Raw genomic sequence first — 144179 nt, 5'->3', positions numbered from 1 at the left:
GGCACCCCTGTCGATGCACACACTCGTGGGCACCCTTGCCTCGCGCACACTCAGCCACACACACCTACACCCACACATATCAGCACCAACACACACACACACACACATGCATGTGCACTGCTCAGCATGTCGATACACACCATCAACAAGTGAGGAGTGCTACTGGGAGACTGTTCAGAGTGTGTGAGCCAGTTAACACAATCAACAACAGGGCAAATGACACGAACAACTGTGCTTTCAATAATGTATGTAAGGAACGCTGGGCCATCAAATGATCTCCTACTGTAGCTACACTTGGGACCACATTGCTGCAAATAAAATATGATTCTGATGGTCAACCTGTGGATTGTGTGTGTGTGTGTGTGTGTGTGTGTGTGTTTACTTCAATCTTCTTCCCAGGCAGCTGTTAACCATCCAGGTTTGAATGAGAAACAGGTGGTGGGGCCAAACGCAAGCTCTTGGCTCGGAGGAAACACCAAAACAGTGTAATAGCTGACATGTTGCTAATAATGCACTAAACATTGTTTGATACTGTGATTTAGTGTGTTGTGTATACTGTAAATTACATTTGCTGCCACGTTGCACACGGGTAGAACTCTTGCAGTCCTACTGTATGCAGCTGTTGCTTGCAAAAGTCTCTTTTTTTTCCTTTTCAGGTGCTGTCTTCTCTGCTCTACTTTACCCAGCAAGTATTTTAACACTTGTAACACTTATGTAAGTATAGCAACATAATTGCAGCAATATCTGCTGTCATACCTTCACATTTTATCATTGATATTTGTTCAAAATGGGTAGAGAATGTGCAATGTTGCATTGTGAAACGATAGCTCTTGAGCTGATTTCAAACTTTTACCTGCAAGTCACAATACACGGAAGGTTCCAGAGTGCAGTTTGCTTTTCCACATTTTTTTTTCTGCTTACATTTTTCTGCTTCTTTTATTTCCCTCTCTTCTTGTTGGCCTTTTCATCTTTGATTACTCTCCCTTTGTTCTTGCTCACTTCTCCATTTACTTTGTTCCATTCCTCCATCCCCCTCTCTTTCTGTCCATCTGTATATGTTGCTCTCTCTACGTTGGCACGTGCATTGCTGTTCCCCTGTTGGTTCGTGGCGAGCTCCCCCACTCTTCTGTTCTCGCTCTTGTTCACCCACCCCCACCTTCCTCCTCCTTCTTCCCATTTTGCATGTGTGCCAGGGTCCGGGGGGCTCGGCACAGTCTACAGCCCAGTGGCCTAAAAGTGAATACTTACGTAATTGCCAACTGTCTCCAATCATTAGGGGCAGCCCTTAAAAAAGACATGCTTCACCGACAGCTGCGTCCCCTCGCCTTTGCCAGCCTTTCAGATCGCATTTGCTTTAAAGGGCCGCATTATCTTTAAGTCTCGTGCACTGTGTGCACTGTGGAAGATGGGGTAAAGAGATAGAGAATACAATTGATGCAGTTCTACAACATTAAGCATGAAACAGTCTATAGATTCTATAGATTATGTCAGAAAGTGTGTGACTTGCACTTAGGTTGATTGTGTTTATGTCCAATATCAACACATTTTGCAACCTGACTTCATAAACACCGGGTCTGTCACTTTTGTCCCACAATAATGACAAAAGCACATGTAGCAAAAATATCTAGCAGTGAACACAGTACCACAACAACAAGTCACATTGCATCTTTCAACCTCTAATAATCACAATGACAGGTCTATTCTTTTCATAACAGGGAACAGCATCCTTATTGCCACCCATTTACATGTTACCGAGTTAGCTATGAGTGCTTTGACCTTTCACAACTATGCTTTTTCAACCAACAGGCCTCATTGCAGGGCATTTTGTATGTACGAAGAGGTATAAAGACAAGCTTTGTTGCTTCCCCCGGTGCCGCATGACTACTCAATTAAAGTCGCTGATATAATGTGAGAAATTAGGGTTGAGATGTGCTCAGAAGAGACTCATTTGTTAATATTAACTTCTGACAATTCCCTGCCAGTTCCTGCTGTGAGACGAACGTACATTTTATTTCCATGCTATCAGAGAGACCTCCCACGTATGGTTAGTGACAGCTGGGTCAGGGACACAGCTGCCCTACAGACATTTGCTTGCACTCTCTCACACACACACACACACACACACACACACACACAAACACACACACACACACACACACACACACACACACACACACACACTCCCATGCACCAGGCAAACAGGAAGAGGAGAGAAGAGCAACCTTGAAGCAGAAACATATGACTACATTTCTGTTGCAAAAACCCCTGTATCTGTAAAAATATATGTTTCAGCAAAGAACAAAAGAGTGTTTATGTTCCTATTGATCTCTGTGTGTTTTAGATACCTTTTTCCTGCACTCCAGGTTTCAAGGGAGAAGTTTCAAAGGACCATAAATGGCGATTAAAACTTTCAACTCAGGAGAGAAAATCGTCTTTGTCCCTCACTTTACCCACAATCATCAACAGTATTTTTGAATGTTAAATGTTAAATGCTAAACACATCAACATGATTCGAACTGAGTATTATAAGAAGAACTTTACTCAATCATCTTGTGTCAGTCACAACAAAACGGTAGGCCCCGAGACTAACTAACACAATACACTCCAATATGTTGCTATTGCAATTCTGACTGATGATGGACCAGGGCAGAGGTTCTGATGTCATAAGGTTGCTGGATTTTTTTAACCAATTGAACTTTGAGGCTTAATGTTGTACATATTTACATTGGGGCAATGTTCCTGAGTTCATTTGACGTAAGACCACGCTAACATTTGTACAATAATGGTCGATTAGGTGGCAAACCTTCCAATTTTCAGAGACACTAACGGTAACAAACAAGGGGAATAACCAAATGAAACAAAATGCAAAATAGGATTGTCCCTGCAGTCTACATCCACTGGGTCAGAGGCTGGTCAGAACTTGAAACGAGCAACAAGTACTCCAAGTACAATTTTAGGCAAGAGTAGCTCAGATAACTGGCTAAGCTCATATCAAAATAATTGTTGTTTAATCTTAGAAAAAATGAAAAGATATTCAAATGTCACAGTCCATACCTACTTAGCTTAGAATGTGGAAACAAATACCACGGTATAATGTGTCAGTGTTTAAAAGGGAAAGGAAAGATAAATCGTCAATAATCTGAGAACTGACGATAACCCAGAGGTGTCTTCTTCTGGAACAGATGCACTTTTGTTTCTTGCATCTCATCTTATTTTATTTTCCTTGTTTTCTTCCAAAAAGGAGTAAAATCAAACTGTTTTTAAAAGTACCTGCTGATGAAAAGCATCTTGCTTTGCTGAGAGTGAAGGCATTTGGTTTTATTAGAAGAGATAAAATAAGTGATACGCAAGTTAGTGTGTAAGGCTGTGGGCTTGTCTAAACGGTCCCCTAACAGAAGCTCAGAGGACCATGAATCAACCATGAAGGATAATCAAATCAAATGCAAACGTGGTTTGTGTCAATTTTTCAGTTACTTGATGCCCTGAGGGGCCCTGTCGGTTGTAAGAGGAGGGGCCGTACATAATGAGGGGTCACGCTTCAGGGGCCCTTTGTAAACAGGGTGAGTGGGAGCCCTTTTCTTTTGGACAAGATTGTGGAATTAGTCCAAGACAAAGGGAGTTGTGAGCAAGGAGCACCCTCATCCTCTTGCACACACACACACACACACACGCACACACAGACACAATGATCTACCAACCACCTCCTATCACCTTTGTCCTTCTCATTGTCCATCCTTGTGCCCCCCTTGTGAACCCCTTTCATTCTTGAGACAATGTGTATGTTTGTGTGCATGTGTGCATGTTAGAGATGCTTAGCACGGGGTCCATGGGAGGTGAGTGGATGCTCCCTGGCCTGAGAACTTCATTTTGAAATTGATATGATGCAGTTGAATTTTTTTTGTACCTTTTTTTTGAGAGCTCTCTTTTTCAAATATTTTATTTATCTTAATAAAGTTGGCTGATCATGTATAATGTGTTTTCGTCCTGTTTCACAATCATTCAAGAATTGAAAGATTTAAGGAATATTTAATGTCATTATGCAACACAGGTTTGCTCAATGAAATGCAGGCCTTAAGAAAAACATGACAAAATTAAACTAAAACAATAGTCCTTTCCTGTTTTTCGATTTGCATCAGGAGGACTGTACTTTGAATGTTCTTTGGTCAGATAATATGGCCGGCATTTTAACGTAAAAAATTTGACATCTGAAAAACATTGTCCATCAACTTTGAACATGTTTGAGCACCAACCATCATTGCTGTAAACAGAGTCCACCTCCTCTCATCCCACCAGAGTCCTGTGCTCTGTGCTGCGGTCCGCCCCTCAAGTGCAGATCGATTCGGGATGCCATGATGGAACCACGTCACCCACCTCCTGTTGCTGTGTTAGCCTGAGGTCTTATTTCATCCAGACATCAGACCGGTAGTGGAATAGCCTCAGGGCCTAGCTGGGTTAGCTTCCATGTCGGCTCTCTTCCCTCTTCTACTGGGACGGTTGGCTATGCTTTCGGCGGTCTGTAGATTATCCAATCCTCACGCTTCCTTCTCCAATGTTGATGAGTGTATCTCTGCCACATGCCATACGTACTCCAGTAAAAGTAAAAGACAACAAATTAAAACAAAAATATAGCGAAGTCCACTGGAGCTACCAGTTGCTGTATCTATACATACGCCGGCATTGCAAAGGTCGATGATAGTTATGATAATGATGGTTTCATATGAAGTCAACATCACAACTCTTTATTGTTAGTTCCTCAGTCCCAGTCCTTATCAACACGTGACAAATACAAGAGGTTTGGTCTCTGATATGATGCTGGCTTCTATTCATTAGGAATATTTTGTAAAATAATGTTTGTCCGATTTTTTCTTGTATTGGACAGAAAAATGTGAACAGCAGCACTTTCATAAGGAAAGAGTGTTTGTTTTGAAGAGAGGAATGTACTGTGAGTGACACATCCAAACTTCAAAGGAGATATTAGAGGTTATTGTTTAGCCGATTGTTCCATTTTTGGTGAAGCTTTTTTAGGCAGTGGGTAGGTCAGCACGACAATTCATTAGTCGTATTGTGCTTTAAGAATCAATGGGTTGATGAATCACATCGTTTTTACACAGACACACATGACTTGACACATACAGCAAATGGATAAAGGTTAGGAGGACAAATGTCTAAATTAACATGACAACAAAAAAACAGTCACATCTGAGGGTGCTTGTGGCATCTACAGTAGTTGTAGTTGGGTAGTGTGTCATATCCCCCAAATAGAGGAAACCAGACAATATGTGATAAATAGCACTGAGCCTCCCGCCTTGTCTCTTGAACAGTCGTGGCAGGATGGTAATTCAATTAGGCAGGTTGATTCAAGGTCAACAACAGGTTTCATAAAACAGCTGCAGCTAACTGAACACAGTTGGAAAAGTCGCCGGCATGTAAATTTGGCATCAGAACATGACCAACGCTGTGAATATATTGGAACTACAATGTAAATGGCATTATGATCTTTAACACGAATTGCATGTGCATTTGAAAGTATTATTTAGCTTGAAGAACATTAATATACATGTAATTTCTGCGAATGAAAATGTGTGTGTTTACAATACAGTGGCATTTAGACCATTTGCCAGTTACCTTCACTGACAATGAATCTTTTTGATAATTTGATTTGGTTTATTGTTTTGCCACAACACGCCAGGCAATTATGAACTGGAAATATATTCAATGCAGTAATCGAAATACTTGTCTTCGTTCCCAGTTGTATTTCAAAGAAAATAAAATCTTCCTGTGCTTCTAGCTCCTGTACAAAATATTGTAACTTGTAAATGTCACATGGGAGTAACTGAAAATCATAAATATGAACAAAAGATAATCAAAACCATAATTTGAAATGTCTCCGAGCTCTGCAGTCTTTTATTACATGCCTTTGAGTTGTAGAACACGGGCCTTTGTAAAGCTAAAAGCAACCAATTTATTTTGCATCCATTTCATATTTGGAGGTACCATTGCTCATTTTGTTCATATAAGCTGACTTTAACAACGTGGCTCGGGTGATTCACATGCAAAACAGAAGAGCTCTTTCAGAGCCAATATGGAAGACGGCTTATGCGTAATTACAGAAGTGGGGTCTCAATAGCATCGTAATTGGAGGCAACGCCCCGGCCCTGAAAGGGGCCATGGGGCTCTAAACATGTTGAGAGGTTTATTGCAATGAGGTCCGCAGTCTACTACTCTTTAAAATCCACATTGGAAGAGAGTGGGAAACAATGGTGGGTTAACATGATCGTGCTTGTGTGTTTGACTAGGCCTGGGAGCTCACTGTTGTCTTTTCTGCTGCTCTCCCGGTGAGGGGAAGTGAGGCGTACTGATGACAAAAAGCACCGGGTGCTTGGGAGCATAAAGGGCCTGGTTAATCACTGTCCTAAACTACAGGAAGTGTCTATTCAATGAAGCCTCAGGCAGCCAAGCAACGATGCACTGGGGTGGACTGGGGTTTAGCAGCGGGAAGGTGGCAGCAGAGGGGGAATTGAGTTATGACAGATTTATAGCACACACGGGTTGTTGTAGGGTACAGCTGAATTGCTTGACTTGCTACCATATTTGTTTAGGGCCACCTACACTGTAGACAGGAGCAAATGTAATGACCAAGTACAATATGACATGAAAATAACATAAAACGCAGAATACATATACAGTATTTTGCATTGAAAACAGTTTCCCTTTCTACATCTTTACACTACAAAGCCATGACCTTGAGCACAACAGAACAGAGATGCCTTTCTTTCTGACCTCACGCTCACCCTCGAAGGTTAAACGTAATACAGTTTCTGTTCTTTCCATCTTTAGCGTGCCACCACAGTAAAAAAAAGAAAACATGAACCCAGCAAAAGCCGTTTAAAGCAAATGTTTATTATCCAGTTTGGGTGTACAACCATCCTGCTTAACAGATTTTCTGAGCTGAAAGCATATTAAAATATCTTTCTGATTCCGCCGGCTTGCATCAGAATTTGTGCGACTGAAAATAATGAATTACTCATGCCTCATGTACACAAATGCATCTCTAATGAGTAGTGTCCTACTTCTTCAATTCATTACAGAGATTTTCCAACACTTTCATCTTGTGCACATGCCTCTGTGTTTGACTACAAACCTTGTGTGTCACATAAGTACATGCTTTTGGTTGTGTGCGTGTGTGCGAGTAGAGGAGGGGGGTTGGTAGTTTGTACACATCCGTATTATCTCTTGCTTTTCAAGCTGGCCTTAATTACAACTGTCTGCCTGAGTCACTAGCATGCTCCTCTACCCACACAAATGGACAGCAACAACAGGCAGCATCTCAAAGGAAAGGCAAGAGTGGTTTTGCCTCATAGCCGGAGGGCAACTTCTCCCTGCCAACAACATACAAAGGTACGGTGGGCACACATCCAAATAGATCCCCATACCGTTTCCTTTGAGCCTTGTTCACTTCCAATTGCTGTGCTGGGGCTCGAGTTTTGATGAGCTAAATCCATTGTTTATTTTGAAGGCTCGGTGAACTGGTTTTGTTCTACCATCTCTTTCAATCCTTTCAAAATAAGCGATATCAAATCAAAAGTTGAGCTTTGACATGGTGGCTGTGGGACTGGTTTGGAATTATAGGCTGTAGGTTTTCAGAGAATGTACCTCTATCTAATTCCGACAGTGATCATCCCGGAGGCATTGCGCTTATCTTGTCTGGCTGCTTTGATAGAGTCTTCATGTGTCGACAATTTCTTTTTCTTAACTCGCTCCCGCTGCCTGAAACTGTCGACTCAAATGAAAAAATATACGTGGGAACTGACGGGGCTTCAATTAAACATCTGGAAAGACCAGGCACAGCCCAGCTTGGGTGGAAAGCGGGTTGAGACTATAACTAAATTCCATACATTTTCTATGGCCGGAGCCTACCCCATGATGCAAAGAATTTCATTTGATGTTTCCAGCAAGTTAAAACAAGGCCAAAAATCATCTTTGTTTCTCAGTATTGACAATCTTCCTTGAGCACAATGTTGACTGAGTTCTGTTTAGACATGAAGTTTGTTTCCAATCTAAAAAATAATGCCTGAGGACTTTTGTCTAGAGAAATGGTTTATTATCAGGATTCTATTTCTACCCTTCAACATCCAGTTCCTTCATTCACAGGGTCACATTTAATTCAGATATTTGACCATACCAAAGTTGTGATGAAAATGATGAAAATAAACTACTACAAGAACCAAACAGAAAATAAAGTTGGGCTAAGTGGAGAAAAACACTCTTTTAGATACTGACACATTGGTAAAGTAATCTGAAGATGAATGGCCCCCTTTGTGCATTCATCTGCATCTGTCATGCATTGTGAACATATGTTTAGGGAGTGCAAAGAGTTAAACCAATCTAGTACATTTAAAAACAAACCTCTGACATATCTCAACTAGGTGGTCCTCAAACCATTCTTTAATAATGATGCTTAAATGAAAGCAAAGCACACACACACATTTCTGAACAGTTTCACCAGAGACTGAGCCAAAGCGCAGTAAAAGTTCAGCAGACGTGGAGTAAGAAAAAGTTCTTCACATTAGAAATGCAATTCTGAACACAAAATAGTATTCCCAATGGTACCGTTCTGCAAGCCCAGCACCAAGAGCCACTGATGCTGTGTTATTACTGGTCAGGATGGAGTTTGTTCAGTCAGTCACCCGGTGTGAGGCGACGGTTGCCTTCGCTCGCCCGGCCGCTCCTCTGCTCCTTTCTCACTGCATTAACAGCAAGGAGTCAATTCCCAAAGCCTGGAAAAAGACACACTCCATTAAGTCTCCTCCAGGACCCAGACACTGCTCAGATACATGTTGAGGAACAAGAACAAAATATTGAAGAGAAAACGCCCTGCTCAGAGGAACTGTCCTTTTGATTATTTTATTCATATAAACACAAAAGTCAACTGTCACCATAGATGACAATGCATGTTTGCATTCCTGTGTAGTTTCACGTGAATGCACATTCTGTCGTTGACTTCCAATGGAAAATTGTTTGCAAAAGATCAAGGTTTATTGAAGACATGTTACATTTGAATGTGCGTGTGTTAAGATTATAACAAACCCTTACAGGCAGATACAACAATATATGAAATAACTGCAGTATGAGGAAATCAGCACAGCAGAATTAGTTGCTGATTTGTGGCTTCTTAGAGTGAGGGGATGAGATTTATCCTCTAATTCTGACTGAAGGCTCTGCATCACACATCTCTGTAGCTAATTGCGTTATTGTGGTCTGTGCGGATTTGAGTGTTGGCTGTGCACTTTTTAAATGTTAAATAAAATAGATGTGATTTTGCTGTCACCAGACTTCTGTGATGTTGACAAAATAGGCGTTGTTGTTAATGGTCTCTAAAAATATTCATTTAATATGAAAATGTGTCTAATAGTATATCAATTCCACCGCCTCTTCCACTTCACACAAACCCAAGTCCTTGGTGGGTTTTGAATTGTATTGTCATGCAGAAGTATGCGCAGCATCTTCATAATGAGTTGTGTGGATATTGATTTGTGCTATTTTGCAGGAGGGACAGAGGCAGAATCAACTTCTTCCTTATCACATGCAACGCATCAAAATAATTGGCAGTACCCAATTATCCTGTGATCCGTGTACAGGAGATCTGAAGAGCTGCCCGAATACGAATCCGTAATCAGGAAGCCTCGGGTATGAATCACAGATGTGTTGCTGGCAGGTCAAACCGTTCGGATGAAGTAGGGCTGAATGGCAAAATAAAACAAAGATGGGCAATTGTTTCCATACTTTTCTGAAATGCCACATCAAAATTCAGCAAAGAATACGACATTGACAACAAGTGTTAGCTTGACTTAATCAACAGCAGTTATTTAACATTTACATTACATTACATTACAACTGTCACCATTCATGCTCAAGAATCTATAAAACCATGAAGCCATCTTTTACACAAGAGTCACTTCATTGTTAGAATAGTTGAGAATAAGCCATTCAGCACCAGCCTGTCTAAAATGACGCTCCCCATACAACTAATCTGCATTGTCAATTCTGTTTAGAGGGAAAAGTTTTTTCTCCCAGATTCTGCTGGTCGCAGTTTTAAACACGTTATTAACATTGTAAATTGAAACAAAACAGAATCACAACAAAACTATTTGGTTTTGTTTCGTTAAGTATGTTTGTTACTTTTTCTAGGATACGAACATCAACGTTGACTTTTTGGTTTAACACAGAACACTAACAGCAGTCTCCTGGGTGAAAGTTCTGTGTTCACCAATCCATCCAGCCTGACCTCCTCCATATGCAGCCTATGATTAGAAACATATTTGGATGCCTCAAAAACAAATGTAATCCAGTCGAGAATATGTTTCCCTCGAACCGTAATTGGCCATGTAGATTTGTTGTACGGGAACATCATTTTTAGGAGACCATGGCTGATTGAATATCAAGAAAACGTAGTGCCTTAAGAGGATGTTATACTGGAGTTAAGGACCAAATGAATTGAGTCGTTGAGGCTCTCTGACTGAGGTCGGGTTAAGTGTGACTTCTGGAGTCCCTCACCCTCGATCTTGTGCATGATAACGAAACGAAAATATAAGAAAAGTTGTGTTAGCCACGATTACTGACCTTATCTTCCCAGCAGAAATTGACATTCCATCCCCGACATCAGCGCTCGTCTGTAATGTGGATTAGTGCATTTATTCAACAGTGGAAGAGTCAGTAATGTGTGTGTCAAATTTGAATTAGTAAAGTGTTTATGTGTGTCACATTCCATGCTGGACAAATGTCAGAAATTCTCTGTGTCTGTGTGTGTGTGTGTGTGTGTGTGTGTGTGTGTGTGTGTGTGTGTGTGTGTGTGTGTGTGTGTGTGTATACTGTGGTGGTGACAAGTGAGAGTGATGGTTTTTAATGACCCCTTCTAGCATGTCAGGTCAGCATCATTTTAAAGTAAGCCAGTAAAAATGATTGAAGAATTTTGCTAAATGTTGGGGTGAGAGAGGGTGAGAGGGGAGTGGGAAAAAGATAGCAGAGCAGAACATATTTGTTCATTTAAAATTGCATGTACATATTTTATGAGGTGGTTAGAAAACTTAACTTTACACTCAGTTCAGCAAATTGGTTTATTGCTGTATAGTACAGTATTCGCCACATTTGTCAGTGCAAGTTCAAAGTGGAGAGGATCTTAACATTACACTCGGCTAATTTGATTACTGCTGTCGTGATATACTTTTATAATGACATGCATCCATTTCATGTACATTTCAAATGTGGAACCGGTTGTATATGGACCCAAATGCAACACACAAGATTCCAGGGAGCTTTGGCTTTGATTACAAACTTCCAGAAACAGCAGTCAGAGTTTAAACAGGGTCAGGATCAGAAGGCTGGTGGGTTTACCGGGAGTCAGGCAAGGCGGGTGAAACAGGGGCAGGCAGGGCCGGTAACAGGAGATCAGTCCATGAGAGCGTGCCGGAGAGTCTGGCATTGAAAACCGAAGAACAATGTGTGTCTGGGCAATGATCAGAGGCAGGTGAGTGGACAGGTGAAGGGAGTTTAGACTGATGAGGAGGGACTGACTGACTGAAGTCGAGTGAGGAGGGTGTGGAGCTGAACTGTGACAAAATGATTGGTTTTGTGTTCTTTAAACAGTTTATACGTGTAGATGTTATGGTAATTTATCACATTTCTTTAAGTTTGGGACACCAAATTTCTCTGTTGTCATGAGCTGATCAAATTTCGAACCGCCTGCAATAGAGGATTGCTGATTTACTATTTTGATAGAGACAAGTGGACCTTGTGTCCTCAAGTTCATCCCATAGCATCAGCATTAAATATATACAATTTCTATCTTAAAACAAGGAAGAGTAATGTCAATGCACATGTGTTGCCAGCAACACTAAATATAAAACAATTGATATGACTCTAGTAGTTTATTTGAACTCTGCTAGTTGTGTTTGCGAAAAGGGTAATAAAGTGCAGAATCTACTTTCAGCACGTATTATAAGTGAAGCTGAAAGAGGGTGTGTGCTTGCTACCCTGAAATACCATTTTTGAAAATGCATATTGGCCTATTGACTGAAAAAAGGGAGATATGTGGTTTGAGAATGTGAGCAGGTGAGGTCAACTGAAAATCAACTGACCTTATCACTTCGTGGTGCCAACTACCTTTGACCTAGCCGAGCCACAGTGTCTTTTCTGACCTATTCCAGTGATGGACAGATAAAAAAAATTGGCATAAAGACGGAATATCTAAATTCAAAGTCCACAGATGACATGAAACATCAAGAAAAATGTTCAAACACTTCATGGGGGAAGGACACGGTAATAGGTCAAGCTTGAGACAAAGCACTGAGAATGAATGCCTCCCAACCATAAAATGTCGCTGCTGTCAATCAGTGAGTGAATGAGTTCCAAACATGGCAACATGTCAAAAGGTGGCCTCTGTCTTTGTGGAGTTCTCATCATGCTGCTTCAAACAGGAACAGTTTGTGAACTGTGACAGACTATATGGTTCAATTAACAATTGCTCAAATTGTGTTGGTCTTTACATGACAAACTAAATATACAAGATGGTGTTGAGGGAATCATAGCAGTATGATATGTCTTTTTGCATGTAAAAACTTAACTTGATGTCATTCTCCAGATTGACTTTTCAGTGCTTGAGCAGCTGTGCGGTTCCGTCGCTGCAGCTGAGGATGGAAAATAAACATGTAACCGAGTGATTATAGAAAAGCTTCTATACCCATTAGGCTACACTGACATACTGGCACGCTTTCATCACACATTGGCCAATTAGTATCTTTAAATCATTCCTAGAGCATGTTATGACCTACTTTGGAGGAATGTATGGATGGAGATTTTGCATCAGGATAGTGTGAGGATTACCTGACGTTGTCAGCAGGATCAGAAATTGGGTACAGGATAAAAAAACGGCCTTGAAAGCTTAAAGAAATGGCAGTTTAAAAAAAGATGCAAAAACATCTTTTATGATTAGAGGTACTAACTATTTGGAGTTGTATTTACTAAGTTGCAATAAGAGGTGATTTTTAATTCTTGCTGCTAGTTTTTCCATCACTCTCAAAATAAGAATCATAAACAGTAGACTCAGTTCTTCAAGAAATAATTAATAATTGGTCCCTTAAGAGGTCCACCCCCCTCTCCCCCATATGTTCTCTCCTTACTTGATCCTGTGTTGAACTAAAACATGCACCTTGGTCTGTTATCTACCATGAACATTCTTAACACAGATATGTAATTAAATGTATTTTCCGGCTGCTGTAGCTTTGACACAGTCCTCTATAGGTTGTGTGTAGTGTTGTAGAGCTGGAAAAAAGCTCCTTCAAATGAAGCACTCATCCAACGTTGCTCTCGTTAAGAGCCTCGTCTGAAGGCGTTGAATCGAAACGCATAGCACAGTGGTTAACTCTAATACGTGTAATACATATCTGTTGAGATAGCCACTGTGTGACCCTCAGTCCGAAAACTTGAATTTTCTTCCAGCGCATTATAAAAATCCATCTGAGCTAAATGACAAACTCTTGAGTTGCAGCGCCAGGGAGGCAGAGGCTACATTGGTTTATGCTTGAGCGAGCATGTAGGCCATACGCCATGGATGCACCACACACCCTGAGGTGAGTGGAGCTTAGCGTTTTTTAAAATATATATATATATATACGTCACGCACGCTTCACTGCGTCCTTGTGACACAACCCATGCCTCAAAGAGGAGTCAGCACGGTGCTGAATAAAATAGGCCGGATATCAGCACGGAATATGATAAATTGTTAAAGATAAAGATGAACTATCTCGTCGTGGAGGTGTTTGTGCTCATATTCATTTATTCAAAACACATTGTCATTCATGTGCAATATGTTGGTAAATAGCCCTGAATTACATTGGGACACAATTATGCAAGTGGTCATTTGAAATTTTGAAATTATTTGAAATTGGTAATGAATAGATTTCGTTGTTTTCTGATACATATTTACTATATTGGCCCAGGACATCTTTACACTTCATTCGTGAATTGACTTACAACAAGGGTAAACATGGCATGAGGTTAAATAAAATGTGACCCAACATTTTGATTAAAGTCAAAGTTGAGTTATGCTGCGTTCACACCGGTCGCGTTGATTTTTTGACGCGCGTCGAGATTACATACAAAGTCTATGCACAGACGCGATGAGACTGGCGCGCCGCGATTTTGCGATGGCGCCGCGCGTTGGACGCGTTATTGCAGTGCGGTGGACGCGGTGGACGCGTTGGACGCCGCAAAATCGGCAACGCGTGAGTTGAAATTTTTCAACTTCTGCGACATAATCGCGTGACGCTGTGGCGCGATAGCCTATCAGCGTTGAGTTGCTCCCCCTGTCATCACTGACTTCCTGCCGTTGTTGAATCAGGAAATAAATCCTGTAGCCGTCTGTGTTCACCCAGAGCTCTACGATACCTCATATCAACAGAGACCGGACCAAACTATGTGTATACATGTGTGTGTGTAAACCATACGGTACAAACAATGAATAGACGCTGCCGTATTTACGTCTACGTGACGTTATTGAGTGCTGGTGGAGCTGCTACGATGTTAGCATAGCCTAGCACCGATCCATCAGAGCTCCATATGTATTTGTATTATGCATAACGAACACAGCACTGAGTGTACATGAGCTGCCAATGAATAAGCAGATGTTTTAAAACATTAACATGAACCAAAAGTAAAGAGTGTGAATATGAATAAGTGCAAACATTGACAAGCTAGGCTTATAGCTTTCACTTTCTAAGTGAAATTGGAAAAAATGTTTTTTCTTGTATTCTCTTTTGGAAGGAAATGGGAGAAAAAAAATGCACAATAGCTGCAGCTATTATTTATATGTGAAAGTGACAAGAACAAAAATTGAAGTCCAACTTTAGCCAAGAGTAACAACAAAAAGAGGGCAACTTGAAATAAAACATGATATGTCATGTAAAAATAATGCAGGCTATAAAGACTTAAAATTAAATAAAGCCTTTAAAAGACAGAATATTTGAACCAGTTTGTAGAACCAAGAGTGTACCAATGTGGAACCCACAGCACCAACAATCAAATTAAACGAGGTTTCCTCCGTTGCTAGGTGATTTAACCGATAACATCTTCTGATGGGAATGGGCAAGCCAATCCTGTTTCCTTGTTAGAACTCCGTGGTGAGATTAGATGTGAAATTTGAATATGAATAAGGATATCTGGGCTAATTATAACCCCTCATCTCGCTGCCTTGTCAGCAGTAAGCGACATTCAATGGAATCAAAAAACTCAGGGATGAGGGGAGGAGGAGGAGGAGTAGTGGAGGGAGGAAAAGGAGAGAGGAAGAAGGAGTGAGAAGGGAGGAGTCAAGAGATCAATCCCTCGTTTGGGATTACGTATGCTCAGATAACAAACTCCACCCCACCCACTGCTTTCTTTGTGAGTGTTTCAAGGCTGCACTGAGGGATTCACTAACCCATCTACACACACACGCACACACACACACACACACAAAAGCACCTTCCCTCACTCTGTTCCGCAGCCCCCCATCCGCACAATGCCGTTGGCCAAGTTTACACCTAGCTCTGCCGCCACGGTCCCCAAATGCGATTAACGCTTATCTGAAGGAAGACCAAACTACCTTCATCATCGGGTTCATCATCGTCACATCCATATTCATGCAGTTCAAATCCCCTCTGGAGTAAAACTAAAGGGATTGAAGCACCTGAGAACACGAAGCGCTTAGCGGAAGAGGAAGGATCGCAGATTTCTCTATTGAGGTCACAGCGCCGTATGAAAGAGGCATTTGAAGACTTGGGCTCCACAAAGAGATATCCACCATGTCAACAAACTGACAACTCTTCTCACTCATCAATTGGTTGCACGTAATGAGAACAAATTAGGGTATGTTTAAAATGACAGGAGGTGACGTAAGACCTCGCTTTGACAAAATAATCATCATTCCACAGACACTATTATCCATATTTGTTTTAATATTTAACAGACTTGAAGATGAATTACCGGTACTTTCTAATATAATCGGCCTTGTATGGATTTCAAATTCTCTGTCGCTGGTGAATTATTTTTCTGTGGAGCAGTGGAAACAGAGACGGTCTCTGATTCAGGTTGAAGGGTTCAGCAATGATGCCTCCTTCTGGAACCTGTTACATTTCTGCCTTTAATTACTTGAGTGAGGAATTTGTTTTAAGCGTTCACAAATAAAGTAGGTCTCCTGTATGTGTTTGGTCTGATGGATCCCAAATGGAGGAGGCATTTTTTTTTTCACTTACCATGTGGCAGTACTGCTGGTGGCCAGCATTAGAAAATAAGAACACCACAGAGGAACAGCGATGTAAATTCCCAAATGATGAATTTAAAAACGTACCTTAATTAGAGTCTATTCCCCTTGACGGCTTTGGCAACATATCACAGACATACATTCATGTCTGGTGTTTTTCGTGTGTTGGTGTTCAAGTCTGATCCTTTATTTTGTGTAATAATGCCACCGTGGTAGCTTAGTATGACCACAGTGACCTGCGTAACTTAATATATATATATATATATATATATATATATATATATATATATATATATATATATATATATATATATATATATAATGTCAAATTTTCAACTTCTGTTCCCACAGTGCCAAAGTTATCAAACATAGGTTCAAACTAACTTAAAATTGCAACTCTACTCATGGTATGTAACAAAAACCAGGAGAAAAAGAAATATTGCTGTCGATCTTAAAGCCACAAGTAAAACTGTGATCAAAATATAGCTTTCTCCTTCACCCTTTTACTCTTCTTCCTTTGACTTTCACTGCATATCCAGGGCCTTCTTGTTTCTCCACTCTGTCTTCCTGTGTCGTGGCTGCAGCTTCTCTACCCTACTGTAACGAATGTTTCCCATCACCAGCCACAGAGGCCTACATTCAAAACCACGGCTTCAACGGTTTCTTACCGCTTCCACCTCCTTGTTCGCTATGTCCGGGTGTGAGGGCTGTATTCAGCACACAGCTGCCAAAAAGGCAGTCGAAACCTTGATAGCATCATCACACAGGAAAGAAGCTGACGAGCTAGACACTGGCTGGCGCTGCTAAATGTGAAGGAAAGGAGAGAAGTGGGGTTAAGTGCTAATCTGTCTCTTTGTGGATAAAACAGATGTTCAGAAGGCATGGGAACTTTTCTAACTGCTTCACTGCGGCTTCTTTGTGGAGGTCAGGGTAGCAGCGGGTCCTTAGCCAAAGTTTGTTTCCACTACTAATTAGCTAAGATAGATGCACAGTATGTTTAGCCAAATTGTCACACATTATAGCAGATATATTTTTGTATTACTATAATTTTTTTATTTTACTTTTTCATCCTATCCTGCAGATAATTCAGTGTGATGGTCATGTCGAGATATATCCAGCGTAAGCAGGTTGTTTGATAGTAGTCATTTTTTTCAGCAGTGTTACTCATCAGCGGTATATGTCACAATTTGTGGTGTCAGTGAAATAGCAGGAAAAAAAAGGATTTTCTTTTCCGGGCCACCATGTTGCACCAGTCTGCAGCAGATACACACTCACAGTACTGCTGCATACTGAATGAGGGGTGTGCTCAAGATCAAGCTCCAGCGTTCACACACGTGTTGGCTAGCTTAGCGTCAGATGGAAGCTTGTTCTCTGGGGATATTTGGAAGTTATCCTGTAAATGTGCAAAATCAGTTGAAGTACTAGATGAATCAGATTTACAAAACATACACAAAGAGTACTCAAGAGCATTGAACATTAAAATATGATGCACAGCACAACACTGCAATGTAAAAATACTGCAGTAAAAGTTTCATCATCCATTGAAATAGTATAACTCTATTGTAATAATACAGGTCTAAATAGAAACAGCAGTTGTCAGGTAAATGTAATCAACAACAAACACCTACAATATTGTCCTCTGCAATGTAGTATTGCTAATGCTCTCAAAATAGAAATAGTTAAAGTACCAAACCATAAAAATGTGCCTCTGAAGAAGTACAATGCTGTCCACCTCTTGTGAGCATTTAAAGTGTAAACCTTAGTGAGGCCTGAAGGTCAGACACATACACTGTACCGAGTTGTTACATGACTAGTTTGTTTCACATTATTTACATTATCAGATGTATGCTAATTTTGATATACTATATCCATTTTTTGAGCTGCTTCTGTACTTCATATTGAAAAAAATGAACGAAACTGATCCTGACTTCTATCAAGTTTAATATTTTTTCCCAGGGCAATAGATGCATATCTGTCCACAATCTAGTTTATCAATCAGCTTATCTAATATGCTGCTGAACTCCCCACCACCATAGCCCCTCCTCCCCTTTTCCCTTGCTCCACTCCACATCCACGGGGGAGATGTAAAGCTTTTGGAGTAAATCAAGGCTTTCTCCTTCATAAACGCCTGTGAAATTAACTTTGCTCCTTCTCCCACTGATTTACGGTGGCCATGTTGGAGACTGGAGTCAGCCAGGCCCTGTGGGTTTCAAAAAAGAGGGCTAGTTGGCCAACTTCCCTCTCTCTCTCTCTCTCTCTCTCTCGCGCTCTCGCTCTCTCTCTCTCTCAAACACACACACACACATACACTTTCAACCACGAACACTGAATGCACACATGCAGACTCATTCACATCTGCTTCGCTGAAAAGAAAATGATGAGTGAATAGGAAGAAAAGAAAGAGCAGTGAGTGAAACGATGAGGCATAATGGCAGAATGATTGAAAGCAGCAGTGCAAATTCATCTGAGATCAGTCTTCTTACAAAGGTGTGTATTTAAAGTCAGAAAACACAAGTAGTACCGAGCCTCTGACGTAACAGCTATATATTGAAAACAAATTTGCTGTCAATGGTACATTAACCACACAGTAAAAATAAGTATACTCTGGATAGACATTATTAAAAGATGACTGTGATTTATCTTAAAGTAATCCAAAGACACATCTGTGATGTTTAGTCAAATCCTTTCAAACTACAAACTGTTCTGGCGACACTTTGCCATATGGGAGTGATGGTACACACAATTCTGAAAAAGAAATATGGTTGGTTTAAGTTGGAAAATCAGGGTTTATTGGTTGACCCAGAATATAATTTTCCCACACAGACAGTCCTGGCCCCTCCCTTTGAGGAAACAGCTGCCTGCCACGGTATTTGTGTGTCTTCATTCCTGTCAAATATCCCTCTGGTAATGAAAGTGAACATGGATGATGATAAAATGCAAGTTCAGTGAATGAGAAAAACATATCCATCCGTGACATAAACGTTGCACAGCTGTTGTATCGAGCACACCTGCAGTTTGGTGGTTTCATGAACTTTGAAGTTCTGCAGTACACTGAAACCCCATGAGCTCTGGAATATATAACTGCAAATATAGTGTTGTTGTGTTTGTTCTTTATTGTGAAAAATCCAAAATGCATCCCTTTATGCATGAATGCAGATGAGTGAAAGATGTAATGTAGAAATGACAGCAAGTTGAATTAAGGAATTAAGTGCTATTGGTTACTTAATGAACCAATAACAATACTAATCAGTGAACCAATACTTTAAATGTAGATATAACAGGGTAAAATTCGTATTTTGGCCTTTTGAGAGAAACTGCTGAATGTCCTACTGAAGTGTCCTTGAGCAAAATGCATTGACGTCCTACCTGCTCACTCGGTGTAAGCAGCTTCGGATAAGAGTTTCAGCTAAATGGATTAAAAGTTGGAAGAAACACTGACATAGTGGAGTCAGATTTAGTTTCATAATCTTAATCACGGTAAAATGTTGGAGTAGAAGTACAACTGTGACGGGTTAAGAGGCTCTAAAGTACCTTCAAAAATTAGAGCATGGGGGGGAGATTTTAAAGACATAGTTCACCAAAACTGAAGTTTCAGCATATATTCAGGTAAAGTTTGTAGGATTTCAGAGTGTATAGTCTGTATTAACAGGCAAACTCTTTTTTTACAGCCATCAAAGAAGAAAACAATTCTCCAAATAAGTATTGTCCAGATAGTGCTATAAACAACTTTGCAGTATGTGCCCAGAAATCCAATAATGATGCGTTTGCTTCATTTCCCCTAAGGCTGAGATAGACCTATGGGTGTTAACTTGCTGTTCTTTGCTGGTTATATGAAGTTCAGTGGAGTTTTAGCTGACAGAGAACGTGAGCAGACAATGACAGAATTTTCATTTTGCATTCAGTATTTCTTTAAAGCTAGTTTTGTGCTTGAATCCTTTCAGGGCTGCTTTTAGACAACCTGCTAAATTTAGCATGGAAACATCCATGATTTAAATCATTTATTCCCAGACTGGCCTGTAAGGATCAGCTCTCACATCCTTCAAGGGCTTTGTACTGTAGATGCGACCACAGATCTCCCAGTTTGCCATAATACAACTCCCAGAATATCTCAGATTCTATTTGTGACTTTGTCTGTTTACTTAAATGCATCTCAGACGTATAGGCAAGGGCCCCTCCCAAAACCAACCCACATTTCCTAGCCCTCTGCACCCCCAACACACACACACACACACACACAGTCTTTCTCTCTCTCTCTCTCTCTCTCTCTCTCTCTCTCTCTCTCTCTCTCTTTCTCTCACACACACACACACATGCCCCTGCAAAACCCCGGCCCTGCCCTTGTCTGCTGCTGCACACTGGCTCCATTCTTCCAGGCCACAGACTGAGAGGGGCTAGTGTGTCTGTGTGTGCATTTGTGTGTGTGTGTGTTTAAGAGTGTATTGGAGCATATAGTGTATATAGTGTGCTGGAAAGCCAGTGTGTATGTGTGCTCGTACCACATGTGTGTGTGTGTGTGTGTGTGTGTGTGTGTGTGTGTGTGTGTGTGTGTGTGTGTGTGTGTGTGTGTGTGTGTGTGTGTTTTATCTTTTTTAGAATGATTATGCTGCTGACGTCCGTGCAGAAGGCACAGACTGCAGATGGGTTTCATGCATGTGGGAGGGTAATATGTGCACGAGTGTTTGCATGTGACAGCAAGAGGGAGGGAGACAGACGGATACAGCATGTCAGGATGTGTGCAGGAGTAGTCAGGCAGATGACCCGCTACCCCCCCCCCCCAATCCAACCCGCCATCCCTCTGCTGTGTACCACCCCCGCAAACACAATTTTCCACCCGCCATGCTTAGGCCTGTACACAATGTTCTCACCAGGCCTGGCCTCTCACTTCCTGGCACAGGATTTCAGAATAGATGTAATTGGTCAGGTCCGTCTCAAGATATGTTTTCACCTATGGCTAAAGGTTGGGTCAAAGTAATATAACACAACTTTTATTCATCCCCCATGGGAGAAATTGATGGGACATTGAGAGTGGCAAAGCACACAAGACGTACATTAAATAACGGGATCCAGCAGCTCACAATGTACAGTGGAATCTGATGCTTGTCTTGACAATGGTATATGTTGTTTTGTCATTTTTGATCATAAATGCAACAGAAACTAAATGTAACTCTGGAGTTTGAGAGTTGAGCACAGATGTAAAGTTTTACATCTGTATAACATAAATTATGGGGAAGAATAAAGTGAGGAATCAAACTGTGGACAGAAAGTCATTGATCAGTGGATGACATAACCATGGATGTGGTTTATCAACAAAACTAAAACGCACAGCGTGATGCGGCGCACCATGGTGCTGAAACCCAGAACCTGAAAGCTACCTTTGCTTTCTACTTCTTGCACCACATGAGCACTAAATCACGGAGGCAGGAACATAACAGCAGCTTACCTTTGTGTCAGCCCAAGGCACCGAGCGCTTTCTCCCTCCCTACATCTTTGCTTTGTAGCCCATGCCAAACCCTGTCACCCCAAATCTCCTACTAACCTGCCTCCTTATGGCAGCAGTCATGGCAGTGCCACGCAGCACCATCTGCTCCAGCGGGGCATGTGGTGGAGGAGAGGGACGAGCTTCCTCCCCGCCTCACCCGCTCTATCCCCTCTACCTCCTTCATCCAAATCCTTCACCCCCCCCCCTCCCCCCAAAAAAAATCCTTCTGATCATTTTCAAGGAACGAGGAGTCCCTCTGCGTTGGGGTTTATGAACTCCTGCGGTAGCCAAGGTAACCATGGCCAACTTTGTATTTGAGGAAGGGGAATAAGGGGGCTGAGTGGGATGTTTTGGTGGGATGGGTGTTAGTAAGGTGTGTGTGTGTGTGTGTATCGGTGGGTCTTGCAGAGAAAGAAGAGGCATTGTTGTGTTGGTATTCAGGGTGTCAGCAAACCAGAGTAATTGCTGCGTCTTATAAAGGGGACGAGGTAAAAGCTAGTCTGGGGGTGCAACTCTCTAAATACTCCCAGCACACGGCTGGAGGGAATAAACACTCACTCCGTTTATATTGCCTGTTGACGGAAATGTCTTTTTATAATTTTTTTGCCACCTGCGGTGAAGGAAGGGTCCGTTCAATTTGTCTAGGAGCAAAATGAGACATGGCATAGCATCTTCTTATTTTGCTGAAATGAATCCTCACTAACACTTTTAGGTTTAAAGACATAAGTTAGCCAGCCTTTTACAAACACCCTCCGCTAACACCTCTGTATCATTTGCCAAATGTAAATCCTGTAAACATAATGGAAGTGATCTATTTACTGCCCCCCTGACTGTGTGTCTGCAGCTCTCTCCAAAATGTATATATCTGCTTTCAGCTTCTTATCCGGCGCTCACAGTGTTCCCCGTAAAGCACAGACTCAACCTATAGAGATGTATTCGCTGTGAAAAGACAGAGAGAGAGAGGAGGAGGAGGAGGAGGAGGAGGGGGGGGGGGGTAAGAAAAAACTCCTGACACCTCAGACTCCACTTCACAGCCAGTGAAGGAAGAAAGTGAGCGAGCCGCTAAGCCTTCCCTCCCTGTAGCCGCCTGCAAAGTGAAGATATTACCGTTCACATTTGGACAGATGCGCGGATCCCACTGTGGTGTGTGTGCGTGTGTTAGTGTGCGTTTGTTTGTGTGTGTATGCAATATAAAGGCCTACAGCTGTTGCTAAGGTTTCCTCATGTACTAAATATCCATTTATTTCTCTACTCATTTTAGCATTGATTTAAAGGAAATCTGAAAACATGTCCTTTCTCCTAAACTTTGGGAAGCATATCAATTTCTGTGTGGTTGTGGTTGAGGTGAATGCATCTACCTCCGGGAGAGTTGGACTCTTGCTGGGAACAATGGCCGGATGCTAGGTTTTATGTATTTAGTTAGGATTTTTTAGGATTTTTTTTTTTCCCAATCCCAATTGGTCAATTCAGACAGCCGGTAAACTGTTTCGTTATGGTCATATTTGTAAATGCGCAGCAAGGATTATTTCTGAGTGTGAGCTTTGAAAGGCTTTATGATTGAGCTGCAAGACACAGGGGCCCTATTGAATGCAATACTGTGTACTTAGAGACCATCGAGACAATAAAAGCATCATCAAACATGACATGATCTTATTGCCCTCCAAATTGTTAACTACTGATAGCAAACATTCAAGACCACTGACTCAGAGAGTAGCCATGCAAAGGAGGGAATAAAAACATGACAGTGTGCACAAGGCTGAAAGAGCGTGTTAAACTAATACTCAAAAACAAAAACAGCTGCAGTCAGCATATGAATCCGCACAAAGTGGATAGGGTTGAACTAGGAGGAAGTCTGAGTGACTTGTCCAAACCCTAGTCTCATGTTTTATGCACTTTCATGTTGCATTATATTTAATTATAGATCATACCGGGGCGGCCCTTAACAGGGCCTGCTTGCCTCACAGGTACAAACAGATAAATAATGCAGTAGCCGGCGTGTGGGATAGGATGTGGTGTGAGTGCAGCAGGAGAATAAACTTACTGTTATTCAACCCTCAGCCCCATCTTGCTGCGGGACAAAATGGAGATTCAGTGAGGTTAAATGGCAGATTTTCACAAATTTGTAAAAGGCATAAACCAGCCGGGACACCTTTTAGGTATCCAACAACAACAACAATGTCATAGTTACGAGAGAGCTGACTGCTGCTGTTTTCATTTTTAATGCTAGTATAACTCATTGGCAAGCCATTTATCCGAAAATCAATTGCAACACAGAACAAGCTATAGAGCATATAAACGATGGTCGCGCTTTTACACTGCACAGTTTATTGCAGGTTGGCAGTAGACTGCTGTAAGGGTCAACCAGACCCATTACTGTTATCATGTCTTTCATCATGTGTGCCAAATATCTTTTACATTATGAGAATGCAAAGAGAGGAGGGAGAGAGAACACACTTGTCTTTTTACATTTCAGTTTGCAGCAGGACTTCATGGACTCTGAAACGACTTGAATGGAATTGCAAATTGAGTGGCCCAACACAGAGATGTGATGAATCTCTGAATACTAATAAAATAAAATATTGCATGAGGAGGAAAGCGTGTAATTATGCACAAGAAACACTGTCCATTTCGGATGGATTGTAATTCTGTCACATTTCTACACGCTACGGGAGCGATTTTTAAGTGCCTTGCTCAAGGACACATCGACATGCAACTAGCAGAGGCGGAGTTGGGGATCGAACCGCCGATCCTCCTGATTGAAGGACGGCCCTGCTATCCGCTTAGCCACAGTCGCAGCCACTGTAATAAAAGTCCAATGGACAGGTTTGATGAACATGAGTTCCTCTTTTTAAATAAATGTATAAAAAATAATTGAGGCAAGATGTGTACTGGTATTATTGTACAGTGCCAAAGTTATTTGTCACTTTATTGGATTCATCAGGCTCCTCAGTGCTGATGACAGAGCTACTCTGTCTGTAAAATGTCGACTGTGGTTTTCATATTTTGATTGAAATCAAATTGTAATGCTGTAAACTGACAGCAAACATTTAGCACCGTGTCGCAGCTAAAGTTATCAAATAGGTTTTTTTCAGATTTTCTGACATTTGAAAGTTTATTGAGAGAAACTAGAAATGAGATATGACCTTTGACCCCGGTCTTGATTCCTTTGCACAGATTAGATACTTTGTCAATTGTGTGTTCAATACACAACTTGTACGTGGCTGGTGCAGACACATATTAATGCAAAACTGAGTTATGCACAGACATAATGATAAAGCAACAGAGAGCAACGACATGTATCCCTTTCAAAGAATGTTTTGCTTGCTGCTGCTCAGTACCTTGAGATCAAAACGGCTTGCATGTGACAGCTCTTCATGCTCAGGTGGAATCAGTGAACTGAATGTACTGTTTTAACTAATAAGTAGCATTTTTAGCTGTAATATATGCATGGGATAAAGTGCAATTTCTCTCCTGCGCAGCTGACACATCAAACAAAGTTAACACTGTAGCAATATAAAAGTGTTGATCATTTTAACAGTCCCGGCACCATTTGGAATAATAGGCTACAGACACAATATCGTAATAAAGAGGTTGCTTGTAGTAGCATTTTAATGTTTCCAGCTGCTGTCTCGGCTGCCTGTGTTGAAGGGAGCTCTTTTGATGCACAGCAGGAGTCCGGAGTGGTGGGAGTGTGTTGTGCACTCCCCAGTGGTTCCTGCTGAAACTTTCGAATGAAAAGGACAACTTTTAATCTCCGCGCAATCGTCTTTCCTGACAAAGTAAGCTGGCAGCCGGTGGCAGGAAAGAAGGGAGACTTTGTGATGGTGGATGAAACTCCGCTCTCTGTGTTTGAATCCAGGTCAAACATTGGCAGTAAGACTTATATAGGAATTTAATACCACATGTGATCACCGAAAATTGGATGTTGTTCTTTTTTCTGGTGTTTACACTCTTTAAATCACATGTTGGTCAAGCCACAAGAAAAACATCTGAATTAGATAAGTTCAGTGCGGTGAATGCAGTCACATTTTCTGAGCCTGATTTGAATTATTTGTTGAAGTTTGGACTTTAATTGGAACGTATTCGGGTTTGCTCAATTCCGGACCAAGGGGCATAATTTAGATATTACAACGTATAAAAAGTGAGGGAGGTTTCAGTGCGTGAGAAAATAGAGATGTTTTATTGGACAGATAATTAAGAGGAAGACATGTAGATGGGAGTTGTGGGGGTGGAGTGATAGAGAGAGACAGAGGGAGCGAGAGGAGTGGATGCAATGAACAGGAAGCATCCGGAATGAATTCCCAGAGATGGCCACGCATGGCTGGGCTGAACTGGCCTGGATCCGGGAGGTGGAGGTTCGGTGGGGGGTTGAGAGGCTCCTGCACGTCCAGCTGGACAGAAAGACGACATAGGGAAAAAGAGAGAGAGGCCCCCGGGTGCTGACAGGTGTAGCCCTCCACTCCAGCTGAGGCCTTACAGCTGACCTGGATCTCTGGATATTTCTCTCCATGTCTATGTCTCTCTCTCGCTCTTGCTCTCTCTCTCTCTGTGGAAACACATGCTTTTACTCTAAGTTACACACGCGACAAGCCACAGTATGTTCCGCCATGTTCACAATTCTTCATTTAATATGGCAAGTCTCCCAACCAGGCTGCAGCACAGCCACAATTCATCACACAATTGCCCAGAGTTAAAAACGATCACCCTTTGTCAAACACTATAAAAAGTCTCCCTTCATCCTCGTATTGAAGCAAATTAAACAACTTGACAGATGTATAAGCTTACAGGAGAGTGGAAAGCATGTTACCTTTCCACGAACAGAAAGTGAGTAAAACGTTGTTGTTTTCATCAAAGTAATTCCTCTAAGGATCAAACACGATGAAGCGGGAGTCATACACAGTAGTTAAAGTTCTACTGTGGTTAGATGTGTGTGTCATATGTCACATCTGTCTGAGCGAAACGGAGACACCCAGGACATTGTAATTAAACCAGTTGGACCTCCAGACTTGACAACAGAAAAGCCCTAAATGTAATCTGTGTTGGAATTGATGCAATTACTGCTGAGACGTAAACTTTAAAAAGAATAACACACTCGTGGTGCAAGGCTTAAATAGAAGGCCCCAAAACTGACTTAATATCTCCAGTTCTCACAACACCGGTATTGTTGATGGTGGTGTTTCTCAAAACTAAAACCACACCTCTCATAAACTCTGCTGCTTCCTACCACAATGAGAAAAGAGCTTCAAGAGTCAACGTTTGTCTCTTTGTCTTCACTGAGAGAAATAATGTGCTGCAAAGGCCTTTTTCACTTGCTCCAACACGCAAAGCCTCAGCTCTTTTTTGCAACGAAATAAAAGTGGCCTCTTCCTGTTTTGTGATGGAAAAGAATCCCGAACTTTCCCACTAAACCTGAGCAATGTTGGTGTGGCTGACCTCCCCAGGATTGTTTTATTAAATTGTTAACATTGAATTATTAGATCTACTGATGAATGATTCCATGCGGCTATAACACAAGGCATTTAAGAAATACTGCTCATTTGGTTCAAGAGACTGTAAAATATCATAATACCACCTCCTGGTCCTCATCAAGAGCAATATCATAATATTATTATATTTAAATATAAATCATCATCCCGTCTATCTCAAAAGCATCATTTTGCCAATTCGTGTTTCTATCATCAACCAGACCTTTTTTGTCATACAATGTTATTTGAAACATCCACACGATTAAAGTAGCCCAGAAAATTAATTTAATTTGCCTCACTGGATCGCTACGTGATCCGACTCCTAACATGGTGAGTAAATGAGTATTCCAAAATGACAAGTTAAAATGATAAGGTCAGTGCTGCTGAACAAAGAAGGACCATTTTCTGTCATTCTACAAAGGACTAGATTACACTCGTGTTAAATGAACAATGAATTAGAGCGAGTGAACAAGAACAGATTGAGTTGCTGTTAGCAGCACAGCAATTCATCTTACACCGCAAATGAGGGTTCAGAACAAAATACCGGTACAAAGAATGAAAAAATAGAATGAGCTCCATTGTGAAAGCAGCCTTGTTACATGTCATTGTCAAATGTAGTGAGTGTAATGCACTGCACTTATTACATTCTTGTCTTTCCCTGCCTAACAGGGCTTTTATACTTTGTTGTCTTCGAATTGTATTTCTTTAAAAGAAGTACGACAATCTGCAAATTGGATAATTTAATTTGCTTCCTGTGCAGGTTTTTGTGAGTATTGCAACCTTGCAATAAGGAAGATAAGTTCATTAGCATATTGTCACTCAATTTAAACTATGTTTTAAACAGAGTTACTTACCAGGGAAAATTATTTCAAGAAAAATCAAGATGTCAGAATTCAGTTCAAGATTCAATTAGTTCTGCACAAGGACATTTTTCTCAGAATTGCAATTTATTTGTGCATGTGTAACTTTTGTTCGCCGGCTTGTACCATTTGTGATTCTGAGAGCAAAGGCATTTTGCATGAGCAAACATATCTGTACACACTTCTGTGAACATTTGGCATCAAAAGTGCAAAACTTTAAATACTTCAGGGACGGACATTTTTGTCTTAGCTGTGATATTTGACAATCCGGGCAAACATGCAAGTGTGTGCATCCCTGCATGCTCCCATTCTACCCCCCCCCCCCCACACACACACACTCACATCCCCTAAACCAAGCCTCGTCCTCTCAACACACACACACACACCCATCCATCCAACCACACACACACACACACACACACACACACACACACACACACACACATACACGTTTTTGCTACATGGTGGGGACGCCTGTGTAGAGGTTACGCGTGGGGACCTCATTTTCTGAATGGAATAACGGCATACTTTTCATCACATAAATTTTGTTTTGGTCCTGGGAACCAAAATATCAACTCAAGTATCAAAACTTCTCAAATTTAACAAACTGAATTTTTGTCTGGTGTTTCTATCCCAGCGGGGACGCTCCTATCATGTCATAATACAAACCACCACCAGGGGACACTGTTAAAAATGTGTCTTTCAAGCCTATATACGGAATTCAAGCCTATATAAGGTATTCAAGCCTATATAAGGTATTCAAGCCTATATAAGGTATTCAATGGAGGGTAAGTTTATAGAAACTAGAGCTTTATTTTAAAAAAAGAGTTGTTTCTGTATTATATTTTGTTAATTCATTTAATATTGCATTTGTGGATTCACCATTAAATGTTGTAATTGTATAATGACTCATCTGTGTATATTGAACTCCACTCAATGTAAATGTCAGATCAGAATCAGAAATGTTCAAACTTCACAGCTTTATTTCAAAGTTCTGTGCATTTTTCAGATATAGTACACTGAATATTACAGTTGAAAGCATTACAGTTTTGATACTGTGATATTCAGTGCTTTGTATTTCAGTTGAAAAAAAAACCTACAAATGATGGAGCTGAATATCACAGTATCACAACTGCAATGCTCTCAGCATAATATTTCAAAGTAGTATTTCACTTGCAAAACAAATACTGAACTTGACTACTACAATACTTAAATTGTAATTCTGTAAACATTATTTCAACACTTACTGTTTCAAAACCTTTCAATGCCTCACAACTGTTGTGTACAACTTCTATTACAACTGCACTGCAATGTACACTTTTTAAGTGTAGTGAAATGGTTTTAAATAACAAAAAATACAACGAAAATATGTTTGTGTATCACAAAATAGATTCGTACAACTTTAATGCCGTAACGCAAATAGAAATATTCAAATATTTAACAAAGAAAACGAGGAATGTCAAAGAGAACAGGCACGATTATGAATTCTTAAAAAAAAACAAAAAACCTGTTAAACCTTCCATTTGACAATATTGAACAACGTCCAGTAACAGAAGTGCATAAATGTCCAGCAAAGATTGTACCTGTAGTCTTCCATCTGAACACAATAGTGCACAAATGTAAAAGCTTACCTTTCTTGCAAAGACTTTCGCTTTAGTGCATCAATTCGGTTTTTTGTGTAAAATTTCACTGCCTCCCACCTCCTTCCTTTGAGAGCTAGTGGTGACGTCTGAATGCATTCCAGGAACCTTCCAAGATCTGATGTGGTCCATGAGTGTTTTTTCCACAGCCTGGATTTCGTCGTTGGTCCACTTCTGTTTTTTTGTTTGTGATGACCCTGAATAAAATGAGACAGTAATTTAATGTTATTCAAAAACCAGCAAGTACTGAGGCTATAATGTTGTATCGATCTTGACTGTAGCAGTACACAAAATACGAGTAGAACAACCTGTAGTTGCAGTAACATAAGTATTTGGAGCAACAGTGTCTAATACAAAAATAGAACTCGCAGCAGAAATATAGACGGTAGTTGCAGAAGTATGAACAAAGACACGGTTTACTAACACTAGCTTCAGTAGTACATGACACAAGTGGAGTACTTCATTTAAAACAACTGGTCATTGTCCATTTAGTCCAGAGGACATTATGTGATTTAGGACTAGATGAGATCTACTGACCTGAACAAATGAGTCCTTTACATAGATGATTCTGAATTCAATATACTGGATGATGTGAAATTATATTTCCTTACGTAATGATGCCAGTTACTTTAATATGGTGTTTCATTAGCCTCAAAACCTGGGCACACAAAAACCAGGTGCGTGATAGAAACGCACAGAGTAATATTGAAAGTTAAAGTATACTCACTATGCAGAATGGACAAAATAATATATTTATAGTAGGCTGAAATCATTGGATAATAATTATCGATGCATTAATGAATGTATCACTTTAATGTTGCAGCTGGTAAAGGTGGAGCTCATTTGAACTACTTAATACACGTATTAACTAAGTTACATACTACATAACGATACATGATAGTTTATTAGTTTATTTCTATTTTGGATAGGGAATCTATAAAATGTATTCTCATGTCAGTGGACTCACTTAATAACTTGATCCTAGGTGAGAAACTGAACAACTTTGAAAAGATTACCTTTTTTTGTGTGTGATTGACCAGAGGCCTCTCCAACCAGCATCTTTTCATCCAAACTACCTATTAAAACACAAGCAAAACTGAGAATAACAGACTTTCAATTAATTTCATACATCCAATCAAATAGTGTCTACAATCTGTTGGTGCCCACAGAATAAACACTCATGTGGTATTTTAAGGAAACTGTATTAGGGAAAGTGATTGGAAATAAATCAATAAATAATACAGGCAAGGTAAAAGGCATGCAAATGATTAAGGCTAGCAATGTACCTGGACAGTGTGTGCTTTCTTTCCAAGAGAAATATTTTATCAGAAATTTTCACAATCCTCACATTTACTCGAAATATTACCTTTGGCTGGATGTGGATCATCCTCATCACTGTACTCAGAACTTGATAGAGGTTATCTTTTGTCTCTGAGCATTTGTCTGTTGAGCTTAAAAAAAGAAAGGATTAGACTTGGATATTCTTCATTGTAAAATCACAAGCATTTAACAATAATAAATGTCAAGACAAAACAATAGACTAAAACTAGGCAACATGTTTAGAAAAGAAATTGAGTGCTGGGCTCTTAGGTTTATTTTCCTGTGCCTTTATTTGAGATGCGAGACGTTAGCTCAAAAGACTTGTGCTTTGTCTCGTAGTGGCACTTCACATTACCGCTTTCAATAATCATCACAGCCTCTGAAAATATTACCCTGATTCCTGTAAACTGACAGATGTCATGGCCCTTTTCATGTTAGAATGTGAAGTTTTGCAAATAAACTTACAACTCCACTGTCGGTTCTCATGAGCTCTGGAACACTTGTGTCCTCATCGACATCAGCTGGAGTGGGGTCAAGAATATCGGTATTGTCACTGGACCGCTGGTGTTCTTCCTGAAAAACAAATAATTTTTTTGTAATGTTTAGACAGGCTCCCAACCTACCAGTCTGCCTACCTATCAGTCGACCTACCAGTCTACCTACCTACCTACCAATCGACACTGTTTTACATAAATAAAATAATACACAACCAAACAACAAATACTACAACTTATATTTCATCAGACATTATGAATAAGTGGCTGCAGTGCAAACTATTTAATTTCTCCTTGTGGGAAACACTGTCGTAATAATGGAAGTCTAATATGTGTGATTAACTAGCTGTAGTCTGTAAGAAATGAATTACTCTAGCATTGTTTTGATTTCTGTTCGACATTCACAGTCGAGCAGGTTAACTGTCAATTAAGAACCCAAAGAAGATGACATATCCTACCTCGTTGGTCTGTTCAGGGTTAAAGCCATCTGTCACATCAGCGCCTGCAAATATATTAGAGGATAGAAATGTTAATATGGTTTACGATGAACTAATAACTTCAACATCATCTTTGATGGGTCAAAATGTGTTTCATTTGCGTCTAGACTATTTTTAAATAGTTATATGATTTAAACCCTGAGAGTATGATCAGTTTGGGATTGAAACCAATAGACTCCCTGAAGTATTCAGTATAATATTCTCCACTATTACAAAAGACTTTCTCAGTATTTCAAGCTGCAGTGGTAGAATTTTGTGTAATTAAAATTGTTGCCTGAGCTGCTATTATTACATTTTGACTGAAATTAAAAGTAATTTGTTCTGGTCTTATAGGCTGCATTATAGTAAGGTGATCTACTTATTTCTGAAAGTATGAGGCTAAATATTCTACTTCAATACCCATGGTTATTTTAATTACAATATCTGCTTACATGTGAAGAAATACTTTTTTTTAAAGTTAACCTTGACTCAATATGTCAAATATGTCTCTTTGTTGAGCATAATATTCACGTTCTGTGGGAAAAGATAATGATGATAAAATATAAATTCTAAACAATATCTAAATATCATTTTGTGACTGTAAAAAAGCCCCACGATGTGTAAATTATCCATTTGTAGTTAACTGTAATTAGTTGTCCAGCCTTCCGTTAACGGTAGGCTGGTCTCAGATCGCATACCTGCAAACTCATGAGTGAAAAAGGTGACAAGCCCGAAACAGTGAACAGTGTGAGCCCTTGTTGCTGTAGTTCATCTCCTTGGAGCAGAGGCTACATTTAGCCTGAATATCAATGTGTTAAAACACTGTGACAGCAGGAAGCTGCACTCACGTCTGTTCAGACCTCCACCTTTATCCAGACCCACCTCCACCTTTATCCAGACCCAGCTCCACTCACAGCTCTGTTAGCTGCACATGCTAGCTGCACATGTTAGCTTAGTGTTAGCTAATATTAGCTGTCCATCTCGGTTAACTTCCAGCACATTGCAACAGCTCTTTTTATATGGCAGTACATGTACCAACATTAGGAGCAAGGATAATAATTAAAAACTTACCATTTCCATCCAGGTTCCACAGCTAGCCCGTCAAGTTACATGTGTGTGGAGCCGCTCGACAGTCTGAGGCAGTGAGTCACCTCTCCACGGGCGCATGCACTGATGGGGGAGGGGCCACGCCATGGTCCCCATGATGATGGTAAACGTCAGGTTTTGTGTAATGTCAGCAATGAAACTTAAGGTACTTTACACAGAACATGACATTGACTGTCCCCACCGTAACCTCACCCATCCCCCACTCCTTCGGTCACGATCAGCATGAGGGAGCTCTGAGGCTCGGCCTGGTCTGCAGCCGTTGTTAATAACTTAGACAGGTAATAGTAATTACTAAAACGGAAGGATTACATAAAATACCTGCTTAAGTTGAGACTTTATTGCTCAACTAGAATTTAGTATAAAGTATGTAAAAAAAAATTCAATTAAAAAAGGACATTGAAATGAAACAAGCATTTCTAATGAAGTTAAGTAATAGAAGCATTTTTGAACTGTTAAAAAATTATACAACCATTGATATTCATAAAATAGAAACTACAACTATTTACAAGCCATTGTATTCAACAGAAGTATTTATATGTGTATTTAACTAACATATTATGAAAAGACTGTTAATGATGTGTACATGTTGCTGTTTCTGTTGGGTGCAATAAAAACACTTGTAAATGGCTTTTTATGCTAAAGTTCACATATGATGGACACAAGAGGACCCTCTTCAAGGTACAATTAGATTCAAGTCATTAGCATGCTGCTAACAGGAGATAGCATTCCAGAGGGTCTGCAGATTTTTCCGCAATATTTTCCTATTCAAGTCATCAAGGGGAATGTTGCCAAGCAATTTCCCATCAAATTCAACCATGTTGTGAGAAGTTATGATTATTTGAAGGATGGGGCAGTTGGTCATCACTTTCCATTAATTTTATCCTGGCAAAATCCCCCATTCAAATGTAGGCCAATTCCCTCCTCCCGCGCAGGCATGCTAAGTGCTAGGGAGTACCATCCAACTTGAATGTGCCTCATTGGGGCCTGTCTACAACATATTAAAAAAACAGGGCTCTGACATCTTCCGAAGTAAAAGATGGTCTGATCTCATCAAGAGTACGACAGGGTGTACAGCTTAGGGACATGTACCCCATGCTGAAGTCTGAGTTTGATACAGGCAAAAATCAGTTCTGGATAATCTAGAGGGATTTTTTCCAGGTGGTCCTATTGTAGGCCTTGTCCACAATGTGTGTGCACAATCTGGGGGTTCTAGGACCCATATTTGAGAAATTATGGCCATTCTTGCATATGCCAAAATATAAGTGAATAAGGCCCCAATTGAGCCCAATTAAGCCCTTTGTGGCTGTTTTTGGGGACCTTAACTTGCAGCTATGAGGCCCAGATTATAGGTGTGTAATGGTGACGAGCCCCTCTTTGAGGCAGAAAGGGATTTAAAACCCTACCCCTTTTTAAAGTATAAAAAGTTTGAGAAAAGACTGGTAAAATCTGGATTGTGACCACTTTTTAATATTGATCAATTTTAAAACACTTGTCAATGGCCTTCTTTGATGAAATTCACATATGATGGACAAAACAGGACCCTCTTCAAGGTTCAATTGGATTCAAGTCGTTAGCATGCTGCTACCGGAAGTTAGCTTTCCCAAGGTTCTACAGATATCTCGCTTTAGATCCTGCATCACCTTATCACAGGCGACTGATTTATGCAAAAATCAGGCAGTTCCAACCTTTCACTACGATTTAATGGCCCGTTTCTCACTTGCCAAAACAGGCCGAAAGATGAGGTCATATGCCTCAATTTTGACTTTTGGGGCTGTTTTTGGGGACCTTAACTTGCAGCTACGAGGCCCAGATTATAGGTGTGTAATGGTGACGAGCCCCTCTTTGAAGGAGAAAATGAATCAAATCTCTACTTTAAATTAAAGTGGACATTTTGAGAGAAAAGACTGTTGAAGGCCATGTCGGAACATAAGTGTCATCTGGGTAGAGACATCCATAGTTCACTATGGGAAAAGTGTTTGGAATGTCCCATTGAGTTTTATACCATTTAACGATGGGGCAAAGATGGAATGACTGTGAAAATTTCACGGTCCTAGCCCATTGTTTTATGGGGTAATTAGGCCAAATAACTTTAAAATGAAGAAAAATGCCATATATTACTACGGGAAAAGTGTACAGAATTTCCTATTGATTTTCATACCACGTGGTTTGTGGCCAAGGGCCGACTGACTGTGAAAATTTCAGCGTGCTACCCCATTGCTTTCTAGGGGTATTAACTGAACGTCTATTTAAGCCAAATAAATGCTAAATGCCATGAATCACTATGGGAAAACTGTACAGAATTTCCCGTTGATATTCAGACCATTTCATCTTGGGGCAGAGGTTGACTTAATGTGAAAACTTCAGCCTCCTAGCCCATTGTTTTCTAGGTGTCTTTAGGCAGAATTGAGTCAAAAGGCCGTAATTTCTACGTGTACGGAGTTTACCATAGCAGAAAGTGTATCATCGCAGAAAGTGTATGGAATTTCCCCTTGATTTTCATACCACATGGTCTTTGGCCAAAGGTCGACTGACTGTTAAACTTTCAGGGTCCTAGCCCATTGCTTTCTATGGGAATTTGGGCCGAGTTCGGTGAGAAATCCATAATTCACTATGGGAAAAGTGTTTGGAATTTCCCCTTGATTTTCATACCACATGGTCATTGGCCAAAGGTCAACTGACCGTTCAATTTTCAGGGTCATAGCCCATTGCTTTCTATGGGAATTTGGGCCGAGTTCGGTGAGAAATCCATAATTCACTGTGGGAAAAGTGTTTGGAATTTCCCCTTGATTTTCATACCACATGGTCATTGGCCAAAGGTCGACTGACCGTTCAATTTTCAGGGTCCTAGCCCATTGCTTTCTATGGGAATTTGGGCCGAGTTCGGTGAGAAATCCATAATTCACTATGGGAAAAGTGTTTGGAATTTCCCCTTGATTTTCATACCACATGGTCATCGGCCAAAGGTCGACTGACCGTTCAATTTTCAGGGTCCTAGCCCATTGCTTTCTATGGGAATTTGGGCCGAGTTCGGTGACAAATCCATAGTTCACCCATCTCATCCAGTTCACCCAGTTCACCCATCTCACCCAGTTCACCCATCTCACCCAGTTTACCCAGTTCATAATATCCCATCAAATTCAACCATGTTGTGAGAAGTTATGACTAGTTGAAGGATGGGCCGTTTGGGTAATCACTTTCCATTCATTTTATCGTTCAAAATGCCCCATTCAAATGTAGGCCAACTGCCCCTCTTCCCACGCAGGCATGCTAAGTGCTAGGGAGTCCCATCCAACTTGAATGTGCCTCATTGGGGCTTGTCTACAACATATTAAAAAAGCAGGGCTCTGACATCTTCAGAAGTAAAAGTTGGTCTAATCTCACCAAGAGTGCGACAGGGTGTACAGTTTAGGGACGTCGGAGTTTGATACAGGCAAAAATCTTTTCTAGATAATCTAGAGGGATTTTATTCAGGTGATCCTATTGTAGGCCTAGTCCACAATGTGTGTCCACAATATGTGGGTTCTGGGATCCATATTTGAGAAGTTATGGCCATTCTTGCATATGTCAAAAAATCCACTAATATAAGGGATTAAGGCCCCAATTAAGCCCTTTGTGGCTGTTTTTGGGGACCTTAATTTGCAGTTACGACGTCCAGATTATAGGTATGTAATGGTGACGAGCCCCTCTTTGAAGGAGAAAAGGATTCAAAACTCTACCCCGTTTTAAAGTATAAAAAGTTAGAGAAAAGACTGGTGTAAACTGGCTTTCGGCCACTTGGGAAGATAAGTGTCATTTGGTTCGAATCCTTTCTGTTGGGTGAAATAAACACAGTCCATTTCCAATTGATATTCGCACTATTTAATCTGTGGGCAAAGGTCGACTGGCTGTGAAAATGTCAGGGTCCTAGCCCGTTGTTCTCTATGCGAATTTAGGCCAACTTAGGTCACAAATCCATAGTTCACTATGGAGAAAGTGTTTGGAATTTCCACTTGATTTTCATACCATTTAATGAATGGGCAAACCTTGAATTTCTGTGAAAATGTCAGCCTCCTAGCCCATTCTTTTCTGGGGAAATTAGGCCAAATAAAGTCAAGATAAAGTCAAAATGCCATAAATTACTACAGGAAAGGTGTACGGAATTTCCCATTGATTTTCATACCACTCAATCTATGTGGAAAGATTTAATTACTGTGAAATTGTCAGCATGCTAGCCCATTGCTTTCTAGGTATTAACTGAACGTCTATTTAAGCCAAATGAATGCAAAATGCCATAAATCACTACGGGAAACTGTACAGAACTTTGGAAAATCGTAACTCGGCAGTCCGGAAGGGCGGGACAAAAAGTCAGGGTTTTTATCCTTACCCCAATGCAATGTTGCTCCAAGTTCTTCCTATAGTATATATATAGTGTTGTGCGCAAGAGAGTTTTATCCTCAGATTCCATGCATTAGATCAGAAGGTCACCACGGGAATATTCAAAGTAAGAGTTAAAAAATGAGGCCTGTAGCCACCATATAGCTAGTTGTTACAAAACAACTTACAATAAGCTTTGCTAGCTACAAGGGGTGCCACCATAGAAATACATTTTACGGTTTTCCGTGGTCTATTGAAGAGTTAGTTGTTATAATGACAACGCACGTCTGTGTGGCTAAGTGTTGTTGCAGCTTGGAAGAGAGCAGACTTAGCTCCAGAGACAGATGGCTAGCTACTGAGCTAGGTAGCTTATCTTTCTCCTGAGCAGGCAGGGAGTTATTCCATTATTTACATGTATCACAGGCTTTGTCTGACCTTTTGTTTCTTCTGGAAATGTTTGCCCTGTAAAATCATACTAAGCATACTTAAGCACGGTGCAAAAACACTGGCACTGCACTGTTATGAATTGCCATCATGATTCAGCCAGAGAAACTGATATGAAGAGGTCAGAAAAGCATTATGAGCTCGCAGCTGCTTGTGAGAACTGCTGGTGCGAAAAATAAATCATGGTACACCAAAGAGTGAAATGTAGAAGGGCCCACTTTCAGCACCAGCCAGATGAGTAGCAACTTGGGTGGCTAATTTTCTGTAAATAGGGAAGCATTCAAGCATTGTTAAATTAGCAAGCTGGCTAGCAAACTAGACAACTGGCTAGTTAGCTAGCTTGCTAATTCCACTATGCTTAAATGCTTCACTAGTTACAGAAGATGGTCACAACAGCGGGCTGGTGGCCAGCAGCATCGCTGGGTCTAACAGTCCCTCGCCCTAACTCCCTATACAGAAAGTTTATTTTTTAGCTTTTGCAGCGTTATCTATGGTCGTAATAGTGGTCCAAAATGATGTCAAATTGCATACTTTAAGTAAAAAATATTCAAATATCCTTGGAGGACAACCAAACCCAAACTATCCTAGTATATTTTATTCAATGTAGAAATTCACGACTCTTTATCCTGCTGCGTAATATATCCTGTCTGATATGCTGCTCCTAAAACCTGAATAAATAGCTCACACCCTGTTGATTTCAGGCTGAAGGCATCGTACAGTAAAATATGTTTTAGAGTGATACTATAGGCTACAAATAACAGGAAAGCACTTTAAGTATTAACACTATGGGTAAATATATAAGCACACCACCGTAACCCTATACTGTTTCAGTTGGCGTATTATAGACCTACTATAGAAGATGCATAGCATTTGAATAGTATAATAATAGAACAATCAAATCAAAAACTGACACAGAATGCTATAACATGCTTAAAGATATAATAAATAAATAATTCAATTAATTTTGTAGAGTCCAAAATCATAAAACATAAATAAATAAGGAGCAAGACATTGCTGACACCAGCCCACACACACGCCAACAAGTGAATGAATAATGGGAGTAATGGGACTTATTTTTCTCCGACTTCAAGAACGGCATCTGGCTATATCAATGTGCTTTCCCACGCTGTACAAGAGTGTGTGGATGAAGCATTAAGTTGCGACTCTCTATGCTTTGTGATGTTACTACTCCCCTTGTCTTTTCAGTCATTACTGCAAAACCTCTCCTCAGTGAGTCCGCAACTTGTCATATGTAGTTTACACGGAGATTAGCCTAATATAACGATTGCAATAGTAAGTGTACACAAGAAAATAGCCGCCCCTCAAACCATCCTGCTGTATTGATTTAAAGGAAAATGTCTTTTCTACTCCTATTTTATGTTTATGGATACAACTCTAAACCTGCATTTGTCTGTTATCATCAATATCATTGTCATTGAACAGTGAGCACTGTTTAAAAGTTAGTTTTAAAAAAGCAGTGCAACAAAACAAGACCTTATTGATCTTACACCTCTGACATGGCAAAATAAATCAAATATAGACTATTATTATAATTGTTGTTGTTATTGTCAATAATATCAATGATGAGATAATGAATTGTGGTAAAATATCATTACAATTGTATGGAAGAAACTTAAAACAGGCATTTTACATGAGAAATATAGAGACAATATACATTATGGTTATCGTTGTTTTCATGCAAATTTTTAAAAAACTATAGCAATATAAATAATATCAATATTAATATTAAGTATTTGTGTATTTATTTATTTATACATATATTTATTTTTTATCAAATGTAGCATTTCATTCATGCTTATCTTTGGTCAAAAAGACACATTTAAAGTGTATTCCCAAACTGTAATACTACTTTTGACCAATAGGGGGCAATAGAGAGTGGACAAACAGCGATACACACTTCAAGAACAGCCTACCTCATGGGGACTGCAGTACTAGTGTGTATACACTAGGGGAGCATTCATACACACACACACACATTTTTTTCTTGAAAATGGTTTCCAGGGGACTTCTGAGAAAACTACATGGGGCATGTCTAGACACTGTTCTGAAGCTTGTAGGAGGGGTTTGCCGGTGGGGACCTCAGTTTTTGTCCCCACGGTGACACGAGTCCCCATGGGTCTGTGTGCAGTCAGGTCAAAGTCCCCACCGGGATACAAAGACAAACACACACACACACACACACACACACACACACACACACACACACACACACACGTACACTCATGTGGATATTATCAGCGGTGCTCAGCTGAGGCTCCAGGCCTGTCCGGTCCCCACGGCGTGGCGGTGACCAGGGGAGGAAGTGCTTATCTCGGTACCAGGCCCCTCCCTCGGCCCCATGCCTTGGCTCCAGGAGCTGGGAGGCAGATGCCGTGCAGGCCCCCAGTGCGGCATGTTACTGTGGCCAAAGTGTATCGCGTTTAAGGGACAAGCTTTTGAACCAGACAGTCCATCTTGCCTGTGTGTTTGTGTGTAAATGTGGGTGTTTGTGCAGGCCACACAGCAGATGGAGGTAAAGGCTTTCAGTATGACCATCTCCCTCTGGCATTTGGTACTCACATACACACACACACACGCGCATTGACACATGGACTTAAACCGGCTGCACTCCCGGGGTAATAATACATGGGTATGACCAGGTGTAGTGTTATTCCAGGAATATTTTCTTCCTTTAAATTCACATGATTAGTGAAATTTGGTGATAAATTGTGCGACACTGGAGATGAGTGTAATGGCGACAATGACAGCGATAAATTGGGTAATGCTGTATGATGCAGTGAGGGCTCTTTTTGAACCTAAATTCACAACATTTTTCGACCTGATTTCAGATAAAGCCAATTCTCTCGTGAGTAGCTGAGAGAATCAACCAACTAGCATCCACAGCATGCTCTGACAGTCACACTGCACCATCATTTCCATTCATAACAAACTATTTCCCCATTGAAATGGAGAGTATTTCACAGGTCTGCAAAGGCAAGAACATGTGTTTTTGGAATGCGCAGCTGAAAAACACCAAATGAATTTTGAAGAGATGAGGTTAACAGCTTCGAAAAGCTCCTTTCGGCTCAGCGAATTATGCTAAGTGCCCACAAAACATCGGTCTAAATATAGGCTGGAACGCGCCGCAGATTAGCTTGCACAGTGATGGGTCTATAAGACAGCGGCACAGAGCTGTCTTCCCTTTTTTGATTGGCACGGCTTTGAACCCCACTGCTCAAATTCACTCCTCAGTGGATAGATGCTAGTGTGTTTGTCTGTGTCTACCTATTAGCTTGTCTTATTCGTACATGAACCAAGGGTGAATGGATTCTCTGGGTTCGGAGTTTTGCTGAAATCACTGAAGTATGAGGCATACAGGGCACTGCAGTCGGAAAAATAAAAATGGCGCTACTGGAGTTGATTTTCGAGCGAGAGCATCATCCCCTTGGCTGTTAAAAGACATTAAAGAAAGACATTTCGGCTCTTGGGGCTAACTATTCATACAGGCTCGTCACCCTCGGAAACATAGAACGTTCGACTTGCTTGAGTCTTCTTTCAGCGACGACACCCATGCCCTAATATTGGAGTCTTGCCTTTGATGTTGAATCACATATGCGCATGTCTTCAACTCACACAGGCACAATGCATTTGCTGAGATAAAGTGACTGCAGTGTATGACCCATTTTGCAGAGGCAGGATTTTGCTTTCATAATGATGTGGTGTGAGTGAACGCGAATGCACAACCAGTATCTTACAGGATGATGCAGCACGACAGGCTTTTACGTCTTGAAAAGGAAGTGCTAGGCTGGTTTCTGGTAAAAATGCTACTGTCACACGTCCAGTCATAATGCCGTTAGCCTTAAACTCCCCGGGGGCGGCAGGCAATACTGAAAGTACTCACAAATGGCAAGAATAGGGGAAGCATAATCTTGACTTGAAAATTCAAAAATCTAGTTCAGGGGGTGTGTTGTGAAATATATTTCATGTTCCTTAAGTGTGGCGACAAGCTTCGAAAACCCCTGAACATGCTCCTCAAGCAGTTCATAATCATTGTTTCACGGTGTTGGAGGAGCAAGGCGGAGATAATGTTTTGTGTCGAGATAACGCGGTGCCTTATTCCTGCCGCCTCCCGTTAACGCATGAGACAAATGGAATGGGCGCATCGCCTTGGAGCCATCCAAATGAGGGTGTCTGCCGTGAAGTGAAGTGAAGTGGAGGAGGAGGAGGAGGAGAAAGAGGGAGGGGGGCAAGTGCCACAAAAATCAGGGAGCGGCTGCTCGACCCTCGCGGCGCATCACGGCAGCAGTCAAGTGAATGTATAAAACAAGAGAATGCTTTGTGGAATATTGATTTAATGCCGCAGCCCGACCAGGGGAAGATGCGCGCTCCAGATTACGTGCGCTCTATTTCCCACCCATACAGAACCTTGAGTTCCTCTGCCTCCACACTGAACCATGAGGTACAGAGAGAAGAAGGTCTTGTATGTGTTGTTGCCCTCTGTGAGGTCCAGTGTAGAAATTTTAAATGGAAATATAAATATGGATAGAACAGCATGAATATATAAAACATATCATGCTCCCTTTGTTTCAATTCATACAAATTGACCTCCCACCTCAATACGTATCGGTTGTATCCCTTCCCTTCATCCAGCTTCTATTCTATTCCATTCTTCCCATCCCCTACGCAATGAATTAGCTTTAAAGCGTGTCAACAATTGATTGAGAAGGTTGAGTTAGGTCTTAGTACCAATAAAACACCAGGACAACATGAAGTAACATCATTTCAGAAATAGAAGGTGAATGTGTTAGCGTCATTTCTGTGTCACGGATTTCCTTCTCTTTTTTTGTATTTCATCAGCTGGTGAAAATTACATTATTCCTTTCATTTGAGCCATGATGATTGCTTTAATAAGTGTCATTTTAATGTAGCCTAATTCCCGATCCCTGTATTGGGTCATTGCACAGCAAATTATCTCGGAGGACAATGCAACAAATCAAACTATATAACACAAAAATGACATGATGTAGCTCTATTCTTGTAATCATATATGCCATGGCAGTCTTATGTCTGTTACATCACATTCATATCAGATAAATATATGCATGTGCGTTGGGTAACAGAACAATATTCATAAAATACTGAACGTGTTATCAGCGCAATATCAAACCACTGAAAAAGTCTTAAATAGGAATTGCATTAGGGATGCTTCTTATCATCTGGTCAATGTTTCAAACTGCCACCTTAATGGATACAGATACTGTTCCTTTGCTGTCATTTCATATGTTTTCATTTTTGCTGTTGTCATTTTTGTACTCTTCATCATCATGCTGAGAGCGTAAAGATCAAATGATGCCTCTTTTAGAGTGCATCTCAAAAGTTGATAGACTCACCAGACATTTTCATGAATTCCTCTCCTTTAGAGAAGAGACAGAATGCTTGCTTTTCCCTATGCTGCCCTCTGTGTAACTCAGATGACAAAAAACAGATCTTTGGGACAATTTTTTACTGACTGCACCCCCCCCCCCCCCCCCCCCTCTGGCTGCAAAAAATGATGAACAGTGAGCCGCACTCACATTCTTGCGCACAGCCAATTTACGAGGCGCCTGCGCTCCCGTTGTAGGCCAATGGCGCACAGAGCAGCCTTATTATACGACTGGCCAATAGCGCACCTCTCCCTTGCTCACATGACGCCTTTCTGTGCGCTCCCCTCTCCTCTCAGATCTCAATCCCTGCGAGGGCAGGCATCACTGAAGACTTTGACACCGGCGGAATCGGACGTCCACTGTCCTCGGCAGAATTAGCCAGGTGTTCTCTCATGCAAACTGTATCGCCATCAGATGAAGCTGATCGTCCTCTCGATGGCAACGAGTCCGCTTCTCCGGAGGGACAGACTTTTTTCCGCGCCCAAACGACCGAAGAGGCGCAGATCCGAGACAATAACGCCCAGAAGTTATTGAAATGAATCGTAAGTAGCACGATGTTCTTTTTTTTGTTTTCCTCTTCTAATCGCGGACTTATTGCTGTCGTTCCATAAAGTAGTCGTTATATTTATCTATTCCTATTTATAGTTGACTTCAGTTTTAAATGTATGACTGTATGTGGCACTTTTGCACCGAAGTTCATTTTGTCAGCTCGACATTCCTCGTGCGTCTCAGTGAATTTTCTCATTGAGGACGTGCGTCTGTCTGCGCGCAGCGCCATAGCATGAAATATAGATAAAAAGCACACGGCAAAACCCGCCGACCCCAGCCAAGACAGGCTGTTCAACCGGTCCACACGGCTCAATGGGTACAATTAGGGGGGGGGGGAATGGAGTACTTGAAGCGCAAAACACGGCTGCACTTCAATTCAACCCGCCAGGCAGGATAAGGGTGGCTGTTCAACAGCATATTGTGACATTCCTAGCATATGACAAAAAATATGAATATATAATTCAGATGAAAAAAAAACGTTCACAAAGTTTACACTCATATCAGGCTCAGATAAAAAAACTGAAATGTTATTTTTGTTAGTCCCCCCCCCCCCCCCCCCCCCCAAGAAATGAGTTTATGTGAAATTACAGTGAATTTGACAGCCACTCACTGCGGTCATGTCTTTCACTGAACCCTTGTATTGATTGGAGATTAGGAGGTAGTGGGGTTAGCGGAGGAGGTAGGGGGGCTGTTGCCCAAATGTATGTACATTTTGGAGCCAAAGCAACCTGTGCCCTCTGATTTTCCGTGATTTCTGCACAATCAGAGGGAAAGAGCGCGGGACTGGGGCCATTTGATGTTTTTGAAAGGCTTCAGATGGCTTTAATTAGGACCTATAAAGTCTGTCTGCCCCATTCTCTGAGGCGGTGCTCTAGGGGAGCGAGAAGGGAGGGGAGCTGACCAAAAAAAAGAAAATGAAAAGAAAACGATACAGAAAGTCACTTCGGCAAAGGATCGTCTAATGAAATTTGTATAACCCTTTGTTTTTCTTCTCGTTGCTCCCTCTCTTGCCTCACACCCTCCTTTCCTTGATGCTGTTGGTATGTAGGCAGCCCTCTTATTACCTCTTTGTCTGGCTGTTGCGTTATCTACACTCACCCCCCCCCCCCCCCCCCCCCCAGCCGCTTAATCCTCCCACCACCCTCAACCTAACTACCACCTACAGTCGGCCGACCCCAGACACCTGAAGGCTAGACATAATGATCAAGAGAAGTTCCAGTCCGTCTGGAGCACAGCCAGTTGTTAGAGGTTTTCTTCCTCTGCTTCTTCTTCCTTTTTTTTTTTTTTTTTTTTTAAAGCATGCTGGCCTGACTGGCACTGCCCGTGCCTCTTCCTCCATCCACAATCAAGACACGCGATGTTATTTGTGAGTTTGTGAGCGTGTGAGTGTGTTTGTGTGGCACCGAGTTGCAGTTTCATTGCTACTGCTACTATTGCTACCACTGTGTAGCCTACATGGATCGTGGATGGAGTGTGAGTGACTCACACAGCTGCAACACACACACTCATAAGGAAACATCAAAGACTTCTTCTGTGTGTGTGTGTGTCTCAGTATGTGTGTGAGAGAGTGAGATTTCAGTTATGCTGTTCTGGCGAGCCTCTGCAAGAATATAGATATGGCCATTGCGCCTGTAGTTATTTCATGTTTTTCGATTTTGTTCATTTAGCTGGCGTTTATGTTCGATGCTACTTGGCTCTTTTTTAAAGCATTACATTAATTGTACAAAGCTTATATCGCTGTTTGGATTTTTTGTCCGTACTACATACAGGAGGCTCTGAAGCTTGATGTTTCCCCTGTTTTAAGTTTTTCCGGTGTGAGTCTCGTAATTAAAAATAATTATGCTCAATAAAATAAATACCCCATTATTAATGAACAGGAGTTGAATATCTTGAGCTTCAAATAAACATTAAATATAATTTCTGCTCAAAGATTCCATTTTCACTCTACTGGAGGTTTTGATGCTGTCTGCCGCACCTCGACTCTGACGGTGGGCGTCTCTGAGTTCAGGTTTAAGCCGATGCAGCTTCTGAAATCGAGCAAAAGGAAACACAAAACACGATTTAGAGGTGGGAGTTGGTGAAAATGCTTTGTGGAATTTTTTTTGACACACGCATTTGTCTTCAATACTCTGTTTTCTCAATGTGTGTTGGTTGGGGATTACATCATTTGGCTGCTGCTGGGTTAGCTAGATAAGAAGCTAGCTTGCTTCATGGAAAATGGCTGATTGGAGTAGAGTCTTTGTTTGACATCTTTGCTTGACAAGACAGTGAAAATCCGAACTAACAGAGTTGTAAATTATGTTTTTGTGTTTGAGTCGAAAGAGCTTAGCATTTCGGAGTTGTTTTCGTCAACGATGTCCATTTTTTATAAACTTGTTTGTTAGAAGATTATCCCCTAACAGCTGGGCTCTCTTTGTACCCTCAACCACGTAATCTCCTCAAATATGATATTTTGTAGAACAAGTGTTGGTAAAATATGCACAGAGCTCCAAACAAAATCCTGCCACTTGTTTGTGTGTGTTTTTTGTGTATCATGGCATCAAGGAGATTGTGGATTTCTCTTCCTCTGCTACCACACTTTGAAGGGGGAAGTAATAAAAAGCTCAATGGGTGCAACAAGCTGTTCTTCCCTCCTACACTTTGAGGCTTTCTACCTGGAGATGAATAGGAGGCCCCTCCATAACGAAGGGGGAGAAGACCACATTTTATTGAAGGCTGAGGATGTGGGGGGATGCACCATAGCTTATAGACACTTGGTGTGAAATAGTCCAGTTGTACCAGTTTGCAGGATGGCACTGTCGACTGAGAATGAAACGAGAATAATTATTATTTCAGGTTCAATGAAGGCATACATTTCTAAATCACTAATCTGTCAACATGTTTGAGTACAAACGATGTTAATCTAGTAAGGTTTAAGTAGGTCAGGAGGGTGTTATGTAAACATTCCCAAATTGTCCTGTTAAATCCCACTTGAAGTAAAATACTGTCTTCATAGCGTGATAATACCACATCAATGATAATGACATTAGACAATCACAAAGCCACAGATTAGGATTTACGGTAACCAGATTTATGCGTGAAGGAGTGAAGTCATGTTCAGGAATGTAAATGGCGGAGTCATTGAATTACCACTGTGCCCTTTCCTGGGAAAGGTCCCCATCCGTGAAGAGGTTAATTGTTTTTGAATCTCCATCCGAGGGGAGAAAATGGGTGAACGGGAGGGATAATTGAGCCGCTGATAGTTGAGTGGATTATGGATTACTGCGCCTTTCCAAAGGAGAAAAGAAAAGGAGGTGAACGAGAGAGGAAGGAGAGAAGGGAAGGATGAAAGGCCTATGTTGTGCGATACAGCCGCAGTGGTTGTCTGGCCTTCTTAGGAAGATGGAGAACTCCAATCCTGTTTAGCCCACGAAGTGACCCATGACCCCTTGCATGCTTCTCCCTGCTCCAGGTGCAAGCCCTCACTGCTGGCAGCTCACACACAGACACACACTGAAAGCTCATTTTCCACACACTCTGCAAGCATTGGGGGGGGGGGGGGGGGGGCAATGAAAAGAGCTCGCTTCTTTTTCTTCATGCCATTATATTGTCAGGGTTTAAAGATCAAAGCCAGTTTGATGGGTTGGTAATATGAGGCCTCTTTTCTTTTTCTTCCTCTGAAATATGTTGTCGCCAAGAAAATGGATAACTGTCTTTAAACGGGAGAGGAAAAAATGATCTGACATGGCGCAGTAATCACAGACTGTTAATCAGAGGGATGTCATGTATAATTACTACAGTATTTGACAACACCACATCGAACCACCACAGGCCATTAGGGAAAGTTTCCCGATGCCATTAATGGGCGTTAATAAAATACAAGAAAACCCGGATGGAACGAGCCCTCTGCATGGTCCACTGGTTTAAGCACTGTAAGGTTAATGAACCAATTTACATACTTTCTGCTGCCATCTGGTTGGAGTGACAAGGCAGATGCTTCCTACTCTGTACTGTTGCCTGGTGCAGTTCAACACAGAGAAATGTTTCAGGTCCATAGAGGTTGGTTCAACATTTAGCCTGTGGTCAAAAACAATCATGAATGTCGTGAAAATCAATGCTGCTGAAAGGTCCTGTATGAATACAGTAATCGACCAGACTGCTTTTGTATCATGTGTTTAATTTCAATCGACCCTATTGCAAACGGGAGAACACATTAGCGGATGTTAAATGTGGTTGAGGTGGATGGGGTCAAATTTGACTACAACTCTGAGGTCACCAGTCTTAACTATTGTTCTCCATGAAAAAAAGCCTTAAATGTAGATTATACTGTGAACCCTCCCCATTTAAAAAAATTAAAAAAATAAAAGTCAGGAAGAGCGGAATGATCTGCGCTTCAGGCAATGACAAACTCGACAGGGGCGATCCAGAAGAATCACCATGGATGCTGCTGGAGACTGGGGCAAAAGGAGGATGAGTGTCCGTCCACCTTTTCATCTGGGTGATCACATTACAAATACTGCATTCTGGAAACACTATGAGGTCTATTGGTCGGTCAACAAAGCAGTGTGTAAGCGAAGGGATATACTTAAAAAAATCAAAGGCTCTGGCTGGCAGGGCCATCATCTCTCCCGGTCTGCTGGAATCAGATAAGGTACAGCGAGGGCCTTGCAGGAAAGGTCGTTTGGCCCCCAGGGCTGCTCGACTTGACGGATATCCCTCCGACTGGCACCCATCGCAGACTGATTTCAACTGCAAATGGGAAAAACCAAAACGTTTCTGCATCTATCTGGTTGCTCTCTGATACTGTACACATGGAAGAACAGCTGAAGGTAAAAGGGAGCATAATATTTAATCCCCGCAGCGTGTACAGGGAGAAAATACGCAGCTATTTCTCTAACCCCTCTGTTGTCCTCCATGGATGATGGCTTTTTACCTCATGCTTCACTTACATGATTTAAAGAAAATAAAATCACCCCGGTTTTGGTTTGACAATGTGTCAGAGCTGGTGCGAGTGTTCGTCTCAGATTAGCTCTTTGTGCCGTGAGGAGAGAGGAAAGGGGGGTCAGGGACGGTGGAACAAAAGCGCCACGATCCCAGTTGAAAGAAATCATTTGCACAATTTTATGGAAGCTGTATTTGTCCGGTCGGATAGTTCTATCAAAGCCTAACAGCCACCGTGGAGTGCGATTTAAATGACAGGCTGTGCTACAAAGCCGGCAAGGTGTCGGGTTAGAGTCATTTGTCGGCTGAACGCTCTCCAGGTAAATGCAGATTATGCGCTCTCGAGTTTTTCTTTCTCTTTCTTAAATATGTCTAATTTCTACAGATGGCTCTGAGCTGACACCAGCGCTGCCAGAGCTTCTGTTCTCGCTGCTAAGCTTGTACAACATCTGTGTGGTGAAGTTGAGAAGACATGGCTACACTTTACTCCTGTAAATTCATCCCTGGAAAAACTAGCTCAGTGCACCGTTTTAAATGTAATTTTTTCAAAAGCAACTCTATTTTCTTCAAACTTTGCAAACGTTAAATACCAGGGTGGTAAACTTGCATTGGATGAGAGTTCAGGTAAGTGCTCAGGACATCTAATAAGAGGATGAAAGCAATTTCTCAGGTTGAGACATGCTTTTTCCACTTGTATTGCAGACAAAAGGAGATTGGCCTCTACCCATATCTGTTGTTGTTTTCGGTTTCAGAACCCCGACAGTATTTCCTGGTGACTCACTTCTTTCCAAGCCATTTAGGCTGGAAAACTTCCTGAGGATGAACCACACATATTCTGGGTTTTATCGTCGATGAGGGACCATTGGGCATAATGAAGTTCTGTTTCTCAGCATGAGTTTGGGAGGCTCATGATTACAAATGCTTCTCTCATTGTCTCCCATCATCTCCTGCCTAATTGAAGACAATATAACGAGACAATGGGGTCTCGCTCATCATTCTGCGTCAATGGCATGCTCTATGGAACGTGCCAGTCTGTTAAAAGCGGGATGTTTGTAATGGGAGGGGTGTGTGTCTGTATGGACACTTGAATACGCTTGAGCTTGTTTAATTTGGACCAAGAAGATGGACAATTAAACAACAGCTCCCCCGGGGGGGGAGGGTTCATTTTTGTCAGCTTTCCCACTTCATGGCCGCCCGCTCTTGTAAACTCTCTTGGATGTGTCTGGGTCATGCATTAGGGGGTGGGGTGAGGTTTTGTAGGCGGGAAGGGGAGTGGGCGGGGTTCTGCCTCTGGAGAGGTTGTCTCAGATGATTAGGACAGCCGAGTGGGGAGAGTCCCTCAGTGCCTGGCCTCCTTCACCCCTCTAATATGTTCTGAATAAGCCCCCCTCCGCTGTGCGTTTGTTGTGGGGTTTGTTGCGTGGGGGGGGGGGGGGGGGATTATGTCTGGCCGTGGTTTAGGAGTGTTTGTCATCTGCCCCCTCGAGGCCTGCACCGGCTTCTTTGTCTGAGCATCGGGCGTTGGTACAATGTTGAATCACACAATGTGGCTATGCAGTCAGGGCATCTCGGATTAGGAACTGACACAGGATTTCGTGTCTGTATTTTTCTTTTTCAGTAACTTCTTTTTAACTTTAATTGTTCAATACACAGCTTTGTTTTTGTATTAATTGCATATTCATGCTTATTTTCAGTCATTTCAATGCAGATGAGACATTTGTCAGCCCATTCTGTAGTCACATTTTGTGTTTTTCATTCATATCCGCAGATGACTTTGTGTGATATAAATGTGATGCAGTATGAGGATATTCTCAGAACAGGAGAGGATAGGGAGAAGCACATACCGGTATATGTATCCGTATATCCACAATGTGTTATGAGTTGCTCAAAACGAGCTCTGCCATTTTACACCGACGTTCAACAGTCATGCAGAGAAAAATCCATCACAGAAGAGGAAGCAATGCTCGTTTTTTGCAGACACATCAATAAACCAGAATGCTTTGCAGCCACAGTGTGCATCTTTGCTAATCTATGATCGCTAGCGTGAGAAATCAATCAATCACTTTTAACAGCTTTTTTTTCTAATTTGAACAGTGCGGCACTAAGGCATTGTTGTTTGCCCATTCTGACAATGCCAACCCTTGATGCGTGAAGGCTGTTGAAAAGCATGGAGGGCACCCGTAGAAGAAGAAAATAATGCTTGAAAGTCATCCAAACTATCCATGACAACGATGTGTAACAGTATAGAATAATTTATCTTAGAATCAACGCGTAATACTTTATTTATATCACTTTATATATATATGTATATGTATATATATATATACAGTGGCCTATTCCTGTTGCTCGCATAGTCTGGAATTCAGTTTAATGGTCTCAAAGGTGTTTCTATGGTTTCACACAGTACATCTCTGTATGAAATTTGGAAGAAAGATTCATTCTTCTCCGCACAATGGCGAACAAAGAGGGCACTGAGCCCTGGCCAAATATCACAAGTGACATTGAAGACAAACTAAATTGTCTCGCTGCATACTGAGGAGGCAAAACCTCCCAATGACTGAAAACAGTTCTGGAGAATGTAAGCGCAGTGGGAGAAAAGGTTTCTGTGGCTTTGCATTAAAGTCACATTAAAGTCCTCCTACAGTAACAAAATAAACCCAAATCTAGCTTCCTTCTATTTCTGCACAGTGACATCCACAATTTCAATGTTCATTTCTCCGCTTGAAATTGTAAAATTGATTTCGTGTCTTGATTTCACTGCACTTTGAGGACAGTTTTATTCAAATTGGGTGTCAAACCCAATGCAATGAAAATTGATGGTGTCCGTAAAAGCATGCCCGTATTCCTCCATAACAACTATTTATAGAACATAACGTGCACTTAAGTGTTTTGAAACCATGTGTTTCTATAGTAAAATCTATAGTTTTTGTGAATTGAGCAATGGAAGCACAACACAAACAACCATACAGGTTCAAAGCCTCTCTAGCTCAGCCATATTTCCATAAAGGTCAGCAAAAATGTAAACGTATCTAAGTTTGGGTGTCCTGCATCATATTGTGACTCATATGAACTCTGTGCGTCTTCAGTCTCAGCTATTCTCAAGCCGAACTTACTGCTTACTCTGACTCATAAACGTACAATGCAATGACTAATCATGAATATACAATTGGTTGTAATGTACACTCTCCAAAGGCGTACCTTACTACTTTGCAGATGAGTAAATGCTCCAGCTTTTGATGACACCCAACAACCATTTTTGATCACTTCAGCCTTCACATGCTCTCATGAGTGACTGTTTCAGGTGTTTCTCTTACAGCTGTGAGAGTCTCACAGGTTTTTACTTGACAGAAAATATTTCCAACAATGAAAAGATCTGCGGCGGCTGCCTGTGGACGTGTTTTCCACTTTATTGGACTGCGCCTGAAGGTATATTAAAACCATTTTCGTAACGATTTTTGAATAAGCCCATGAGACATTTTTTTTATAGCCGGGGTTTTAAGTAGTGTGTGTCTGTTGGGGGTGAGGGAGTAAGTAATTACAGTTTGTGTGTGTGTGTGTCTTCCTGGGTTCACGGTGAAAGTCTCATCTGACCCACAGAAAAATGTTCTTTCGTGCTTTTCTTTTAGCCTGTTATTACATTGTAGTAGACAGAGAATGTGGTATCAAAGCAGTTTAAATCTCAACGTGAGTTTGGCAGGTATTCAACACTTTCAAAAATTAGTTGCACCTCTTTCCACCACCTCAAAAAGTGAGAAAATAGCCAAATTAATTGAATTTTGCTTTCACAGAAACATCTTCTTCTGAGACGTGGAAGAGGTTGTAGGAGCTTCGGGTTAAAACACTGGTAAATATATCAGCATATGCAAATCAGCTATGAAATGGAGTCATAACTTTTTTTCTGGTGGTACAAGAAAGCAATCTAGTGCGGATGATCTCTGTGTGAGCAGTTAGCCTTGAAGGTTTGCATCATGTCTGCCACGTTCTCCCCGAAGGCATTCAGCCTCCTTACATGCAGAAACGCACACACACACAAACACACACACACACACGCAAGCCATCGTTTTTCCTCGCAGCGCGGCAGGAGTCTGTCTTCATCCGTCCTATTGATTGATGAAGCAGGCGCAGCGGGGTGTCCGGGAGAGGCAGGAGTCTAGATCAAGGCTGTGAGCTGCATCACTGGCAGCCACAGCACGCACACACACATTAGCGCTCATGCTCACACACTTTTTTTTTGTCACCGTTTCCATCATGTTCTCTCCGTGTCTGTCACAGCAGACACTGTAGACACAGGCAGCCATGACACGAGCGTACACATGCATACTGAGAGACATGACATTCACAGCAGTGCTGACATACACGTTGTCATACAAAGACGACATATCACACTTACACACACACACACACACACACAATGAATTAGCATGGATTGGCTGTGCGTGCGCGTAAGCTGGCCAGACGTTTTCTATAAACATGTTTTTAGATTAGTTTGGGTTAATGATCCGATTGCCTTGGAGCTGCCACTACGTTTGTTTGTGTGTGTGTGTGTGTGCGTGTGTGTGTGTGTGTTTTTGGCCAAGGGGAAAAGGCAATGCTCTACTGTGCTCGAGTCACCGTTACAAGACTGGTATTTATGCTATTAGGGAACTGGGTTTTGCAGTGGTACCAGAACGAAACAGCTAAAATTATGTTTTGACTAACCTCAATGGGGAGGTTCAGTATTTTCCTTGCATAAATGGGAAATTACAAGTTGTGTACTCAAAGTCTATTTTTACAAATCGCCTTTGGAATATCACGCACAATGTTTCTGAGCCATGTCAATTTAAAAGCCAAGGAATAGAGCGTGTCCTTTCAGTGCAGAAATAAAAAATAGTCAGTTTATTTTTTTTCTTCTCTTCATCTTTACTTTGGTGTTTTAAAATTAACTTCCCAGTCCAAACCAGAAATAGTCCTCTGCAAACAACTTTCTTCAACTCTCAGTCAACCACAGTCGGTGGGTTCAATGAGGGTGTAGTCCCTCCAAACACACCCTGAGAAGACCCTCTCGTGTAATGCTGAATGGACCAAACAGTAATGGAATGAAAGAGAGAGGACAAAGAATAACTGGAAAATGACTGTAAGACCCCTCCTTTTTCATCCCCCTCCATCCATCCTCTGGCGTTCCTGCCGAGGCTTGCCTCCGTCCCCGACAACCAGCATCGTCCGGGGCAGGGCGAGCGGGCAAGAAGAGAGGAGGGGGAGGAGGGCAAACAAAGGAGCACTGTTGCTGGCTCGCTGGGGTTGTGCGGAGGGTCGACACCAGGCTAGGGGGGTGCGGGTGGAGTGGTGCAGACGGAGCGAGACAGAAGGTTTATCACTAAGAATAGAGATTAAAATGAATGGGAGGGGAGCAGGGGTGTCTGTTCTGCTCACAGTAATAAAGAGGCCAGGCAGTGCCAGTCATTTTTTCACACGCATCTAGACACTCTCTCACACACACACACACACACACACACACACACACACACACACACACACACACACACACACACACACACACACACACACACACACAATCTTAGTAATGCTGCAGTCAGTGTGAGTGAGTGTGAGAGACGGGAGGGACGGGGATGGTTCATTGTTTCTTTGCCATTGTACAATATTTGCTTAACCCTCATGCTTTATCTGTGCAGCTGTATGCTACAAATGAGATGGGGCGAAAAGTGTGTATGTGTGTGTGATGGCTGCTGTCACAGCTGTTAGCAATTTCATCAGTGCACTGTAAGACACCACCTTCACACACACACACACACACACACACCAATGTACGAAGCGGTCTGGCCAAGATGAAGTCGTTCTCCGAGCGGGTCAATTGCACGTCAACTTGGCTAAATAAAAATGTAATGTTGAAATGGACACAATGACAAGCAGGTATGCAAACTGTAAATGGCGATCATGCAGCCATGAAGGAGCATAATAATCGTCATTCAATGGCTCCTTTTTTGCCTCTGGTTGCTCGTCTGTGCTCCCTGACCCCAACTTGAACCTCATTCCTCCTTGCATTGAGCAATCTTTCTCCACTCTGAAAATACAACACTCGTTGTAGGCGCTGAGCATTGCTCATGTTTTCAACTGTGTTTTTAAAATAGTCACCCAACGCGTGGGATGAAATACAGCATAGTTAAATACATCTTTACTTTAAATGTTTGTGCAAGCGCAGGCTTTTTTACATCATGAACTGCATCGATTTGTTATCTCTGCGCCCATCTTCTTCATACATTCTTTCTACATGCTGGGCCAACTGTTTTGAAAGATAACTGAATTTTAGAGGGAGTAACTGGAATCCGACAAGGCCCAACTCTATGAATGGAGTGTTCTATATGTCTTTATTTTTTCTGATGTGTGGCGCTGGTACTAACAGGTTGGTAATGGTTTTGTTTCCCTTTTCTGTCTTTTTTTTCTGGTCTGTAAAAGGAGCTGGCACGTGAAGAAAAAAACAGAATGAGTGGAAGAAAGGGGAAGCTGAAGAGCAAATGGGGAAAAGCGATGAAAGAGAGGTAAGGGAGCTTGGTTTGCCCCGGGGTTATATACATTGTCTTGTGTATCTGTCTGTCCTCTGTTGCCCTTCCACCTGACTGTCAGCTGTGTACCTGGGGTGGGTTTGTTGTTTGCATGCATGCGTGTGTGTTTCTGTTGTGTGTTTAAGTGCATCTGTGTTTGTCTTTGTGTGTGTCTCTGGCATAAAGCCACCATCCTGGCTGAGTCACCTGCTGCATCCATCTTCGACATAGTCTCTCTCTGCCTTTTATCCATCTTCTACATAGTCTCTCTCTGCCTTTTATCCATCTTCGACATAGTCTCTCTGCCTTTTATCCATCTTCTACATAGTCTCTCTCTACCTTTTATCCATCTTCTACATAGTCTCTCTCTGCCTTTTATCCATCTTCTACATAGTCTCTCTCTGCCTTTTATCCATCTTCGCCATAGTCTCTCTCTACCTTTTATCCATCTTCTACATAGTCTCTCTCTGCCTTTTATCCATCTTCGACATAGTCTCTCTCTACCTTTTATCCATCTTCTACATAGTCTCTCTCTGCCTTTTATCCATCTTCTACATAGTCTCTCTCTGCCTTTTATCCATCTTCTACATAGTCTCTCTCTGCCTTTTATCCATCTTCTACATAGTCTCTCTCTACCTTTTATCCATCTTCTACATAGTCTCTCTCTGCCTTTTATCCATCTTCTACATAGTCTCTCTCTGCCTTTTATCCATCTTCTACATAGTCTCTCTCTGCCTTTTATCCATCTTCTACATAGTCTCTCTCTGCCTTTTATCCATCTTCTACATAGTCTCTCTCTGCCTTTTATCCATCTTCTACATAGTCTCTCTCTGCCTTTTATCCATCTTCTACATAGTCTCTCTCTACCTTTTATCCATCTTCTACATAGTCTCTCTCTGCCTTTTATCCATCTTCTACATAGTCTCTCTCTACCTTTTATCCATCTTCTACATAGTCTCTCTCTACCTTTTATCCATCTTCTACAGAGTCTCTCTCTGCCTTTTATCCATCTTCTACATAGTCTCTCTCTACCTTTTATCCATCTTCTACATAGTCTCTCTCTACCTTTTATCCATCTTCTACATAGTCTCTCTCTACCTTTGATCCATCTTCTACAGTCTCTCTCTACCTTTTATCCATCTTCTACATGGTCTCTCTCTATTTTTCTCAGTTTTATATATAGTTATGTCTCTTCGACACTGTTTCATGTTATCATGACTGTAGCCAACCAATAGATGAAACCTTTTCTTCAGTATCATACATTAGCTTGACATTGTCCACATCGAAGTGCTTTCTCGCTGAACAAAGCTACAGAAGACCAGTCTTGCACACAAACATCTTTAGTTTCCTTGAACATTAAATCGGCAATTTGCATCACTTTGCATCAAGGAACCATTGACACTAAAACAATTCATATCTACCCAAAGCAATGGAAGTTCTTAGAAAATACAAAACCTTTGAATTTCATTCGTTGGTCATGAAAATTGATTATGAGTCCAAAAAGTGTTATAATATGTAAACATCTTCATCAGTATTGATCTTACATCTGTGCACAAATGCCACCGGTGTTATCACAGACCATCCCTATTTTGTATTGAAACAAAGAGAATCCATTTCATGTTGTGGGGATTTTCCAGCATCCATTACAATTTTTAAAAAGTCCAACATTGCAGGGATATAGGTAGTAAAAAATAGATAAAAACATCACCTTTAAGTAAAGCATAGCCAAAAGGCAAAACACAAGGGTAATACTGGGAAAAGAGCCTCCTTATTGTTGTACCTGTTTCACCCGTTCCCAAAGCGAGCAGTCTCTCAGAGAGTAATCTTCTCACTCTGTGTGAGGCTGACAGCAGCAGAATATCATTTTCTACCATGCGGATGGCTGCCACCGTACACAGATAGGGGGATGGTTAAGAAGGAGAGGCAGTGTGAGGAAAGGAAAATGTTGTTTTTCTCAGTCCTTGTCATCCTCCCTTCTGATGAGACTTTCTTCCACCTCAACCCTCCACCCAGAGGTTACAAGAGCAATTGTGGGATTTCTTTTTGTTCAAGCCCTTTTTAGATTCAGTCCAGGGTGTCTTACTTTTAGTCATAGTAGATCCAGAGCACTTCATGCAAGAGATCATTCCTACTTTTCCCTCTTTATCCTTCCATAAATAGAGGTAATTTACAGTATATTGTGTTATTATCTTTTTGCGTTAGTGTCATTATTTTTTGAATCTTTTTTGTCTTTCTCTTTGGTTATTTGTTTGTTTATTTGTCGGGTTCAGAGGAATGGTTTAAAAAATGGGAAGCTATCCTCTGAGGGATTGTCTCATGCCAAAAGTAATCCATTTCAATGATTAGAATTCCCCACATTTCAAATCTATGTCCAAATCACCCCAGTTGGACAAGACAAAGCTGTGTTTAAATGGAACTTTTTCCTTGTTCTTTCATCATTCTTTTGATGGATGTACAATACATCAACCAACAGGGATTAGTGGAGTCACAAGTCAGATACACAACCCCATTGTGTTTGGAACGGGTCAAATGATGCAAGCGGAGTCTGGGGAAGAAAGAAAGGAAAAAGGTGGAGGATGTTGTAAGCAAGTGTCCAGACATGCCACTGCTCTTTCTTCTCCCCCCTTTTTCCTCTCTAGTGTGTGTGCTGGTGGAAGAAGGTCTTTCAGGAGCAGCCGAGTCTGTCTAAGCTGGCTTTAAATGCTGCAGGACTCAAGAAGTACCATGGTTCTCTTTTGGTGTCCATTTGTGCGCACGGGGGCAGGGTTGCAAGGCTGAAGCCACGATGTGTCACACGGTTTCATATTTCAAAAAACACATTTGGGGAAATGACAGGCAAATGAGTCACTCCGTCAACTCGTATTGATTCACTGCAGGACTGGGGGACAGAGCGAGTAATTGTCAGTTTCACGCTCACACAAAATAACCGGCACATGATGGACGGTGGTTTACAATGGTGAGGGGGGGGGGGGGGACATGCTCAGTAGCGGAGCAGGCATAAAAGCCTGATGGACAAGTGTCGAAAATGGTAACATTTGTGTCCGCACAAAGGACAGCGTAGAACAGCAGAGTGCTCCTCTGTCGAAGCCTTTCCCCCATCAGCAAAGACACCCGCCAACCACCAGAGGATTAAAGATTAGAATGAGAGCTTTGATTGAGTTTGAAGCAGCAGCAGTTTCAAAATGACTGGATGGATGGTTGGATTGATGAGCATGAGGGGGCGGATATAGAACAAATTCAACGGAGAAAGACTGTGGTGGGCAGACACGATTTCAGAGAGTGTAGGAATCCACAAGAAAGGGAAAGAGATGTTGGTGGAGAAGATGTCAAAGTGAGCATGAGATAATTATCTACGAGAGATGACCACAAAGAGGAAAGTTAGTGTAGAAGTGGCAAATAGAAAATGGGGGTGAGTGCCGATAGAGTGATGCATCTAATGTCTTTATAAAGTCGTAAAATGCTGCACTTCCTGGCTTCTCTAATTGCTGCAAGGGATGAGATGTAATGGGGGGGGGGGGGGTCTTGATTCTACCTGCCTACTAAATCTGGTCTCAAAATCCTCTCTGCTTGGACTTCGGGGCGTTTACGGTTTATGTTAGAAGATTTTTTTATTGTTCCTTTGCTTAAGATTGAAGTCGTGAAAGAATACATAGAGAGAGAAATACAAAGAGTCAAAAGAAATGAGAGTGGGAAGTTCTGTACTTTAATGATCCCCTTAGAGTTATCTGGATGGAAAATAAAGGGGAATAGGGAATAATTGAAAGGGGAATAAGGGGAGAAATCTAAAGACAGAGAGTGAAGAGTGAAAATTGCAATGTACTTATATGATATTCTGAAGATAACCTCTTGAAAATAGAGCTGCGAAAAAACACAGTTTGACTCAAAACTTTTGCCCCAAACTCTAACCCTCAAGTAAGCAGAGTACCGGAGTCTTTAGAGGCAGAGACGTGAACAGTACACACTCATTCTAAACTATTCCCTCCTTACCTGCAGATTTGCTTCAATGGAAAAGCCATTAATATCAATATTTGTTTCAAATGAGACAACATCAATTTAAAAACCGTGACAGACTGATGAAATGTTTTGGAGCATGAATCATAAAAGATAGCAGACAGAAAATGGTCCTTGCCAAAAATGAAAGCCTTTAACTACATCCAGATATTTTACATTAAGGCGAAACAGATGTTTTGATGGATGTGTCTGTGGCCAGAATAGTAGAATCAAATAGCTCACAGGCAAATGTCATCTCTATTTAATATATAAGGACATAACTTTTCAAACCCTCAAACACATTAAAATGCGGCATAAATGCCATAAAGTAACTGCTATTGCACATTTAAATCATTGTATATTGTAATCTTGCCGTTTGTAATCTTTAACGGTCTACTTTCATTGTCGCTGTTTTCCCCTTTACATCCAGTCACCCTATGTGCTGTATATGCAAAATGAATGGTAATTTCAGGCATTGTGATTTTTCATTCCAAGATAGATTCCAGTGTTCATTTTAATCTTTTGTCAGTGACTTATACTAAGTTCATGAGCCGCGCACCAAACTTTAGCTTATTTTGATGGCGGGAGCACAGGGGTGTATTGTGTCTCCACTTGCCAAGCTACAGGAGCTGTATAACAGTTGCCTTTTTTGTGCTGGGTTTTCATCAGTGGGTGAGAGAATGAAAAGGAGTCAAAGGCAGCCCCCTAAGCTTTCCATAATGCGTCCCGAGAGGAGACAAAGGCCCGCATTCACTGCTGGGTGTCGATAAGACCTATCATTAGTCTGCCATTGGCGGTATTACCAACACACACAAACACACATATCTGCACACACATACACAGAGTGCAGTAGGGTACTTATTCCTCTACCCGTTCTCTCTTTCCACATACACGCATGCATAAATATTCGTGTGCGTGCCAGAAGAGTAGAAGAGGCAGCCAGGCTCGACTTTGAATTGAATAAAGGCAGACGAGTGGACCCCCGGCCGCTCACTCATCACTGCAGGATTCGCTCAGCCTCCTATGGCCACTGAGCTGTACCTCTTCTGATTGTGTGTTCCTCCATATGTGGCTGCAACTTAAAGTAGCTGATGCTACACCAAGCTGACAATAACGAAAGATTGGAGCTCTGTAACTTATTTTTTTAATTTGGTAATTTACGATGAAGAACCTTAATGTTAAGCTATTGACAAACTCCTTTTCCAAGGTTCGTTCTATAGTCATGTTAGATTAATGCTGTTTTTTTTTACCATAAAATTGCTTGATACAAGTAACCATTATCCAGAGTAATGATTACTTTTACACATGTGTTTTTGTTATATTGTATTTATTTTACTTGCTTATTTTGTCATGTTTTGTGAAGTAAAGCAGACCACGAGACTGACAAAATCGACACAAATGCAGTAACAAGGTCAAAGGAAGCTGCCGGCTGTCTTGATGATAAAACTCCTTGTTTACAGTAAAAACACCAAAGTCTCAGAATTAATGTGGTATTGACGAATTGATGATAAAACGCTACACATAGTACATTAACAAGACAGGAGTACAATTAGGTGCAAGAAGAAGAGGAGTGTGGTTGGATTTCCTATGAGGGTTGTCTTGTGTGTATGTGTGCGTTTACACTCGGGAGGCCGACGGCACTGCTGTCTGGGTCCTAAGTAGATGATGGACCGTAGCTCGTGTTCCCATTCTCATTCACTCATTCTCATTAGCTCAGCTCATGGGGATATATGAGGTTGCTTAACTTGCCTTGCTATTCCCGGCCAAACGGCAAGTGTTGACACAGGGTCATTAGCCTCACTGCTTGGAACAAATGGCCTTCGATACCATCTCCGCTCAAATACAACAGCAGCAGTTTAACCCCTTGATCCTCGGTGGACAGCATATTAAAAACACTAGGAAGGAGGTGTAATAATCAATTTGTTTATTTTTAGCCTCATCCATCTTAAAATAGCTCTTTTGCAGCCCCTTTGTAAGAGTTTCTTTTTTTGGGGGGGGGGGGGGGGGTTGGAATCTCATTGCACTTCAGCTAAACATCACAGTTGTTTGCCTGACAACAAAAAACCGCAGAAAGAGAAGTGGGCAGAGGATCAAAGCCGTTGGAGGATTTGTCTGTCAGATAGCCGCTGGGGTCCTGCCTGTGTAGACTAGCTCTCTATGTCTTCATGTCTCTCTCTGGACATCAATAGGTTTCCCCCTCACACTGCCAGTTGAAAATTATAGATCGTAAAAAGAGCAGTGCAGTCACAACAACCTCCTCCGTGGAGCAGACGCCGCTTTATTACAACGTGTGGGTGTCACGCATTATCTTTTCCTCTCTTTCGTCTAAGCGCCGGGCTTTGTGCAGGTTTGGATATTATCGGTATTTCATCCGACCTCTTTTGATATGGTAAACAACTCAGCCACTTGATTGTATTTTGCTATCACAAGAACTTCTGCAGGACCTTTGAAAGTCTGTGATAAGTCACGGTGCAGGAGGAGATAATCCAACTATGAACAATATAAAACCAGACTGTCTTTGTCAAAACAAAAATACTCACAGTGCTGAATAGGTTTATTTCCATCTTAGGTCAATGTTTTCACCAAAAAGTTATTTCCATAAGGCCTCTGTGAGGTTTGTGGCCTGTTGGTGTGTGGGTGGCTCAGATGTCTGTTTTGGGCAGAAAGACACGCCCAGAGGATGGATATAATTAAGACTAGTGACTTTTTTTTTTTTGTGAGTAAGGAGAGTGTTTGGGTAACTGCTCTGGGTGGTCTAGCTCTACATGCCTGTGCTAGTTTTACGAAAAACAGGCACAATTTGGTAAGAACACAGACATATTGTGACTAAGGACAAAGATCAGTGCATATCGTATGTTCAGACATAAAAGGTAAAGAAATGCAAACAGTCGTGCCACTTGTTTCCTTGTCTGGTACGCCTGCTGGTTGTTTGGACATGGCGCAGCAGATTTAAATCAACGTCTGACTTGATCAAAGCAGTTGGCAGACACACCTGACATTCATAGAGGTAGACACACACTTACAAATGATTCCTTTACTTCACAAAGAACAACTGTGTGTCAGTGCCCTCTGCATTTCATCACAGAACCAACTTTAGCAACTTTTAACATCAGGCTATTTATATGGAAGCCTTCATCCAAACATTTAACAGTTTTATGCTGGTCTTTATTTAAGTATTGAGTTGGAAAGAAAATAGATAAAGTTACCATTTAGACCATAAATGCTTCTCTACTCTTTCAGAGACGTGTTCTCCGACTCTACTGATTATCTTCCATTTCAACCCTGGGTGGCCAAGTGGAAGTTGAACTCTTAACTCTTACAATGTTTGTGTTGATTTTTGCCCATTGAGCCAGGCAGGACCACAAGTACACAATTAGCCAAATTGAAAGGGGCTGTTCATCAAATTCTCGCTGGGTTTATTTGCTTGACCCTACATTCGCTCCAGCAGTCAGTAGAGAAAACCATCACCTGTGCTACTAGAAATGAGGGGTTTGCACCAGCTTTGTACGACTTCAGGCAAACTGCTTTGTCATTCTTCTGATACATACTGAATAATGCTAACGCTAACCACGGAATGAATGTTAAAGCACAGTTTGTCTTATGAAACAAACCGCATCTAACTTGCTCACACACTCTTTTTTTCTGACACATTTTCCAAGACTACCGTTACGTTGTGGAAGATGAACGAAAACTGCAATGCCAGTCAATCCCGCAACAAACACTCTATCTCGATTCATGGCGTCTTCTCGTTAACACATGAACACCGTGTGTAGGCCTACCGTCGAACGCGTCCATTCATTTGCAACATCCTTCTTTCCATTCCTGTGAATTGGCTCATTTAGCCGGCAGAGAGAACAAAGATATTTTATTTGCATTTTGTTTTGAGGGCTGCCTAAACATGTGGGTGGTCCCGGGGTTTTTTTTTTCTTCAATATACTGAGAAGCACATGGATCTGTTAATGAGTATAAATTGGTGACTCCGTTATGACCGAGGTGCCCTCCCTGGTTTCGGCAAGTCTGCTTACTGGAGGAGAGAAAAGGAGGGATGGGAGTGGGAGAGAGGGCAAAAACAAGAGGGAGAAATGGAGAGGTGGGAGAGAAATGATGCAGGAGATGGTTAGAAATAAACAGTGATTGTAGGAAAAAAACATACCATAGAAAAGAGCAGCAGCTGAAGGATACATTTCCTCGGCAAGACACGAGTAGTAAATTGCATGTATATTGTGGCAGATGCAGGCAATTGAACGGAGTGGAACTTTAGAAAAAGAGACGAGGGGGAAGTTCTCAGGCGGCATAAAAGGCTTAATTTCTCCCTCGGCTGTGGCAAGCAGCTTTCCTGTGCGGCCCTGTTTCACTCTATTTAACATCAAAGTGAAGTATGAACAATTGAGTCAATTTTCCATCTGGCCAAGGTCAATCATTGTTCTTTCTCTGTGAATGTAGATCCGGCTAAGAGGAATTCAGAGGAACCATATCTCACTTTCAAGTGTATGTTAGCAAGCAACCTTTTGGACAGACGTTTCTTCTTTTTGTCTGTGCTTTCATTCACAACTTTTCAAACTGTACATTTCATTTCTAGGCATTTTCAGGTCCATTTATGACAGCTATGGTGTTATTTTTCAAGCATGTGGTTTTGATACAGCCGTGTCTAGACTGCATTAAATAATACATGGGACTCACTGCATGTAATATGAAGCATACAGTATTACTACGACAATGTCAAGGTTGAAGTTGGCCTCAGACTCTTTCCAGAAATGTGTCGTTTGGATGGCCGTGGTCCTGGATCACATCTAAGCTTCAAATCTCCACTGTTTACAATGTTTACGCAAACCAAAAAAAAGCTGGTTCGGACCTACATAGCATGCTTAAAAAACAGCAAATTTAGATTACTACCGGTAGTTCATGCCACATCTAATTATGACCTTTCACGAGAGTGTTTTGCCAAGGACCAAATGCTTGAAGCAAAGAAGTTAAAAGGACTCTGATAGACTTCTTAAAACCACAAACAGCAGGGTTCCCAAAGAAATCATTGACGGCCAAAGTAGCTAAAAACACCAGGTTTTCTTTTGTACTCTAAATGATGTTCACTGTAAATTAATACCATGAACAGATTATACCACCATTCACTTCAGAGTTTAATACAGCAAAAAAAAAAGAAAACAGCAATTTTAATATGTAGACTTTAACACACACACAAAAAAAGAATTGACCAAGAGAATAATGGTTGCTGCCTGACATTGACATTTCTCTCCCCTTTCTTGTAGCATCAGAAAGACTTTAAACACATCGACACTTTATATCCTTTTTTACACTGATGCCCTTATAATACTCTGAGCATGACGTCCAGTTGAAAATAAGTTAAATTTGTTTGTTAGTTTGCTAATTTTCTAGTTTATACACTAAATATATTTTTAAACCACAGTAAATCATGTATAGGTTTAGTTGAATAGCATCTGGTCAACTTAAGATGTTATTCTCATTCTGTCTCAGTGCAGATTACTCTCAGCCTCAATGTGCGGTGGGCATGTCAGACACCAGTTCTATATAATGCATTACAGTCAGTGCTGTCATTATCTGAGGAATTCCTTATTGTGTTAAGGAAACCACATAAAAGCACATTCGTGACATCTTAGCTTAGAAGAGACATAGCAGCCATCGATCGCAACACACTATCACTTGGAATTTGTATCTACGTCTGATTTTACAAAGTGCCTTCAAAGGCTGATTTCATCTTTTTGTGTTAGCAGGGCTCTTGTATTTTTTCTTCAAACCATCTTAACTACTTCCAAACTTTTTTGTTTGTTTTTTAAGAGGAATCGTGTGTTAATGTACACACACACACACGGCGGCTGCTTGTCATTGTTTCTCAAGACCACCCAGAATATAAATAGCAATTGGTCCGCGTGTCAGTAAGTTTGTTGTACATACGACATGAAAGTGCAGACTTCTTACAACTAATACTACTGTACACGTCAGTCAGTGCTGTTCAATAATGTCAGTGCACATCACCGTGTGACGTGCGTGTTTAATGTAATAACATGGTTTACCAAACAACACCTGGATTTATCCGGTGCTTTCTTCTCCTCTGTTTGTATTCTGTCCAGGTCCAGACATGAAAGACGCATGCATTCACACGCACGCATTCAAAGGCACCTAGAGTCTGTCTGCGGTCTACCACCTCCCTGCCACACCCACACACACACACACACACACACACACACACACACACACACACACACACACACACACACGCCTGTTACGGTAAGAATCAGAGACCACCGAGTTAGGGGGATAATAATGGTGTGAATGTGTGGAAACAAGCTCATTATCCACGGCTATTTCGTCCTCTGAGTCATTTTAAAGACAAATTGACTACTTGTATTCCAAAATGCTCGAATTTCGCCAATTAAAAGAAATTGAGTTGAAACTGATTTCAGTAATTTAACCTCTAAAAATGAGTTTGCTAGTGTGTGCTAATAAATAGAATGTCTACTATCAAATTTGGATTGCTCATTTTGGAAAAAAAACGTTTATTTATGCAAAGTAATTTTCATTGAAATTGAATGCTGTCATGCATGCCGTGTTGTGTGTGTCTGTGTGTGTGCATGCACAAAGACTGCTTCATTTTTCTATTTCCATCAGTCAAAACCAATCTCCACGGGTCACGTTTAACAGCCGCACCACATATACCACAAACCCCCTCATGCAACCCCCCTTTACCCACCCTGTGCCCCTCCCAGGCTTCCCAGCATCCTGCTTCGCCCTCCATCCAAAAAAACAACAACATGCGTGCTGAAATTACAGTGTGTGAGCAGCGCTTCCCTTCCTTTAACTCGCTGTATTTGCCCTTCTTTTCTTATCTTTTTCTCATTCCGCTGCTGTTTTGGAAGGGTTCAAGGTTTATTTTGATGTTCATTAAACTGTCTAACAGCTGGCCATACTTCATTTGCATCTGTAGTTACAGTGACTAAAGCTCACACTGAGGTTAACAAGGTATTAATGCAGTTCTTGGACTCTTTGCATTGATTAGTTTTTGTTTTTTTTGGCTTTCGTAAATTACATTTCGGACGATAGTTTGTCCCAGTGAACCTTTATGTTTGTGAACTGTTTTGAACACAATAGCTAATAAGTAAAGAACAAACATGTTTAATTTGCATTGATCCTTCCAGTATGTATCCAGATTATCATATTGATTTATGCAACAACAAAAAAATAAAGAAATCCACTAAAACGAGAAGATTTAACATTTGGATTGTATGCCAGTGTTGGATTATGTGTTTAAAGGGGGTCTTGTGGCCTAAATTTCCTTTTCTTCCAAGGTCACAATTGGTTGTTTTAATACATACAAGAATACTTGACTAGACATCGTGAGTAATGGCCAGAAAAGACAGAGAAAAAGATGGAGTGCCACCAACAAAGGCTCAAACATTAAATCCATTCATGTTTATTTGTGATAAAAACTGGCCTTGAAAAGTATACAGCACAAAAACATTACAGCATAGCAGTTTGATCTTTGAAACATAATTAAAATCCATAAATGAAAGAACAAATTCTCGGACCGCTGCGTGTATGAAAGCTAACAGAAAGCAGCCCCATCCTCATAGTTTCTAGCTTCAGGTCAACTGACGCTCTCACAGCAACCGCGGTACTCACCAGCTGTAATGACACACTCCATCAATTCGGCTTTGCCTGCGCAAGGCTAGCTTTGTTAACAGTCGGCCGAGGTGCAGCATGAGAGTGTGTGTGTGTGTGTGTGTGTGTGTGTGTCCCGGCTATTAAAGCACTTGAGAATCAGAGAGGAAAGGACTTGCACCACGAATGGATGTGTCTATTGATGTCCCCATTCAACGGCGCACTGTAAGCGATAGGGAAATGATTGTGTTGAAGACGGAAGGAGGTGGAGGAGGAGTGGAGAGCGGTTTGGCTGGGCGATGATAATGACAAGGAAGGTTATTATTTAGCGCCCTGCGGAGTCTCTGCTTTGTGTGTGTGTGTGAGAGAGAGAAAGGCAGGCCATCTTCCTCCATCTCTCTCGCTCCTGTCCCTCTCCCCGCCTATTGGCTATTATTCTAAAAAAAGTTTTTCATTTCAATGTTTTTAGGATAGCAGCTTGCCCTTGAGATATTGATTTACTCACCAGTAGATTTATTTTTTTACAGCTGTGTGTGTGTGTGTCCTGTCGGTTCCAATCAGCGCGTGTGTGATGAATATGAATACAGTCAGGCTGCCTGCAGGTTTGGCAGGAGACCACCTCCAGCTGGACTCAGACCCCTACTCAAGTGTGCCCGTGTGTGTTTTGTGTGCGTGGTTGTACACGTCAGCCTGCATCTGTCAGCGGCGTGACGACCTGAGGGTGAAATAACTAAAAATATACATCATAATGCGCCGCTTGGCATACAATTCATCCAGAGCCTTTCGACAGAGAGGGAAGCATCCAGTTCAAGCACAAGTGGGAATCGAGCCCCTTGTTCTACCTATTTAGACACACAAAGAATCTTTACAGATTCAAATGTATTGAAATTAAATGGGAATGTATGTTTGAAACAAGAATTGCTAGTTTTGATAAATCCTTGCAAATGTGAGGGCGTTTTATGTCCATGTTTTAGTGCACGTTCAATCCTGCCTTCCTCACTTCCTTTTCCCCCATTACTTTAACCAGCGCCATTCTCTCCAGTCCAGCTTGTCTGTCCTAGTGTGTGTTTGTGTGTGTTTTCTTGTTCACTGCAAATTGTTTGTTAGAAGACTTGTAGTAAAAGTCAATCTCTCTCTCTCTCTCTCTCTCTCTCTCTCTCTCTCTCTCTCTCTCTCTCTCTCTCTCTCGCTCTCGCTCTCGCTCTCGCTCTCGCTCTCTCTGTGTGTCTGTAATCGCAGGGCAGCAGATAAAGAGGGAGATGTCATTCCAGCTGTGAGGAGACAGAAGAAGTCAACATACACACTCACACACACACACACACACACACACACACAGAGCCGGAGGCGCGTGAGCAGGTGAGCATTAAGTCGGGCAGCTAAACGGATCACGTCACGGTATGATATCTGCAGACAGGCAGACAGAGGAGGCCGGTCTGTACCTGCAGGCAGAGAGCAACAACTCACAGCACACTCACCAGGAATTTCCTCCCCCTCCTGAGAAGAGAGAGAGAGAGAGAGAGGGGGAGGGAGTGGGAGAGTGAAGGAGAGACATAAGCTGGAGTTTCGGCTGAAGTGTTTTATGCAAACCAAAACTGCAAACTTTACTTTCTCACCAAGCAAAGGTTTGCTTTTGCGTTCCTAAAATGATCGTCATGGAGTGATAATAATATTAGGCTACACCAAAGTGAGATAAACCCAATATGCACCCTCCTTCGGTAGCATTGTCAGCCCATCATTCTCCCTTCACCTCAGCTGATCAAAGGACATCTCTTTGTCTTCATTAAAGAAAAGCAGATTCACACGGCATTGTAATCGACGGTTCTTTTGTTGTGTCAGAGTAATTCGATCACCGTCAGTATGATTCGTCATTCTGGAATGACGAGGGTGTTTCGACAGTGTCCGCCATACTAATGGATACTAACCGTATCCGTTCCACAGACTTGTTCTGCTAGTATTGTATTGTTAGCTCTCCTTGGAGAAGCTTTCACATTTTTAATTTTTTAAAGCTTTCATTCATTTACAATCTGCTCAGCATATGTGGCCGTTATCTGTGGTGTCAGGAATCACATTCAAAGTAATTGCCCTTTGGGGGGAGGCCCTGTTTCAGTTTTGCTATTCTACTGAGCAGCATTTCTCTGAACAACTGTGGGTTATGCTGTTGCTCAAGAAAACCTGAACTGTAGTTACTGCATAAGGGAGAGCTATCAAGGTCAAATCTCCTGCATAGATTTTCCCAACTGGCCCAGCAATGTACTGCTTCCCTCCTCTTCCATATACCCTTGAATTGAAGTCATTTCACCCATTAGACAGATTGTCCACGTTCTGTGATCACTTATATTCTGTAGCTGAGGTTTTTTTCTTTTCTTTCACAGAGCTCTTCATATTTAGGCATAGAAACACCTCCTGCAATTTGTACAAGTCACAACTCTCCCCACACAAACTACCACATCCACTCATCTAATAATGATTCAGTGGTTAAATGCCAGAGCTGTCTGTGCCATTAAGGCCAGCATGTTTGAAGGAAGGACACCCTTGCATGTCCTCTCCCTCCTCCTTGCTGTCTCTTCTTATTCCTCTCACTCCTTCTTCTCTCCCTTAGCTGCCCCGCCATCTCTTCCGTCCCCTCCCTATCTTCTCCACCACTCACCCACCCAACCCAGGCTGGTTTGAGGGCTAATGTGCAGACCTTGTCATTCAAATTAGGGCCACATTGTCAGCTCAGGGCCCTTGTCTCTCTAGTTGCGTGTCTGGATCTTTCTTCCCACTGTCACCCTCGTCCTGCGGCCAGAGAAGACCTTATAAAGCAACATTGCTTCTCATCCACTTCTGTCAATTCCAACTCTGTCACTCAAATCACTGTTCGCGAGAGTGGAGCGAGGCAGAGTTAGTGGTGTCCCTCGCAGCAAGGACTGTGCTTTTTGGCCCAAGCGTTGGGTGATGTGTCAACAGCGAGCAAACTGGATTTTGAATGAGGTATTTTCAGTTCGGATCATTTTTAGTTTTTTGCTCACAAATGTCGAGCTTTTCAGAGGACTGACAAAGTAGAAGCAGCTCTCGTGATCCAAAGGAGAGAAGAGAAGCAGCACACTCATTGCTGTCAGACATATAGTAGCAATTCAAGTCTTTAGAAATCTTCAGATTTATTACTCAATGTGTTTTGCTTTATAGTAAAAAGGCAATCAGAGTCATGATGTTACTTTTAACTCTGTTTTCTATATAAAATGACTGTTTGGCAGGGCATGAGGTATCCACCGCATCGTCTTAATCACTTCTTATCCTGCTGTAAAAGAGTTTGAGCGCCATGTTTGTCATCCAACCACATCTTGACTCGCTGCCACAGTTTTATTGTCAAGTCGTATCGAATTGCTCCAGCAGCTCTTTGGCATTTGATTTTTTGTGCTCACAAACTGCGGTTTTCTTTTTCTCATCATGAGCAACAATGATTCAGCAGTGTGTCACATAACCTTCGTACAAGTTGGTGGACAGTTTCCTTACATTGGTGCAAGCAGAAGGAAAAACATCCGAGTCTTCAACCAAAGTGCCACATCATAGTGAAACAACAGACGCTATTGAGTCGACAGTTTCATACCTGATGTCTTCCTCATCCTCTACCTTGCACGAAGCCCTCAAGGCATGTTGGGCCCTCTCTAGAGGCTGTGCAGCTGTGCTTCAATCCAGGCGACTCGCTGCAACCTCCGCCCAGGTGCTGCGTTCACTAAAAGCCTGCTATGAGTCAGGAGTTTCAAGATGACTTCCCTCTTCTAACTGCTACTTGCAGTGAAGTAAAATGTGTTCCCACACAGCGACACTGTCTTTGGTGTCATAATGACCATGAGTCATGGAAGTTAACAGTGCATATAGCGCTCGAGCCCATTGCAGTATTTAAGAAGTTCTGCTTCTTTTTGATGCAAGGGTCTATGGTAGAGGTCAGCACAGGGGATGTAAATGAACTGCATTTTACACACACACACACACACACACACAGACATGAATCCATTCTCATGTCTCTTATTCTCAAGTACAGTATGTGAATGGCCAACACCAGGTGCAAAGAATGAGGACAAAAAGCACTGTTAGACGTTCATGATGTACGCATGTGTATACATATATTTACCATCAAGTGTTGTAATATTCTATTTAGCGGTCTGTAGTTATCTAATAAGCTTGGATGGAAAAGATAGCATAATTAAAGTATGGTAAAACACACATGACTTTTTCAGTGTCCTTCCTGCTCCGAGCATGGCAGAGTGTTTGAGTGAGAGGGTGAGAGTTGGGAGCCTCCTGCCCACAGAGAAGACGTGCTCCCTCTGCATCCCGAAGCAGACTGTCATCCCTGGTCACCATCAGGTCTGTGGTCGCCCCAGTGAACATTCAACGCTGTCGGTGAGTTTCGGCTAAATTGAAAAAACCATCGACCGTTGATTGTGCCCTGTGGCCAGCCATTTTCACTCGGTGTCTCCAAAAAAAGAAGGAAAAAGAGGTAAAAACCCATGTAGAAACCTGCACACAGGCATGACCAATGACTGCTTGAAAAACCACATGAAGAGCACAGCATACATCCTTGACAAACGAAAAATACTTTCTACTTCCAAAACCACAGCAAAGGTCACAATCAACATTCATTGCTGTCGGTGGGTTTAACTGTGTAGAAGAGCTCGCTGAACAATGAATGCAACTGTGTCCCAGATGTCATCCGAACGTCACAAGGAATAGCGTCACGATATGCTGATGATGGCATTATTTATTCTTCTGCATGTCTCCCCCCCCCCCCTCCCCAAAAGCAGGCACACACAGGCAGTGTGAATCGGCTAGCAGTTCAGATTGCATTTCGATCACCCTTGCTGAGATGTAGGGGCTCGAGTCTGGCTACAGAAGAGGAGAAAGAAGAATATAGATGCAAGGGATAGTTCAAAGAAAGCCGAAAAAGACATATAACTTTGCATTGCATCTAAGGTCTGATAAAAGATGTAGTTGCTGTAATGATTACCAAAAAAATACACAGCAAAAATATGCTATGTATGACTAGATGCTTTCTAAAATGATGGGTGGCCTTTTTGGAGTAAAAAAGATTGACTCATCAAAAGTTATAATCGCATCAAACTATTGTTCAAGATAACACTATCAGCTACACCCCTCAGGTTTCATCCAAATATACTAGTCATAATCAGTTTGGTTGAACAGATACTTTAAACACGATCAAATGTCATTTTACCGTCAGCTGTTTATCATGTGAAATAAAAAATAAACTGCCTGCTATTTGTATTGTTGTATTTGATCAAATAAAGTCACTAGTTCAGTCTTCAACAATGTGGTGAGTCCTTTTTTTACATCGTTCTTCTTTGGTTTGGTTGGAGGAGATGTCAGAGCCGGCCCGTGGCATAGAGGCCGATTGGACTGTTTTTACACTTTTAATAGTGTATCATCATGTCAAAAAGACCCAGGGAAGAAAAAGAAGAAGAGAAGAGGTGGACAAGTGGGTAAAAGACAGGTAATGTGATGAATGAATACTTTTTTTCTTTTTGGACCAGAGTGCTACGAGCTTATTTTGGACGATAGTAGGCTAACGTTTGCTTACTTCAACCTTAAATCCATTAGGGACAGTTGGCAAGACTATTCAGGTGTTTGGGTAATAACCTACAGCATCATTTTGAGCTATGGCCTACATGTTTTCTTTTAAGTGTGATCTGTATAATCTGAAAGAAACAAAGCTATGCAGTCTGAGTGCATGAACATAATGATTGGTGGTGACGTTGGCTGCATGAAAGGGGAACCAGCTAAAATCTTGACCTACTTGATAAAAGCCTTGAAGCAATATGAATATCAAAATATGCATCTTTTACAAATCTTCTAAAAACTTTTATATCTAAAGTTTTCATAGGCGGACATTTCACCTTGAAAGAACGTTACTTTTACCCACTAATATATGATGGAATGTTTGTTCAGGCCATCACATTGATTCAGAAACGTACACAAACAATGAAGGAGAACATGTGTGCATTTGCATGTATTTATTCATGTTAATATGTTACAAAATGAGCAAAATGAACCGTTTTTATCACTTCAAGAAATCATGACAAATCTCATAATAGGTTAAAAAAAAGCCAAGTATAGTATGCGACAACAAATTATAAAGTGTCATAAAAAAATTACATTGTAAAGTATATTATCAATAAGTCATAATGTCATGTTATGAAAGTATAGAGGTAATAATAAAAATATTTTTAATTATAAATAGTATGCCATCAAAAACTAGTGTCATAAAAAATGACATAGTAGATTATGTCATCAAATATGTATATGTATGTATTAATACATATGTCAATACCATAGAATAGTTCAAAATCACATTCATGAGCTATCTTCAAATCACATTCATGAGACAATTTGTCTAATTTCAGATTCGATTTTACAGGAAATGGTGCATAGTTACAAAATAATTTTACGACAGCCCAGAAAAATACTGCACCTCAACACGAGGGCCAAATCCCAATGTCCCTTCTTAAGCCCTGATCCCCCAGGGTCTTAAGAAGTCACCTGTTCAATGGTTGAGTGTGAGGCTGTACTTGAAAAGGTGTAAATACATGTTATGTATTACTCCCTGATTTCAACGGCTTCAAGGCTTGCCTCACGAGATGAGCAGTAATTGTCAAATAATCTATTTTTTGTCAAAACAGCTTCAATAACAAAATGAAATGTTTGATGAATGAACTGTGTAATATAGTGCAAGTGGTCCTATACGTTTTTGTCTGTAGGGATTATGTAACTTCTTATAGAAAAGTCATATTTACACCTAACACACAATAAATAAATCAGAGTGGATGAAGACCAGTTACTGCACGAAAGGAACAATTCTAGACTGAATGAAAAACACATGACTTATTTTGTCCACTAGAGGGACACACGAGAACAGGAGATGAACAGGAAACAAGGATTCAACCAGTTCAGCTTCATGTCATATGTATTTTTCTTTTTACTAGATTTACACAAATCCAAAAAAACAGGTCAAGGAAGTACAGCAGTTAATGATCATAATGAAAAGAGAGCACTCCATAACATGTATGCATAAACGATGTACACATGAATGATACATGTATTTTCGACAACAAATCAAACATACCAAACATGGCTCACAATGAGGCGCCTTTATTTTTTAGAACTATAACTGGAAAAAAAGTGCACACCTAAAAAAAAACAAGCATTTAGAAATACAAACACGTGACTAAAATATTACGATGATTATTACTACTGTTAATGACTTCATAGTTTATTTATCACAGATAAAAGTCAATTAATTTCATAATTAAAAGTAAATTCCACAGATCAGGTGTTTTACTTGCCGTTTCATGCTTTGATTTTCTTTAAGCTGGGGATAAGGATGTAAAAAACTATTTCTAAAACACAAAATGATGTTTTGAACAGTTAATATTGATGCATTTTGTGTGAAATAAAGAATATGTGCAGCCTCCAGATAATTGATCAAGTGCATTACCCTGGGGGAGATGATGAATGATTTTGAAGCCCGCTGACCATGAACATAAATTGGTAGACCATGACATGAGATGGGGAGACAATGTTTCAGAAAACTAATAACGTCTGTAACCCAATGATGACTAATACAAACTAGTTCTGCTACCAACTTGGCCAGTCTACCCATCTTAACAGGGTAAGTGCTGCTGTACTACCGACAAACTTAACCATCCGGTTCTACAGAGCTCATTGTAATGACACATCTAAAAGAAATGTATACACACAGACAACTACCGCCATTAGACACCATCATATCACTGGCTTTTAACAATAAAGGAAATAGCACAACAAAAGAAATGGCAAGCCGGCCATGTAAGCAAATATCACATTTTACACATTAAGTTTCTAAAACTATACACAAACCTATAGTACTAAGAACCAGTTACCAGCCTCCGCTTACTTTCTAAATAACACTCCCAGCTTGTTTTGCTTGTTTTTGATTTGATGACACTGAAAGGCCTTTGAATGTGTTGTGGAACAATTTGAATCCGTCTTTCGTGCCACAGAGAACCAAGTGTCTTTGGGAACTAACATGATGATGCTTATTTGCTGTGACGTCTGAAAAACCTGCAGTCTACCAATTTTGATTGTGTTCATGTTCATCAATCCATATATTTTGCCATGTTATTCCACCCTTACGTTTTTTTGAGGAATCAATATATTGTGTCACATCTGGGCAGATGATTAAAATCAATGTAATGAAGAAATCCATCTCCAAAGAAATCAGGCAGTTTTGATGTTATATTAAACACGTTATAAAAAAAGGACTTACTTTAAAATGGAAAAGAAGAAAGATGATCTTAATCCCTGAGCAATTTACACAGTTCCATTTGTAGCAGAAAGACAATTACACTGCGGGTAACAGCTCCAGAGAGCTGGATTTTGTAAACCCCACCTAGTGCAACAAAGAAGAATTACTTTGTAACCCTGAACTAGTGGTGTGACCTCCTTTGTGCGTTGCCATTTTTGCTGCTGTTCACACCCCCCTCCAGTGGGAGTCACTACTGTCTGATGTCTGCCGGTCTGAGCTGTCTCTCACCCTCGGCCAGAAAGATCTGCATGGCCCGGTAGAGCAGGTGGACGCCGAGGTCCCGTTTCTTCTTCACCTGCCAGTTGGACACCACGCCATAAAAATCCCCTCGCTTCTGATTGGTGAGCATCTTCAACCCTGGGACAATTGAAGAATCAAAAAGGTTATTGACATGCTGCACCATGTCAGAGTTAGTGGTTTTATTTGTGTTCGTTTTTGGATTTTCCTTAAATCCCACTTTCATTTTTACAGAATGTTTTCTTCTATTTCATTTATTAAGTCATACATGCAAGGGTTTATGTATTGTTGGTGCTGATTTTGGTGTTGACCATTTCAAAAATAAATCATACACTGATAATGATGGGGTACAGCAAAACGATTAAAGATCTATTGAAGATGCTGTAAGATAAAACCAAGGTTGTGGTTGTTGTACGGAAGGTACGATTGCATGCGTTTGATTTCTAAGAAATTGGGAAAATTACAGTATAGTGAGATTATAAGCAACTTGCAATTTTTCAGAAAGAAAACAAGGCAGAACGTGCAACATATAGCCATTAGCATTTTAAAAACACAGTTGACAGGTTATTAAATAGTTAATTTATCAAATGAATCCCATTGACCTAGATAATTGGTGATGAGTTTCATCCCTTGTTGTACTCACCGATGGCCTCCACCATGCAGGCCTCTCTTGTGAAAGCCTCCACTGGAATGACATTCTGGAAACAATGCAGTGAGATGACGCCCTGCTCGGCATTCCACACCTGAAGGATGTGCTGCACTTTGGTGCACAATTTCTGTCAAACAGAGAAGGGACAGTATTTTATATACATATTTTATTTATTTAATTCAGGTGCTGCCTCACCTTGGAAGTCTTGTCTCCTTTGAAGTACTCTAAAGCCTCATACAGGTGGCTGTAGGGCCGGGAGCGTTTCCCTTTGCCCACGTAAAATATAGCGTGGATAAATGTCTGGAAGCACTCCTGTGGAGTCATGGTGTGACTGCGGAATGGGAGGTTTTTCGTCACTCTGGCAGAGCAAAAAAGAAAAGAGAAAAAGATCCATTTTGTTATACTTTTGAGGGTGAAAAGTGTTTCTGTGTTAAAGAGAAGTGGTGGTTAAAACATAAATGAGGAAACAAGCTATTCCTAAAGATACACTGGGAATTAAACATTGCTTCATAGTTTTAGCTCCGTTTATCTTATGGAAAGTGATATGATAATGTAGCCTCAACACATAAATGGAGATGAGTTTATAGTGCTCTCACACCTGAGAAACTGTTGATGATTTGGCAAATGTTTTGCCTGATTTTTCAGCTTTTTTTTTTAAAAAACATCCCAGTGACATTTATGATAAATGGCAACGGACAAACCTAGGTACTTTCTCTGATTATGGGATAAAAAAAATGTGAATTGCTTTTCATACAGAAGAGAGCCTCGTGTTCTGATTACAAGCACTGGGTGGTAGAAATGATTTCCATGCCAAATAAGAATGGCATCATCATATCACTTCATGCTAAATATCTATCCTCCGAGAAGAAAGACACAAATCAAGAGCCAGCAGACCTCGGGTCGAGCAGCAGGTAGTTGAAACTGGACTTGATGATGCCCTCCCTCCACTTCCTGTTTTGATCCGGTTGGTCAAACTGCTGGCACAAAGCTTGCTCGTCAGCCTTGCAATCAGGCAGCTCGAAGGTCCGCAGGGCCCGACACAATTCTGGACTATAACCTAAATCTACAGAAATTAAATAATAGAACAGAAGAAAATGACTTGCTGTGTCAGTGACACGGTTGATAAGCTAAATGATAATAAGTGCATCGGTATAGCTCATTAAGAAATACATTTTTCACAGGACAAACATTTAAATAGAAACATAATTCTGAATGTATAATTCAAAAACATTTTGTAATCCATTTATCTCCTCACACACTTCCCATCTCATCCCCAAAACTGCTCACAATCTAATACTATCATTACCGAGTCACAGCACAGTAAGTAGTAATCAAGGACTTTAAAAGACGAGCACAAGCCGTACCTGTTTGTGGCTGGTCCAACTGCCTCTGGGGATGTGGCGATTGGGAGTTTGACTCCTGCAACAGGCGACACAGCCGCCGCATGTAAACGGGCCTGGTACGGCAGCCGATAGGGCCCGGGCTCTCCCCCAGCTCGAGTAGCCTCAATCTCAGCTCCTTGTCCGTCATCCCTTTTGTCTCTGCCAACAGCCTGTCCTTGGCATTTTCCTCCTCCTGTGGCACCATCTGGGGCGTCTGGTTCTCCTTTCCTCCGTCGACCGTGTCACTCTGCATGGAGCGCCAGTCATAGAGGACGGTCTCCTCGCCGCCGCTACTAGCACTCATGCTGGAGCTGAGCGAGGCGTTTGCTGTAGGCGGGACGTGGGTCTCGATCAGCTTGTGGCCCTGTTCCGAGTCGGTGTAGAGGTACTCCACCGGTTCGTCCGGGTCCTGAATGAGCGGCCGCCCTCCGGGGGTGTAAGACAGGTTAGCCAGGTGCTGAGGCCTGCGGCAGCTCGACAGACGGCTCATGCTGTACCTGGGGGTGCATCCGGTGCCTGGAGTGCAAGGGAGGTCGGAATCTTCTCTGGACCTCCGTGGGGAAAAATAGGTGGAGCTGGATGAAGATGAGCTGCAGTCCTCGGTGATCCAGACATCTTTTTTTAGGCTATCTAATTTGTCCTCACCGGGAGCATCATTTACGTGATTCGTCGTTGTTGCCTCATCTGTACTTGTCAGATCGGTCAGAAAATCCCTGCGTTCAGCAAGATCATGGGCTTGCATGGCCAGTATCACCTCTGCAAGGTTTCTTTCATAAGCACCCATTGAAGAATCCTGGTTTTCCTCCAGTATGACTGTGTCGGACAAAGTCTGCGATTGAGAGGCAGAGTCAGTTACACTGCTGGAGAGGACGAGCGTGTCAGCTTGGCTATCGCTAACACTTGAACCAGCTCCGAGGGTGCTGGACCGTGTGCCCGTGCAATCGGCAGAAAACGTGTCTCCTCCTACTGCGTCGTTCCCCGAATAGGACGGCGTATAACAATGTGCATGCGGTGAACCGTAAAGGTCTGCACGGCTCTGAGTTCTGGGCGTGTGGCGGCGTGTTCGGACCGGTGTGGGGAGGGTCACGTCGAACAAAGAAGACGCGATGTGGAGGCTCTCGGCGGGTCTGCTCGTCCTCAGTGAGCAGCGACTCAACCTCGAGCGAGTCCTGCCTGTTACAAAAGGACTTAGTGTGACTGCAAGGTCGGCGTTTTCCTGTAGCGCCTCGGCTGCATCATTCAACGGGGTGTCTGCCACCGGCTGACCAACGCCACACTCACTTGAAGTGTCAAGAACAGGACTACTACAAGGTTCAAACAAGTCATTGTTTGGGTGTGCTTCAGACAACACCAGTTGATCGTGCATACCTTGTACATGCGCTTTCGTTTCAAGTTTTGAATCCATCTGGGGTTCTGTTTGAACAGGTGGTAGATTCAAGTCTTGCCTTGCAAATTTAGAATCAGAGTCTGTAGAAATCTGAATCTTTTTGTTGGATTCAGCCGCAAGAGAACCCCCCTTTAGTAAAAGATGTCTGGGCTGTACAGAAGCATCCAGTGCACTGGTGTAATGGTCACTCTCACAGCTACTGTAATGACTACCGGTACTACCAGACCCACTGCTGCTCACGTCAACATGGGAAAGGACTGGCTGTTCTGGTATATTCCCCTGAGCCTCTTTCACACATTCACCCTCCTGTTCATCGTCACTCTCTGTCAAAGCACTGCGACTGACGACCGTTTTCTCCATGTCCTCCTCTGTGCTTTCACTGCTCTCCCTGCAGAAAACATAAACGTGATCTGGCGATGTGACGTCGATGCCCTGCGTGTGTAAAACGGTGGCCATGCGTTCTGAATCCAGGAAGTCAGAGTACTCGGACATGTCAAAAGGTAAGTCGCTGGTGCACGGGCTGCCATCAACACCGGGTGGCTGTGTGGGAGATTCAGGACTAAAAACAGGGAAAAATTCATCGACATCTCTGAAGCTCACGCTCTTGCGACTCGCTGCAGGTCCCACTGCGGACATGCGAGTACTCGATAGTATGGAGGGACCTTCAGATGCACAATGTGAGGCGGCATTGTTCCAGTACTGGCTGTTATGCCTCTTAGTGTCCATGTCAGAAAGCACGTTATATGACATTCCTCTGCAATCTGGCCTTCCATTAATGTTAGATAGGTTGAAAAATGATGAGCGCCTTGTGCTGCTCAATGGGGCTTCACCAAAGTCACTTATCATAGAAGAGTGGGAACTGAAGCTGCTGTCTGATTCAGGATAGCTGGACGTGTCTGTTTGGTCTGAATACACAGCTGTGGAGGAAATAAAGAAACCTAAATTAACACTGTTTCTTACAAAAGGTAAAATATTACTACCAGCCAGCCAAATTCTTGAAACTCTTTTTTATCTCATATATTTATGAGATTGTTGCGCAATCACTGTAATTATTGTCGTGTTACTCTGTTATGTTTTGGGGGCCGTGGCGCACTGTGTTAAGAGGTCGTCTGGGAACCGGAAGGTCAACGGTTCGATCCCCGACTGGGCCGTATATACAGGGATGGGTCAAATGCAGAGAAAAATTTCCCCCTTAAAGGGATAAAGATTGTATAAATTCTATTATATTCTTATAACAATCTGCTTGCAGCCGATGTTAAACATTTGACCGGCTGAATACATAGTACTGCAAAATACTATTACTATAATATCTCTGTTTCTAACACCACTGGATATGTATCGTTTTCTTCACGTTAATGAAATAACACAAGTTGGAAAAATTGACTTTGCATTCAAGTGGTGTGTTTCAGATGAAGTGCTTTAAGTAACCCCTAATAAAACAAAGGCCTCAAGGAGACTTTCTTACAGTATTGGAATTGCGGTGACTCGTCTTCCTCCGTGTCCACCGAACTAAACTGGTAGTCCTGAAGGAGCTGGGCACATTTTCGATTGTCCTGTTGCTCTGCAAGCTGCCCTGGTGTATCCCCTTCCTAAATAAATTGAGGAGATAACAGGTGTAAACCAAACTGAAGCAAACATTTAAAGCCATTATGATGAGATACCTTGTTACAGCACAGGTGTGGCAGCATTTATGGAAAATTATTAATAACGCTAAAAACAACGCTTACATTATGTTTAATGTTTGGGTTCCCTCCATTCATCAAGAGCAGCTTCAGATTTTGATAACATCCCCACAGTGCAGCAATGTGAAGAGGAGTCAGGCCTTCTGATGACCTGGGAGAAATACAAGAAAGCACAACTTTACATGATGCTCAAAGATTTTTTAGTAGTAGCTTGTGACAATATTTTATGTTTTAATGGAAAGTTACTGCAGGTTTTAAGTGATGCAAAAAGTCTGTGGAAGATAAATGGGTTGTGTAGTTACACAGGAAAATGATCTCACAAGGTGACATGGTGCTTTCTCTTTTCACTATTTATAACCACACCTGATATTGGGGTCCGCTCCATATTGCAGCAACATTTTCAAACAGCGCGTGTTCTTCTCAGTCTCTTTGCCAGCAGCCAAATGTATCGCAGCCACCCCTTTACTGCCCACCAGGTGGGGGCATGCACCTTGTGAAAGAAGCAGCAGCACAGATCTGCCAACGAGAGATCTGTCACAATCTGGCATGCATTGTTTTGTGGAATACAGTCTTATTGTATTGAAAAAGGGGGTATGCTATCCTGCTTAATATTGCAGTGTGGATTAAGTCAATGTTCGTTTCCCTCAGGTTGCTGGCTTTATGTGTACAACATATGATACACTATATCTTTCGAGCAGTCGTCAGGCTAGTGCATGCGTGAGACGTGTTAACGTTACAGGCAAAAGGGTAACAATCTGAAAGTACATGTGGGCATTATCATACACAAACTGCACCGTTTAAAAGGAAACAGTGGTCACGAGCAGACCCTTAATGCTAATGCTTATTTCAACAAAATGCAAAAACAGGAAACACGTTTCAGTTCAAGTTATGGGGTTTTGAGGACTTCACAGACCCCAAACACGTACTAAGGAAGTGATTACATTTAAGCAAGGACTGAAACAACTTGTTTCATTCATGAAACACTCAATTTGCTACCACTGTTGTATCAGGAGCATAACTAGGGTTAAGTTAAGATCGTGTAAGACGGCGAGCTACGCAAAGAAATGTGTGTACGATCTGTCGCATCGCATCAACAAAAGGCATGTCTAGACAAAACAAAGAGGGGGAGCTGAACGTCACCTCGGTTCTCCATCCTTCACAGCTTTACACAGTTGACTTTCGAGCCTCCTCTTCTTTCGATCCATGACCAACGTTTATTCCCAGTGTTAAATGTCTACGGTCGAGTATCTGCATATTCCGAAGGAGCCCATCGTTGAGAGCCCATGCAGCAAGCTACGGATAACCTTTCATCGAGGCGAGCTAAGAATGCTACGACTGAGGACTTGCAGAAACATGTTCAACTGCACTCATTCAATTACGTTTGCATGTGCAGTTAGCCAACAGTCGTTGTGTTTTATCCTTAGTTGTGTAAGAGATGTACCGCTATTGTGTTGACCGGTTGTTTATCCAAGTAATCTTAGCTCGTGAAAAAAGACGACTATTTCGTTGAAATTCCCTCCAAGCACACAAACTCCTCCTCCTTTCTGGCAGCAGGCGGAAGTCCCGCCCTTTGCTTTCTCTGATTGGACAATGCTCTCATTTCACGATTTAGCTACTTATCAGAGCCAGTTCCTGTATGACTGCTTATCACCTCCTTCTACTTAATGTTTGAATCAAATGTTTTTTTAAGATGACCTATTAAGCATGTAATCTTAGATACACCCTAATTTCTCGTTAAAAACCACATGTTGCAGTTGTTTTATTCACTCTCAGTCACAAATGTTTGCTACAGGGACTGTGCAAAGACATACTTTATGTTTTGGGCAAAATACTGTTTATTTTTTGTTTGATTATCTCACAATAAATGTTGTGTCTTGTGTGTTCATTGCATACTTTTTTATAAAGTTATGTTTTAGAAACAAGACACTCACAAGCCACCTAAAACACAATTTGCATAATAGCAATGGAAGGTGACATAAATGTGACGAATATTAACCTATATGCTTATTATATAATATATATAGATCGATCGGCCGACAACAATGGTAATTGCCCTGTCAAGTTGGGTGATTGATGAGAGAAAAAAAGCTTTCAGCACCTGGTATTCCCTGGCGGTCTCCAATCTAAGCACTGACTAGGCACGACCCTGCTTAGCTTGCGAGATCAGACGAGATCGGGCGTGTTCAGGGTGGTATGGCCGTAAGCGAAGAAACTGCCCACCAAAAGGCCCTTTAAAGACAGTGTAATAGCACTTTCTGCTCGTCTGTCTTCCCAAAGAGGGAGCACCTATTGCCCGGAACACAAACAAACACCCTCGCTATGGTGTAAAAGCAATTGCCTTGATACCATGCTCTGTCAATGTTACGTTAATACAGGCTTTAGGGATAAACCAATTAAGCTTTTGTAAAAACAAATTAAAAGCCTGACATAAAACATGAATAGAAAATGACGTGAAATAAAGACTGATAAAAGAATCACAGCAACTATTTTAATGGCGTGTTACAATTCATGGCCCCATACATAATGACATACATGCTTTTCATAATTAATCGATCAATCAATCAATCAATCAAAAGCTTTATTGTCATGTAAGCACAATACAATCACGGTTGTGTTTGATTAACTGGTTATCTGAACAAGAAGAAACACTTAAAATGTCAGTGATCTCAAAGTTGTGCAACTATACAGCTATTAAATACAGAACACAGAACAAACAGTGTAAAGAACAATACTTTTTTTAAATCAAATGTCAGATAGTACAGCTATTCAAAGGTCAGGACACATTTTCCATAGGCTGTCATCTCAGACAGAGCAGAGGGAGAGGAGAAGGAGGCTCATGAGGAGGAGCAGGAGGCTGGGGTGGATGGATCCAGCGTGGTTGAGTGGCAGATCGCAGTTCTCGTAGGGCTCCAGGCAGGCAGCATAAGCAATGACGTGGGCAATGTAGTTCTGCTCCTGGACCCCGTGGAAAAGATGTGACATGGGGCCTTTTGCAAAGATGGCTACATCTTCTATGCCGTGGGTCTCTGAGTCAAGAGGAACAGGAGCCTGCTGAAGATAGTCATTAGTCGCTGAGGAAGAAAAGGACAAAGGAGCATTATAGTAGTGTTCTGGCACAAAACGACAATGCAATCCAATGCAGCTAAATGGCAAACTACTTAATCAGATCTTTGACACAGTATCAGCAAAAATGGAATATGATAAGTTTTACAGTTGTAGTATTCATTGCATATAGCTACTGTTGCATTATGTTGTAAAGGATCGTTCCCAAAGTGAACAGTAAATTAAAGTATATGGCACCAAGTTTTTGGACCGACTGATTTCTTCATTATTATAAAATGATAAAGTGAAAGATTTTCTAGAGCATTACACATGACCTGTTATGCTTATAATATAATAACAGTTATTGTTGGATCTTCTGTTTTTTATTTGTTGCTGGAAAAGGCATCTGCTGTGATCCCCCATCTCATCATGTTTTTGTAAACAATAAGAAATGTGCATTGCTGTTGTACAAAATGCTACATGCTCACTGCAGAGAAACAATATTTGGTGTACAGTTCATAGGATACAGTTGATAAAGGTGTTACACTCGAGTTAATCGCTGTCCTTTTAAAAGAAACAACATTTCCTTGAAGCTACAACACATTTTTTAAATACAAGTGACATTTGTGTCACACCATAACTTGGCTCTTCGAGTCTCCACAATAGGTATGCTGTTACACCACAAGATGGAGCTACTAAATTACTTTGTCTCACTTACATGAAATTGTCTCATTCACATCGGGGCGTGTTCCTTCTCGGTATCCTGGTCCATTTCCATACACAGCAGTAGTGAAGTGCTTTTTGTCCTCTGCTAATACGCGAGACACTCCTGTAAATCACAGGACAAATTGGTATCTACAGTTTTGTTCACATCTGGAAAGCAGATGTTTTTCATTTTTTTATATTATAAAACCTCCTTCACCTCAGCTCTTATCAAATTCTAAGAGTGCACTTTACCTAAAACAGAGTTTCCTCTGGCAGCATATCCTCCAAAGGCAAAGACATGGGAGTGGTCAGCAGTGACCACAGACAGGGTGTCTAGCTTACTGGTGAGTTCAGCTGCTCGCCCGATTGCCCGGTCAAACTCAACAGTCTCATAGAGAGCTCTTTTGGCCATCCCTCCGTGGTGACCATGGTCAATTCTTCCGCTTAAAGTCCAAAAGAAAGCAATTCTCAAATAAGCATCAGCAGAATATCCCTCATATTAGTGATCTGTTTTGTTTTTTCACGTATTTACTGTAACATAACTTCAAAAGTATATGTTTTATATATCTTCTATTGGAAGGGTGGGAGAGGTTTTAGTTTTCAATGGTTTTGAGCTTAGTGTGTTTAACTTCTAGTTCCTTTATAATATGTATTAAATATGTATCGAAAACAATAACACTTATCTTCTACAAAGAGGTAAAATCCCTTTGGGTTCTTGCTGAGAATCTTAATGGCTTTCTCCATCATCTCCGTAAGGGAGGGGTCCATGGATGCATCGCGCTCCAACTCGTAGTGGCAGTCTTTGGGCTCAAAGAGACCTAAATCCAGAAAAAAACAAGTCTGAAGAACTCAGAACCACATTCCTAATTTTTCGAATAGAGCTGGCAGTGTTAGCGCCACAATATGATTAAATGTGCATTCATTTCTGAAAAACAAACAAAAACAACTAAATTGCAATTAAACTGAGATTGTAAATTAGAAGATGATTTTTAATCAAAACCCTGTTTTATCGAACCAATTTGTCCAAGGACAGCTCAGGCAAACCTTTAGTGGTTTTATTGAAAAGTGTCTTCAATGATTAATTGATTGTCAGAATGATGAATGAAATTGTACTTCTTACCCATCAGGAAGTCTGTATTTGCAGGATTGATGGCATCAAAATCAGCTTTGTTCCAAACATATTTAGCATTCTGTAGGTAATGAATAAAAACAAAGACATTAAGTTTTAGTTTCTGGAAGGGTTCGGGGAGGAAACTTTTTTTAACAACTCTATCGCAAAAAATGTAGTTGCAGCCAGAGGGACAATTTACCGTTTTGTTCTTTAACCACTCTGTAACAAGATTTTGTCCATCATTTCGGTGTCCTCTATCAGTTGGATACTCAGGGTCTTGCGTGGTGTTCGAAAACATGTACTGACGACCTCCACCAAGAATGACCTGGAATCAAATGACACAGTGACAGTTATATATGTCATACTTTGCATTTTAAGCTTTGAGCAGATTCTCTAATCCAGAGTGATATTCCAACTATAAGCCTTACTATCTCGTTGGTTCACTCTACATGCGTTTTCCAAACAACCAGAACTAGACTTGCTGTTTGGTCTTGGCTGATCTGACAGGTGTCATTTTCTGACTAGAGAGCTATATGCATAGCCATGGATATGAATTCTATTGAGTCGCTGCTCTGATATTCTGCTTCGGAATTACCTTTATATTAAGACTTACATCTATCTCTATGTTATGAACCAGCTGGTAAGCAATGTCACGGCAGCCATTTTGGATTGCCTCAGGGGTGAGGTCGGAGTCAGAATACCAGTTTCGGTCGGCAGTGTGAGCGTAGTTTGCACCAGGAGAGGCGTGCTGCACTCTGGTTGTAGTGACAATTCCCACAGACTTTCCTGCAGAAACACAGAGCAGCTGTGGTCAACATTTTCTTCATACCGTAAATATTGACATAGATATATACACACTTATGAGATGTTATTTACCATCAAAAAAAAGATCACACCACAGTGAATACAGATGTTATCCATATAAGGTTAGGTCACAAGGACAGATGTTGTGAGTGACAGCGGCCTTACATCCTGTTAACATGTACAAACCAGCAAAAACAGAGTAATACTGACCTGTCTGACTAAATGTCCTTCGTGAATAACACATCAACAAAGACTCATCCTGACAGTATGAGAGCATGAAACCAGTATAGAGTAAAGCTGTGTGAAGCATGATCCTACCTGCTTTCTTGGCGCGGTTCAAAACCGATGTGACTTCGTTCCCATAGGCAGCACTACAGTTGCCCCTAGGGGTGGCGGCAGTGACACCCAGGGTGCCGTAATTGGCCTTTACACCACACAAGAAAGCTGTGGCTGTGCCAGCGCTGTCTGGCATCTGCTGGTCCACATTGTACGTCTGCAAGGGTCAAATAGATTCGCACAAATTAACGTGAGTATTTATCATCTCAGGCATTTAGCAAGTGCTCTTATCCAGTTACTTACACTCAGATTACATCCTTTCGACTAGGTGGGTTTGACATGTACCCTCAACTCAAACAAGCAATACCCTTAAATTTAGGAACATTAATAACTGCAATTAAGTTATTGTCTTTGAAATAAAACACCTGGCATTTGGAGTTTAATTTATTTTGCCTAAACTCAATTCAGTGCTTTCACCATATGTTGCGGCCATGGAAGACGCATGTTATCTTCATATTGGTCATGCTGACAACACTGCATGTCAGGATTCATTGGCATTTCCTGGATTTTGATGAAATTGTGTTAGCCAGTGTTACAGGCCAAGAGTCAGACCCAAGATATATTGATAAGCCATCATCTTGCCCTCTGGATATAATTCCATCCTCTCTATTTAAGAAAGTTCTGCTAACTATTGGCCCTGCAGTAACATCTATTGTCAATACCTCATTATCTACAGGAATTGTCCCTTCCTATTTCAAACATGCCACTATCCAGCCCATATTAAAGAAACCTAACTTAGATTCAGCTTTGCCCATGAACTACAGGCCCATATCAAAACAGCCTTTCTTGTCCAAAATTTTAGAGAAAGTGGTGGCCAAACAACTTACTGCTGCACTGGAGAGGCACAACATGTATGACAAGTTCCAGTCTGGGTTTCGTAAGCAACACTCTACTGAAACCGCTCTCCTGAGGGTTTCAAATGACATTCTCATGTGTGCTGATGCAGGTGACTGCTCTGTGTTAGTTCTTCTGGACCTCAGTTCTGCATTTGACACGATAGACCATGACATCCTGATGAAGAGGCTACGTGATTGGGTGGGCATAACTGGAATAGCGTTAGACTGGTTTACATCTTACCTCAGTGACAGAAGTTTCAATGTCTCTGTGGGTGATTTTGTGTCTGTTACCTCTCCACTGTCTTGTGGTGTACCGCAGGGCTCGGTTCTGGGGCCTCTGTTATTTTCCCTTTATCTGTTACCTTTGGGACCGATCATAAAAAGCTATAATGTGTCCTATCACTTATATGCAGACGACATCCAACTCCATCTGTCATTCAAACCCAGCGAGGCATTCACATTAACTAGGCTCCTGGACTGTGTCAATGCCATCAGAGACTGGACGGCAGAAAACTGCCTGCAACTCAACGACTCTAAGACGGAGGTCCTAGTTATTGCTCCAGAGGAGTTTGTCCCCATGATCAGGCAGATTATTAGTCCACTCTTCTCTGCTGCCCATTGCAACCTGCGCAATCTTGGGATTTTCTTTGATCGATCCATGTCGTTTGACCCTCATGTTAAGCAGCTGTCCAGGTCATGTTTCTTCCATCTAAGAAATATCAGTAAACTGAGATCTGTTGTATCAACACCTGAATTAGAAATGATCATACACACATTTATCTCTTCACGCATTGACTACTGCAACTCACTTTTCACATCACTCAGGGTATCTGCTCTTAACCATCTGCAGGTCATCCAAAATGCTGCCGCCAGATTACTCACCAGGACAAATCTACGGTCTCATATCACCCCCGTACTCTGATCTCTCCACTGGCTTCCTGTAGCATCTAGGATACACTTTAAAATTCTCACCATCACTTACAGAGCACTTCACGGTCAGGCTCCGGCTTATGTAGCTGATCTACTTCGCCCCTATTCACCTGCCCGCACTCTCAGGTCAAACGCTCTAGGTCTTCTGTCAGTCCCACGCACACGATTTAAGACCCGTGGTGACCGAGCCTTTGAGGCAGTGGCCCCCGAGGCTCTGGAATGCTCTGCCTGCAACTCTGCGCCTCGCAGATACTGTGGATACTTTTAAAAGCCAGCTCAAAACCCACCTGTTTAGGCTGGCGTTTGTGTAAAAGTAAACCCATGTCCTAGACCTGCTCTTAAAATATGTTTTACATTTTTATTTTATTTTTTATTATTTTTTATTTTATTTTTAAATTTTCTCTGTGTAGATAATTTATTGACCCTTGGGTCACATTGTGTTTTTTATGCTTTTAAATGTCTGCTCTGTTAAGCACTTTGTGATACTACTGTCTGTGAAAAGCGCTATATAAATAAAATTCATTCATTCATTCATTCATTCATTCATTCATTCATTCATAACAGGCTGCTTGTGTCACCATGACATGATTATAATAACAGCCTCGACAACCTCAAAATACAGCATGTTCACATTCAAACTCAAATCTTTCCCCACATTCAGCAAAAGCGGCAAACCCTATAATTGGCTTGCTTTTCACCCCAAGTGCATGCATCTCATCCTCATTGAATACACGAAGAAGTCTGAATGTGTCAGGGAGAGTGGGCTGGCCTTAGACAGCGCCAGGTGAGGAAAGGTATCCATAACCAGACTGGTCTCCTCCCCAGATTCCCCTGCCAACTGGCCTTTGAGGATCCTGGCAGCAGTCACTGTCGTTACTCCCATACCTGGAAATAGGTGGAGACACACCTGAGTGTTAAAGAACAGGCCGGGCAGGCACAGGGCTGCCATTGTGCACCATGAACCTCACAAGGCTCAGCTGATGATAAGAGTTTAAAAGGTGATGAAAGACATTTGCAATCACAAATGGTGGAGAATATGCAAAGCCAAAACAGCAATATTCCACATTTCTACTCCTTTACGAACTTGATTATACTTTTTTATATATTTCATGAAAAATCCAGGGCATAAGGTCTAACATTTGTTGTCAGAGCTTGGCAATCTTTAGGAATTTTTAGTCTAGCTAAATTCCTTCTGCATCTAATGTTAGGACCTACATTTGCTAAAACAAATAACCAATTTTTTCTCTTAGTCTATATTTTCCCAGGAGGTCATTATGTTTATCAGGTTGACCATCAGACTAAACAATTCGTTGTATTGTATGTCAGCATAGATCTGCAAAATGCTTAATAAAATGAACTGTCAGTTGCTAAAGTCCCAAGTCATTAACGGCACAACTTGTTTTCACAGACATGTCACTTATGAGGTGATAAAATGTTAGTGATCAATCCCAAAGACTGATAAACTCTTAAATATGCTGTTATCAGCAGGTATGTGGGTTGGGGTGGAGGCAGCTGTAACCATAAATCCATAATTGATCAATTAAATTGTGCAGGGAATCTGACAGATTCTGATCTTTGATCATGGAGTTAACAGAAGCAAGTACACAGCAGTGTTTACTTTATCTGTGTGTGCCATAATACATCTTATATCAGTAATCCTAACAGTTCAGAGATTTAAGTACTAAAGGCGAGTTGGAACTAATTTAATTGTCGAGTTTCTAAAATGCTAGCGATGCATGGAACAGTTTTCGAAACCTGTTGCAGTGATTTACCTTTGTTAGTGTTCAGATCAGTTAAGGACACATGTGGAAATAGCTAGACATGCAGTGTAGACTGTGGTTTAGCCTCAGTTTATTTTGCAACGCTTTGCTTTCCAAGCAGTAATAACTACTGGTGATCAGATGTCAACATTCATCTCCTTGCTCGTTGGGGTCATATAGTGCATTTGGTTTGCATTGAATTCTCTCTCTACCATGGGGAAGTACACCATAATAATGGCGAGACTCACACTTTGAAGTGATATTGGATTCTTTTTGCCTAAACAAACTGAACTGAAAGGAAAAATGCTCTACAAATGAAAGAAACAGCTTTTATGCTGGGAAAATACTCACCATCCCCCAGGAAGAGGATGATGTTCTTGGCTTGATGAATATTAGGCTGAACATTCAGGGCAGTGTGAAGAGCCTGTCTCGCTTTGTTGTTCCAGTAGCTGGCATGGAGCTCTTCCTCTAAAAGCAAGAAAAGACAGTATAGTGTTAAACATACCACATTTCAGTCTAACAGTAACAATATGTAACAGTTCTTACCTGAAATGGACAAAGTCCACTGCATTGAAATAGAAATCAATAACCCAGTAAAAATAAGATTCTGTTGGCTGGCCATGGCGTTGACTGTATGTGAATAAAAAAAAAAAGAGCACTGAAGTGCTTGTCCTTTATATTTGCAGGCAAGGAGCAAAGGGCACATGGAGGAGCCTTTCAACGGCAGCCATAAAATGGCCATGAGGTTTCATCATCATTGATCTAAACTGTGATCCAATGTTTCAGTGATCTATTTTTATTGTTGCGTTTATTAGTTCTGGTAAGGTCAGCTAACATAAAGGCACACTTTATGTTGAATGTTAACCTGAAGCAGATTTACTCAAATCGTTTTATAGCCACTATAAATATTCATGTGATGACAATAATTACAGTGTTTTACGGTACTACAGTGTTTTACAGTACTACAGTGTTTTACGGTACTACAGTGTTTTACAGTACTACAGTGGCGGCTGGTGGAAAATGTTCGAGGTCGGGCCATCCAATCAATTTCAGCAAACATCCCAGAATGATTTACTGTAATGCAAAAAAAAATGAAGGTATCAAACACGCATTACTACTTTGCAGTTAAATATTTAACATTTATTCCAACACGAAAAGAAGCAGTAAATAATACTTTGATAAACACGTCGGGACATCTTATTTTTGTCACCCTCACAGGCAATTCAGTGTATATATATATATATATATAAAATACAACCAAATATCAGATGCTTCACACACTATACATTAAAACTGATCAATTTTCAAAAAAGAAATATGCATTTCTAAAGAATGAAATCAAATCATTAACAAATTATTTCAAGACTCAAGTTGAAATGTAAACTAAATTTATAAAAAACAAATTTAAAAAGTAAACTCATATGAGTCAGGACACTATAGGCAGAGAGGAACATGTGATTCGATAGACTGTATATAAGAAGTGGACGCAGTCGTTGTGACGTCACCCATTGGTTTGTGGAGTGCCGTTTTGAAGCCTTGAGTTCAGCATTTCGGCCATTGCCATCTTAGATTCCGGCCGTCACTATCTTGGCTTTTTGCAACCAGTGAACTAAAGTGACCACATTTGCACTGCAGACGAGTGGCGTACAGTCGCCGTATTAGTTGTAGCCGCCTGTCAATCACAAGGTAGCCCGCCCTAAAGCATAACCTGCTTTATCGTCCATTTTTACTCTAGATTCGATTTAAAAACAGTGAGTGAGTCTGAGGCCCTAATTGTCCATGGGAGCTGATTCCACAAGCAAGGCCTGTGATGGTTAATCAAGGACATGATATTGTAAACTTAGATAAGAGCTGAATGTGGGTGCAGCCATTGAACCTTTCAATGGTCAATCAAAGAATGGTCATCCAAATGTCTTAATGACGAACTCCTCCTACCCCACCATGTGCTCAAGGCCTTTATAAGTCATACGCAACCAACACTCTGGGTGCCTTCCTCCTTCAGACCGCATTGCGGTCTGTATGACGATTGAACCTTCTCTGTGCAGAGAATAGATCATTTTAAGACAAACTTCTTTTCTCAATATCATAGGACTCACTCTGTACTGTTGAATGTTTTTTTCTACCACAGGTCCCAGCAACAAGAAGGCACATCTCACATGCTTGTCAACTGCGGCATTGATTTGGACATATTGTAACCTCTGAATAGTTTTGGGGGGGTAGGCCTGGTCAGGACGATCTAAACTCAGACCGGAAGGTTTTCTTAGAGCTTCATAGGTAGTTGGAGAGAACCACAGCAGACAGGGAACTGTTTATTATATCGGTTGCTATGGGGGCAATAGCTTCAAAGCACGCCTTCAATTGTGAAGTGGGATGTTAGAATGACCTTAAGTGTCTCCAAATGGCCAAAGCCATGAAAGTCCCTTCAATATATGATTATTTCTTCTACTGTTGTTATAGTGTGGCATAATTACAGGAAGGTCAAAGTTAAGTTAAGTTTCACTGAAGGGTATGCATTGATGCAAAAATGCACTAAACTCTCCTGTTTATTGCTGTGTTTTGTTGATGCCATGAGAATGGTCATGTTTGTATTTTTATATTTTAGCAATTTGTTGAATTGGAGAAAGAACTCGCCAAGAAAAAGTTGAAATGCTTATTTAAGTACGGTAACATTTGCAAAGCAGTATAAAAATACATTGACACCAATATTTTCTTACAAAATACATTCATGTACAATCCAAATAGATTACATATCAAGTGATCCAGCAGAAAACAGATTTACTATTTGGAAACCAATGAGGTCAAGATACAAACTTGATAAAAAAATGAAAAGTTACATATATTTCACTCCTGAAAGAGGTACAGCATCTTCATGAGTTCTTGTAAGGTCTGTTGGTGTTGCAGCTTGGCATGGCACGATGGCTCGTAGTTCAGGTTTCTGTTACCATCATATAGTCATTTATTCCATCCGGACAATGACGATCATGTACATCAGCAGCTGTGTGTCTAAATGTCCACAAGATGAACAGTAGTGAGCCCTCCGCCTGCTTGCTTGTTTCAAGTTATTCTGGGTAAAGCCTCACATTAATACTGCGTGTAAATAGTAAATTACAGCTCCTTGCAAGTGTTAACTAGCTCTGAGCGAGCACAGTGCTCACAAAGTATGTATTTAATGTTGGGAAACAAGAAGAGTACACAAATCAAGCTAACTAATGAAAGAAATAGTTAGTGCAAGTTAGTAGTCATGTTCCAAGTGCAGGCTTGAAATAGTCCTTATGAAGTAAATGCAGCTGGCTCTGCAATGACAAAAGTTGCATGAAGTGTTTCTTATACATTATATATTCCCAACATAAGGTTTAGCACCACACGCTACCAGTCCCAGCTGTGGCGACATTGGTACAGCTGTCTCTTTGTAAGGCATTGCTAGGCCTATGTACTGTTATTGTTTGTGTCTGTCTTTTTATGTATCTGTCTGTATGGACCCAGAGTCTGAAATAAAGTCTATCTATCTATCTTATAGAGCCACCTTGGTCAAAATGAACGTTTGCATATTTGTCTATGTTCTAGCCTGCAATGCCTGTCTGTTTGTATGTTTGTATTTGGATAAAAGCTACTACATGCATGTTAAAGCCTGCATTTTGGATTCACTTGAGGTTACAACTCATGTGAATACACTGGGTGATCACGATGCATGTGAGTATTTCTGTTAACACACACACAGTACTGTATTTGTCTATCCCTGTGTCCTGACTTGCCACCCTGTGTGCATACAGTGATTGTGTGTGCATGTACTCAATAAATGTTAAGTGCATAAAGTGTCTGTATTGCTGTATGCACAATGTATTTGTGTAAGCGTTGATGTGTGTGTGTTTGGGGGGTCATCTGAGTAGCCAGAGGAGGCTAAGCAGGCCAAACAGATGGCTCGGGGTAGTGTTCACACACCCGCTCGAGGTGCGGCTGTGGGGGTGAGGAGGGCAGTTCTTGTAGGGCTCTAAGCAGGCAGCGTAGGCCATGACATGTGCCACGTAGTTCTGCTCTTTTACCCCATGAATGAGGTGAGCCATTGGGCCTTTGGCGTAGATAGCCACATCCTCCCCGCCATGCGTCTCAGAATCCAATGGGACGGCAGCCTGCTGCATGTACTCCTCATCGTCTGGAGAGAAACGTGTTATATGCAGAATGTAACCAAACACTGTTTTAGGCAACTCTCTACTTGAATCATCGACTGTTAATACAAAACAGATGCTGTTATAGACTATGTCACCATAAATGAACCATGATGTCTGTCCAGATTAACTTCACTTTGACTGTGTCATATATCATCCACTCTAGAGAGTACCTATAAGATTATTGTCACCTTATTGGCGGTTGCCAATTAAATTATGTTTTGCAAGTCTTCTGTAATTTACCTTATTAAATGTAATTATTTTCAACACTCCGAACATTATTAAATCATTTTGATGAAATTACAGCTTTTTTAAATTCCACATTGTGGACAAAATAACGAACTAACATAGTCTTCATCAGAATATAAATGCTGACTTTTACAGTGCTTCATATTTATCCAGATGGATACATAACATTTTAGAAATGAATCCCTCACTTTTAAATGCATGTTTACTTAAGATGCCAGATGGGTTGAGAGTGCAATTTTGAACTTCTGGTTCCAAAAACTGTGGGGGTTTTAAAAGGTATTTCATCCCTGAAGAGCGGTATTTCCACCTTCAAGTATACAAACTCATGCAAAGATTAAAGCGAATGGTGCAGAACAAGAGGAGGAGGAACTGGATCATTGCTGTCCAGTGTTCCACAAAGAAATACAAATAGCTTTTTTTAAGTACAGTTAAGGCCTATGCTGAGAACAGAACAGGGGACAGCAATGGCATGAACATCATATGTCATCTTTGCTTTCCAGAGCAAGACACAGGCATGAGCCAACCGTAACCACATCAGTTCACTCTTTCGACACACTTCAGCGCAGACGACAGCCACATCTGAAATACATTAGTTTGTGCTTACAGTAATCCACCATTGTGATGTTCCCTCTGGTTCCATTTACATGGACATAGCCGGGGCCGTTGGCGTACAGGATACTGGTGAAAGGCATTTTGTCATCAGCTTTCTTTGGTGCAAGGCCTGAATGACAAAAAAAATGGCAGAGAAGTTGAGTCATAATACATCGGTCACATTATCTTTTTAGAGGCAAAACAAGAATACAGACTCGCATGTACTTTAAGAGACAAATACAAACCTGAAGCTTCAAATTCTGCTATTTTTGATGTAGGGTTTGCATCTGAATACAAATTATTTACTTTACTTTGTAAATCTCATGTTTCTGAGTCTGATTTTCATGCCAATTTCAATCTGTGTTCAAGTGTTTGCGTTGAACCATACCAAAGATGGGATTCCCTCGAGGTGTGCTACCGCCAAAAGTGAAGACGTGGGAGTGGTCAGCAGTGACCACAGTGAGAGTATCAGATTCCCTCGTTAGCTGCGCAGCGCGCTGAATGGCTCGGTCAAACATCACAGCTTCTGTCAGTGCCAATTTGGCAATGCCATCATGGTGGCCATGATCAATTCTCCCTCGTAACACAAAAACAAGAAAATTAGACCTGCCTCGAAACATCCCACTAGTACTACACTGGACTCATGTTATTAGAAGCTAAAAGGAAAATGCCTGTTGGATTATGCTACATGTTGTTTTCCCTTAAATTTGAAAAAAATTACGGAATTAATTCCCGGTTTTATATTGACAACCTTGTATTCTTAAAATCTGATCATACTCTCATCATGACAAGCTTGATGAGATTTTGCATTAGTGGACTGTTGATATAGTACTCATCTTCCACAAACAGGAAGTATCCTTTCGGATTCTTGCTGAGGATTTGTATGGCTTTCTCTGTCATCTCCACAATGGAGGGGTCACGTGTGCTGTTCCGGAAAACCTCGAATCGCATGTCCTTTGGCTCAAACAGACCTGGAACCAACAAAAAGAAGGAAATCATATTTTGTGAGCAGTGTAGAATCAAAAGAAGAAATAATTTGACATTGGAAGGTGGTCGGGCTTAAAAGGTTAATATACCCACCCATGAGCCGGTCAGTAGCTTTCACATTTATCTCATCAAACTCCTTCTTGTGCCAAACATAGCGTGATTTCTTGTTCTGAAAATCGAACCAGAAGACACTTGAATCTTTGAATCGTTTCTTAAAATATATGGAAATATCCAAAAGCAATGTTAATTAATCCTACTGGTTTAGCCTTCAGCCACACGTCAATGAGGTTCCTCTTGTCTTTGCGGTCCCCCTTGCGAGAGTTGGAGGTAGGGTACTCGGGGTCTGGAGTTCCTTTTGGTGTCATGTACATCCTCCCTCCCCCCAGAATCACCTTAAAGGGGCACCAGGCAGAATAGGATCATTATATGTAATAGCCTATGATGGCCATTGTACTGATAAACTATATTGCCCTAACAATAGAGCGCAGAGTTTTTCACAGAACTGTTGATTTAATAAACTACCAAGTGTTTAACTTAATTCTTATGTGTAAATACTTTTTTGATTATATGGCTAGAATTTAATCCAGTAATACTCTGTAGATTAAGTATTAAACTCTTAACAAAATTAATTCACCAAACGTTGTTGTTCTAACATACATCAATATCAACATTGGTGACCAGTTGGGTTGCAATGTCGACGCATCCCTGTCGGCGGGCGCTGGAAGGAAGATCTACGTCACTGTACCAACTGCGGCTGACAGAGTGGGCATAAGCAGCGGCCGGGGAGGCATGCTGGACACGGGTGGTGGTCACTACACCAACTGATTTACCTGGACAAAGCAGAGAGACACTGAAATCAGAGTTCTTTAATGAGTGTAGAGTCCTGCAGTCCTTCCTGGTTATGTAATGAAGCCAACTAAAAGAGGTATAAGAGGTTCCAGTTAACCATATGACTTATCGTTCTCTAGGAAAGTTTGTTTCTACGGAAATTAAAAATGGAAATCAATGCTTCTTAGATATATTGTGTAATGCTTGCTGCTCCAATGATTAATAATTCAATTTTTTTTTAAAAGGTTGTCTTTGGATGACATTGCTTCATTGGCACAACCCTTTGAAGTTGAACTTTGTTGCCTTCTAGAAACTTTGTACAATTAAACCTTTATGGCTGTTTTGGAAATACTTCAGTATAAAGATGTATGCAGACTACAGAAAAAAATATCACATAGCAGACACAAATATAGTGAATACAACATTTTTAAAATACTAAAGGACTAAAGATCCTTCACAAATGAATCACCAACATGCCTTGATTTCTCAAGTAAACATATTCTGAACGTTGAACTCCAGCTAGTGACACTCAAGTAGCAGTAAACACATGAACTTTATTCCTCGTATATTATTTGAAGGCAGATATAGTCATTGCATAGATTGAGATAAGAATGTAATTCAAACCAGTTGACCTTTCCAGTACACAGCACACCCGCCATACTTAGCCAAGCCAGAAGGTGTCTTTACCTTGAGCTTTAGCACGTCGGAGAACTGAGAAGACCTCGTTACCGAAGGTGGTGTTACACTCGTAGGCCACTGCGTTAGCGCTAAGCCCCACTGTTTTAGCGTTGGCCTTCACCCCACAGTGGTAGGCTGTAGCCGTGCTGGCGCTGTCTGCTACCTGCTTGTCCACGCTGTAGGTCTGTGGAGTAGAGGCACAAACACCTTTAAAGGAAAGGACAGGAAATAAACATGTATTTGAAGTAGTATCTTCATTTTTTATATATAGGTTAGAACACAGAAACACAAACGATGCTGAATTCTCAGACTAAATCACACTATCACTTACACTTAAGTCACAATAATTCAGGGATTATACTTCTTTGTGTAGCTGAATCCAACCTGTTTCTACCACAATGTCAGCATTTTCAATTTAAGTGCTGTTTTTAGCTAAATCCCTTAACAACAGGTTTACCGATTTAAGTCAGAGCGGGAGGGATAATACGAGGCAAGCTGCAACATGTTAAAAGACCAAAGCATGTAAAAAATGGACACACACACACACACACACACACTCTTCATTTAACCACTCACTTTTTTTTCTACCTCCTTCTCCATGTGTCACGCTGTACTGATTTACCAAGGAACCACAGACAGGAATACACTCCTGAATAACATATACACACATTCATCATTTACCAGTGACACCTGTACATGTTCCTGTTGTGATTAGGATTTGTCATTTATTATAGCTTTTCATGTGATGTGACAACGTCTCCTGAATAACATTTGATTTGTATTAGCCGATTATAAGTTGAAATGAGAGAAAGGGACAGTAACAGTTAGGACATGTAAACAGGCCAAAGTGATTATTTGTATTATGGCCTTGCACTCTGTTACCTCTGAATTGCTTTGCCTTCACACACACACTCAAACAGACACACACACACACACACACACACACACACACATTATTCACATAGAACTGAAAAATATTCTCATCGTGACAGTATTTTCTAAGAAATGGAACAATAATTCATAAAACACAGCTGAACTTACATGAAGAAACCCTACTGGCTCTTTCATATTAGAAATGGTATTGCAGTCGACATTTGGGTAATTTGTTAATAAATAATGCTTGATGAGCTACAGGTCAACAGTGTTGTGCGGTCACCTTTGACAGGGCCACATATGGGAAGGTGTCCATGGCGAGCATTGTCTCCTCCCCTGATCCGCCGTCCATCTGACCTCGCAGGATTCGAGCTGCCGTCACTGTGGACACACCCATCCCTGGGAGACAATGATTTACAGGCAACGTCACTGATAGGGTCCATCTATTTTTTAGCTTCACTATCTCAGTGTACTGACAAATTGAATCAGATCTTACAGAAACTTACACCGTGCCCAGAATACTGCCCTGTTGTGAACATTTCTAAAAATCCAGACCAAATTTATTAAAATGTGTATGTTTTAAAAGCTCAGAATGAAAAAAAAAGATATTCAGTAATTCTCTCAACAAACTAAATGAAAGCATGTCAAGGAATGAATTTAATCCACTAATGGATAGGGCATTTAAGGTTGTTTTCTAGAACTACACTTTCAAACAAACTCATCACAGAGACCAACACTGACTCTTGCAGGCTCAGATCATTATTGGTCGAACATACTGTAGTATAGTTGCTATGTCACAAACTGGCATATGTTACATGAAACATACAGTATTTGCCTTTTAATTTTCTAAAACAATTAAGGGACTTGTTTTATCTCTTCCTGTGGTCCACTCTTGTATTTCACTCCTGACTTTGAAAACGATACTTTACGAAGCCGATGTCACATGCACTCTCCCTTCAACATCATAGTCATGAAACCGAGAACGTGCTCTGGGCATTACTGGAGAGATGCACAAGGAAAACTCAGCCTCGACCACCCAGAAATCTGACTAAGTGGGTCTGATTTAAAGCAGATATTCTAGTGGTTCACAGAAAACTTTACTCTTAAATCTCCGTTCCGTTAAACAGCTCCCCATTTAAAAAAATAAATAAAAATGGCATCCCTCACCAGCTGTAAATATACCACACCAGTGACAATTATTGTGAAGAATCTTCCAATCAAATCTGATCCAGATGGAAAGTTTCTGGCAGTAGTTGTACCTTCAGTAGACAGTACAGCCACTAAATGCCTGAATGCCAGGTTACACTGTAGCACGACAGGAGTGGATCCTCAGGGTAACAGCCAGCTCCTGCCACCTTAAAAGGTATAATATTTTACATTTGTCGGATTCGTAAACACACATAATTCAATTCAGCCCAATGAGCGAGCAAGTGAGAAACAGTGGCGATGGTCAAGCAAGCTACAGAGGGAATGAGGAGAAGAAGAAGCAGCATTAACAAGGACAAAACAGTGAACCAGAGGAATAAAATGTTAATTTCTAATTATTTCACAGCAGTTACGTTCTAGAGTACAAAGAAATGCAGCCCAAGGGCAAGCTTCATCCTGTCCTCTCTGTTTGTGTGTGTGTGTGTGTGCCTCGGTAAACAGACACAGAGCTATACTCTGCAAACAGCAGAGAGAGGAGCAAGGGAAAACACAGCGATGTCACAACTTATTCTCATCCGTCAAATACGGCTGCTTCGTATCTGACAGAGCTAAATAGGGGACTTGTACCTCGGTATTAGACATCAAGCGGCGGCTCAAAGCGGGTAATTGGGTAATTTGTCAATTTGAATGGGCTGCACACCCTGCACGCTGTTATTGGCTGGGGGTTACACCTCCACATGGAGGCTTTCCGGATGGGGGTTGTGCAGTGAGCAGGCAGGAGAGACGTTGACTGCCACTGCTGTTTTGTTTAAGTTATCAATTTAGTTGTATTCATGGTTTTGTTTGGCATGGTTTTGTGTTGCATGGTTTTGTTTTAAATGGTTTTGTGTTGGTAGTTAGTTCATTCAGTTACCCTCTTTTATTATAACCTGTGTCACCAAGTATATTAGATATATACCTTCTATTGTTTTTTAACTTATTAGATTTTATGGACTTCCTGTATTTGAATACCCTGTTAATTGTTATAATAAATGTCGTAATCTTGGGCTAATCCTTGGTCTCAGTAAATCATTCACTGCCGCATGTACCCTTATATAGAATCTGTAGGCTTTTTAGTGGTTTGAGCCGGTATTAAAAGGTGCAGTGCGCTGAAAATGTTCAACCCAATCCGGGCCTTGCCGTGGCCCGTGGTCACAGAAGCTTTAAGTTTAGGCATCAGAAACTTCTTGGTGAAGAGACAAATCTGTGTCAGGAACCAGGTAGGAGAGGAAACATGAGATTAATGCCTTTCTACTTGATTCATTACTCACACAACTCCATGCGTTTTCTGGTCAAGTCTACATAAACATAATCGATTTTAAGCATTTGAACAATTGACTAAAGCTGTCCAAAGTTTTACTATCAGCTTTCCCATATATAGACACACACACCTGCAGTACCAGTCACTCACAGTCTGCTGTCCAAACGGCTTTCCCTCCATCTATTCTGAGCACAGTAAACACTGAACACACTTGTCTAGCACTGTCTTGCATTGAATATTGAGCTGTATTTGTCATTGAGGCTGGAACTAGCCTTTTCAAACTTATATCACAATCAAGTCAGTGTTGAATGTTTGCTGGAATAGATTTCATAATGATAGCATGACCTACCGTCGCCGAGGAACAGGATGAGGTTCTTGGCCTGGTGCTCCCGAGGGCGGAGTCTCAGCGCAGCATCCAGTGTTGCCCTGGCCTGAGCATCCCAATAGGCTGGTTCTCTCTCACGTTCATACAGTGCTGCTATGTGGAAACACACATACATGGGGAATGAGATAGGTATGTGGGGATTGTGGATGCATCGGAGGGAATCTCAGAGATTTTGCATCGTGGTCCGTACATGCGTGGAATTGTAAAGCTCCAGTACATAAAAGCTTCAAGTGTTTCTGTGGGTGCCAGCACACTCAAGCATCTCTCTGTCTTCTTCTGATAATTTGAATTATATTTAGCCTTGGGATACAAGAGGTTTCTCAAAAAGAAGCAAAGAAGACATTTTGGTTTGTGTCCATTCATGCCCACTGAGAGCCACAGTGAAGGAGGTCAAAGAGGAAAATTCTTCCTGCCAAAGACGAAAAAACAACAGAAAGACAAACAGCCAACCCCACATTTTACATAAACAGGTATCGACAAAAATATAGTAGCACACGCTTTTGTGCACCTACACTGACACAGTGCTACGCAGTCAAAGTTCTCAAGCAAAAGTCTGTCCTCACACACTCGCCCTTTCCCAGGTTGAGGTTACCTGCTTGCACGTCCATTTGTCTGCCCACAAAATGCTACGAATATCCCAACCGCAGGCAGCAATAATAAGTCTGTCGTCTCCTCACCTTGGCTCTCCATAGCGGCCCGGCCCACAGCCAACAGTATGGGGCCCAGAAGGATAAGCAGGAGATTGTTGGTCCTGCAATGTGGCATTTGCATCTCTAATCCGAGCAACCTGGAGGCTGGAGAGGTTGACACAGCCGGCTTTCAGCGCGGCACACCGAGACCCAAAGAGGCACAGGCAGAGAGTGAGTGTGGCTGCTAAGACCTCTGGCCCTGCCTTTTTAAAGCCCCACTGGGTGTCTAGTAAGGAAGGGCCCAAGCCAGCTCATAGGCTTAGAGCCATAAAAGTGGGATGGGAAAATGTGAGAGAAGGAGGACGAGCCAGAGGAGAGAGCGAGAGAGACAGAGAAGGATAAGGAGAAGGAGAAGCTGGGACCACACAAGAGTGCTTTACCATCACAACCCCTCTACTCACTTTCATTCCTGAAAATGCACTACCCCCATTTTGTTGTCTTAAAAGGTTGCTCTAATTTAGCTGTCCCTCTTTTCCCTGGCTCCCCTACTCTGAACTGTGTATGATAGAAATTTGAATGGTCCTTTGATGTGGTAATGTATAATGGGTCTTTTTTTATGTAGCAGCCTTTAACAGGGAGAGAAAAAAATGGCTACCCAATTTGTGTTGGCATCCATCACGATACAAATCATAACTATTTTTCCATTTCTTTCCCCTCATCCCCTGGCAAAACAGTCCAAGGGAAGAAAAGGAACGAGGTGCAAGCTATTCTTGAAATATCATGATTGAGTCTTGTTATGCTTTGCTTTTCATGTCAGGAAAATGGAAATATTTCCATTTCCCCCCTCTGAATTTTTGCATTTAAAAGACCCCAATATGTTCCCTCTCTCACCAAGTTGTCTTGGCTTGTTTTTCTGTGGGAAGTGAAGCGGGGTTAGCATTTTTCTTCAGTGAGGTAGTGGAGACCGCCTGCAGAATGAAAATGTCTCTCTTCCACGCAAACATAACAGTTAATGTGTGAAATGAAGTGAGTTGGGCCAACTGCGTTCCACACGGCCAGAGGAATCAAATTCCAGAGGAACTGGTCTCGCCTCTTGAACCTGCCAGACCGAATCTCGTTACAATTCACAGCTCTGGAAGACCTCTGTATTTTTACCAACCGCTCACCCGTTGCCAACAGGGGTTTGCAGTTAGTCACATGTGCCTAATCAAGACTGCAATAAAATCACAGCAGTAATCTGGGTAAAGAGGCCTCACATGATGCGGCCCACACCACATGAACTGGAAATACCAGCGGCAAAGTGCAAGAGCAGGAACTCTTGTGGAGGCATGTCTGTCTGTCTGTTTGTTATGGGTTTGCCCCTGAAAGAAAGTCAATCTTCTGTTGGGAAAGTCCAATTAGTTTCCTGCAAGACAAGTGTAAACACCTGGTGGCTGTTTCAGGTCTCAGAGTGGATCATCCATTCACCGAAAGGTGCTTAGTAGCTTTTGTTTGCTGATTATATGGCGAGCTTGAATCCTCGTGAGAAGACAATGAACTCCTGGGAATTTAGAAAGCGCAATAACTGTTTAAGAATTAAAATCCCAACGTATACTTTCTACACATTTCAGTGTTTGAATCAATATGATTCCCAACATTAAGTCTCTAAAATGAAAGCGATACCACTGATCTTATACACAGAGATTATACATAATATTGCTAACTTGATCTATATGCATTCAAAATGGCCCGGCCCTCTGATGGAGAGCAAGTGTATAAAGAGGGATATTTATAGTGCAGCAGATGGTGACTTGTGGACACTATTGAGCTGACATTGTAGAGAAAACCGTCCAGGGTGGCTTTTCTTCATCATTTGGTGTGTTCAATCTGATTTCCTGTTGTATCTGACCAGAAAAAAGCCCCTCTTCATAAATCTCCAAAACATATAGAATCCAGCCTGGTAAGGACTACTGGTAATCATAATCTGTAATGAAGATTTATACGAACTGTTGCTATTATTTTCAAATGGTGATTATTTCACTGGAAGGAGACTACACTTGTGCTACGGGTTATTTTCTTTGCTGTAAAGAGCTTAAGAGAAAAGAGTCATAAACAAATGGTGAAAGTTGCTGCGCATGGCCTAAACTGAATCCTAGTTCTACTCCACATCCCTTTCTGAACAGAATATATGACATTTTGGGTCAAATGACCAACCCTCCCGACTACCAGTTATTTGGGGTTTCAGTTACAATGTCTTGGAGCCTTTGAGTTCCTTACTAAAAATCTACCCCCAAGTGTCCCTTGATGAACTGTCAATCGGCAATAAATAAACAAGTAACCTTGACGCCCTGCCAAATTGTCAAATCTAGAAGGAAATCCTTCATTGTCCTGTTGGACGATAGGGTTTAAGATGCCATTTAAATACAACATCCTTGGTCTTGTGCAGCTGTCTGAAGAAAAGCTGATAACACTGGAATGGAAGAACATTCAAGTTCTTTGGGATTCCTGAGTTATTGTGAAGAAGTTCCTTTTCAAGGGTTGCCCTGAGCAGCCTTTTTTAAAGTGTAAAGATGTATTACAGTTACACAAATACCTTTTTACCCACACAAGCACTCCCTCGCTCCATGCATCTGGACCCTGAGTCAGACTCTCCTAAAAGTAAATTACCAATGCTCTACTCCCCTCTGCTTCACTTCCCTCTGCCAGGGTCCTTCAACCTATATATTCCGTAAATTACAGTAGTTAGCCAGATTTTTGCTTCTAAATTACAACTCACGAGGGAAATGTTTAGGTTCACGTTGTCAGAGCGAGGATATACATGTGGGTGGTGCCAGACCACACAAACACAATCCTTTCCCCTGGCTTTTTAAAGGAATTTTCTTTTTAGGTGTGACAGGGGGGGGGGGGGGGGGGGGGGTCGAGCTAAGATCATTGATGGAAAAAGTTGTAGATGCTTGAGATGGTATCATAAAGAAGGGAGAGAGCCAGACATCCAGTGGGGAAAGAAAAAGACGTAGGAGACATATGGACTGCCAGAACTGAAAGAGAATAAAAACAGAGACAGCACTGGTGGAACAAAGTAATGATGCTTGGGATCTATTTTGGCCTCATCACAAATAAGACCCCCCTTCCCTCAACAGACACTCGAAGAGTGACCTCCAGAAGACAGATAAAGAATATATCTCATTCAATTTTAAGAGGTATCATAAATGATGTAACCCCTTTTTATGTGAAGCGCTGGTGATTGAGATCCCATCTCAGAACAGTTGGACGGCTAGTCATAAAAGGTTTTACTGCTGACATGCAACTCAATTGGGGAACAATTACAAGTGAAGTACAGAGGTACTCATGTCCCAACTCAAGCCGGCTCACAGCAGCAAAGGCAAGAGATTGCTACCTCGACATCAAACATCTGACAGCTTTGAGGAGTTGCCCCTTTTAGTTTTTAATTGGACTCATGAAGGAAATATGCAGTGTGTGTGTGTGCATGTGTGTTTGCATGTGTGTGTGTTTGTGTGTGTGTGTCATTTTGGGCATTTTTGGGTTCGACATGTGTGTGAAATAGTGTGAACGTAAATGAAAAAGACTTGCTTAACAAGAAACAGAGAACATGTGAGCATGAGAGAATAAAATAAATGTCTGCATGTGAATGAGACATGCACATGTGTGTGTGTGCGTGTGTGTCAAAATATTTGCTCATGGTTGTTGGTTTGCTGACCTTTGCCGTTTTCTCACTCTCTTAGCAACATCACAAATAAAACATTCTGACTCACCTGCGCGGCCACATCCGGTGAGGAGAAGTAAGCTGATGAACACTGTCATCTTGCCTCTGAGCCTTAAAACCTCTTCAGCTGTCAGACTTAAAGCTGTTATAGTTCTCCACACTTTGCTGTTTTCTTGGGACTCCAAATGCCTCGTGATTACAATCTGCGTCTTAGAGTTTCTCAACTCCAAGGTATCCAGAAAAAAAAAAGTTATTTTCCTTCCACCATTTTGTAGCCGTGGCTTGCATCTTTTGTTTGAGGCAGAGGCAGAGGAGGAGGGATAAACTCACTTCTTGGACACACATATATCTGCACCGCCAGCAGCACTCACCTTTTTCCCAGTTTGCGTCAGAAATATCCATCAAATCAGAGAGCAGGCCCATTTCCCTCCCCACGCTGTCCATCTCTTTCCTCCACAATGCATCGCATCAAAGTGCTTTTCTCTCTTGGTCCTTTGTGGACACATGTCTGTCAGCAGCTCACACAGGTTTGTTAGGGCTTTGTAGTTTGCTGCAGGCAATGTCTGAATTGGTTTCAGAGGAGTCAAAGTGGGACAAAGGGGTTTAAGGAATGCAGGGAAATAAACAAATGTGTAGATGTCATACATTGCAAAGACAGGCATATGAAAATAAACTTTCACCAATGAGCTAAATGTTGACTGAAAACCAGGATTGTGCGGGAAGACAGAAACCATCGAAATCCAGTGAGATGCATTTGTATTCAAGAAACAATTGTTTTAATCAACACACACAATCGTGGTGTACCTGCCCCGCATTCCTCGCCTCCCACTAAGCACTCTGCTTACCCTAGATCTCCTCCACTTCAAAGAGCCCTCATTACAGAAGCCATCAAACATGCACAGAAAGATTTGAGGAGGGAGAAAGACAGAGCCTGGAGGGAAGAACTGAGATGGGTGGACAGAGGAGGTGAGGGAGAGCAAGCACACTCCTACAGCATACAGGCGTAACATTCAAAACAAATCAATTCCAGCTGCTATTTGCCTAACCTGGCAAGACCTTTGACAAGACCAGGCAGAAACACCAAATAGAACCTTGCAGTTAACGAAGAACAATGTGCAAAAAGATTTTTTATTTTGAGTCAAATTAAACGAAGGCCAATAAGATGAATTTGAATAAAACAGGGAGCCCAATCAGTGTGGTGGAACATCATGAAATCAGAGTCTTGCTCTTCTTCCTCACGGCTTTTGTTTGCCCTTCTGAAATGACGCCAAAGAGACTTCCCTTTTCCTACATGGCCACCCAGGCATGATGCCTGCTTATGGGAGGAACATTGTGTAAGGTGGTGAGGTCGGGAGACTCCACGACTGGCGCTTGAGGTCAGATTTAGGTTTATTTTGCTACGCAGGCCTCTGTCCAAAAACATCCTCCACAGCGTCTTCGGTGTCCGCCAGGTGCTGACCAGACAGAGCCTGTTAGTAGCGTAGGGAGAACTGCTGTGAGATGGACGGCTTCTTTCATTCAGCTGGTGTGGTGGTATACATTTACACATACAATTTAGGCATTCAGGTTACACACTCATGCATGGATTACCAATAAGGCATGGGGTTGAAATGTCCTGAGAAACACACTGGACCACCCAGGGAACTGCATGTACTGTAGAGAAATGTGTAATTACACAGATAAGTAAGCTAGAAAGTTACAACAGAAATGTTCAGTGAAGAGGCAACATAGATGTCCCAGCATTGTATATGTTTGCTTTTTTTGTTTGTTTTTTATCTGTTCAGTCTTTATCTGATGCTCTCATCACCCATTACACACCTGGTGGTCCCAGAAAGGTCCCTAGAGGATGAGGCCTAATACCTTTGGCGAACCCCTGATGTTTTCTCTCGATCCACCATGAAGTTCTCATTTTTGGTTTCGAAATGTCTCGACAAACACTGGATGGATTGTTGAGAAATTTGGTTAAAAAATTCATGTCCCCATCAGGAACAGAATAACTTTAGTAATCCATTAACATTTCACCTAACATCTTTACCTGGTCTAATTTTGAATGTGAATCTCTTATTATATGAGAAGGTGAAGGAGGAGGTGAAGATGGACTCAATGATGGCAGTGTAGAAGTGCACCGTCATTGTGTTTGGCAGGTTGAGTTTCTTCAGCTGCCTCAGGAAGTACATCCTCTGCTTAGCCTTCTTGGTGATGGAGCTGATGTTCAGCTCCCATTTGAGGTCCTGTTATGATGGAGCCCAGGAAGCAGAAGGACTCCACAGCGGCAACCAGGGAGTCACACAGGGTTCTTCTGGGAATCCACAACCATCTCCAGAGCTTGTCCTGCATCAGAGACGGGATCATGGTGTTGAAGGCAGGGCTGAAGTCCACAAACTGGATCCTGGCGTAGGTTCCTGAGGAGTCCAGATGCTGGAGGATGAAGTTGAGGGCCATGTTGATTGCGTCGTCTACAGACATGTTGACTCTGTTGGCAAACTGCACGGGGTCCGGGAGTGTGTCTGTGAGGGTTTTGAAGTGGGAAAGGACAAGGTACTCAAAATACTTCACAACCATAGAGGTCAGAGCGACAGGCCTGTCGTCATTTAGTCCTGTAATCCTTGGTTTTTTGGCGACGGGGATCATATTGGAGGTCTTGAAAGAGGCTGGTACGTGGCATGTCTTCAGTGAAGGGTCATTGTTTTACTTTTTTATCAATTACAGACTTGGCCTAGGAAGCCAATCAAATCAAGGAAGAGGGATTTACTTAACCTCTTCCAGACTGTTTTGATGTCGGAAGATGTGATCGGGCTAGCGAGCTATTTAGTTGTTGAGCTGTCAGAGAGCTACGTGGGAGGGAAGAGGGACTCTCATGCTTGTAATAGTTTTATGTTGGCTGCTGTCTTTGAGAGAAAGAGAGACCACATTTGTACCGTTAATCCCGTTAATCCCATTAAATGTCCCGTTTGCGTACCACAGGCGCACTATGCTGTGTTGCTGTATGTGCATTGCTAAGGTGTTTTTGTAGCGATGGTGCCTGTAGGAAAACCTTTCGGTGTGATCAGCCCTTTAAAGAGACTTTTAGTCTTGTTTTGTGAATCCTACATGGGGGCTTTTTTCGGATTAAAACATATTTACTGATCAACAGTAGATGAGTGAGTACAAAAGGTTTTGCTCAAAAACATTTGGCTTTTTTCTGTTGGAAAAAGTCCCTCATGCCTAAACATCCTGCTGCCCTCAAGGCTAATTCTCCAGATGCGTGTTGGGGTAACATGCAACTTGGTGACAACAACATTCAGGCTGGGAAAAAAGTTAAAGGCACCACCAGAGTATTTAGTTTGAGACCGCTGTTTGAACTGTGTCTTTGACGTGTGTTTGTGACACGAACATGTGAATAATGAATCTGAACGTGAACAGACGCTGGCAAACAAGGAAACACATTTTACATTATATTGACTGTGGAAAGTCTCAGTGGAGTACAGATTGTTTCAATCTTTTGTTCAACTTTGCACACAAACACATTACCAAAACCATTTTACGGTGAGTTGATCGTGGTGTGTAATGGCTAAGATTAATTTCGTTTGGAGAATTTCATGAATTCAATCAAGAAATACAAAACCACCTTCATCATGATCCTTCTGTACTTTTTCATATTACTGTTATTTTGTTGGTTGAATTTTTTAACGTTTTTATTTTGGGTTTCTTGTTCAACAACATCTCATCTCAGTAGTTAAGAGCAAGGGCTTCTAGTCTAGTGAGGAAGCATTTCCGTCTGTCAGGCTTCTCCAACAATTTAACTAGTTACTGGAAATGTTTTGCAGGCACCGCTTTCAAATCCAACATCAGTCGAGTATAATTTCCAGAAACTAGACGGACGTATCTCATTTTGACAGTTTTCCCCATCAATCAAGTTTGTAAAAGTTGTATTTTGTTTGTTGCACTATGGCAACAACAATAAAAATCCTCTTTCAGTTGTTTAGTGACTCACAAAGGCTGCAGAGACAAAGAGGAAGAGTCAACATTAAAGGTGCTAAATACGAAATTCAGAGCATTTATTTTCTGCACAGCTCTGAACAGCCGGGGAGTCCCGTCTAACACATTGAATGCAGTGCGAATTTTGCCATTGATGATGTTTAGAGGGTGTAAAGCAAACGTTTAGGTACATAATAAAATATGTTCTAGCATGTCAAATACAGAGTAATTGATTTGTTACTGGAGATTCACTGGCATTACGTTTACACAAATACAACTCTCCTTCCTTTGCTTAAAATATAAATCAAGTTAAACTTTAACGGAGGGCAAAATGGAGGACAGATATTGTAGAAGTGAGGGTCAGGATGAAAACAAATTTAATAGCAGCATAGCAACTGAGGAATGTTTTACCACAGTCTTATCTATTTAATAGAGCTTTTTATGATATGCACAAAAATGTAGACAAGTTAGTGAACCAGCTTGTCAGCAGCTACCAATAAGGCCCTCCCTAAAGGCCCGGTCTATTCTCTGTGACCATATCAATTTGAGACATATTCATCTACACAGTCAAGAAGAATGAAATACAGATGCAAAATCATGAATTTGTGTGTTTTCTTGTTGACAATAATATTGAATATATGCCCGGGGCTTGGATCACAAAGCAAGAAACTTTGCTTACCTCACTTTTAACTGAGCTTATTCACCTTGGTAATCTTCATTGCTCAGTAAACCTGCTACAGAACAGCTGCAGCTCAGTGGATTTTACAGTTTATTTTAAAGTATCTATCTATCTATCTATCTATCTATCTATCTATCTATCTATCTATCTCTCTATCTCTCTATCTCTCTATCTATCTATCTATCTATCTATCTATCTATCTATCTATCTATCTATCTATCTATCTATCTATCTATCTATCTATCTATCTATCTATCTATCTATATATCTATCTATCTATCTATCAGAGAGATCACAATGTGTTGAAAAAAAACATCTTCTAGCCAGCTCACTGACGAATTGAATCAGAATTCCTACAGAAATCAAAAAGTGCTCCAATTACAATAAACTGACAACTATGAGTACCAGGTAAGAGCTGGTAGAAGCACTTTAAACACATGCAGTTAAAAATAAGCTTGACTGCTTTTAATCAGAGATGGAGTTAACAAAGTAAAAAGAGGGATTGGCTTTGCTCCTTGTACCGTTTTTTGGGTAAACCCTTGGTTTACATTTGGATCACAATCTGTGACTTAAAGACATTAAATGCAATACAGCTTAGAAGATAAATGAGTTCAAGCATTGTTTTAAGTGGAATGATTGTACCAGTCATAAGAATAAAACTAGTAAAAACACATCTGACATTTCAATTTCTGTGTCAAACTGTATTAAAATGAATGTAAAATGATATATAGAGTAAATAAGACTGTTGGCAGGCATTTCTTCCCTGTGTTGGTGTATCCAGAACAATGATTCATGTAAGTTATTAACTGGCGAGTGTGTGTTTTGCAGTTTTATGGGCTTGAAACTTACATTCCTGGAAGCACATGTGATATTGTGTCATTTATGTCTTAATTATCTGTAGTTACAGCCTATTCCAGAAAGAATGAATTGTCTCTCAAACGACTTGCTTGCAGATCGGCAGAGATCTTTTCCAGACGTGGTTTGTGTGCGAGTAATTGCAGAATTGCGGCAGTGTATGGTTGATTGCGTGTCTCAGGGAGACATCGATTATTGTTTCAATGTATGTTTTAAATCTCCTTTACTTTTTACTACAGAATTTTATTTCTTACACTGTTTCTTTAATTGTTTTTAAATCTCATTTTCTTTTGCCTTATGTTTTGATGCTTTTAATGGTTTTATGTGAAGCACTTTGAATTACCTTGTTGTTGAAATGTGCTATACAAATAAACTTGCCTTGCCTTGCCTTGCTCTTTGCACCTTCCAGTGGTTGAAACGTGAATTTAAAGTTTCTCTACAGAGCAGAAGTCACCATGTCTAACTGGTGTCAAACAGCTGCAGTTTTCTCACAAATAATCTTTGTTTTAATCTCTCACCTGCGGCAATAAACTGGCAGAGATAAAGCGCTGTCCTTTGAACTGTATTTTAGCCTCGATAAACAGTTTATGTTTCTTAACAGAAAGAAAGATAACAGAAAGAAGTGTTCTTTTTAAAGCGTGGGGAGAGGCTTTGCTTCAGCTGGATACTGCTAAAGTAATGCTACATTTTCAGATGAGAAAGTATACTTGCTGAAAGAAAATATAAAAGGGAAACATTACAATTGTCATATTTTGACAAAAAAAGAAACTAAAACACAACACTAAGGCTATAACAAAAGTCATAGTACCCCCCCACCCTCCCATCATAAAATCTATTGCAAGCAATGATTGTCAGCAATTTCATAATTTAGAGGAAATATATATCATAAAGAGTGATAGTGAAACAAAGGTACTGTTGACAAATGTTATAATTTATATCATGCCTCAATTTTTTGATGCAATAACAACACCTCTGCTAAAAAATAAGCTAAATGTTCTGCGATGACAATGAAACATGACAGAAAATGTTGGTACATTTGATCAGTGGCTGGAAAAAGAGCATTTCTCACAAATTAGAGTAATGTCATGTCTTTTTAAGCATGTGAGGTGGCTACAAGACAAAAAAAACAATGTTAGGTGCGGTGGATCAAAGTCAAAAAGATGAAGTTTGTGTGTGTCAGTCACAGACATGATGATGAGGGCATGTCTGAGGGCACCGCATCTGTAGACGTTTTCCATCTGCCAGTCTGACTCTGCCTGCCTTCAATTAACCCCCCGACAAAAACCACAACTGGCTTTACTGGGAAGCCAATTAAGCACAATATTGTTTCTGAAAAATGCTCAGCATGTTATTGAGATGGAATAACTTGACGCAGAGTTTGATGTCAAATGCTGTCATTTTCATTTTCAAAATGAATTCAAAATTGCATTTTTAATTGTGTCTTAAACAATGCTTGCACAAATGGCCTACATCATTTATGTATTGCATTGGAATTTTCTAATTTGATTTAACATTTGATTTGAATATTGTCCACCTTACTGCAGGCTACGAATTAATACCAACAAATAAACACATGGACATTGAACATACACCAACAAGTAATAGCTAAAGCCCCTTCCACTTTTTTCAGATAGTAGCCCATTCATAATTCATACAAGTATGAACATAAGAGAGAATAGAGAATTGTGTCTCTTTACAACTACTGTTCCTCAGCGATTCAAAACAGTGTGTTTCAGGCTTGGTTTATTTGATCTAATTGTTTTGCGATGTTTTTCAGCTCTTCAACACGGCTGGCTTTAATAAAGCTTGGTCTTGTGAGACTGCTAGTGGGAGCAGATCCTTCAAACCAGTGCAAACCATTGCACTCCACACTCCAGTCCAGCTGGTGGCGACAATGCGACAAGAATTTAGTTTGCAAGCCGCCAAATGAACGGAGAAAAGAAGAACACGGAACCAGGAGTTTGTTCAACAAATGTTTCCGGCCGACGTTATTGTGAGTGAAGACTCGTGGAAATTGTGGTTGATTCGCGCTCTAATAACGATCACCTTTACGGCTTCATCGTGGAGAGCTTAATGGCTGCCCCAGGTCGGTATGACATTTTATCTGATTTATCATGAATGTAGGTCACTCTGGAAAAGTGTAATGGCGCACAGAGTAATGTTATGCTTCAACAAAGTGGCGCTAACCTTCACGTTAGCCTCACGCGTTCACTCAACGTACGTCACAGACCCAAACAACCGTTTAACAGTTACCTTTAACCCCACACAATACACCATTCCACGTCCCTGTATTCATGTCTTCATACATGTCTACATATAGTGCGTTAATGTAGCTAACGACACAGCATTTAATAAGTGTTGCGCAAAACTCCAGACATGTAGAGCCCAACATACAGAACCGGGTATTTAGCTACGTGTAAGTTAGCTAATGTAACTACATAATGACCCAATAGTCTTTGTAATCTGTGCATGTTATACAAGCTCTTAAATAGCGTTACTTCAAACACTAAACACACGTTTGTTTCTTATCGTCTCACAGGTCCCAATAAGGACAACATCAGAGCTGGGTGCAAGAAATGTGGATATCGTAAGTAAAGCTTTGACCCACTAGTTCCATCGCTAACTAAAGGAGGATGTTTCAATGTGTATGTGTTGTTCGTCTTGGGCTTATAATACTTGAATGTAGACTATAAAAGTGTTTCTGGTTGTTCATCCATTCTCTCTTGGACCTTTTTGGATTTTTTTTCCCCCAGCGGGCCACTTGACCTTTGAGTGCCGGAACTTTGTCCGAGTTGACCCCCAGAAAGACATTGTTCTGGATGTAAGCAGCACCAGCAGTGAGGAAAGTGACGAAGACGATGTACCTGCAGCTAAAGTCATTGAGAAGCTGGGGCGAAGTAGAGGTAAAATGATGACCCTCTTGTGTTTTTTTTTTTTTTTTTTAAACACTGATATAATAAAAGACGAGCTGAAGAGTATTAATGAGGAAAATGTGATTTTGATGCAGCAGTAGTCCCAGAAGAGGAAGTGGTTGAAATCTCAATGTTGCTACCATTAGACATACTTTTTCAGATTTGAAAGATTTAATTTGTATGTCATGAGCAGCTATTATTCCAGTAAAAAGTGCCTTCACTGTTCTGTCTTCAAATCTGTGCAGGTTCCCATAATGATGAAAATGATGGTAGGAAAGGGAGACACAAACAGAAGAAGAGCAGTGACAGAAAGTCAAGAAAGAGGTAACTGTTTTTCCTACCTTGTTCTTCAATCCACACCGACCCTACACATCACTGTGTTATACGTCTATGCTTTGTTGGTTAATGTCCCAGACTAGATGATCAGACTTTGAAGCTGATGTTGAGATGTGTTTGCCTTTTATTGGCCAATTTACATATTTGTGACCTTTTTTTTTTTTTAAAGTAATATTAATGGGTTTTTTTTATTCTATATCCCAGATCTAACTCGTCGAGTGATGATATTACAAAGAAAAAAAAGAAACGCAGCAGTTCCTGCTCCTCACCTGATGAGGAGGAGAGGGGGAAGAAAAAGAAAGTGAAAAGCCAGAAGAAGAAAAGCAAAAAGACCAAAAAGGAACATGGGAAGCATCAGAAGAAGAAGAAACAAGAATCCTCTTCTGCTTCTTCCAGCTCTAGTGACTCCTCAGACAGTGACTGAGACTGTACAGTGTCCGGAGGTCCAACAGGTTTATTCTCCGTCAAACTGCGTGAATAAGGGGCCTCATCTTCCACTTCATCAAGGATTTAAATGATTAATCAGTCCAAAAATACTGTATTGTATGTTTTATGCCATCATGTCGGTGAAAAAAACATGTTCTGTTCTAGTGTTTCTTTGCTGCGTGTAGAGGAATCTTTAAGTGACACATGGTACACTCATCATACATGTCTTTAGTAATACGTTTCTGGATGCTGTCCTGTAGTTGTTGCTCTTATACATTGTCCTGCTTTAATGGCTTCTTTTTTTTTTTTTTGTACCCAAAAATATTTTAAAGGCGTCAAATGTGAATCACAAACATGATTTGACAAGATACGAATGGCCAAGGATAACGATCACCAATACTCGATGGCGTATTTTTTTTTATCAGTGCTGACGTGTCAGCAGCAGTTGAACTACTGGCTAACTGGTCTTCTCTTAGTTTGTAATTGCCTAAATGTTTATGTTGTACTTTTTCTAGGATGACTTTACGTACAATGAAGCTCCTGGACGTACCTGTGAGACTGTGTGGTTGCTACTAATGTGATTATTGTCAAAGAGGTTATCATTTAACCACCCACATCTTGTTGAAAACCATCTGGTCATTTCAAAAGTTCATTGCAAAAATATTGTGCGTGTCATTTAAAAATCATTTACAGATTTTTTTTAAATACAGCTTTGTTTATTTCCTGTGCACAATGTACTATTGCTTCAGTCTGTCCTCTTTGGTCCTCAACTTAAATGTTCTTTTATTGTAGTAAAATATATATTTGTATCTCTGTCTCTAGAATTCTTTTTTCCCTGTAGAGGGCAGCACAATACCTTGAATGTGAGATGGACAGTGATCTCAAACACCTTTCTGAGTATTAAAGATGAAAAGGAAATGTGTGGCTGAGGCAAATATACATCAACAAAAAGAAAATATTTAATCTATGTTTCAAGTGTCAAACACAAAATCCAAAGTGCGATGTTTGGATCCTATGCAAACATTTTGTTCAATAATCAATTTACAATATGACTATTAATCATTCAATGGCACACATGCCACATTCTGTGGAATAACATCTTAATACTTAATATTTCTGGTGAGAGTCTGTATTTAGGTGTGAAGCACAGTAACAGGAAAGTTCACTATATTGTATAAACCATTAAAATGTTGCTTGACATACACATCAATTGAAACAACTGCTTTGCATCAGGTACTTATCCCTCCTTTTTACATACATATTCTTCATGAATAGACAAAAAAAAAAGAAAATTGAATTAGAAAGTCCACTGAGAAAATCGGTGAAAAGCAGGAAGGGGGTGGAAAAATATATATATAATAGTAATATTTACCTTTATTTATGTAAATTTACATTAATTATGTAATCTAAAAGAATAATTGTATGTGATAAAACCCTATAATGACATACAAGCCTACATAGACTTGCAGTATCTATCTTTACTCCATCTAGTGGTCATGGTGTGTGAGTGGTCAGGGACTGAGCTGAATCCAAGTTGCTGCCATCATCTTCACTGATAATGTGCAATGGTGAAAGACAGACAGATTCATAGGAGAGTTGCTAAACTTCCTGACACTTGTTTGATTTGCTGAAGAGACAGGAGCTGCTGGGTAACAATACTCTTTGGCTCAACTTCTTAATTGCAGAGGCACATGTGTCAACCTGTAAATGTTTGGGGGGGGGGGGGGGAGTCGATCACGTACTCATAGGGAGATCCAATCCACATTCACATACTAACACAGACACACGCAGAAACGTATGAAAAACAATCATTTTAAGATTCACAACAGTGTCTGCAAATTTCATAACGCCAGTTCAAAGGGCCATTCATTCCACCTGCAGTGTGCACGGTGTTCAGACTGCTCAGGCATGCGTCTACGCACTGAGGCACCATGGCCCACAGGCAGCTGCAGCAAACCATCATGAGTTATCGGTGTACATGCATTATTGCTTCCATCCCACTACCTCCATGCTGCCAGTAGGCTTTCACTCCACTAAGGCATGAAACTGCATAAAGAGCCACATAGCATTACAGACATCACAAAACTAGGATCTTTGGATGCACTTGTTTTGGCCGATCTGGGCTGTGTGACAGATGTTTATAATAGCGCCATTAATATCACCTTGCCTTGGGGAAGGGGATATCTTTTGAAACATCTGCAACATCCCCAACAGCTACATGCATGGCTGCTGATCATAGCCCCGCATTATGACAGTACACCTACCAGCACCTTTACAGCTCCCTAATTAACTTGTTATATCTCTTTTGTTTAATCCGTACAGAAACCAAAATGTAAGAACTACACGACTAGTCGGCGTGATGACATTGTGTCGTCTCATTTAGCTACTTGTTGGCAACCGCCCTTTTTAAGACACGTAGAAGCTTCAAAAATCACCAGAGGGGTATTCATTGAATTTGAAAAAACATGTTAAAAATATCTGAAGCTTGTCTCTCGTGACACATTTTATGTGGAGCAGGTCCCCCATCCACAGTAATGAGTGCAAAGTTTCATTCAGAACTAACAGTATACGCCTCCTGTGCATATGCTTACTAATGAAGGCAATAGTAAAGTCTTGACAAAAGAAACTTGGAGAGTGGGAAAAGTGTCCAGATGGTAAGAGGACAACTCGATACAGAGGAACAAATGAAGTTGAAGGAGTGCTGCCATGTGCAGCCACACTGAGCAAACCATATGCTGTTTGTACAAGACAACAACGAGGTTTTGCCTGTTTTCATCAGCTCATTTGCTTTTATTGAGCCTGTTGGGCTGTAAGCAGCAAGCAAATGGGACTCCACTGAGCCATTTAAATGAAAATGAGATGGTCAAAGTGATCTTTTAGAGAGTTTAGCTGCAGTAGAACAGCGATTCAGCCTCCATGTAAACATCCCTGAGGCGTTCATCTCAAACCTTTCTGCACAATCGCTGACCAGAATAACCCCATCGGGGCAAATGATCTCTCGTTAGCATTAGGTGTGTTTTTCAATTTGTTTATACAACTTTAGTAGCTTGTGTGGACGGCCTGGTAGCCTCTGTGCTGGTGTCTGTTTTTAACCTTTCTTGGGGATTTGAGCACACATGCTCTTTTTTTTCCAGCAACGCCCTGCTTCACATTCACACACTTACATTCATCCAACCTGGGAGCGGCCCAATACAACCACAGTCTCCTGCTGAAGCCAGTGCACAGCTCCACATACAGTTAAATGCTTGGCTCAAAGGCACCTCAGTGGTATAGCTGTGGAAGGAGGACAGAGATCATTGGGCCTGGGAATTAAAACCTGCAACCTTTTGGTCCTGAGCCTGCTTCTCTTAACCTTAAGGCCACCACCACCACCATACACAGCAAAGCATAACATCTTCCCAGAAATAAAATGAAAATCCCTTATGCTGCACTTTGGTGGGGAACAACCCAAGCTGAGAGATGGCGCCGGTTTTGCGTCTGTAACCACTGTTGAAATATTATTTCAGAGGCAAGCCGTCCCCGCATCTTGGAGCACGGTGAGCCGAGCCCTTTAAAAATGCATTAGGGCCAAGGGGCAAGTTGGAGACTATACATTTGCTATCAATTTAGTTCCTGCATCTTAGATTTCGTTCTTCTCTTCCTCTCCTGGCCCCAAAAGCAGGCGTAATGTAGTAAATGACTTCTAGGAAAAATAGACAGCAGGCTACATGACCCCAGTCATCAAAAACCGGAGGCTGTATCAAATACTACATCGCTTTACAGGAAGCATGTTCGACATTCTCCCAAAACCAGCTGGGAGAGAAAAACGAGAGGGTGAATGGGGTGAGTCTCTCTTCGCCGCTCTTTCTTTGGTCAAAACCTTTTTTCTTGAGGTCTGTTATTACCGGCCTAGTTCCTGGGTTCCCATTCAGAGTGGAGCTTGTTCATATAAACCTTGAGGTTTTGAGGCATCGCTGCACTGACTGGGTGGCTTTCACCAGGGAATTAGCACAGGGTCGCATTGGATCACGATAAGTAGGTCCTTTACGGCTAACCTGTGTTGGACCGGGCTGCCTGTGGAGGTGGTGGCGGTGAGGACAAGTTTCCTGGCTCTGGAATATGGGTCAGTCAGAACCCAGGATGTGTAGGCCTCGGAGCTGTAAATCATAAATCCCTCTGATGCTTTTCTACTTACTGTTTCATTTCTATACCATTTTATTTAACCATCATTTTCCAGATTAGTCTTAATGATATTGGGAATCTCTTTTTTTACATTTATTTGTATGTTCATGCTTAAAAATACATGGGGGCTAAATATGAAGGAAGTGGTTGCTTTGGAAACAGCTTAGTATTCCATTTGTTTTGTTGAATTACTTGTTTTTAGCTCCACATAAAAAGTGATGGATCTTTCTGTTGAGTTCAGACTTCTTTCTTAAAGTATGTATTCGGTGATCATCATGACAAATTGTTTACAACAATGTAGAGGTTGCTTTATTTTCTCATATTGTTGTGCAAAATATTTACGTGACCATAATATGACTATTGAATTCATTTTTCACGAAACCTTCCATCTTGCATGCTATTGACTTCATCCTCCTTTTCTGACCCAATCCATCCGTCCCACTGAGGTCCAGAAGGTGGCAGGAGTGGCACTGTTGACAACGTACCAGCAGAAAGAAAAAATAATAATAATATATATATATATATATTACCACCCACCCAACAGCTTCAGCACCACAGTCTTTCCTCTCTGCTCCACAAATGACGATAGACTTTGTTACATGTCCCCAACATCAGACACATGTGGCTTTTTCAAAGATGAACGACATGGTGTCATCTCTGTGCCGGGGCACATCTGCTCGCTCTTAGTTTTAATGTTCTTTCCATTCCACATTTATATGGAAAGTGTTGTGTGCCTTTGTTCTGTTCTGTGGGGGGTTTCTGTCCCTTTGTTTAAAAGAGACATCAAACAGGGCCAGCTTTTGTTTTTTGTCACTAGCCTTGGATCTCATTTTTTTTAAACTTTTGATGGAAAACTTTAAAATAAGACAGAAAACCGGCACAGATGTCATCACTTTTTTTGACAGATGTTAACAAATGTTTTCACAGTCTGTTCGTTGCTTCAAGTGATGTTGTAGGTGTTTAGTCCTAGTTTAGTATCAACTGATGTTTTTTTTCTTTTTCTTTTTTTTAATTCAAATTTAATTCAAATTGTCAGGGATATAAACCAGAAACCCTATAGTCAGAATGTATCTCCTCTTTATCATCTCGACAGTGGACATTTTACACTACCGCTGCACCTATACTGTGTGAAGATGTAGTGAGTAATGCTGAGTTATACCTCAACCCTGAGTTGACAAAAAGAAAACATATTTTAGGAAGATGAGGGAACACATTTGGGTAAAAGCAAAGTGAGATGTTGGAACTTTCTCTTTTATATTCCCCTCCCCAGAAGAGAGCCCTCTGGTGGTGTTAGATGTTCAAATCCAACATTCAGCCTCTGAGAAGCAATTATCATTGATTCCCCTAGTTTATTATTTTTTATTGTTTTAGCTCAGATGATGTTTTCTCTATCAATGGAAGAGGAAAGCCATCATGAGAAAGAATTATACATAATGTTCAGCAATGATCTCTTTTTTTCCTTTTGCCAAGTCTACCTCGCACTCAATGATACAAAATCCTGCCATTACTGTTGCTGAAGAGCAATGTTCATGAATGGAAAAAGATATGACCTGACCATTTCCCTCAAGATATGGGCCTTGCTATGTCTACACTCTTTCATGACCTATAGTCTTTCTTCCAAAGTGGGGTATCTTGCCCGTAAACTGCCAAAAGTTCCCATGGCAAAATGAGCAGACGTCTGTAATTGTCGAGATTGTCTCTGAGTGTGAGTTTGTAAGATTGGAAAAGAGAAAAAGAGTAGCTGTCAAAGGAAGGAGGAGGAGAAACGCCTATTAGGCAGTGGGAGAAAAGTAAGTCCTGTGTGGGTGTGTTTAACGTGCGGTTGCTTGCTAACATGTCATTCAAAGGATCAATTATTCATTCTGGCCTGTGATGAGCTTAGCTTTAAATTCTGAACATCAATGCAGTTTAATATTTTGGCAATTAATTGTCACTTTCTGGGATAATCCCTTTTTTCTATTAGCAATATCACAGAGAGCAGCTCTGTTGGAAGACCCCTGTGGTTCACACAGCTGGTTTATCTTCAAGTTAAGGCGGCTTTCTCTCTCAACCACTGTTAGAAAAGAGCACAACTCTCACGACCTGTGAGTGACTGTCTTTATATTGGTCCATGGGGAAACTAGGACATAAATTGTTACTAATTCAAATCATCCAGAATCAGTCTGAGCCAACATTGTGGCCAGACCTGCAGTTTCCTACCACCCTGCATCATCTACAAGCTAAGTAATAAGTGATGAGAAAACAATCTCACCACAAGATCCATTGATTGTTGCTTACAAATGATTCATTTGTCATGCTGTTCAATCTCAAACGTATTAGCTGCTTCAATTATGAAATGTGCATCTCATAAAGGCTGCAGTATTTTTCAGAAGGTGCTCTTTTTTATATGCTTTTCTTTCTTTTTGACTTTTTTTTGTCAGTTTAAACACATGTTTTGCATAAAGGTAAAATAATCTGGGTTAAAATAAGTGCTTGGTTAAGGGGATAAACATCCTATTTTGGTTTAAAATGACCTTCATGATCAAGTTTAAAATAATAACCACATGATTAAGGTCAGGGAACGATCGTGGTCATAGTAGAAAGGAAACAGTGTTGAAGAAACCAATACTAAATTAAGTTTAAAGTTGCAACTCGGATGGTTGCATTTAATCATCCAATAGCCTCGAATAAGATATTATTTTAACCTTAAAGAAACACCAATGTTTGTACGAGACTTATTTCTTTAAGAAAAAAAGCGAATTTTGCACCAGAGTAGCTCCTTGGAAGAGCTTTTACATACACTTCGAAACGTTTTTGTTTTTTTAGCACAGAAATAAGAAGCAGCTCAGCACCTGCATTCAATACTTGTGTAAGGCTTCTAATTACCACTGAATAGCGCTCACCAACCTGTTTTTAGGTCAGAGCGAGAGTATTGTAATATTTCATCCATGACTTCAAACAGACCAGTTGCAAAAATCGGTAAGGAGCATAGCCACAAAGATGATGGTAACCAGAGATGTTTTCTCAGTAATTCCCTCTTGGATTTGGGTATAACCACGCCTGCAGCGCATGGGAAAGTCAGTTCACAGCAAACAGTGAAAAAGGGAAAAGGAGAACGAAAGAGACAGAAAACACATGGAGCCAGGGAGCAGATGATGATAAAGAAAGAGCCAATGAGAGAGATAGTTTAATTCACCTCATGAAGCTCACTTCCAAACAAATACTCGATTCAACATCAATAAAAAAAACATTTTGGAGACTATAACCACTTTTGGGGCTTTTATATCGTATAATATTGTTTTGTCTGCATTAATCCCTCTATACTGCATACGTATGTGTAAGGAAATTGTCAGTTGCTGGCAAATAAGTTGGTATCATTAAATGACTAACAAAAGAGTTTACATAGATATATATAGTAGGAATTTGGACTTTGATTGCTTCCATTTTTATATTTGAAAGAATAAGCAGGTATTCACTTTATGCTGCCCTGCCCATTTTTTCCTTCCCGGTTCTTCTGGTTCAGTGCTAGTAGCGTTGAATGGCCCGCCTCACACATTCAGCAGCTCCTCACAACTCACAAAAACATTGGCATTCATTTTGAAATGGGCGTTATTGGGATAAACAGATCACATATTGGGAATCTAAATGACTACCGCCTTCAAAATAAATGAAACTTAAAAACAGCTTTTTATGAAACCAAAAACTGTTTTTGTGGCAAGTAAAGGATGATAAAGCAAAGTAATGTTGTTACAAATGTCGCAGTGCAAAAGCGCCTTAATTCAGGCAAAGAATAAGATCAATAGCTAATGGATGGATGTATTATTGTGTTGAACAACACCTGTTTAATACATACCATAATACTTCAGCTAATAAATGACTTTGATACAGTTCATGATACACACAATTAAATTTCACACCTACTAAAACTAGCATAGTTGGACCTAAGACTTAATACAATCAGCCACCATGTTGCCAAATGGGATTGATCCAGTTACAGTCTATAGAGCATGGACAGTATTTATTCTAGGAGTGAAAAGAGACTCACTGGTGATACTGAATGACTATCATAAAAACATGAAACATGTTTCTGATTTATGTTAAGCTTTTACCGATTAAAAATATCCACTTCCAGCTGCCAACTCTCATGTTCTGTCATCTGTGGTGATTAATGCGAAAACCTCTGTGAATTGAACGTGAACCAAGAAACCTTGAGATGATTCAGCTCCTGCCTTTTCCACTTCATGTGTCACTTGCCAAGAAAATTGAGGGAAAATAATAACACTGTAATCAGATTACCAGAAGCACAGTGCAACATGGAAGTCTGAGGGATGAGATGTTCAGGTGCCAATTAAGTGCAGATGTGGGGAGAATGTGGGTGGACAACTAATAAATGGCTTCCTTGTACGTAAATGACCCTTTTTGAGAAATGTTGTGTTGATTACCATTGATTCAACGCTGACAGTGGGAAGACACTGACAACAAAAGGAAAGGGTCAGTGGAGGCCAATGAAAACACCTGAACATGAACCTAGCTGGGTAAAATAGATAGTGTGGTTTTACGTAGGTCTCTTATTACTAATCTCAATACCCTGACCATGACAGATTTAAGTGGATAAATTCTATCCTAAAAATAACACTGGATAGGATCAATTTTGTAATGCATGGATTTATTTCACCCTGTTGCAGAAGCAGGGGAATGTGTTTCCAGCAGGGGGGCCTGCCCTGGATATTTGCATGCATGTGACAGTTGCATGCATGCACTTGATAATATGTGTTACAAAACAACTATAGTTAAATCTTAAGTGGAAATAATAAACAGCACTGAAGCAGTGGCTCTACAGCAATGTCGGTCAGCATCATTTAAACAACACAACCACTAAACCGGCTCCTATATAAGCCACACGAAGCATGAAGAAGTTCCAACAAATGCAAACTTTCTTAAAATGTTTTATACACACACAAACTCATGACACACATTTGAAGCTCCATTACCAGCCTGTTACAAACCATACCACAGTAGAACTAAAAATAGCGTTGGCACTGTCCTTGGTGCTGAAAATCTTCATTCAAAAAACAGTTTTAAAAAAACCCGACGCATATGCTTCAAAAGTCAGATGTAGACATCTTGAAGCACTAGTCTACCACCCAACTTGGGCGGTTCTAAGTTTTTGTTCTTACATTCACAGTTTGTATTTCGGTTTTGGAATGAATCTTTGAACGCCACTTATCTTATGATGACCTGACCCTAATAAAAACAAACGCTCGAAAAAAAAATTCTCAATTTGAATAGAGCCATTCATTGGATTATATGAGTTAGTCTCTCTTTTGTTAAATCAACATTCTTTTGGAAAAATATAGAAGCCGTCATTGCGTGCCTCCCTTTGTGTGCACCGGCAAGCGGGAGAGCAAACTGTTTTTACCGCAGTAAAAATGTTGTTTTTGAAAGGCTTAACGCCAACAAATATGAATTGAAGCAGAATATTTTGTTAGCTAGTAAAACATGTTATGAATTTTGGAAATAATTCATCTTTTTTCAATACAGTTTGACTTTTGGACTGTACAATGCTCTGGAGGTGTTGGAAATGTTTGGACCATAAATGTCAAAAACAATCCTACGCAGCCACTACTGGGATCTAATTCTACAAATAGTATAATATATTAGTGTAGCCATGTCTTTATCTGCAGCTTCAAACACAGTGAATGTGCAAAAAACTAAAAGCTGCACAGCATTCAAATGTTGACTTACAATTTGAATGTCAATGTTATGAATGAAGCTTAGAGTTATTCAGTACAGTCCTATATCGCCATGCTTTACACACAAAAACTCATCGCATGATAATGTCCATTTGAAGCCATACAATATAATAATCCATACCATGGTAACAGTAAAAACAATATTATTTTTCATTTTTTAACTAACAGGGTTATTGTGTAATGAAAGATGCAGGTGCTGCAGCATTTCCAGCATTTGGACTTTCCAGTTTGGGAATAAAATCCGTAGAAATACATGAAATATGAAATACTTTTATGGTCAAACTTTTCTAAATGGTGAACTTAGAATTTCTAAAATCCTGGCTCCTGCTCTGCTGAATCAGCATTAAAGAGGCATAGAGATGAGGAGAGCAATTTGTTCAACAGTTAAAAAGGCAGAGGGAGTATCAGTCAGGTAATTCCTGAAAAATGATTTTTTTTTTAAATCTTATCAGAGGATGTTGAGTGATGCTGCTGTACTGACTAGTGCTGGATGGATTATTCTAATCTTTGTGTATGCCACTAGAGTTAAGATTTTCCATTACTTAATCTCTTGGGGGTGAAGGGTTCAATTCCCACCAGGGTTGCTCATAAATTCTTTGGATGAAAGAACCCACCCAATGGACTTGCATTATGTTTAGCATCAGCAACAGATGAGATATATTTCCGGACTCATTTAAGGTGGGTGGGCAGCTACAGGTAGTAGGCGTGTGTGTGTGTGTGTGTGTGTGTGTGTGCAGTGGGTATACTGTAGCCAAGGCCATTCATCAGTCCAGGGGTGGCCTGGTGCTGAAAGGGGCAGTGTTGAACTGCCTTGATTGATCTGTGCAGGAGATTGGCCATGGCCTGGAGAGGGGCATGCCGTTCTCTGCTCCGGCTACGGCCAATTATGTCAGTGGGGGTTGTGAGTAATGCATTAGTTGAAAATACAGCCGGCTTTTCTCTTCCTGGGAAAGAGCGAGACCTGCCAAATCCAGCATCATTTTTACCCTATGTCCGGTCATTTTTCATTTGATACTTGTTGACTGTTACATAAGTAACCTTGTCATGTCCTTTCTGTTCTGTATTTCAGTATTCTATGTTGATTTCAATAAATATACCTAACGAGTTTCAGAATACAAAACAATGAGAAAACATTCAGAACTTACACAAAAGTATTTGAATTATGATGAGGAGTAAGATCTCCTTTAAAAAGTATAATTGTATTGTTGAATACAATGTACTGTATATATATGTACTTTTTCGCTATTGTTAAAATAATATTGATAATGGTGCAAAAGTAGAATCAGGTATCACCAAAGTTATAAAGCAAACAGGCTTTTCTTCCAGGAAAAAGGTTTCCGTGTGAGGTACAAAACTAAAAGTAAAGGTTTACACCTTTACACCCGAGTTGTTAGCCGTCTAGCCGTGTGACTCGATTGATACTCGCTAGTGACGTGTGTCGTTAATCACTCTTTAATGAAACAAGTCCCTAGAAAGTAAAGTTAACGTCAGCAACACTCTTTTCCTAAACCTTACGATAGTTTAGTCTGGACCAAAAGGGGTGGACTAACCGACTAACATTGCTATTACTAGAACTTCACATGACGCTATGTCTGAAAAATACAACAATAATAGCATTGGACACGTGTCTGTACAGAATTCATTCAGTGGATTTGAACAACTGTGGGGGCAAGTGTACACCATGACTTTCGAATATGAGGTAGCAGTTCTCAGTCTTCCACAGGCTTTATCAACTGGATTTACATTTTCAGTGCTTTGTTTTTATGTGTGGCAGCTGCTGTTTATGTAATGTCTGAATAACAATAAGAGGTGACGTAATTCTCCGTCTCCATTCTGGTCCTGTCCCCATAAAAAAGCGTGACAAATGGGAGAAAAGGAGGGAGGCAAGGTTGAATAATAGGACTGGGGTAATGGATGGCTGCTCTGTGTGTGTGTGTGTGTGTGTGTGTGTGTGTGTGTGTGTGTGTGTGTGTGTGTGTGTGTGTGTGTGTGTGTGTGTGTGTGTGTGTGTGTGTGTGTGTGTGTGTAACTCTCTCCAGAACCTGCTTGACTTTCGCCCTGCTGCGCTGACATTGTGCTGGATGTCTGAGCTCTGAGGGCCACTGCCAGAATGGACACACTCCTACACACTCTATTACTCCTCAGCTTGACGTTTGCCCTAAAGGCCAAACCGGATGACAACAAAAGTAACAAAACAACAACACGGTAAGTGAATTATATCTTGGGTAGAGGTTGATCCAAAAGCAGAATATGTAATTGATTCATCTTCTGAGACGTCAGTGTTTGAAAAAGGTCACGGTAATTGGAAACCAAAGCATTCAACCTTGAGTTTCTTCCCATATTCCTGTCTTCCCAAAATCAATTTAAAGAATTTTAAATTGATGATGTCAATTTTAACCACAGCAACAGTTTGATCTTCAGGAGTCATGCTGCCAACTCATACTTTAAAGAGAATTATGTACTCAGTGAGGGGCACTTGAATCAAAAGATGAAACGTGTTTCCTTTGGACCCTCAGTTTGATCAATTGAAATAGATTTCAAAGCGGTTGGGTGAGGGAATGATTTCCCTTTGGCGAGACCGAGCAAATTGAAAACCTGCGTTACTTGGTTACCATTTGACAGATTCTCTGATCTTGGTTTAGATGGTGGGTACTGTTATGACCTCTTATCAAAGAAGTTTAAACAGGGGACACGAGGAACTGATCTGTAATGAAAGAATGGTGCTTCCTGTTGAGACAAAGACAGACCACTTCTGAAATCAACATTGTTATTCAAAGTTATTCAGGACTGACTTAGTCAACACCTACAGTTAGGCTTGACGAGCAATGTTGTCAAAACATTGCCATAACTTGTGAAAAGTAAGGATTCCAAAATGTATGTGAACACACGCAAACTATCAAAGCTTTGTGTATTCAAGGTGTAAAACTGTAGTAAATTCTATCAATGTCTAAAAGCAGTCCAAAGGTGTTGTTTGCTATTTATTTGTCTGGAGGGTTATGTCTAATTTAGAGTAAACAGCAAATGTTACACTCACATAAGCCCTGAGCTATAGAGCTCTGATATACACTTATAGTTTCATATGAAGTCAGCCATCTGCCATGTTTACCTGTACCTATATCTCTTTGCAGGTGGACTTTGGCTCCTTGTTTTAAAACAGTGTCCTTTGTGCTATCTGCCTAAAATGGTCTCTGACATTAGTAGAAAAAAATCACAATGGTTCTCAAAACTCTCCCTTACACCAGTTCCCGTAATGGACTCGAAGAACAGAGACAGGAAGCTTATCTTAACTTCTCCCTTCACCTCACAGCTGAGTCATATTTGAGGAAATTGTGACTGATCGAAGGACGGACCAGGGAACACTAGAGATAAACATTCACTGAAACCCCAAACAATGACTTCATCAAAGAGAGGAAGTAGTGGACTGTTCTGTTGGGACATTTCATACATGTCAAATGCTCACATTTGATTTTAAAATATTCTTAAAGCAAGGAATTTTGACATCTAGACACAAACTTTGATTCAAATAGATAACATATACCCTTACAGCCAACCATCAGATGTTAAACCCAGTAATCTACCACTTAACTGATTGTCCTTCCACAAGATTACCTCAAAGCAAAACACCTACAAAATAGGCCCAGCATTGCAAGATACATCGTAACATTTGTGTTTTAGGGTGTTTCATCCTAAAGGTCTTGAATGTAGACCCCTGCTTTGGCCCATAATGTAGTTGCTTCAAAGTCTTTTCACAAGAGTCTGGGCTGGCGTCCAGGGCAAAAGCACCCCTTCCCCTCTGTTGCAGAGGCAATTTTTTTATGCGCAGGAGTTTTTAACAAAGCTCTTGGAATCTGTTGTGGTTTTTTTGCACACGGTTATGATCTTTAATTACCTTTCCTGGATGAGTGCTCTACGATTTTTGGTTTCCAAATAGCAACAGGCGTGTTCATGAATACATTTGTACATGAGTTACTTGCATCATTCTCTCCCACGCTCCCGCAACATTTTATAGAGCTTCATGTAGATCTTAACAAGAACTGTTGAAGTTTGCGGTACAGTGTGATGGAAATCTGGTACCTCCTGCTACACTTGACTACTACTTGATTTTAAGATAAAATATGATTTATTGAACAGTTGCAGATTACCTATGTTGTCACAGAAAGTATTATGGTTCCACAAATATCAATGTATTTATTTATTTTCCAGCCAGGATCTGCATCAGCCTTGAAAAATCCAGTCAACTCAGACATCAGATCCTTTTCAAATGATCATCCTGTGAGAACCAAACTGTTACATTTTACTGGTAACGTCAGCCATAATTTCATACTATTTTGTTATGAATGCGTGGTGGATGTGCAATTTCTATTTTTCATCCTTTACAAAAGGTACACAGTATAGCGCCATCTGCATAGGAAGTAGCATGCATTTCTGGTCCAACTTTAGGGTTGCAAAGTCGAAATCAAAATTGATTAATTGACACCCCCATGTGCTATGCAGGAGGAGAGCGTTTTCTTGATAGAGTTAATTCAATTAAATTTCAACTGTATCACAACATCTGAATCCTTCAAACAGGCTCTCCTCTCTTCCATCGGTATTTCACAGTTTCCTTCAGGTGTAGAAACCTAATCTGGCACTCGCCCGTCCGTACCAACTCAACAATTCCAACTCCCCGTTCTCATTAACCTGGGGCCTCTATGTTTATCATGAAGACAACATCTGTCCAGCTTTCCACCTTCACTGCCAAAGAACAACGACTTTTCCATTACTGCCCTGGGAAAGTAAACAGTAATTTGGGCATCAGCAGTACATAATTGTGCAATGTTAGATGTGTTTGTGTGATTGAGTTGTGTTTTAGGAACTGTTTTGTATCCTTACCCTGTATATCCTTTGGGTTCATCATCTTTCCTTATCCTATTACAGAACGTAGGATAAGAAGCCAACAACCTTAAGATGACCAGGGATTTCCATCTTGGTAAGGGGATGACACCGACGCCCTTGTGAAATCCCCTTGTGTGATAAGTGGCTATGTTATGATGTCAGTCTGTCGGATGTAGTTATATAGGATCACATTCATCGAGGGTTCACTGTCTAATAATAGCAGTGTATTACCATGACTGTCGTCCAGAGACGATGGGCGATTCCCACATGCTATCCCACCATTAGCAGCATCAAATTAGCCTGCTAGCTCTTAGCCAAACATAAATCCCCACGTGAGCGCCTCAAGTTGAGGATGAAAAGGCCAACCATTCTTCACTGTGTCTGTGCAGCATCCCAGTGTCCATGTCTAGATTTATCACAGGTCCCATTTGCTTTTCAGCCTCTCTAGGACCCCCAGTAAATCGCCAGGCAAAGGTTTGACTGAACAACTGATGATCCAACATGAAAAGAGACTTGTCACTTGAACCTGGCTCAAAGTTGTTGACTGGGAAGTCTCAGTGGCCCACTCTAGCTTAGGAGGGCAAGATAAATACAGCAGCTAAAGGACAGATGGGCCGGCCTGCAATTCGTCAGCTTCTGTACTTCCTGAACTATGGGAAATCCCTTCCCACAGTGAAACATCCTGAGGATTCCCTGCTAGCATTTACCTGCCCAGCACCTTTGGTTTTATTGTGAGATCCCATGTTAAAACTACTACACTGGTTTCTATTTTTGGGGCATTACTGGGCTGGGTATTGCGATGTTGCAACCAAAATAACTCAATAAACTTTTAGTGGGAAAGTTTAATACCTATGTGGCTCTTGTGTGGTCTCCTTTTCATGATAAAGGCCTCATTTTCCACCAACGTTCTGGAAACTGAAGCTCTACAGTAAATTCAGGGGAGTCACTTGGTTCTGCATAGAGGCCTGGGACCAAGTTTCTGGACAGAACCTGCTACTGGACAATCCCTCTGCTGGCAGATGTCCTAACTAGGCTGGGAAAGGGTTCTCCGCTGACTCCCAAGGACTCAATATGGTATTGTGATACTTTACTATTCCAATTCAAATCACAATAAAAACACAGGTTTACCTTTGCAATGTCTTTACTGTGTAAATACATACATTGTTATCTTCCACATCACACAAAAGCAATTAAAAAGAACCGGAGAACAGTGCAATACACACTGTGCTCTGTGGGATCTCATTTTGATCACACAGACAATGATTCATAGAGCAAATATGTATCACTGAGATGCAGAGATAAGGGCTTGTAACACTGGTTTTTTTTCATGTTTAAACATGAAATCCATCAGACGTGTCTTTACTTGTTTATTATAACAGCAGATTAGAGCGAGAGGTTGGAAAAATGCAACCGAGAACTCTTACCATCAGATAAATAGACCACTTATCATCAACAGCATCGTGGCGCCACTCACACAGAGGACAAACTTACTCTTTGTACTCTTTCTCCGACAGGTATGTTGGGATCTGGCAATCCTCATGGCAGCAGCAAAGTACAGTAACTGTAACTTTATCACACAGAAGCCCGACTGCCGAACTCAGGTCACAGCTCTGGATCTTTAAGTACAGTTTACCGACTTTATTGGCGGATTTAAACAGCGTGGAACAACACTATTACAGCAGCAAGAAACACAAAAGTTACGTTGCACAACACAGAACGGGACTCAGAGGTCCGTAAAATACACACTACCACTGTAAATAGTACAGTTAACTTAAACAAAACAAAACAAGGTCACAAACACGCTCCTACAGTGTTTATTGTAAATTCTTTTTTTATTCATTGTGCATGAAAAGGTGGCCAAGAAATTGCCTTCGGATATTAACGGCCTTGACGGTGAGCTTATCTTTGTATGGTGGAAGAACCACACTAATGCTTGGTAGGTTTTTCTGTATAGCATCTTTCTATTCCACAGTGCTTTACATAAGATATGAAAAACTATAAATCACCATTTAAAATACACACAATTAGGGCAGCACAGCTTCACCCCACATGCTAAATCTGTCTTGTCGATGAGCGTCACACTGCGGCATCCCAGACTTCAACCCGGGAAGACAGGGGAACAGAACAGCTGTGAGTTGGTGGTGCTGGGGTCAGTTGGTGGTGCTGGGGTCAGTTGGTGGTGCTGGGGTCAGTGCCACCACTAACAAACTCGTCCTGTGGTGCCCTGTACTGCACCCTGACCCGACCCAATGATGGTATGACAAACTCTGATCCTGAATCATACCTCTGGATGGCTCCCCGCCTCACTCTATAAACCTGATGTATGGGAAAGCGCTGTTCCACTCCACTCTACCCTCTGTGTCACATCTGTGCAGATGATAATAAGGCAGGAAACGAGTCCCTGTTAAAGTGTGCTGTGCCCATAATGGGTTTCCTGTCCATAGCCTTGATGTGTCATTGTCCGCAATGTCTTATTCACACAGACTTCTAATAGCGAAGGCTGCACCCTAATAGTAGATCATTTCAATCATCCGTCGAGAAGCCCCCGAGTTTACTCGCATTTCGTTGGTCAAATCACGGCACTTTTTCTTAAGCTGTGTCATTGTACACCGGATAACAGCATGGCAGACTGTACAATTTTATGAACTGAGTCTTGTGTCAACATGACCTAACTCCAAAACTAACTCATGGAAACAACACCGGCTGATCAAATTCTACTACTGATTTCGGTTTAAATGTTTCTCAATAATATTCAGCCGCGATCCACCAAACTGTAATGCTATGCCACATGCACTTAGTTGTCCCACACTGTATCCATAGCAGGAGATATTTGAGTCAAAGCAATAGTCAAATGCTAGAGCAGACCTGTACCTCATACATTCCGCCCATCAGCATCCATTTGTTTTGATCGACTTCAAAAAAAATAAAAATAAAATAAATTACAGGCCACATTCTATTTCAGATCTGGTTCCTTTTTCCATTTGTGAAGCTAACTTTTGCCACAACCTTGATTTGAAAAACAGCCCTGTAAATTTCAACCTTTATAGACCACATGTAATTGTCCGTGGACGAGCATTAATGGAGCATTTGTTGCAGTTATACTTCTTTAACTTTTGATGACAACAGCATCAACCCTAGCTGTCCCTGTACTATTTAATATCAGGTTACTCCCAGTGGTTCTGGCAGAGGCTCTCCACACCTAGCAGTACGTTTGTAGTTACCCGATGGATTGTGACTGCTGCCCACAGCTTCTCTGCTCTGCTGCAGCCTGGGGGGGGGGGGGGGGGGGGGGGGTATCGATAGGCTACACAAAAAGACCAGCATTTCCACTCCTGTTATCGTCAAACCTTTCCCATGCCAGTCATACCCAGGTGATTGTCAGGCTTCATAAAATCAATGCTTCTTTCATCCATGTACCTGGATATGGCTGAGCTTATGAAACAGGAAGAAATAAAAAAAAAATACTCCCAGGGGACGACAATTCTTGACATGTTTGCTCCAAAGCGCTCAAAGGGGTAAAATCTTGGCCTCGCATTGCACCTGTGCTTCGGTTGCAATTATTACTATACATATATTCATAAAATGCTTTGTGTTTTGGAGGCAGGCTGTATGCTTTGAGTCACAGACTTATTGGATGCCGCTTAGCGCTGCTGCCTGCGGGTTCAGGTTGCCAAAGAAATTCGCAGTCCCTCCTGTAAAGTCTTTTGCCGTGAATCCATCCAAAAGCACCCTAGATTTCCTCATCTGACGAAAAACATATCCAAAAGATACAGAGTGGGAAAATTTCAATGTGAGAACCCACTCACACTGTAAAACCATCAAAATGTGTGATGTTATAAATCACTGGCCTGCTGATTCACTGACTGCAAAACTGTATTCCAATTGCATCATGTCCCTTTATCAATGCATTACTCCAATGAAGGCTGCTTGGAGAATAGCTTGTAAAGAAGGCGAATCATCCAACATAAAAAAAAATAACACGCATCCTCTGAGGTGAGTATTCAGGGGAAAACAGTTCACAGGAAGTGGGTTTTTTGTGTTCACATGCACATGTTGGTAGTTGTATTACAGAAAACAATGCAAAGTTATGAGGAATTTAATTAAGCAAGTCTTTTTTAGAAGTCTCTTTGCAATACGTGAAGCGGACTTGTGACGCGAGAAGGGGACATGTCTATCTATTTGTGGAGAGGTTGATTGGATCTGGGCACAGTGCGTAAGAAATCATACACATTCGGGATGTTATTGCCTCAAATACAAAGCTAAGACTCATCATTTTTAGTGATTGACATTAACAGTTTTCTTTGTGTAACAAATTGGGTATTTGTAGATATCTAATGTTAAACAAAAGTTAATAATTTAATCATAAATAAGTGTACAGTGTCCTCTTGTAGTCTAAAAAAACACCCAATCATCAAATGCTCAGGGATCGAAAATCTGTGTGGAAATGCATTTAAGTGATTTGGATTCTTACATGAATTAATCATTTAATAAATACATACGTGTTGTATTTGTATACCTGTCTGCATGTATAGAGGCATCTTAGTATGTATGAAACTGTCAACAGGGAGTCGAACATGGGCATTTCCATAATAATGACAGACAACAGTGAACACAGTACTGTGGGTTGAGTATATGTCTTCAGCCTTGACCAACACAAAGGCATGTTGAGGCAAACGTAGGTACACGAATAACGCTAGACTAGGGGATGACGTCTATATGTGTACGTCTATTGTAGCGCTCACTGATGACCCTTCCTCTACAGCTGCCTCCTCTCTGTCACGTGTTGCAATGCTGGGCATTTCTGAAACTTGCCAGGCCGAGGGCTGAGAGAGTATAGAAGTAACATTACACTGCTGTTAGTGTATTTAACTAACAACCTAAGGCACTCATCTGTCTGCTCCATAACAGTTATGTTGTGTCGTCCATAATTGGAGGTGGAACCTTTTCTTGCACCTTTTTCACATGCCTAAAGAGAGTGAACATTTGCACATGAAAACTAGGTTGGCCTCCGTGATTAAATTAGTTGTTGCATGATTGAGTCACAATGTTCCACATCAATCAGACCCGGCACAAAGAAAAACGCCAAAACCACAAAGTCTAAAGGCAGGGTTTGCATGACCTATGATATGAGCAGCCATAGATATTCCCAGCACGCACCTCTTCACAAAAAGAAACGGGGGAAAGAATCCCAGCTTCTTTTACTTTGGGACCATTGGGCCCTGGGTACAAAACAAGGCCACCAATAAAAATGAATGCCAAAAAGGAAGGAAAAAGGGGGAGAATGGGGGAAAATATCCATTGACATTTTGCACCAGACTGAGAGAAAGTAGCATTGTTTTGATCGTTTTGTTTGCAACAGCAGGGGTAGGCTTCCAGCGAGGACTGAGGCACATCACGTGCATCGCTTCAACCACTGAAAAAGAATAGAGAGAGCCAAAAACAGCCTCGGCCTGAACAGCTCTACAAGTCTTTGAAGTCAAATAAAGCCATCTCATCGATCACTGATTCAAAGGCCTTTTTTCTCTTTTCTCCCTCTCTCTCTCTCTCTCTTTTCAGTCTTGAACCTTTTGTTTGTTGTACAAATGAACCTGTTATAAGGCTCCTTCACTTCCCTCGAAAAATAAGCAGTCAAAACACAAATTGTTGATGGACCGGATCTGGCATTGCAAAGTGAAGGCTATGGTCAACATGTGGTGATTTACACAAATCCTAAAATGAATTCACTGGCAAAGCTGAGGTATTCCTTCTTCATTTTTGACCTTTGGTCTATAAAACCCCTTGGACAGATCTGACTTCACATCCCTATCTGTAACACCCTCGGTTGCCAGTTATCTTCTTTACATGGTGGTTTACTGTTTTGACTTTGAACATGTATATCTTAACTTTTCATACAGGTGTATTTCTATGCTGTCAAATGTTTGTTTACATTTGTAGTATTTGTATGCATGTAGCAAAACTGAGCTGCTGTGTTATGAAACTGCTATCCAATCTACAAAAGAGTTTCTCGTGAACCTTTAAAGTGTATTTTTAAAGATCTGTTACTCAAATTACAAAAGAATCTCATTGCGATTGAGGCGTATCATTTACGACCAAGTACTTAACACACCTTAGTTTTACGATGACAACTTAATGGACATGTGAGCCAAGCCTATTTGTATATTTCTAGCAACAAGGAAACGATTAAGTGTTCTGACGACATTAAAAATAGGTTTGACGTGGAAAGATGCAAGTTGTGAGAGTCGGGTTGTAGGTTGGAATGTTGGAGTGCTTTAATGATGTGTTAAATGATCTACTTAACCATCCTATGAAAATAGAGAGAAGCTGCACTACTGCAGAAGCACGACAACCTGTTGGTAGGAATACAAAGAAGGAGTGTTATTAATATAACTTCAGTTCAACTCATTTCTGATGACATATAAACGTCCAGGTTTATTATCTCTGTCAAAACCTTCCGTAAAAGTATGGTACACCCAGATCTTTTGTTTGAAATATCTTTCGAAGACTTTGAATGATGGCCAAACTATGGCAAACAATGTACAGAACCGTGATTGCAATTGTAACTACGTCATTACCTCTGACAGCCAAAGGCAATGCTGTATCTGGATGACTAAAATCAACACAGTCACAAAAGGAATCTGTGTCCACCCACGTCTACAGCTCTGTGAGGGTGATGGTAAGATGACTGGTGCCACAGGTTCTGGTCTCACAATGTCACATTAATGGCATAGAACCATACAATAAAAAAACAGTACATGCTGAGGACATTGTTGCTGTTACACACATATCTTGCTGGGGGAACCCCTTTCAAGGCAACACAGGGGGGGATATTGAAATGGCCCCCAACATGTCATCAGTTTTCGCAACACGTGTTGACATCTCAGAAGGATGGAGGGTTTTGTGAATCTCTTATAGTAAAAAGGCATCTGTCCTAATTTGTGGCGATATAGTTTTTCTTGTATTGTGTACTCATTGAATTAGGTAAGTACATTTGTTTGATTCATTCTCTGATAAAGAATGAATGAATTAGACAAATGTAAGGTGTTGTAAAGCTGGGCATGGAATCAGACCCACGTAGAACTCTTAGATTATTGCTGCTGGTCTGGACTAACAGTTCTTGGGGACTGAAGGAAAATGCATTCATTCTGCCACTGAGAGGAAAGACATTTGGCCATGATCTAAAACTTTCCATACTTCCTCTTTCACTCTACTTTCACAGGGCTGCCGCTAAAGATTTGACCATTTTTAAAACGGCAAAAGTGGCGCCTGAAAGATCCAATAAGCCAGTCGGATGCAGTGGATTAAACTCATTTGCAGTGGCTTTGCCTTCAGGACCCGCTCTTCAGCCTTTTGCCGATGAACTTGACAGGGCTGTTCACAGTTAATTGCTTAAGTCATGTTTTGGTAAACCTGAACCTCTAATCGCCCTTGCTCACTTTGTCTCGTTTTCTATCTGTTTCCCGCCCTCACCTCTGTTTCTATTTTCCCCTGCCTGTGGCTTCTCGCTCTCTTTCACTCTCTTCCCGTCTTTAGTGTTACTGCAGTTTTTGTGAGTGCTCCCCAACCCTCCCCCATTTCCGCTGGTGCAAGTTGTTGGTCGGAGAGCTCAGCCAAGGGTCACTGGTGTACTCTTGCTAGCTTCGTCCCTGTGCACCTCTTTTACTCTCTCTTCATCTTTTGCCGCAATCATCCTCAAAGATCTGAGCAATTTCAACCTTGATCACCAGCAGCCGAGCTACTCAGGACACACACATCCTTCTGCTTGTGCAACACATCATGTAGGTGACAAAACCCCTGATCGTTTTTAGACCAGAATGACATCCAGTCTTCTCAAGTGTTCAAAGGGAGCCACATCAAACCCTTCTTATCAAAGACCAAGAAAGTAATAGAACTCAAAGACCAAAGTTATGATTACATTTTCATGGGAAACCACTTAAGGTTAGAGCCCTTAAAAACATTTGTGCCTATTCCTCCTTTGAGGTCAGGTACTAAAACTACTAAAAGACTTGACATGACACATATTTTATCAGTTGCTATATCTGGCATGCTGTCCGTGCATTGTTTTAAGAAAGCAGACACTCGTTCCAATCTAAAATAAATCCACTTCTGATCTAATTATATTCTAGGAAAGGAAGCTCATTGTTAACTGGAAGAAAAGTTGTATTTCTTTTTTGTAGACTTTGTTACTGTATGTACTTGTATAAACTCATCGAATGACAAATGATGGAGTAAGACAGGGTAGACCTCAATCATGGTAAATGTTAAAAATGTTGCTTTTAATGAGTTCGGTTTGACAAACAAGGCTTTCCAAAAAGATGCCACTGTGAAACTTTGGGTAAACACTGTTTGTCACTGCAGAATATGGTTTGATTTTGTCCAATCTGTTGCCAGATGGCTGGGGATCACCATATGGGTAAATACAATGAAACCCGGAAAGTTTAGACAACCACTTAGAGATGATTAAAGGTCAATTCCATATACTTTTCCGAGACTGACAATTTACCTGAGGCTGTCGGAGTTGTCCTTATGCTGTAAATATCAGCCATCTGGTACATTAAACAAAATGCTTGAGGAGGAGGAGAAGAAACTAAAGTTTCCTTTCATTTTTGAAATTAAAAGGTTTCATTTCCATAACTGATGCTGACTGCTTAAAAGTCAAAGCTATGAGGCCCCATGTCAATGGTCACCTCTGACATAAGCATTTAGATTAGAATTTGTCCATTAGAAAGATTATTTTGTCTTCATGGTCAGGTTATTTCATCAGTTAATCTGTAATATTATCCTCAGGAAGAGGAGAAGTGTTGTCTTTCAGCAATAAACACATTTTAATTGTCTATTGTAATTTCCACATGGTATCGTTTGAAAAATAGTTCTGAGACATTTACATAATTTCCATTTTCCCTAAACAACTGGACTAATAAATTATCTTTTCAAATATAAGACTTCCTTTTGATAACCTGTATTATTAAATAATAAATTGAAAATCAGAAAATCAATAAATACAGTCACAAAAAAACGATCATAATGAATAAAACACATTCTGTCAGTAGAAATGGCTCGACTGCATTTCGTGTCTGAGCAGTGAAGTCCGCTGTTTGATCATCCACACAATATCAACACAGAGCTAGAAAAGTGAATTCAGTAGACTGCAGACCACAGCTGTAATGCTTAATTGAACTAATACAAACCACAAATGCCCCCCGTCTCGTCCGCAAGCCTATGAGACGTCTCACACAACAGTTCACTCTCATTTGAATCAGTGCAGCTGTCTGCACTGGCTCCTTGCAGGAGAGGTCCACACACACGCACACACACACACACGACTGAATAAAACACAAAAAAACACATTAAAAAAACACTGCTGCGTTGGCAAAGGTTACTTGGCACCCTTATTATTCTTTGGACATTGCATATAAATGCAAATACAAAATCCTAACAAACAAAAGTCGCCACCGAGCTGTAAAATTCGACTGATGACGGTTTAGGATGGCTAAAACGAAAGAGAAGCGGTTCATGGGCTGATGAGATTGTGAGCATATAAGCTGTTCAGTTCAGTCTGCTTCTCTCTGCTCCACAATGGTCTCCTGGGTTTGTGTGATTGGTTTTGTCTTTTCTTTCAGCATCTAACATCTTCATGCCTCTGCTCCAGTTGCTCTGGTAAACCCTACAGCACTCCATTTACTGCTGTTTTGGTTAAATACATCATTACATTTTTGACACAACGTAGTAGTTCGTTCGTTTGTAGTCCGAGCTGTCACATTCAGTTAATTACAAAACTAGGTCTAGAAGTCTTCTCTCCCTGACAAAGTGGTTTCACAACTCTGTTTTAAAGAAATAAGAGGTGTGTGTGTGTGTTTGAGAGAGAGAGAGAGAGCGAGTGTGTGTGTGTTTGAGAGAGAGAGAGAGAGAGAAAGAGAGAGAGTGTGTGTGTGTGTGTGTGTGTGTGTGTGTGTGTGTGTGTGTGTGTGTGTGTGTGTAGGTGTGTGTGTAGGTGTGTGTGTGTGTGTGTGTGTGTGTGTGTGTGTGTGTGTGTGTGTGTGTGTGTGTGTGTGTGTGTGTGTGTGCGTTTGGGTGCTGTGGAGTAATCAGTGTACCAGTGTGCCCTAATGGTTTACATCTGTTTGAAGCAGACTCCAACAAAACATGACCCCCTCAAAATCATCCACTAATGTGAGTTGCTGAAGTTTTACCCAAAGTCTTTGTTCTTGTGACATATAGCCTTGTGAACACATTCATATTTACTCAGCACTGACTTCCTGAGACTTTTATCAATATTGCATGACACTGCAGCATGTGTGTGTGTGTGTGTGTGTGTGTGTGTGTGTGTGTGTGTGTGTGTGTGTGTGTGTGTGTGTGTGTGTGTGTGTGTGTGTGTGTGTGTGTGTATGTGGCCTTTTGACCTTACTGCTATCTTCATCTGCTATTCTCTATCTGTGGGGATACACCTGCTTCAGCCATGATTTCATACTAACTGGCAGGGAATCAAACAGTTTCGATAACGTCTGTAACTGTTGCTTTAACACTGCAGACGAGATTAGGGCATTTCAGTGTTTCTGATAAGATTGCGGTACGTGCGTTATCCTGCATCTCTTTTGGCTGAGCTGACAATTCTGAAAACAGGTTTGATGAGAAGCGCTTAAAGTTGATTAAGAAAAAGAAAATCTGGTCTGGATTACTCAAAAACAAGTCAGACACACACAGCCACAAAATAAAAACACCCATGCACACACTCACGTAGCACATGAGCATGTACACATGTTTAGAGCTGTGAAAGATGAAAAAATAAGGCTTTTCATTGTTTCATTTCTGCAGCCAGCTCCTTTCATGAAACAGAATGTTTTTCAAGCTCATTTGGATGACGTGTTGACGGGCACTTGTTTTGTTTCCACAGTATCTAATTATCTAACGAAAATAGCAGGAGCCTCTGTATGTACAGTACATGTCTATATGTTTGTCCGTCGTTTGATTTGCTCGACACCCGATCATCCGATCAACTTCCCGCTTGGTGGGCGTATAGCTCAGGACCTAAGGAAGTCTAGTGTTGAGTGCAAGCTCTTCTACAGGACATATTTATTATTCGTGTGTTATGTTCACAATGTGTAATGTATTGAGAAGGGACCCCTTCTCAATACATTACAATTACAATACACCGGCGAAGGGCATGCGGGGTAAAGCTCGCTCAGGAAGTGCAGTGTCTGGTATGACTTGAGGAAGCTACAAGCAGCAAGCAATCGCTCCATTCCGAACAGGCACATCTTGAACGAGTACTGCACTAGTCTTCAATTAAAAAACAATAAATCATCATACTTAATGTTCATGGCGTTTATGAGAGACCCATTACATCAAGATATTTATGCCCGTCTCCATCGGCTTTGAGCATTGCCATCATCCGATGGAAGCAAATGGATGTTTCAATCAGTAATTCATACTCTGCACCTTCCAAAAAATGCAGTCTCACCATCCAAAAATGATTAAACCAAACCAGAAACTTGGCAGCAGCAGGACAACTGTTAAGCATTACACTTGCTCTCGGGAAACTGTGTATGCCCGTACAGGGTGAAATACAGTCCAGCATGGCATCTGAGGACACGCACCTGTGTTTCAGGCAACACACCGTAAAACTTTTGAAGCTACAAATGTGTGTGAATTTTCAGCAGGGATGTTTCATGTGCTACTTTGTGAAGGTGTGGGGGAAAGTCACCGTTAAACTGAGGCTCTTTAGTTTGGGGGTCATTTGCATTTAGTCAGTTATAAATAAACTTTGGCTTGTTCTGCAGCCAGCCTGCCCACAAATAGGAACAATAGTTTGACTAGATGGATGCCAACGCATGCAAAAACAATTAGCAAGGATAATTGGAGTTATTGTTCTTTCCTTCACACATCCTCAGCCATGTGATTGGCCTGCAGTAATCATTTCTGGTCGCTCTGTTATGGAAAATAGGGAGCAGTAGTCTGGGACTCCACAGTATACATGCTTGAAATTTGCAGCACTGATTCTAGTATCAGGTGAAATTGCTCATCTATTTTAACAATCAATACTGTATGACCGTAAACTCAAAAAGTAGGTAATAGCAGAAAAATAGAAGAAAATAAAATGTTACCAGCATATTTCCACATCTGAAATTTCTTTCAATTTCATATACACGTCCACTGCAAGGCTCTTCATCTTTGGTTTTTACGATTTTCACCAAAATATGAATATATATTTCCTGAAGTAGTAGATGTTAAAAGTTCTAATGTTTGCTGCTTTAAGAAGTTGTTGTTTTGCCCAGGTGTCAGCCAATGAGGTCCTCTTGTGGTGGGCACAACTCAAAACTCAGCTTCCAGTCGTACAAAATATAGAGAAACAAGGGAAAAAACTGAACAGTTTAATGTTAATAACCCCAAAAAATGCATACATTCCTTGATAACTTTGTAATTTGCATGAACAAAATAGGTCATTCCTTCCCTATTGTCATCACACATTCACATGCATCCTCCTTTGTCCATCGTTAATGAAGCAGGTGGATGGCAACAGCTGATGTGGTGGTGGGGGGGGGGGGGGGGGGCTAATGCCTGGACAACAATGATCCACAATGCACAGCGACCCTTATCATACAAAAAACACCCACCCACAAGATCTGCACTCACAGCAGCAGCCCTCTCAGACGTCACCGTGACGGCATCCCACTGAACCATTTGTCATCCCACTGTCTCTTGGGGCAGACCCTTTTCTGACTCTTCTGCCAATCTCTCTTACAAATTGGTGCACAATGTAATAGTGTTAACTGACACTTTTTAGTCGCAAGTTTTATAAAATGTGGGGTGCGTTAACTATCTCTCCTGATTCACAAAGCTCCTCAATGGTTCCCTTGCAGCCATTTACATCAGCAGTCACTGGGGGGAGGGGGATGGGGATGGGGGGGGGGATCTCTGGATGGCAATGCCGTGGATTTATATGGGACTCAACTATTATTCATCCTCGCTCATTTCAGATAGGCAGCCTTTTAAAGGTTAATTGCGCTGGCCAATTGCGCTCCCTCCCTCCTGCTAACGATGGTGCACTCCTCGATGATGTCATTGAGTGGCTGAACCAAAATATCTCTCCAACTACTTTGGTGATGGCGCCTCACTTCAGAAGGGCACAGCAGTGTCTAATCTGTTTCGCTGCGGAGAAGCAGCTTTTGGCAATGTGAGCAAAGGCCATGGAAGCTAAAAACTATTTTTCCTCTGCTAGTTTAGTTTGAAATGGATTGTCTTTAAAAAGGCCTTGATGACATTTAAAACAGCTAGTACCATAACTCAAGATGTCAAAGGAAAGAATCCTGCTCACATCGTCATCTGCAACTTTGACAGCACAAACACAGTTACTACCACTTGGGAATTTTTAGATTTAGAAGTATTATGAAGCATTTTTGAAGTGAACTGTATTCTTCAACAAAAGCGCAGCAACACTCAGCGAGACCATCAGTTGTAGTAGAAACGTATCCACACAACACATTTGTTGTGAATACACGTTTTGTTGAGGAATGCCAGACTCTGATATAAACACCTTAAAGAAAATGTGCTTTGTTTTAAATTTCTTCTGATTCATATAACTAGCATCCATTCACATCCTTTGTAACCGTTACATCTCTACTTTCTACATCCTGGAGTTTAAAAATAAACTGTGGTAGTCACAGGAAGCATGTAGGAGAAGATGCTCTCTGGCCTGTTTGGCCTAACAAACGTCAATGTTTCATCTTCTGCTGCAGCCTTGTCATTATCAAAAACAGATACAGGCGATAATCTCATCATGAGCAGGGAAAGGTATTGGAACTTGGTTTTGTCACCAAATGACATCCCCACACTGGTTTCAACAATCAAGCTGATTCAAAAGGACATGAACAGTTTTCTTCACCTTACCTGGGAGGTTCCCAAGAACTTAATACTTAAACTACTCTAGTGATGAATTCATTTGATGGGATGCTCAGCAAAGACCTTCCAGAGGAATAATAAGAAAAAAATACCAGCTGACATTACAATTGCACAGCTCCACCAGACCAGTTATGCAGGTACTTCATGGGAAATGAGTATGCAGTATCCATTTATGATGGCCATAAAAAGGAGTGAACCCTGATGGGCTTCTCCGCTTCAGGATGATGTTATCCTCCATTACTACCCACCACATCTATCGCTCAGACTACTCCGCCTTCCCCTGCGTCAGGCAGCGGGGCGAGTGCCGAGGAGTTCACATTTGCTCTCCACTAATGCCAACGAGTCCATAAACAGCCACGTGTCCACTTCAAATGTCCAAGCAACCTATTCATTTGGAGACTTATTGGATTAGAGCATCAGCTAAATGCCAAAGATGTGAACGGGCGGAGGTAGGTGAGAAGACTTTGGACATCATATCTATCCTGACTGCCACCGGTCAGCTGACAATGTTCTGGAGGTCAACCAAACAGTACATTTAGAGTAAAAGGATATTTATTTTTTAGTTTCAGACAAACTCTAACCAAAGCCTCACAACTGGACCTTGTTATCTCTCAAGACTGAACTGTACTAAACTGTGGCTTTG

The 144179-nt window shown here is 41.1% G+C and overlaps 4 protein-coding genes and 1 long non-coding RNA gene across 6 annotated transcripts; 2 read left to right on the top strand and 3 right to left on the bottom strand.

The window, feature by feature from the left end:
- The first annotated feature begins 43729 nt into the window (after positions 1-43729).
- Positions 43730-71123, top strand: LOC306776326. The gene is made up of 3 exons (XR_013771911.1): positions 43730-43894; positions 55272-55354; positions 68219-71123. It is a non-coding gene; the product is annotated as an uncharacterized lncRNA (long non-coding RNA).
- Positions 71124-73817: 2694 nt separating this feature from the next.
- On the bottom strand, positions 73818-82092 carry LOC306776028 (uncharacterized protein). Its single transcript, XM_079266617.1, has 9 exons — positions 81795-82092; positions 81018-81170; positions 80700-80805; positions 80438-80561; positions 77568-79889; positions 77098-77266; positions 76399-76561; positions 76198-76330; positions 73818-75674 (listed from the first exon to the last, which is right to left on the bottom strand). Exons 1-9 carry the CDS (start codon positions 81857-81859, stop codon positions 75508-75510), a joined length of 3402 nt encoding a protein of 1133 aa, XP_079122743.1. The 5' UTR covers positions 81860-82092; the 3' UTR covers positions 73818-75507.
- Positions 82093-83456: 1364 nt separating this feature from the next.
- On the bottom strand, positions 83457-90800 carry LOC306776718 (alkaline phosphatase-like; the record flags this gene model as incomplete). The annotated part of the gene is made up of 11 exons (XM_079267519.1): positions 83457-83725; positions 84415-84525; positions 84654-84844; positions 85081-85219; positions 85522-85591; positions 85712-85837; positions 86126-86298; positions 86635-86809; positions 89188-89303; positions 90530-90646; positions 90725-90800. The coding sequence occupies 11 exons, from the start codon at positions 90798-90800 to the stop codon at positions 83457-83459; spliced, it is 1563 nt and encodes a 520-aa protein (XP_079123645.1).
- Positions 90801-92814: 2014 nt separating this feature from the next.
- On the bottom strand, positions 92815-102221 carry alpi.1 (alkaline phosphatase, intestinal, tandem duplicate 1). Of its 2 annotated transcripts, none has more exons than XM_079267517.1 (11): positions 102056-102221; positions 101343-101471; positions 98831-98946; positions 97684-97858; positions 96826-96998; positions 96426-96560; positions 96262-96337; positions 96018-96152; positions 95570-95761; positions 95195-95311; positions 92815-94328 (listed from the first exon to the last, which is right to left on the bottom strand). In XM_079267517.1, the coding sequence occupies exons 1-11, from the start codon at positions 102147-102149 to the stop codon at positions 94054-94056; spliced, it is 1617 nt and encodes a 538-aa protein (XP_079123643.1). In that variant the 5' UTR covers positions 102150-102221; the 3' UTR covers positions 92815-94053. The 2 variants fall into 2 exon arrangements, with proteins under 2 accessions (XP_079123643.1, XP_079123644.1); XM_079267518.1 differs by having other exon boundaries at positions 101343-101468.
- A 10934-nt stretch (positions 102222-113155) lies between these two features.
- On the top strand, positions 113156-115684 carry srek1ip1 (SREK1-interacting protein 1). The gene is made up of 5 exons (XM_079266817.1): positions 113156-113287; positions 113741-113788; positions 113955-114104; positions 114359-114437; positions 114654-115684. The coding sequence occupies exons 1-5, from the start codon at positions 113275-113277 to the stop codon at positions 114871-114873; spliced, it is 510 nt and encodes a 169-aa protein (XP_079122943.1). The 5' UTR covers positions 113156-113274; the 3' UTR covers positions 114874-115684.
- Positions 115685-144179: the final 28495 nt, after the last annotated feature.

This window comes from Melanostigma gelatinosum (genome assembly GCF_949748355.1).
Source record: "Melanostigma gelatinosum genome assembly, chromosome: 4".
In the NCBI taxonomy this organism is placed as follows: Eukaryota; Metazoa; Chordata; class Actinopteri; order Perciformes; family Zoarcidae; genus Melanostigma; species Melanostigma gelatinosum.
This window is presented reverse-complemented; position numbering and strand designations above follow the sequence as displayed.

What these genes read in the sequence shown, in the direction of transcription:
- LOC306776028 (XM_079266617.1), bottom strand. Translation starts at nt 81,859, where the DNA reads ATGGATCGAAAGAAGAGGAGGCTCGAAAGTCAACTGTGTAAAGCTGTG. An exon ending in GTGAAGGATGGAGAACCGAG is followed by an intron (nt 81,171 to 81,794) that starts GTGACGTTCAGC and finishes TCTCGTTGGCAG; the next exon opens with ATCTGTGCTGCTGCTTCTTT. An exon ending in GGAGCGGACCCCAATATCAG is followed by an intron (nt 80,806 to 81,017) that starts GTGTGGTTATAA and finishes TATTTCTCCCAG; the next exon opens with GTCATCAGAAGGCCTGACTC.
- alpi.1 (XM_079267517.1), bottom strand. Translation starts at nt 102,149, where the DNA reads ATGCAAATGCCACATTGCAGGACCAACAATCTCCTGCTTATCCTTCTG. An exon ending in AGCTACTGACCGGCTCATGG is followed by an intron (nt 96,153 to 96,261) that starts GTGGGTATATTA and finishes TGTTGGTTCCAG; the next exon opens with GTCTGTTTGAGCCAAAGGAC. An exon ending in CATCACAATGGTGGATTACT is followed by an intron (nt 94,329 to 95,194) that starts GTAAGCACAAAC and finishes GTTTCTCTCCAG; the next exon opens with ACGATGAGGAGTACATGCAG.
- srek1ip1 (XM_079266817.1), top strand. An exon ending in GTGCAAGAAATGTGGATATC is followed by an intron (nt 113,789 to 113,954) that starts GTAAGTAAAGCT and finishes TTTTTCCCCCAG; the next exon opens with CGGGCCACTTGACCTTTGAG. An exon ending in GACAGAAAGTCAAGAAAGAG is followed by an intron (nt 114,438 to 114,653) that starts GTAACTGTTTTT and finishes TCTATATCCCAG; the next exon opens with ATCTAACTCGTCGAGTGATG.